We start from the raw sequence: 112484 nt of genomic DNA, 5'->3' as shown, positions 1-112484 counted from the left end.
TACTATCTTGCTTATGAACCAAAAAATTTTTAATACCTGAGAGAATAGCATCATTTCCTACAAGAAGAGGAAAAATATTCCTCTTATTTTTAGCTCTCTTTCAATGCGTGACTACTTGATATATATGTGTTCTGTTTTGGAAAAATATTTCTACATGCATCCAAGCATATCATGCGTGCTGTTTTACACATTTGTGCGCATAAGTACTTTATTTACATGCCTCTCCTAACCTCTTACCATCTAGAAGAAATGTCTGTCTCATAGCAACAGTCGTATTTACAACAGTCAATTTTAGAAGTGTTTCGTTATAACTATCCCTGCAACCGTGCCGCAGCGTAATTCCTTGGAATAAGGGCTTTCTGCTGTGACTTTCACACGAGAAGCTGGACCCCGCGAGCGGCTGTGATTATCGTTTCAATTCAGTAAAAAACAGATCATTCAAAATTCTAGATAAGCAAATAAAGAAAGGTTGCTTACCTTAATGATCCGCTTTCTTCGATTCTGGTCCGCCGCTTTAGTAGACTCCGATTTGGTTCCAAACTCATCTAAAATTGGCACTATTTTGTATGAATCACTTTATTTGACATTTAACACAAAAGAGGGACAATATCTAGATCATTACACTATCAAAAAACACTTCTAACTACTTAGCATCATTGTTCTACATATCTAACAGCGTCATTAGTCTACTGCGTCACTGTTCTAAAAGCATACACTTATCGTTGCCAGTTCTCAAAAACAAACTTTCTTTTTCAATTCTCGTCGGTCTGGAGGCTCAATCCGTTCCCCAAGAGCGGAGCGTGCGTCGTTCGCGACACACTCCCCCCGATGAGTTTCACCAAGTTGAAACTCAGCACAGTCTGGTTGAAAGTTCATGAGGTTTAATCGTTCAGAAATTCGAATCACTCGTCCACATCTAGTTGTTTTGCGGGGATTCTGATTGAGTTCATCTGACTGATCTTTGTCAGTGGCACGAAACTCTGTAGATCCAATAGAAGTTGTAGGCTTATCACACATTTTTTGATCAGAATGCTTCTTTCTCAAACAGTCTCCTATATTATCCATTTGTAAATGGACTTCCAACGGATAAATTCGTTGTATGGGTCGAAGGATTTCGCCACTTTTGGTGCGTAATTTTACTAAACGAACTACACCATCATTTCCTGGGATGAGTGTTATAATTTTTCCTAGAGGTCACTTAATTCTTTTCTCAGATGTTTCTATTAACACAATGTCTCCAACCGATAGTTTAACATATTTCTGTTTTTAAAATATGGTTTTTCAGTTGTCCTAAGTATTCAGTTCTGAACCGTTTTCTTAGATCTTCTCTAACCTTCATCTGATATGCATACCTTTTTTGTAAGTATTTGGCATCAATAATATCTAGATCTGGAACGCCACTTTCTTTTAGATCACGAAAAAACATTGCAGGTGTCAAGGGTTCCAGTTCCAAGTCCTCGGAAATATAAGTTAATGGTCTGCAATTTAAGATATTTTCGCAATCACAGAGGATCGTATAGAGTTCTTCATATTTCAGTGAGGCATTACCTAAAACTTTTCTGAGAATGTTTTCCATAAGGCCAATCATTCTTTCCCAAAATCCACCCCACCAGGGAGAAGCTGGTGGGATACATTTCCACTTAATGCGGTTGACAACATGATTTTTAATAAGTTTATCCCAGTCAATCATTTTAAGAGCGAATTTGTACCAATAAAATTACTACCGTTATCAGTGTAGACAATTTCAGGTCTTCCTCTGCGTGCTATAAAAATTCGGAAAGCCAATAAAAAGTTATCTGTGGACAAAGACGTTAAAAGTTAAAGATGAATTGCCCTGTATACAGCACATGTAAATAAAACGATTCACGTTTTCGTTCCATTTTTTAAAAACAAAGGGCCAGCTAAGTCGATACCTGTCACTTCAAAAATAGAAGAATCTTTAACACGGTCCTTTGGCAAAGGTGCGGATTGTACCGTGGAGGGCCTCGAATCAAATCTTCTACATTTAGTGCAGTTTTCCAACACTTTACGAATAGTTTTACGACTTTTCAAAATCCAGAAATTTTCTCGTAGCATTGCCATTAAAGTTTGAGTTCCGCAATGTATTTGTTGTTCATGTTTTTCCATAATCAGTTTAGAGACAACTGGATGTTCAGGAGGTAGAATTACAGGTGTTCTAAGATTTTCGAAGTCTTGTCTCATTAATATTCTTGACTTTACTCTTAAAAGACCAGATGAATCAACAAATGGTTTTAAATTTCGTAAGCGTTTATCCTTTTCTGTTTTAAAGGAGACCCTTTGCACAATTTTCCAAACAAGGACTTCAGCTGCATTCAATTCTTCGATTTCTAAGTTCTTAGACGTTGTTCTGTTTTTATTTCTGCAGTTATCAATATACCTTTTTATTCAGGCTGTAACTCTAATTATTTTCTCAAAAGAAGAAATTCTTGAGAAATGCGAAAATTCTTCATCTACATTTGTTAACGAGGATACAACTGTTTTTCTTCTTTCTCGATCAATCATATCTTTGTCAGGAGAAATATCACAAGTAGGCCAACAGTCTGGATTCAACTTCAACCATGCTGGACCTTCATGCTATCTTTCGGCTTTAATAGTTTCAACAGAACATCCTCTTGACGGAATATCCGCAGGATTCAAGTTGCCAGGAACGTAATTCCATGCATCAGTATTAGTAAGAGCTTGTATTTCTTTCACTCTATTCATAACAAATACACCCCAATTTTCTTCATTCTTAATCCAGTACAATGTGTTCCTTGAATCTGTCCAATAAAACGTAGGTATATTTTCTTCCTTCAAATCTTGTTTTATAGATTTCATTAATCTTGCACCAACAACACAAGCTAATAATTCTAGTCTACAAATTGATGTGGGTTTTAGAGGAGCAACTCTAGATCGTGCTTGAACTAAATGACAAGAAACTTCATTTTCATTTTCATTTCTTAAATAAACGCAGGTTGCATATGCCATTCGAGATGCATCACAAAATATATGAAAGGATAATTTCAATTCAGAATCAATATTAAGCATCATCTGTCGAGGAATTTTTATTTCTGTTAAACGATTTGCATCATTTTTCCATTTCATGTATTTCCTTTGAATTTCTTCATCCCAAGTTACTTTTAATTCCCAGCAGTTTTGTAACAGAATTTTAGGAATTAAAATTATAGGGCAGGTGAATCCAATAGGGTCATAAATTTTATGAATTTCAGACAAAATTGTTCTTTTAGTAACAGGTTTGTTTTTTGATTCATTTAATCCCTTAATATCACAACTTAATGTGTCATCATGCAAATTCCAAAGAAGTCCCAAACTCATTCTCATTTAATTTATCAAGCTTCGACTGTTCTAAAATGGGTTCAACAACAAATGCATTCCTTTTATTTCGAGGATAGTTATATGCCCACTCTTGTAATTCAAATTTAGCACTTGCCAAAATTTCAATGGCATCATTTTTTAACTTCTTTAATTCTGATTCATCATTCACACTTGTAACTAAATTATCAACGTACCAGGATTCTACTAATTTATTAGCACTCGCACGATAATTTTCTGGTACTTCATTCATTAATTTCGTTAGTGTTGCATTTAAGAGAAATGTACTGCTGGTTATTCCAAAGACCACTCTTCTATGCCTGTATATTTTCAAACGCTCAAAATTTCCCTGTTCCCACCATAAAAGTCTTAAATAATCTCTGTCTTTAGGATTAAGTGCTATCTGCAGAAAAGCCTTCTTAATATCAGGGCTCACGCCAATTTTTCCCAGTCGAAATCTATTTATTATAGCTGGAACAGTATCAATCAAATTTGGACCCTTTTCCAAATAGTCATTTACGGAAGGTGATCCTTTAGTTCTTACGGATCCATCGAAAACCGGTCTTATTTTTGTCGTGGTGGAATTCATTCGAATAACAGCACGATGGGGTAAATAATGAGAGGGGTTATTAACTTCTTCCTCAGGAACAATCTCTATTATTTTATCATCTTCCCAAGATTTAAAAATTGCTTTATAATCTTCTAAAAATCCCCAATCCCTTAAATTCTTCACTGTGCTCTTTAATCTCTTTTCTGCTATTTCTCGATAGTTTGGAAGTAGGGAACGATTTTCAATCCAAGGTAAACAAATTTGAAACCTTCCTTCTTCATCTCTTTTCACATTGGAAAGAAAATGTGTCATTGTTTGTTTTTCTAATTCCCTTTTAGTTTGACTTTCTGAAGGGTCTAATATCGCAAGAGTATCAAGTTTCCATAAATCAGAAATTTTACTATCTGATACTAACATAGAAAATGCATAAGAACAATCATATTTATTTTCCATTTCTACGGGAATTTTCCCCATGATACTCCAGCCTAAATAAGTTTCAATGCAAACTAATCCACATTCTAACTTCTTTATTTTCCCTGTAAGCAATTTTCCCGCTATGTCTGCGACTATGAGGATATGAATTTCAGAAGGAGAATGCTCGAACAACAATTTTTTGTGCCTACCTTCATCATCATTCAAAAATATGTTATGGGATTTAACTCATTTAAATAAGGCTTGATGTTCAATTGTGGAATATCAGAACAAATATTCGCTTGATCAAAAGCTTTGAAGTTACACTGATAATCGTTTTTGATACTACTGAAACGTACAACGAACTGTTTATGAGTTTCAACCACTTCAATTCCTCCGAACAGACTATGAATCACACTGCTTTCGTTAATACATTCGTACTGCATAGCATTAGCTAAGAATTTAGATACACAGCTTCGTTGACTCCCAGAATCAATTAAACAGCGGCAGTATTTTTCTGGACCATTGCCACGCACTCTTACAACTAAAGTTTGTAATAAAACTTTCTCTAAACATGATTTGTTCGTCAAATTGAGATCCTTCTTATTTGATTTTTTCTCATCTAAACTATTTTTGTCACAGATTAAACTGTTGTGTTTCCACCCACATGAATCACACTTTAACTTCGAAAAGCAATTTTTTGCCAAATGGTTACCCCTTTTAAGGCATAAATAACACATTCCGAGCTTCCGAAGTGACGCCTTTCTGTCTGTTACAGACTTCGGGCAAGCTTCGGAAGTATGTTTTTCTTTTTCTGAATCCTCGCAAAATATGCTGCTGTTAATTGAAACCTTTAACACAGCAGCCGTTGGAATAGAAATTTTATTTATTCTTTTTTCTTTAGGAAAGTGGCTCGAATTATGGTTGTTTATTTTATCTTGAATTTGTAGCATGGATTCGCGGCACTCAATTTCCGTTTTCAAGAACTCTAATAATTCGTTTACATCGAAATTATCTTTCGATTTCCTTTTTCTTTGGAAATCAAGATTCAGTTCATTCGGAATTAATTTTAATAAAACTGGTGTCAATAACGTGCCATATGTACCAGAAGTTACATTAAGTGATTTTAAACTTCTTATCTGTATTTCGATATCATCATACAACTTACGTAATGCAAATATGTTGTTAGCATTCCTAACAGTTTCTAAATTTAGCAGTTTTCCCATATGTGCATTTATAATTAAATCTGTTAGACCAAAGCGTGTTTTTAGTAACTCGATTGCGGCAAAATAATTTTCACTTGATAATGCAAAACCACTAACAGCATTACAAGCAGCACCTGATAAAAATGATATCAAATAATTAAATTTGTCTGTATCTGTTAAATCACTATTCTGATGTATCGCATTGTCAAACTGGTTCCAAAATGATAACCAATTAACAGGATTGCCATTAAATTTATTGATCGATAATTTAGGCAATTTAATTTTTGAATGAGATACAGAAATATTTGAAATATCATTATTCACAATATTACCAATTGTATTCGAAACAGGAATTTCAGGTTTCCTATTCTCTTTTAACATAAATGTTAGTTTCGATTTCATGGAAATTATTTTCTCGGAATAAACTTCACAAGTTTCAAATTCCGATTCATATTCAGTAGCCTCAATTAATTCTTGTATTTGTTTATCTAATTCTTTTAGGCTGTTATATTTTGAATCTAATAAATCAATATTTTCATTAAGAATACACAAATCGTGTTCTGTTTCTTGGAGGTATTCTTTACAATTATTTATCAACTTTGTTGTCATACTCCTAACTACAGTTCGTCTTTTCTTTATTTCTTCTATTTTAGTAGACATGTTTAAATATTTCAGATAGAAAATATTTCAAATTAAAAATCAGTACTCTCAAATCGTAAATAAACTTCTCAAATCAAAAGAAGATATTTTTTAAACATTCCTAAATCTTTCACTTCAATATAGTCTACATCGGTGGTCCCTGTTCGGGTGCCAATAAATTTATATCGTTTCAAAAAAAAACATTAAATTCAATGTTCATTAGTAAAAAACAGATCATTCAAAATTCTTGATAAGCAAATAAAGAAAGGTTGCTTACCTTTATGATCCGCTTTCTTCGATTCTGATCCGCCGCTTTAGTAGACTCCGATTTGGTTCCAAACTCATCTAAAATTGGCAGTATTTTGAATGAATCACTTTATTTGACATTTAACACAAAAGAGGAACAATATCTAGATCATTACACTATCAAAAAACACTTCTAACTACTTAGCATCATTGTTCTACATATCTAACAGCGTCATTAGTCTACTGCGTCACTGTTCTAAAAGCATACACTTATCGTTGCCAGTTCTCAAAAAACAAACTTTCTTTTTCAATTCTCGTCGGTCTGGAGGCTCAATCCGTTCCCCAAGAGCGGAGCGTGCGTCGTTCGCGACAGTGATCACGTACGATGGAGGCAGGATCTTGGAAGAGCTCCTGAATTTTCAAAGGTGTTTTCCGGAAAATCTTCATTTATTTAAGAAAATTTTCGCGAATATCCTCTGCATTGTCTCGTTCTCAAGGCCGGGAGTTCTCCTGTACCTGGGGGTCTTGTCTTCCTTGCAATCTTTTGCAGCACTAAGACGGAGCGTTCAGATAAGTAGAATGTCTTTTCTCTAAGCTAAATCAAATATCTGTCACTAAAGTACCTTTAAATTCATTTATTTATTATGATCATTATTATTATTATGCTCATTTTATTATGTTCTGGCATTAAATACTTAGTAATTGCTTTAAATCATGTGGTTCTTTTTTGGTTACCATCTCGTAGGTACGCTATCCTTATCAGTAGCCCTTATCAGTAGTGTTAGCACTTCCCATTGGGGCCCCTTTGAGGAATTTCTCGAGAGGAAAAAACACGATCTCGGGCCTCAATGTAGTTTTTGCTCCTTTAATCTATATTTCCTATCTATTTAAATTAAAAGCATATATTAATACAGTGTGCCTCAAATTGATAAAATAGTACACGTATAATAAATTATGACCATTAATTTAATAAATAAATAAAATGCTTATTTTTTTAAAAAAAATTAATTAATATTAAAATTAAGAAAACTCCGTTATTTATTTACTTATTTATTTTTGCTGATATGTTCTCGCCTTGTTTTGGATTTATGATTTTATCTGATGGTGTTTTCTGAGTATATAAATATGTTGGAAACCGCAATAGATGATGTTACTTAGTTTAATGTATAACTTTGCATGATATGTATCTTGATCTTATGTGTCTTCTGTTACTGTGTCTCAAAGTAGAGGCTAATATTGGTTTCCATGTTAAAAAATAAAAGTTTACATTTTAGTTTCCTTGTTATAGCAAAAGTTAGCTTCTAAACTTGACTTATACTATTATGTGACTGGACCCCCAATATTTATTATTTTATTATTAATTTTCCCCCATCTTTACATCTATTAAGGTTTACAAAACACACTCATTACACACACCTGGGAGACTCTATTTAACGTAAATGATAACAACTTTGACTACACTCATGAACGCAATAGGGTTTTTTTTTTTTTTTTTTTTTTTTTTTTTTAACAAAATTCTCTTACTTCCTTTCCTTTTCTTTCTATAGGCCTTTTTTTTTTTAATTATAAATAATTTTTTTTGTCCCTCTCCATTACTTTTGGGCCATTTATTTTTTTCTTTATTTTGTCCCATCTTTTCTTCCTGGCCTTTCGAACTCGTATAAAATATACGAAGTTCCTTTTTACTCCCCTCTGAAATACGAAATTGCCCCCCTTTCTATATACCTTTCCTTCGCACCTATGCTTGATTTTTTCGCCCATCGGTGCAGAAAGACTTCGCGGGTGCAACAAAAGACATCTGTCTACTTTGTCTGTCTGTCTTCGGCTTTCTGCTGTTATTTGTTACTGCTTGAGAAGCGAAGTAAAGTTTTAGTTTGAAAAATAATTTGATTTCAGTTAATGCAACGTTGAATGAATTATTAACTATTTTTTTTAATTAATTTATCCACCCGTGACTGATCATGGCTGATTCGAGGTCGAAACAAATAAGAATTAAAACAGGTGTGGTCAAAAGGTCTGTATGGAACTGACAATATATATTACTTTCTATATTTTTCTTAATTTTTTTGTCATATTATAAATACAGAATTAAGCTTGGAGCAAAAAATTTTATATGTGTATAATGTATATCGGTTGTAGCCAATATTGTTTAATAACGATTTTATTGGAATTTCACTTGAATTTTCGAGTCTAATGAATGTGCTTTTAAACATACATTAAAAGAGAAAACCGGTAAGCAAGAGAAAAGTTTCAACTAGCTGTAGAAAAATTAATGAAGCTAAGCAAAAAATAGAAGCATCATTTAACTTTCTGCATTATAGTCTATTAGTTGTATATCTTTTTTAAATATTATTTTCTTTTATACTAATTAATAAAACTTGGAGTAAATGGAAAGCAGTATGTTAATTTTTTATTTTATCTCGATAAAGATGTTTTTAAAATTGTAATTTTATTACAATAAACCATCTGTTTTTATAGGAGAAAATATTATTTCTTAATTTGCATTTTGCTAAGATCGATAACTCTAATCAATGGTGTATAGGAATCTCTTGCTTAATATAGTTGTAATTAATTTCTGTGACGTTTTCTGATATTTATTAAAATGTTTCTTATATGAGTAGTCCCTCTCTCCCATTCCTGTGCAAAAAATGCATATTTGGTTGATCTTTACAATATGGTAACTGGTAGTTTGGCGACATTTTGGAGGCGATAAAGGTTACTACCTGGGACTTTGGTAATAATGTGAGCAGTACTCAGTTCCGATTACGCATTATTTTGCGTGAGGGAAATGAGAGATCATGGGATATGTCATGTGATATTAATGGACGAATTAAAGTTCTTTAATCGGAAAAGGGGGAAATCGGCAAAAAATCTGGAAATTTTGTATTTAGCTTTATTCTGTGTTGTGTGAAACAGTGTTGGTTAATTTTTGGATCCTATGGCCCTAACTAAAGTGAATTCGAAATGGGTATTTAGGCATTGTGATAAAGAGAAGTTTGCTTTTTATTTAGCGGAGGAAGTATGGAGGAAAAATTCGCAGAAAAAAATCTTTCAATAATTTTATTGAATGAATTAGAAAAGTGTATCCGCCACGTAATCAAGATTCTGAAGAAGATTAGGTAAGTTAGTATTTTTAATTATTTGAGGATATTATTTTTATGCATTGTTCTAAATGTAAGGTGGAAAGGAATTTGGTATTATTGGGAAAATTGTTATTAGCAATGATTTAGTTTAAAGTAATTAGGATTGTAAGGTAATTTTTATTAATTTAATGCATGTGCTCATTTATATTTTAAGTAGTGTTTTTGAATTTAATTATATTTTAATGAAATGATAGTTATTTTGTGAATTATGTTTGTAGGAATTTGGTATACGTTTTAGTTGAAGTAAACGTGCATGGAAATAATTTAAATATCTGACACTAAGTATTTGTAATGGTTGCGGTATGAATTCATTGGTGACGTTTATAATATAATAGATGATTTAGAGGTAAAAGTTTTTGGATATTTTATTTATTTTATATGTGGAAATGTTCATATTTGGAAAGGGTAAATACTTTTTCGCGATCAGGTAATTTCATGTATGTTCATTTTACCGGGTTTAAAGATTGAGAAAATTGTCATGTATTTTTGTGAAATTTTTCTAATTTATGAGAAAAAAGCAGTGTACATGGATATAGTGAAGAGTGTGCGCAATGCCATTTTTGTGCAATTCTGGGATGTTTTTTTAAGTAAAAATAAGTCGACGTGTACATGGTTTAGTGATATTTTAATTAAATGATAGTTATTTTGTGAATTTTATGTTTGTAGGAATTTGGTATACGTTTAAGTTGAAGTAAACGTGCATGGAAATAATTTAAATATTTGATACTAAGTATTTGTAATGCTTGTGGTATGAATTCGTTGGTGACGTGTATAATGTAATAGATGATTTAGAGGTAAAAGTTTTTGGATATTTTATTTATTTTATATGTGGAAATGTTCATATTTGTAAAGGGTAAATACTTTTTCGCGATCAGGTAATTTCATATATGTTCTTTTTACTGGGTTTAAAGATTGAGAAAATTGTCGTGTATTTTCGTGAAATTTTTCTAATTTATGAGAAAAAAGCAGTGTACATGGATGTAGTGAACAGTGTGCGCAATGCCATTTTTGTGCAATTCTGGGATGTTTTTTTAAGTAAAAATAAGTCGGCGTGTACATGGTTTATGTGTATGTGTTATTTTGAAAAACGCGTAAGGAGTATGGTATTGTGCACTTTTTCCCAATTTTGCAGTGAATATTTGTCATGATTAAGCAGTTTTGTTTGATAAAATTTCTAGCATAAGTGTAATTCGGCTAGTAGATTGTTGGAAGAAGTGTTCAGTAGATAAAAAGAAAAGAAACATGTCTTTACTTCGTGAAGACAAAATGGCGGCGGGGAAAAAAAAATAGAGGGTTGCTGTAGGAGAGTTGGTTGCCAAATTTTCGCCAAAAAATCGCGAAGTTACCATAATGTAAAGATCAACCGCATATTTTGCTAGGAATAAGGAATTCCTTCAGGGAATACCTTCCAATGTAGCTTGTTGCTTAATTTGTTATATTTTGTTATACTTTGTTAATAAAATTACAGATCTATCATTGAATTGTATTGATGTATTGTAGTATGTTAATTTAAGCTATAGGAAGTATAAAATATTACCATACCAATATAAAAGTGTGAATTTTATCATAGAATTGAAGTATGAATACTTATTTATTAATTGGTATCTGAAAACTGCCCTGAAATTTCCATAGGCATCTCGTCAATAATAGCACCTTTGTATTTTTGTTGATGACTTTTTAGGGCTGCCACCTTTCTATTTTTGTTGACAACTTGCCAATAAATAACTATTGTTATAAATTAGCAAACATTTTTCAATTCTCATCTGTTAATTTTGTTCTGTATTTTTCTCCTCAAATTCTGTAATTACATGTGAATTCCGCCAGATCACGATAGAAGCTAGTTGCTTTTCTCACGATTACAGTACCAATAAAATACAAGGAAGTATGTTTATTCTCATTCAGTAAAATTATGCATTATTTGTGGAAGTATATTGCAGAAATGAAGCATGTAAATTGTAAGTGAAGTATTAAACATAAGGCTTTGAAAAAAGCATGGTACATTTAATATTACTGTTTAACTTATTTAATGTTTGTATCTTAATAATTATGTATACTTGCTGAAACAGATTTTGGTACTCAGAAATGTACGTATATGCACTACCATATTGGTTCTGCTCTGTTATCAGGACCAGATTCAGAAAGTGTATGTATATATGCATATGTATATGTATATGTATGTGAGTATACATACACAATTACATATATACAAGCACATAAAACATGCATACATGAATACATCCATCCAAACATGCATACACATACATTTCTGAAATGTATGTATGTGTTCATGTATGCCCGCATGTATATATATGTACATATGTATATACACACATATGCAGGCCCACCAACGGCCGAGCGGTAAAGTCGCTGAACACTGGTAGTTCGGTCCGAGGTTCAAATCCCGCGAATGGGCTGGCTGCATAGGTGTTTTTGTGGTTTTTCCCATCTGTAACGTGTATATGAGCCAGTTTCCCTTAGAAAGTCCTCCACGAAGGCATCCCTCCCCTTAGGCAGATAGCCCTAGTGTGTTTTGCCATAATTAAATACACCACCACACACATATGCGTATACGTACATACATTCCTGAGTCTAGTCCCAATAATAAAAGAGTACCTAATAATCTTTGGATTACAGTAGATTGGCAATTGCCTACCAAATGTATGATGAATTGCCAATAAATAAAAATATGTGAATATGTGAAATTCTGTGGACTGTGTAGCAAGAGTTTTCCCCCTTTTATTTATTTACATTTTAATATAAAAAGTAACTCATAATAGTTTTGCATACAAATTTGGCTGAAAAAGTGAACTTTTTCTAATTCTTCAAATAATCACATCTTTGTAGTACTGTACCTCATTTGTATATTTCTTAAAACAGAAAATTTTTTTCATAACATTCTTCAGTCACTTATTTCACAACAAAGTCAAGAATTTTACCATATAGATGATTTTAGTACATTAAGTACTGGAGTATGTGTTAATTTCAAGAGGTCTTTTGATTGCATTATTAGTTCCTAGCACCAGAACAAGCTGGTTGTATAGTTGTTTTTATAATTCTTCCTTCCTACATATAATTCAAATAAAAACTAGTTTTTCTTAAAGGACCTCCAATAGTAATACAGCGTTTTACCATTGTCAAATTACTAACCAGAAAATATAGCTCATGTCTTCTGTATTTTCTTTATTTGTACATCAAGTTATATGAGATACTATATGGGAAATTGTAATGCTTTTTATGTTGATATTATCAAAATATACTCAACTTTGTTAATCTTTTATTTTGTGTACACTTGCTGTCATTTACAAAGCTTTGCTATATATTGAAGAATAGCAAAAACTGTTTGGAAACTTTATTATGATTGTATTAAGTCCATCTTTATTTTGGCATGCTATAAGGCCAGTTAACTCTTCAGTTGCTGTTGTGTCTGTGAAATACTTTTCAACTTCAGGAGATTGCTGAGAGTCAGCGTGTTGAGTGAAGTCTTAAAATGTGAAATCAGTCTGTTATTTCATGCTTTTCTTCTGCTTATTTTTACTGTTTTGAGTGTATTATTTATTTAGAACATCTTAAAGATGTGTAAATGTTGAGAAGGATTGCAGTCTCTCCCCCAATGTTAAAATTGTATTAGTTGACATTTATGTTTCTTCATCATGAGACTAAATCAATTAGCATATTTTATTTGTCAAAATCAATATGGTCTTTTTTATTGCTATTTTACTATTTATCATCCAGATAGTTAAGTGTACAGTAAATCTTTGCTGAACATGGAATGCTGTTTTGTGTATATGCATTATCTTATTTATTTGTCTCCATTTAATTTCTCCGATGTGAAAATTTCAGTTACATTGGATACCTTGCAGAGCATTGGCTCTGTCATGATAGTTGTTAAAAAATTTTATCAACTTTGTACTATTAAAATTTTTTGATCATTAAATAGATAAGTGAAAGTTCACTTACCTTCTAAATAGGGCTGCCCTGAACTGCCTGCTTTTCCTTCTTGTAGGTATCCGTCTCTATGATGAACTTCGATTCACTTCGAAACACAGCTATAAACTTTTTAAGAAATTTTAATTCGTATGAAAGATATCTACAAAATATTTACAAGTTATAATGATTACAAGCATAATTTATACGGAGACGGTCTATCGTTATACATCTGTTGGACGCGTCAGCCGTTCAACTGATTACTTTTAGTCTCTTTCGCCAGAGGGCGTTCGTGGAAGTAAAGTTCTAGTAAGCAAACGCGACACTCCCACCTTGAGGTCCAGTATCAACAGAGGATGGACCTCAACTGACCTGTAGTTCAAGTCTTTTGAGTTTTCGTCATACGTCGAGTTCTGTACCTCACTAGCATATCCGACTCAGGTGTAAAGTTGAGTTCAAGAGGTATGAAGTTCTTAGTAGGTCTTATAATCTCCCCTTGTGCAGTTTTCAGTTTCACTAATCTAATGTGTCCGTCATGGGATGGAAAAATTTCCACGATTCTAGCTAAGGGCCAGTTTATCCTTTTTTCGTTGTTGGACACAATTACAAGATCACCAACTTTCACACAAGATGGTTCGCGGATGAATTTTGAGCTTTGTTTTAGTTGCCCTAAATATTCTGATCGAAATCTTTTTCGTAAATCTTTTCTCAATTTGGCTCTGTAAAGGTATCTTTTATTGATGGATTTAGAATCCAAAAGATCTAATTCAGGAACTCCAGTCTCTGGAATTTCTGTTAGAAACATTGCTGGGGTAAGAGCTCTTAAATCCTTTACGTCTTCTGACAAATACGTGAGAGGACGGTTGTTCATAATGCTCTCGCAGTCACAAATGATTGTCAACAATTCTTCGTAGTTCAGAGAAGATTTTCCTAGTACCTTTCGAAGAATTCTCTTTAGTACTCTAATTAATCTTTCCCACCACCCTCCCCACCATGGCGAGGAAGGGGGAATAAATTTCCATTCAATTTTCTTAACTGTTGCGTTTTCTAAGATAGAATTCCAATCTATGGTCTTAAACAAATTATTTGATCCAACAAAATTGGTTCCATTGTCAGAGTATACAGTGACAGGTCTACCCCTTCGAGCGATGAATCGCCTGAACGCGTGCAGGAAACTTTCGGTTGATAGAAATGAGACTAGCTCTAAGTGAACTGCTCTATATATTGCGCAAGTAAAAATGACGATCCATGTTTTTTGGCCTCCTTTTAAAATTAAGGGACCCGTCAGATCAACACCAATAATCTCAAAAATTAAAGCATTTCTTATTCTGTCTTCAGGTAGTGGCGCTTGAGGGATCTTATATGAATCAGAGTCGAACCTTCGACATCGTACACAGTTTTGGATAACCTTGCGTACGGTCTTCCTACTCTTTATGATCCAATATTTTTCACGCAAAGCGCACATAACGAATTGTACTCCAGCGTGACTTAGCCTTTCATGTTCAGATTTGATCAGTTTTAAGACTAATGGATGTCCTGAGGGAAGTAAAACTGGGTAACGAAAGTCAGCATCATCGTCTCTCTGAAAGATACGTGTCTTCACTTTTATAAGGCCATTGGAGTCCATGATAGGTTCTAGAGCACGTATTCTTTTATCTTTCAATCCTTCGAAAGATTCTCGTTGGATCAGTCGGAAAACCACTGTTTCAGCTCCGTTTAGTTCTTCGACTGAAATTCTCCCATGAGTTCTTTCAGATGGTGGTGTTGTAGCATTTTTAATGAATCTAAAGATCCAAGATACGACCTTTATGATCTTTTCGAATTTTGAAATATTGTCAAAAAGGTTAAATTTATCTGTATTCGTGTTATTGCTGGCTGAAACCACAGTTCGTTTTCTCTCTCCATTTACTATATCGAAGTCAGGATGTTCTCCATCTGCAATAGGCCACTCTTCTGGAGGTCGATAAATCCAATCTGGTCCTTTCCACCATTCGGATTTCCTCAATTCTTTCGCAGAGCAACCGCGAGATGGCAAATCCGAAGGATTAAACTTTCCGGTAATGTGATGCCAATGATCTGAGTTACTCAGTTTTCGAATCTCATTTACTCGATTGGCTATAAAAGTGGACCAATTTTCTTTCTGTTTTATCCAAAAGAGAGCATTTGTGGAATCCGTCCAGTAAAATACTGGAACCTCTTTTAGTTTCAAGTCTTCTCTTATTGTATGAGAGAGCCTGGCTCCAATAGTGCAAGCGAGTATCTCTAGTCGAGGTATGGTGAGTGCTTTTAGCGGAGCAACTCTTGCTTTAGATTGTATCAATTGACAAGTGACTCCACTCTCACCGCTGTGTCTAAGGAAAATGCAGGTCGCATACGCGTCCTTGCTTGCGTCTGAAAATACATGCAGAGTGGTACTTTCATCTATTTTGGGAAGCAATCTAGGAATTTTGATGTCTTTCAAATATTTTAACTGAGATGACCATGTGAAAAATTTCCTTGCTAGATCATTCGGCAAATTAGTATCCCAGTTAATTTTCTGTTTCCAGCACTCTTGCAGAATCAGTTTAGGCAAGAGAGTAACTGGACTAGTAAACCCAATTGGGTCAAAGATTTTACTCAATTCGGAAAGAACAGATCTTTTGCTCAATACAGGGTTTTCTTCATATTTTACGTGACAAGACAAAGTATCGTCAAACAAGTCCCATTTCAATCCCAATACTGACACAACATCTTCATAATCTTTATCAGAAAGGTTTAGAATTGAAGTTTCATTTTTAAGTCTATTATGTTTCCATCCTCTTAGGTCAAATTTTGCAGTAGCCATTATTTCTCTAGATCCTTTGATAAATGAGTTTAATTCTTCAATTGATTCCACGCTCGCTACGCAGTTATCCACATACATGGCTTTCTTTAGCTTTGAAGTTATTTCCTGATGATGTTTTGGTACATTTTCCAAATGGTAGTTAATTGTGGCAGCGAGTAAAAAGGGGCTGGCGTTTACGCCGAATACAACCCTTCGGTGCCGATATATAGTCAGTTTTTCAGGCTGTCCTTTCTCCCACCATGGGAACCGGAGAAAATCTCGATCCGCTGGGTTCACACCTATCCGAAGAAATGCTCTTTTTATATCCGAAATTACTCCATACTTCCCCTCTCGAAATTTTATCAAAATTTTGGGGATCAATTCAAGATAATTAGGACCCTTTTCCAGGCAGTCGTTCAGAGATACCGAATTTTTCTCCTTTGCAGATGCGTCGAACACTGGTCGAATTTTGGTAGTCGAATTTTCCCGAAACACGGGTCTATGTGGCAGATAATGCCCTTTGATCTTTTCTGCCTCCGAAATATCGATAGGTTCAATTATTCCCTCTTCTACCCAATCCTTTAAAACAGTTTCGTAGGCTTCTAAGGAATTCTTTGTCTGAAGGGTTTTCACGCAAGACTTCAGACGCTTTTCTGCAAGGATTCTATTATCTGGCAACTCAGGATGAATTTGAAGCCATGGAAGTGATACCTGATACCTTCCAGCGTCATCTCTTTCTAAAGTACGGATAAAATAATTTTCTGTAGCCTTTTGTATTTCTTGTTTTGTTTGCGAAAGAGCTGGTTCAGTTATTCCGATAGAATCAAGAGACCACAAGTCACAGATTGTTCTGTCACTAATGTGTAGTGATAAAAGAACTTCATTAAAATTCTTTCCCTTTACCTTTGTTCTTCCTCATGTTGTCCAACCAAGGTGTGTATTCATCGCTACTAAACTCTCCGTTACGTGTATTATTTCCCCTGTAAAGAGTTTTCCGGCATAATCTGCTCCTACAAGCATGTGTATTTCATTAGGGTGTTTTTCAAATAAACAAGAATTCTCATTAATTACATCACTGGGAAAAATTTTGTAACCTCTTAGTTTCTTTAAGCATTCCCTATCCTCCAATTTTGGAATATGTGAGCATATGGTTTTTTGGCTCAAAACCTCCATTTCGCATGTGAATCCTGTTTCTGGATTATTTAACTTAATCAGATACTTGTTGTGATTTTCCCTTTTTTCTATTCCTCCAAAAAGCCCATGAGTCACACTTTCCTGACCTAAAGATTTTAGTTTTAATTTCTCCGCAAGAAATGTGCTGATATATGATCTGCTACTTCCGGTATCCAGAATTATTCGTGTAAAATTGCTTTCACCATCTCCGTAAACATTGACAATTAAAGTTTGCAAGATTACACTTTCATAGGATGAATTATTCGTTAAGGCCTTATTTTCAATTTGTTCTTCCTTAATTTCTCCGTTTTCGTTTTTAAAACACATTATAGTGGCATGTCGTTGTTTACATAATTCACACCTTATTCTAGAAGTGCAAATAAAACTAAGATGCCGTGGGCGTAAACAGCGATAACAGATCCCTTTCGCTTTGCATTTCTCCCTTTTTTTCTCAGTAGACCATAAAGATGCTTGTTTACACGTTATAGACTCGTGATCAGAAGAGTCGCAGAAAACACATGGTGTTTGTCCCCCCCCCGCAAACTTGCGTTCGTCAACTCCGAAGCTGTGTGTTTCGCAATAGGTCTGGTTTCAATCAGTTTGTTATGCTTTTGCGGCGCCGCCTTTGGCTGGACCGTCTGGAATGTACGTTCCCGCGCAACTAACTGTTCAGAAATTCCACTAGGTGACTCAAATCGTAATTTGATTTCCGAACTGTTTTATTATACTCCAAAACCAAATCTGCGGGCAATGTTTTAAGCAAAATAGGCGTTAATAAAGCTCCATATGTTTCTGAGGTCATATTTAATGATTCAAGACATCGAATATGTTTCTGTATATAATTGAATAACTTACGGAAATTTTGAATGTCATTAGAATCCTTTAGAGGTCTTATTTTCAGTAATTTATCTATATGGGCGTTTATCAGTACATCTTTATTTCCAAATCTTTCTGTGAGGAGTTTAACTGAAGTTTCGTAATTTTGTTCGGTTAAATCGAAACTGTCAATGGTGTTATTAAGCAGTACCTCCCAAAAAGGATTTCAAATAATTAAATTTGCTTATAGCGTCAAGCGTTTTATTTTGGTGTATGGCTGATGAAAAAGTGTTCCAAAATGTCAGCCATTCGCAGCTCTCGCCATAAAACTTCGGAATCGTAAGTTTAGGAAGCTTCACATTATGACTTTCGATTTTAACGTTTTCTATAATACTTTCACTTAACTGTTCAGTGCTTCGTAACACATTAAATTTTTGTTGTTCTATATTAATTTCCATTCAATTTTCTTAACTGTTGCGTTTTCTAAGATAGAATTCCAATCTATGGTCTTAAACAAATTATTTGATCCAACAAAATTGGTTCCATTGTCAGAGTATACAGTGACAGGTCTACCCCTTCGAGCGATGAATCGCCTGAACGCGTGCAGGAAACTTTCGGTTGATAGAAATGAGACTAGCTCTAAGTGAACTGCTCTATATATTGCGCAAGTAAAAATGACGATCCATGTTTTTTGGCCTCCTTTTAAAATTAAGGGACCCGTCAGATCAACACCAATAATCTCAAAAATTAAAGCATTTCTTATTCTGTCTTCAGGTAGTGGCGCTTGAGGGATCTTATATGAATCAGAGTCGAACCTTCGACATCGTACACAGTTTTGGATAACCTTGCGTACGGTCTTCCTACTCTTTATGATCCAATATTTTTCACGCAAAGCGCACATAACGAATTGTACTCCAGCGTGACTTTGCCTTTCATGTTCAGATTTGATCAGTTTTAAGACTAATGGATGTCCTGAGGGAAGTAAAACTGGGTAACGAAAGTCAGCATCATCGTCTCTCTGAAAGATACGTGTCTTCACTTTTATAAGGCCATTGGAGTCCATGATAGGTTCTAGAGCACGTATTCTTTTATCTTTCAATCCTTCGAAAGATTCTCGTTGGATCAGTCGGAAAACCACTGTTTCAGCTCCGTTTAGTTCTTCGACTGAAATTCTCCCATGAGTTCTTTCAGATGGTGGTGTTGTAGCATTTTTAATGAATCTAAAGATCCAAGATACGACCTTTGTGATCTTTTCGAATTTTGAAATATTGTCAAAAAGGTTAAATTTATCTGTATTCGTGTTATTGCTGGCTGAAACCACAGTTTGTTTTCTCTCTCCATTTACTATATCGAAGTCAGGATGTTCTCCATCTGCAATAGGCCACTCTTCTGGAGGTCGATAAATCCAATCTGGTCCTTTCCACCATTCGGATTTCCTCAATTCTTTCGCAGAGCAACCGCGAGATGGCAAATCCGAAGGATTAAACTTTCCGGGAATGTGATGCCAATGATCTGAGTTACTCAGTTTTCGAATCTCATTTACTCGATTGGCTATAAAAGTGGACCAATTTTCTTTCTGTTTTATCCAAAAGAGAGCATTTGTGGAATCCGTCCAGTAAAATACTGGAACCTCTTTTAGTTTCAAGTCTTCTCTTATTGTATGAGAGAGCCTGGCTCCAATAGTGCAAGCGAGTATCTCTAGTCGAGGTATGGTGAGTGCTTTTAGCGGAGCAACTCTTGCTTTAGATTGTATCAATTGACAAGTGACTCCACTCTCACCGCTGTGTCTAAGGAAAATGCAGGTCGCATACGCGTCCTTGCTTGCGTCTGAAAATACATGCAGAGTGGTACTTTCATCTATTTTGGGAAGCAATCTAGGAATTTTGATGTCTTTCAAATATTTTAACTGAGATGACCATGTGAAAAATTTCCTTGCTAGATCATTCGGCAAATTAGTATCCCAGTTAATTTTCTGTTTCCAGCACTCTTGCAGAATCAGTTTAGGCAAGAGAGTAACTGGACTAGTAAACCCAATTGGGTCAAAGATTTTACTCAATTCGGAAAGAACAGATCTTTTGCTCAATACAGGGTTTTCTTCATATTTTACGTGACAAGACAAACAAGTCCCATTTCAATCCCAATACTGACACAACATCTTCATAATCTTTATCAGAAAGGTTTAGAATTGAAGTTTCATTTTTAAGTCTATTATGTTTCCATCCTCTTAGGTCAAATTTTGCAGTAGCCATTATTTCTCTAGATCCTTTGATAAATGAGTTTAATTCTTCAATTGATTCCACGCTCGCTACGCAGTTATCCACATACATGGCTTTCTTTAGCTTTGAAGCTATTTCCTGATGATGTTTTGGTACATTTTCCAAATGGTAGTTAATTGTGGCAGCGAGTAAAAAGGGGCTGGCGTTTACGCCGAATACAACCCTTCGGTGCCGATATATAGTCAGTTTTTCAGGCTGTCCTTTCTCCCACCATAGGAACCGGAGAAAATCTCGATCCGCTGGGTTCACACCTATCCGAAGAAATGCTCTTTTTATATCCAAAATTACTCCATACTTCCCCTCTCGAAATTTTATCAAAATTTTGGGGATCAATTCAAGATAATTAGGACCCTTTTCCAGGCAGTCGTTCAGAGATACCGAATTTTTCTCCTTTGCAGATGCGTCAAACACTGGTCGAATTTTGGTAGTCGAATTTTCCCGAAACACGGGTCTATGTGGCAGATAATGGCCTTTGATCTTTTCTGCCTCCGAAATATCGATAGGTTCAATTATTCCCTCTTCTACCCAATCCTTTAAAACAGTTTCGTAGGCTTCTAAGGAATTCTTTGTCTGAAGGGTTTTCACGCAAGACTTCAGACGCTTTTCTGCAAGGATTCTATTATCTGGCAACTCAGGATGAATTTGAAGCCATGGAAGTGATACCTGATACCTTCCAGCGTCATCTCTTTCTAAAGTACGGATAAAATAATTTTCTGTAGCCTTTTGTATTTCTTGTTTTGTTTGCGAAAGAGCTGGTTCAGTTATTCCTATAGAATCAAGAGACCACAAGTCACAGATTGTTCTGTCACTAATGTGTAGTGATAAAAGAACTTCATTAAAATTCTTTCCCTTTACCTTTGTTCTCCCTAATGTTATCCAACCAAGGTGTGTATTCATCGCTACTAAACTCTCCGTTACGTGTATTATTTCCCCTGTAAAGAGTTTTCCGGCATAATCTGCTCCTACAAGCATGTGTATTTCGTTAGGGTGTTTTTCAAATAAACAAGAATTCTCATTAATTACATCACTGGGAAAAATTTTGTAACCTCTTAGTTTCTTTAAGCATTCCCTATCCTCCAATTTTGGAGTATGTGAGCATATGGTTTTTTGGCTCAAAACCTCCATTTCGCATGTGAATCCTGTTTCTGGATTATTTAACTTAATCAGATACTTGTTGTGATTTTCCCTTTTTTCTATTCTTCCAAAAAGCCCATGAGTCACACTTTCCTGACCTAAAGATTTTAGTTTTAATTTCTCCGCAAGAAATGTGCTGATATATGATCTGCTACTTCCGATATCCAGAATTATTCGTGTAAAATTGCTTTCACCATCTCCGTAAACATTAGCAATTAAAGTTTGCAAGATTACACTTTCATAGGATGAATTATTCGTTAAGGCCTTATTTTCAATTTTTTCTTCCTTAATTTCTCCGTTTTCGTTTTTAAAACACATTATAGTGGCATGTCGTTGTTTACATAATTCACACCTTATTCTAGAAGTGCAAATAAAACTAAGATGCCGTGGGCGTAAACAGCGATAACAGATCCCTTTCGCTTTGCATTTCTCCCTTTTTTTCTCAGTAGACCATAAAGATGCTTGTTTACACGTTATAGACTCGTGATCAGAAGAGTCGCAGAAAACACATGGTGTTTGTCCCCCCCCCCCCGCAAACTTGCGTTCGTGAACTCCGAAGCTGTGTGTTTCGCAATAGGTCTGGTTTCAATCAGTTTGTTATGCTTTTGCGGCGCCGCCTTTGGCTGGACCGTACGTTCCCGCGCAACTAACTGTTCAGAAAGAAATTCCACTAGGTGACTCAAATCGTAATTTGATTTCCGAACTGTTTTATTATACTCCAAAACCAAATCTGCGGGCAATGTTTTAAGCAAAATAGGCGTTAATAAAGCTCCATATGTTTCTGAGGTCATATTTAATGATTCAAGACATCGAATATGTTTCTGTATATAATTGAATAACTTACGGAAATTTTGAATGTCATTAGAATCCTTTAGAGGTCTTATTTTCAGTAATTTATCTATATGGGCGTTTATCAGTACATCTTTATTTCCAAATCTTTCTGTGAGGAGTTTAACTGAAGTTTCGTAATTTTGTTCGGTTAAATCGAAACCGTCAATGGTGTTATTAAGCAGTACCTCCCAAAAAGGATTTCAAATAATTAAATTTGCTTATAGCGTCAAGCGTTTTATTTTGGTGTATGGCTGATGAAAAAGTGTTCCAAAATGTCAGCCATTCGCAGCTCTCGCCATAAAACTTCGGAATCGTAAGTTTAGGAAGCTTCACATTATGACTTTCGATTTTAACGTTTTCTATAATACTTTCACTTAACTGTTCAGTGCTTCGTAACACATTAAATTTTTGTTGTTCTATATTAATTTCTTTCAATTTTTTGTTAGCTTTGTATTTAAATGTAGTTATTCTTTCACGATATTCGTCAACACCGTTTAATTCCTGGTCTAGATCCTCTATGTTTATTAATTTTTCTATATCGGCATCTATTTGTTTTAACTCGTTCGATTTTTCATTTAAGAGTTCTAAGGAAATTTCTAGTTTTTCTGCATTCACTTCGGTTTTTGGTAATTCAGTTTCGATTCGGCCAATTAATTTTGTAACGGCAGCCCTTATGTGGCCGCGTTTCCTTTTCAATGTGTCGATGAATTCCGTCATTATTTAATATTCAACAATTCAACAACTATCAGCAATTCACTAATTATTTATGCTTATGTATCATCTACATAACTGATATCAATTTAGACAGATTCAATAGTTAGGAAAACAGCAGTTACTGGCAGTCCCTGTTCGGGCGCCATGTTAAAAAATTTTATCAACTTTGTACTATTAAAATTTTTTGATCATTAAATAGATAAGTGAAAGTTCACTTACCTTCTAAATAGGGCTGCCCTGAACTGCCTGCTTTTCCTTCTTGTAGGTATCCATCTCTATGATGAACTTCGATTCACTTCGAAACACAGCTATAAACTTTTTAAGAAATTTTAATTCGTATGAAAGATATCTACAAAATATTTACAAGTTATAATGATTACAAGCATAATTTATACGGAGACGGTCTATCGTTATACATCTGTTGGACGCGTCAGCCGTTCAACTGATTACTTTTAGTCTCTTTCGCCAGAGGGCGTTTGTGGAAGTAAAGTTCTAGTAAGCAAACGCGACAATAGTCTTCTTTAATGACTGGTTTGAAAACCAATTCATTAAAGAAGTAAAACACTGCTTAGAACAGCAAAACCTGAGCTTTAGTGTTCCAAGTCCCGGTTATGCTTAAGGACATAGTGCTGAAGCTCTCACAATATTGCATTTAAATGTAGAGGTTTTATTTCATCCACCAAATATCATTTCATTAATTGAATCAATAGATTAGGGTATCATAGAAACATTCAGAACCTGTTTTGTTGGGCATCTTTACATCTCTGTAAATAAAGCCACTAGATGGAGGAAAGAGCAGGACATACTGATGGCATTTTGAAAGCAATAGGACACTGCATAGAAATAATTAAACCTGCATGGGATCAAGTGAATTCATCAACAATGAATAATTTGGTCATCGGCTGTGGCCAGAAGTCGTCCACAATTTTAAAGGCTTTCCATCGATTGAAAATCAAGCCAAGAAAATCGTATGAATTGCAAAAGCAATCGGTGGTGAATGATTTTCAGATATTAAAGGAGGAGAAATCAAAAAATTAGTTCAGAATAATGATAATGAAATGACAAATGAAGAATTTGATAATCTTATAATAAAGTCTGAGGTCTGGAGATCCAATATCCAAAATGATCTAAATTCCGGACCTCAAAGCCACCACCAACTTTTTTTTTAGTCCAAAGGGACAATTTCCCAAAAGGACTATTAATTTCGATTTGGCATTTTGTGTCAATTCACTATGAACGTTGATTCACTTTTCAACTTGCTGCCACCAAATATTATGACCCTGTGTTATATTTAAATAAATTGAATAATGAAGAATCTGCATAAATGTATGTTTCTCATATTGTGATAAAACAATGGAACCTAGAGCCATCAAATTTTGAATAATGTAATCTTTCACTGAATATGGACCTGGAAGCCCTAATTTGGAATTTGAAATTTGTTTTATTATAGGTTTCATATTTTGTAACACTTTAAAAAATTTTTGATTAACAAATTCAACAATTTCAAAGCAAACAATGGCAATCCTGTACTGGGGAAAAAAAAAAAAAAAAAAAAAAAAAAAGTTATCTCCAGCATGTCAGACTGTTTATTGGAAATTCTAAAGATATTCTCATTTTAAAATTATTTTGCGATATTGCTGTTGAATTAAATTTTGTGATTTAAGTGCGAGGAACGTGATATTGGGTGTAATATAAAATAATCCAAGTTTTCAGATTTAAAAAAAAAGTGTATGTGCTTTATGTATGTGCATTTTATTCTTCTCCGGTGCATAATAAAACACATGGACAATTCCGATTCTTAATTTCACTTTGTCACTAAATAAAATACCTTGTTATTGAAAAAGCAATAATTTTAGCTTAAATTTGTATAATCGATAAATTGGCTCCTTTGTTGCGTATCTGCTTGGCATACATCTCAAACCGAAACATTCTACATAGATACATTGTTGATTTTACACCTACTAATATAGGGTGGTGTAAATAAAAGTGGCTCGGAAAACAGAGGTACTCTGTTCTTTGGGCCACTTTTATTTGCCCCGCCCTGTATTTTATATCCCTGATGCCAACCTGGCAAATCATTATTTATTATATTTTGCTTTCATCACTGCATGTTTGTCAACACATGACAATTGAATAATGATTCATGTAGTGATGCTTAATTTTTTTGTGTGTTAGTGATTGAATAATAAAGAGTATAACTTTTTATGTTAATATTACACTTTCCAATGATTACAGATTTAAGCTAGGTGCGCTAAAAAATGTTGACGAGGAAACATTTAATAAAAATTTCTTTCCATATGCTAAAAACAAACTTTCTTAATGATACTCATAGGTCAAAAGATTGCATTTAGTGCTATTTGAATTAAGAATAACTGATTTGTTATTCACATAAACACAGAACCAGTGCTAGGGCTTGTATGGCCGTACCGGTGTTAGAATTTAGGAAAGGTAAAGGGAGGTGCTTGGTAGCAGAATTTAGGAACCACAGAGACTGCATCAGGCAGTAAGATATCTTGCCCCGGCCCTCAATAAAACTTAAAAGTATGTGGGAATTTATTTATTCAGGACTCGGATAAGCCTTAAGCATGTGCGAGAAATAGACATAAGTACAGGTAACCCTCCCATAACACGGTAGATAGGTTCTTAGAAAATGCTATATTGTGTGAAAGTGTGTTGTACGAGACCCAGAGCCAGTACAAAAAGTGGGGGTTATGGCCCAAAAACTTTTGAAATGCTACATAAATAACTTTAATTTTTGTTTAAAATATAAATTGTATGTACAACACAAAACAAAACAAAAAAAAAAAAAAAAAATATTTAACACAACTTTAATTTAATTTAATTTTTTTGTCGTCATTGCTCAGTATAATCAAATGAGATTGTTTTTTCGTTGGAAGGAGATCACTTTCATTTTAAAAATTTAAAAAATTTTTTCCTTCATTTAAAGTTCTGGCACCTTCTTCCCTCTTTAAAAAAATCTGTAATTTCACTTTGCTTACTAGTTCTTAGCAGGTCGTCGTAAATTTCTTGATATGGAGCTAGACAGTTTTGCAGCTTCTTTCAGCGAAAGGGTCCTCATTCAAGAAAAATGACACCAGATTTTCAGCTAAGCTTAGGCCTTCTTTTAATTTTTTTTTACTGTTAAATTATTAACTGCACAATCTTCATCAGTGCTAGTGTCCTCAGAATCCATTTGATTTACAGCTTCGGATGACATGCGCATCAAATCTGCTTCGTCAGATTCTTCTTCCACTAATAAATCTTCAACGTCTTCAATAGCCATATTCAGAAAACTTTCGCCTCTGATTAACTTAGGAAGTTCTAATATGCCATCAATTTCATTTTCTGATGATTTACACTTTTTCTATTTCAACTGAAGAGAGCCATAGCTTCTTCCAATATGCATGCATACCTGCCAACTTTTACGAATTTATCGTAATTTTTACGAAAATGCGTTTGTCTTTACGATTTTTTTTTCCTTTTTCAAATGTTTTTAGTGATTTTTGTCGAAATTTTAGAATTTTTCGCCAATTGCATCGTGTTTTACCGCCAACTACCGACTACTTCGAATTCAGTAACCTGTGGTTTCTCCCAACTTGCCGCTTAACCAGCCAATCCAATGCGCTGAACTTGTTTCTCCCACTCTTTTCTTTGTGGGCGCTGCATTATTTTTTTCACATTCGCTTCAGCAGCAAGGGAATTACTCATCAAGCGTGGATTGTCGCATTCTTTTTTTTTTTTTTTTTTTGTTTGCACGTGCTACAAATTTTCTTAATACGCCGTTGTTGCGAAATGAGTTAAAAAAAAAACGTACTTTCAATATTTTCGCCCTGCCTACAAAGCCGAATTTCCAACAATTAAAGAATCCTTCAAAGGAAATAACTATGCATTTTGCAACGTGTGCGTGTGTGACTTCATAATAAGTCACGGTGGAAGAAACAACAAGCGACATTGTGAAGCATGTTAAGTCTAAAAAGCATGAAGTTAATGCTTCGGCTTCGACAACGTCAAAGAAAGTGGATGATTTTTTTTCGAATTCGGATGCCGATGTCATTTTGGCAGAGTGTTTGTTTACTGCATTCCTCATCGAACACAACGTGCCGCTAAGCGCTGCCGATCACGCCGGTCAACTTTTCAGACGGATGTTTCCCAACTCCAACATTGCTCAGAAATATGCTTGTGCTTGCACGAAAACATCTTCTATTGTGAACAAAATTGCTTGGGATGCACAAAGTAAAACAATAGCTGCACTCCAGAATTCAGCATTTTCGGTGTCAATCGATGGCAGCAATGACAGCGATTGGAAGCTTTACCCCATCGTTGTCACATATTTCTGTGATGTTTCTAATGAAATGAAAACTCATCTTTTGCATCTTCCATTGTTAAATGGAGACGCTACAGGGGAAAATATTGCCTCCTTGGTAATTAATGAGTTGAAACAACTTAACATCCCTATATCAAACTGCATTTCATTTGGTGCAGATAATGCTCATGCCATGGTGGGTGACAAAAAGGGTGTAGCCTCTTTCCTCAAAAAAGAACAAAATGAATTAATTGTTATTTGATTCCATGCCACTTAATTAATTTGGCAGCAGAAAAGGCTGCAGCTGCTTTACCATTAAATATTGATCAGCTTCTGATTGATGTGTTTTTCTATCTGGAAAAAAGTGTAAAAAGGAAAGAAAACCTAAAGAATTTCCAAGAACTGTGTTCTGGTGAAACGAGAAAAATTCTGAAACATGTATGCACGAGATGGTTATCCTTAGGCAGTGCGCTAGGAAGGTTTATTGAACAGTGGGATGCATTGTTAAAATATTTCCACGAAGAGACCAAAACGAAACCACAGATCCCATCAAATTTGTCGGCATATAAGATTCCGAAAACCAACTTTGCTTCTAATCAAAATGCTTTAAAAGGGAAAAGCCAACACACAGAATCAAACCCTTTAAAAAGAAAATGCTTAGAAGACTCCTCAAAGGTCAACTTTGTTAAAGACTAGAAACTAGAAAACATTTTAATTGCTAAATGTTATGAGGAAACTAATTGTTATGACAGGAAATTTTCCAAAGAATTTTTGGCTAAAGCCAAAAAATGCACTCTAAATTCATTGCAATAATTTTTTTGTGTAACATTAAGTTCTTGTATTATGTTTCCTAAAAAATTTTTTAGTTACTACTTAATTGAGATTTACTAATGTAAGTACAATTTTCTTTTTTCTATTTGTATAAATTATTTTTTTAATATCAAAGCATGATATTAATTCTTCGTGTTCTTCTGAATTTTGGAGAAATCTTCTGAATTTTTATCTTTAGTAGAGGTTGGCAGGTATGCGCATGTAACGCTGATGTTTTGAGTTCTTTCAGTGACAACGATATGATGTCGATACAGTGCTTGATTGAAAATTTCTTCCAAGCTTCCGTTACATTAGTTGATTTTGAATTGGTTACATCTAAAATCCACTGTAATGCTTTTCGTAAGTAATATGCTTATAAGGTATTTCTCGTGCCTTTCTAGCATGCCTTCATGGTGTGATGTCTGCACGCTGAAGGCATATTCCAGAGGTCCGCGTTTCGATTCCCGGCGAAGGCATTTTTAATTTTTCATCTTTACTGCTTCCAAAAAATCTTAATGTGTCTACAGTGGCACCCAAACTAAAAAGGATGTTGGATGATATTTCTCCACACCTAGGATTTGGTAATTGGGTCCCTTAAAAACCCTAGTTGCCCTTCAAAAGGGGGAGTATATAAGGTATTTCTCCCGCCTTCTTGGTGTGGCTTCCTGGTGTAGTAGTCTGCATGCTGGGCGTGTATTCCAGAGGTCCGTGTTTCGATTCCCGGCAGAGGCGTTGCTCATTTTTAACTTTTAAAGTGTATTTTGATACAATTTAAAGGTAGAAATACTACCTTGATCTAATGATTGGAGTAACGAAGTAATGTTAGGTGGTAGGAACAGTATTTTGAAGTTAGGATGATTTAAATCTTGTGGTTGACATGGAGCATTATCTAATAGCAATAGTGCCTTGAAGCTCAAATATCATTTCTGCCTTAAATAACGTTCAGTGTCTGGCACAAAACAATTTAAAAACTATTCTTTAAATAAGTTTGCAGTTACCCAAGCACTGGGGGGGGGGCAGAAGTTCTTTGACGACCATGTTTATGGGATGCCGCGTTGTAGGAAGGTTCTCTCAATTTATGATTCGTGTTATAGTGAAACCGTATTACAGGATGCCATGTTGTAGGAGGGCTACCTGTATAATGAATGCTTAATCAGGCTTAATTTTCTCAATGCACGATAGAAGCAAGATACAATTTAGTGGAACAACTTGTCTTTATTTGCCATACATAGCCAAATATGTATAGCAAACAACAGCTAAATTTTATGATGATAGCTGCGAATTTTAAAGGTTTTCGGATATTGCAAACCGAAGAGAAAATTTTATTTTGCAATTAATGGATTTTGTAAAGAAATGTAGAGAAGTGGTAATAAATGAAGATGATGTCAAAGAAGTTTTTCATTGTGATGACAGTAATCATCATCAATTAATGGATGACAAAATCTGTAGTTATGGTTCTAGATCCAGAAAATACCGCAACCGATAATGAAGAAGTGACAGAGAGGTTACTGAAAAAGAAAAAAATTTCGATTGACAAGTTAGTCGGCATTCTCAACACAGCAGTTACAGGACTTCAATGATGTAACTGAACAAGAAATTATGTCTGTCTACAGAATTAAAGAGAAAATATTATATATATATATATATAAAACTTGCTTTGAATAAATGTTAAATAAAGTAACCAAATAAATATTAATCTGCTTTTTTGTAAATTTTGATACCCTTTAGATCATAAATGCTTCATTATTTCATATTTATCATTATTTTATCACATATCATATCATATATTTTATCAGATAGTAAGTCAAAATTTCATATTTTTTATTTAATAATTTCTACTTGCTGTCTTACTAAATTTAAACTGATGATCTAATATCCAGAAATATCCCAAATCCGGAATTGTGCAAGTTCCGACGAATACGGATCTCGGGCTTTGTACTGCGAAAGCAGCAATAGTGAAGTTAAAGAGCCTTAAATGAATTGTTACAAACAAGATGCAGAAATTATCTAATACCTTAAAGGGGATTGACTGAAACGAAGAAAGAAGATGATATGAAAACTATGTGATAGGTATTGAAAAACTTAGTATTCCACACTGCGAAATTTTTCATTAGCTGCATCAGACATTGTCCCAAGCAAACATCGCTAGCTATTTAGAAAAATGATTACACCATGCATCTACTCATTAAGCAATAACAGAAATAATTTCAATTAACATTTGTTTCATTTCTTCCTTTCGATTACAATAATATTTAGGCTTGCATAAATTATGCATACTTAATCTGAACTATATTTAATTTGCTTTTAACCATAGAAAGTTAACTTTGTAGAATGGGATTTTGTCATACATGCAGTCTGTTAATGATGTAATCCTCACATTTAGCAATGGTTTATTGCATATCCTTTTCCCATTTTCTTTCTGAAATATAGGAAAGATTAGAAAACTTTTAACCCATCAAGGATTATGGACCTGAAATTCCACATAGAAGGAAGACTTTCCAGTGTTAGTCTCTATTTTTGGGTACCCCTTGGATTATCGCCAAGTTGTTTCATTTGTGGTAAACCTATTGTGACTTGATTGGGTGTGTGATTGCAGTGAATTCTACTGATACAAAAATATTTGAAAGGGCTTATTTATGTGTTGGATGTTGGTTAGGAAGTACGTTGCTTATTTTGCGCTTTACACAGTAAAATGCCTGCTGGTGGTACGATTAACCTGAAGTTCCTGTACACTTTAGAAATATTGGAAAAGAAAACATTAATTGACTAGTGTGTAAATGAATATTTAAATGACTTCATTCACCTCTTGCTAAATTACGCAGTGAGATTTAAGGATTTGGAAACCAGAGCTCATATCAACACTATGGAAGGTATCACTGAAGAAACATACATTTTTAAATAAGATAAGTTTATATTTTCTTTTTGTATTGTGTGGATTACATAACATGTATTTTCATTCTCATGTTATTTCCTTGTGTGATTTAAAATGCAGTTTATTGAGATTATATATTTTTTGTTTTAATTATATTTTTTGTATTATACAGGGTGTTTATAAAGTTCGGGACCCATTTTGATGTTTAATAACTCATAAAATAATGAAGATATAAACAAACTTATGGCATTTATTGATGGAATAACTTATATATTTTTCTTTTCAGGTTTGAATATCTTTACTTTTGTAAATATCGTCTGCGGGTGTGGTTAATTTCAGATAATTTCATTTTCCAGTCTAAATATCTGTACTTTTCTAAATATTGTCTGCTTATTAATTGCATTTTTCTCTCTTTTGTTTTTGGCAACTATTGCAATGTTATGATTACTTTTGATGTGTTTGTCTAAAACTTTTGTATGTGGTGTTTTATTCGACCAGATATTAAGGAGAATGCATACACCACAACACATGCTTGCCGGTACCTGGCAGGAAATTGAATATCGACTTGATATTCTCCGTGCGACGAAGGGGGCACACGTGGAAGTTCATTGACAAGGGTCATGAAACTTTTTGAGTCTGTCTAACCATTTATGTTATTAATTTTAATCTATCTTTATTATTTTATGAGTTATTAAACATCAAAATCTGTTTGGGACTTTATAAACACCCTGTATTTTGGACACCATTTTACTGAGGAGGACGTTGGATGTAAACAGGAATGACACCAAAAAATCACCAATTTTCGTCAAGTACCCTGAAATATATTTTTTGATGTATCTGATTTTAGATTGGATGTATAGGCTCCTCCTGAAAAACGGGTGATTTTAAAAACTAAATATCTCATAAGTCTAAATTATTTTGATATTTTTGATAATGTAATATTTAAGTACATCGATAAGCAGTTATCTTACAGGAGTGGAGCAGGACATGTCTTGAATACAATGTCCTGCAGATAGGCACCATTTCTCTGTATACATTTCTGTAACCTCATCTGGAAATTGTCCATTACGTTGTGTAGCACCTCAACAGGAATTTCTTTTATCTCTCGTTGAATTTTTCTTTTAAATTCTGAAATATAGAATTCTTTTGGGGTTGTAACAACTAACACATTACTTTTTAAATATTCCCATAAAAAAAAAGTCACAAGCTGAAAGATCTGGTGGCTTCGCAGATCAAGCAAATCCTCGTTTTTTGAGATGACATGACCAGGGAATAATCATCTTACAGCTTCCATGGACACTGGTGCTGTATGGCTTGTTGCTTCATCCTGCTGAAACCATGTGTGTTCATTAATTTCAGATGGAGTAGCCAACTGTGGAATCAGAAATGTTTGTAACATTCCCCCATATCGCTCAGAATTTATGGTCTCAGTGTGCCCATCACTGTCTTCAAAGAAGTAAAGTCCGATAATCAAGAAGCATATAATCATGTACCGCACTGTGACCATGACAGTGTGCAGGGGAACTTGATGAAGTTCTCTGGGATTACTGTCAGACCAGTATCGATAGTTTTGTTTATTCACATATACTGCCAGCTGAAAATGAGCCTCGTCCCTCATTGACATGTTATGAATGAGACCTTGATTCTCCTCTAAAAGTTGCAAAAACCATAAGCAGAATGCGACTCAATTAATTGCAACATATTTCGTTAGTACATGCATTATCTGAATCTTATGGGGGGGTTCTAAATGAAAGTGTGAAGAATGTATCTTGCACTGTTAGTGAAGATTCCTATCGATACAGCATGGCGCGTTGCAGATTGTTGTGGACTATGCTGAAGGGCTTCTCTCACTGCAGCCATGTTTTTCGGTGTACGTACTATTATTTCTCTTTCTTGTGGCTTCTTACATAGTGCAGAAACTGTTTCTTCAAAATTCTTAATCCATGTCTTAATTGCATGGGCTGAAGGAACTGCATTGTTGTGATGAATTCTAAAATGTTTCTAAATAATCGTTCTGCTGCAACAAAACTATCACCATTCTTGTAATAACATTTAATTGTGAACGCATGTTGTTCTTCTGTCCACTTCTCCGTGTTTACTAAATGCTATTGAATTGTGAACATGGTACCAGTGGTCTGATTTTCCCCAATAGTATGAAGCCAGTACAGCATGAAATTTAAAAATCGCCGTTTTTCTTGCGTACCCTGTATATTGCAAGGAAATATGTTACAATGTTATTAGTGGGCTGTTTTGGAATTATGATCAAGAAAATACCATTTATTCATGACATTTTGGCCAAACTTTCAAATTTCAGGGAAATTCCAGGACTTGAGAGGGTTAAATTTTATTTTACTGAAATTGGTTGGTTTTCAATCATTTTTGTATCTGAAATGTTTTTAAACAAATGAGAAATGTGAGGAGAAATATGAATAAAACTTTGCAATATATATTTTTTCATGTATTTATATAAGTATCCTTATAATCTAATTCTGTTAAATTATTCTAGGCTAGCTAAGGAAAAACTTATGTATGAAAAAGAAGCTGCAAAAGAAACGGCAAAACTGGAAAAAATGAAAGCATCTGGAGAAGACAGTTACATGATGCGTAAACAGGTAAAGAATAACATGCACTTGCTTATTTTTTTTTTTTTTTAAATAAAGTTTTTGAATTTGTGTTGCTGATAAACACTTAAAATGATATGTGTTTGCTACTGAGAGGGTGGGATATGCCAGTGGTCGGCAAACTTATTAGCCAAAGAGCCAAATATGAACATTACAACAATTTAAAAAAAATGAGAGCCAAATCTGCTTGTTTAGTAAACTTTTATTACACTAAATAAAACTAAATTTAGTACTTAATAAATATTTATTAATGCGAACAATGTGCTTGCATCTCCTTGGAAAGTTTAAGTAAGTCAGGTTTGTATGTTTTTGTTTTTAATTTTAGGCATGATTCCAAGTTCTCATCAATAAGACAACTTCTCAGTTTACTCTTGATAATATTCATGCTTGAAAAAGATTGTTCGCATATATATGCAGAAACGAAAAGGGAAAGAACAGCAAACGCGAGCTTTTTCAGCTGATCGTAAGAGTCAGGAATATTATTCCAAGCGTTGAAAATGATCACATCTTCCTTCTCCAGGTCATTCAAAGCAGACCACTTATCAACACAAGTAAACTTTTTTCTTCTCTGATATTTCCAATTCAACACAGAGACGTTCGAATTTAGAGCGCCATATCTCCTTGTTTTTTAAATCCAGCAATTGTATTTCAAAGCTACCAATGTCAATTTCAACAATGGCAGACACGGTAGATAAGACAAAACTGTTCACACTGCAACTGCTGCTCTGTGATGCCAATTTGTACCTTCACTACTTTATAAAAAGCATGCTCGCACATGCCGGTAGTTTGTACATGGTTTATGTTTATGTTTACGAAAACTAATAAAATTAAACTCAATGTTCATTACGTATTTTTACAACAATATAAAAATTTAATTGCCTATCTATCTTTTTATTGAAACAAAAAATTATACATGTTCTCGATTTATAGAAGGATTTTAATTTATCAAAATAAGATGTAATTTTTTTCTAATTTTACTAATTTTTTTTAATGAAATTATTGCACCTTTCGTGGCAGAGCCGCACTTAAGGAGCCAAAGAGCCACATGTGGCTCTGGAGCCGCACTTTGCCGACCACTGGGATATGCCATTTTAGTTGTTAAGAGATTTTTTTATTCTAGGTATGTAATGTTCAATAAGTTAATTCTCCAAGGTTAATTCTTTTCATCTATTTGAAATTTCACATGTGTATTATTTAATATATGCAGCAAAAATATTATAGCATTTTTACTTCCTTCTACGAAGTGAAGGAAATATTGTAATTGTGAAAAATTTCAGATGTCATATTTCAGCGAAAGTATCCATTTTGACTGTTCTTGAATTCATTTTGGAAGATTTGTTTTGCGTGATACCTGTACTTATGAACAGAATAAAGGATTCTTTATTTCGAAAATGGATTCAGAAGGGAATTTTTCCGTGACATCTGTCTGTACATACAGTACTTAAAAGTCCTTAAGTCTTTTTTGAAACAATTTTTGGTCTTTAAGCTCTTAATTTTAGCCAAAATTGGCAAAAGTCCCTTAATTTTACTCATTTGACATTTCTAGATAATTTTGCATTAGCATTACCAGAATATTTGACCCTGGTGGATACAACCATACCTCACATAAATTATTTCATTTGTATCTTTTTCCATATGTTTTAATTTATTAGTGTGAATTAAATGTAAAAAAAAAAAAATTGCCTCGATTGACACAAAAAGATATGAAATAATTTCCTTTTTTGCAAATGAAGAGATCTTAAAATATAACATCAAAAACAACTTTTCCTTTTGGAGATATGAGTTCACTTATGTGCCACTAAACTTGGCAACTTATCAACATTCTGGTGATTTCAAGATCAGTTTGTATACAAAATTTGGTACTTCCTTATTATAACAAGCCTCCAAAATTTAATCGCGAATCGACCAAGATGTAACTTGTAGCAATGTATAAAAACATGTGGTGAGATTTCGGCAATATATCTCGGTAATGATTCAGTCTTAAGGGCACTAAAGGAAGTCCCCAAAATTTTTTATTTGTAGATTTTCAAATTTTTGGACAATTTTTTTGCAAGCATAACAACATTGATAAATATAAAAATAATAATAGTGTATTAAAATTTTATTCTTAAAGGGACATTGCTTTCCATTTTCGTGACTTCCACCAAGAGGTACTACTAGATGTTGTTTGCTCTTTTTTATTGTTTCCATTTTTACTATGGCTAATTTAATAAATATTCTTACATTTCGCATAAATTTTTAGCTGTGAAAGGAGTGCAGAAGTATTTGTATTCTTGAACTAGTACAGGATTTATATTTTCAATGACATATTTTGTTTCTGAAAAATAAACAAGATAATAGAATGCTATAATGCACAGTTTCCAAAACACTTCATAGAAAAAACTAAAAAGCTACTGTCATTATTTTAAAATTAATTTCATTTGTCTTTTATATATTTTTATGATAAACGTTTTTATCAATGTAATTGTTTCAGAATATTTAAATGTGTACCAGTATAACTCTTGAAAATTTTTCTTTACACTTTTCTTTTCTGAATTTTTTCTCCACCAAAGTCTTCAGGCTTTTTATTCTTACAAAGTTGGTAGGGATAATTTTTCTTTCAGATTTTAGGCCTTGCATCTCAGAAGATTTAGATTTGAATGCAAGGTGGTAATTAGGTATTAATGTGACCACATTTGCAGTTTGGCAATTTTTTACACAAGGAAAGGTAAAAGTTACTTGTTGGGTGCAGATTGACAGATTTCATTGCTAAAAAAAAAAAAAAAAAAAAAAAAAAGGTTATCAAACTATTAATATTTATCGTAAGCTGGTAAGCTTTATCAATATACGAAAAGAAAAACGTACTTAAGCAATTTAAAAACAAATTTGAGTTGTCAAATAAGGATTATGTGACACATTAAAAAAACAAAGCACTTATATTCTTTTTCAAATTTTCTGTAACCTTTTTGTGCTATTCTTCTCTCGAAGTACAGCAATTTGTTTTCACTTAAAGGAAAAAAAAAAAAAATCAGAGATTTGCAGTGACTGGGCAACAGCAGCTGTCGAAGAAATGAATTTCCTTTAGAAAATTTTCAGAAAAATCCTGTACTTTGCAGAAATTTTACTGCAGTTTCTCCCATTGCTGGCTAATTCCAGAAGCTCATATTTTAAAACAAATACAAAGACAAAGAATATTGCAGTTTATTTGTGAAAGCAGTTAGAACTTGGAATACAAAAAGAATGCATACGAAAATATTGGCATTGCTTGACTGAAGGATTGTTAGGAGGATGGTTTCTGGAAGAATGGTTTCGTGCAGGGTTGCCAGAGTTTGGACATTTTGAAGAAAATTGAGGACTTTTATGATTCTAATTTAATATTTAGTATTATTCTTACATATATTATTGTCTTATAGTTCTAAATTAGATGTTTAGTTATAAATTATATGTTTATTTATAAATTATAGGTTCCATTGTAAAACTGTTTCTAATTATATGAGAAAGATCATAAGTTATGATAGGGCATGGTTAAAGCATGTAAGCTATGTCCTGGGTGTTTTTCTTCATGTCTTTCCTCATACTCTAAATTTTTTCTTACTTCAGTAATGTACGAATTATTTGCTCTCCCGACCTCTTGTTTTGAGACAGGGAAGATGTAAAATATAAAAAATACGATGGCTTTGCTGTACATGAACAGGCAACCTCTAATTAACTTTCTGCAATTTCAGGATCTTCCCCTAAACCAGTACTTTCAAGAAAATTCTGGCATGTTATGTAACCGCTACTATAAATGCAGAGTTCACACCATTTTTAGTCAGACTGCTTTCTCCTTCTGCTGCTATAAGACCTTTGCTGCCGCTGTTCCCATCAGTCTTCCTTTGTTTGAATAGCATGACACAGTAAATTTAAAGTTAATCCTATTTAGTTTAAATTACTATTGCATATGTAATTTTGAAGAATCTAAAGTATTCTGCCATTTGAAATGAATAAAGATGTGGAATCAAAACAGTCAACTTCTTCTTTGTCATCATTAGATGCCAAGCTTCTTCATTAATATGCTGCCTGACTGCCAAAATATGACATATATATATACACTCTGCCCTCCAGAAGTTAAGGAATAGAATGCTTTTTGTTTTGAGAATGAAGCAACATAGAAACAAAAAATTTACAGGACATGTTCACTAAATAGTTCTTTAATGAATGTGACGTGGAATGTTTCTTAAGTTCAAGAGAAACATGAATTACAACAAAAAATTGCGTTCTTCACATAAAAATCTGGTCTTGGAGAAACAATATATCGCAGTTTTTTCGAGTAAAAATGGAATGGTAGCATTACAAAAATAGGTTCTAATAAGAAATGTGTCCACCCTTAGCTGCAATACATTGGCAGCAGTTATGTTTATGCTGTCAATTAAGTTGTGTTGGTCAATGAAATGGAAAACAACAACCAGACACGGAATAATCCTTATTCAAGCTCATCTAACAACCTCAGAGGAGGCCTGTACTTTGTAGAAATTTTACTTAAAGCTGCAGCCTATCTCCCAAGGTAGTCCCAAAGGTGCTCTATCGGATTCAGGTCTGGGGATTGAGCTAGCCATTCCATCCGCTCCATACCACAACTCTCAAGATATTCTTAAGTAACCTGAGCTTGGTGCGGTTGCGCATTGTCTTCCATCAGAAGAAACCCAGGACCATTAGCAGTGGCATATAGGAGGACATATTGATCAAGGATCTCATTTTGATATCTCACACCTGTCAAAAGTTTCTCCATGGAACACATGCAGGTCAGCGTGACCACCGAGAGAGATCCCAGTCCAAACCATTATTCTGCCACCTCTGTAACTGTGTCTTTACATAATGGGGAATTGGTTGTATCTGGTTTGTTAATACCACATCAGCTGACGACCTGAATCACTCTCCAATCTGAACCTAGACTTGTCTGTGAAGAGAACAGACGCCCATTGTTGACTAGTCCAGGAGACATGTTCTCTTGCACAACATAAACAGGCACCTCTGTGTTTTCGGGTGAAAAACTGATCAACTGAATAAGTACAAACAACTGATCTTCTTGCTTATAGAGCTGTATTGTACAGGCATCTGCACACTGTAGTAGCTGAGATTTATGTTTCTGTTGCCAATAAATGATCTGCCATGAGCTGAGGCACAGTAATGTTACTCCTGCTTCAGGCTGAAAGAGCTAAATAATGGTCTCTCACAGGTGTTGTAACGCTAGGTCTGCCTGGAATATGTCTTTTAAATGCTTGTATTCAAACTGATTCCATAGTAGGTGGACCACACTACAAGAGACATTGAGACGTCTAGCAGCATTAGCTTGTGACATCCCTATTTCTGTCCGTTTGATTGCCCACCACCTCAATGAATCAAGCAAAAACTTTTCCTGGATATTGTCTACAAAACTAATAACAACTGAAGATCAACACTCGTAAACAAACATTGCAAGTTTTGAATTTTTTCTCCAACTCCTATATAAGTGTTCATTTCTATAAAATAAAAGTGGTAGCTATTGTTTTTGCATATATTGTCTTAAGCTTCGTTACTGTCATGCATATGAACTGTGAATTTAAACGTTATTGACATTTTTGTAATTGTGAGCTTTGAAAAACATGCTGTTCCATAACTTTTGGAGGGCAGTATATCTATATCTTGCAGAATATCTTACCATATGTATGTGTGTATATATATATATTGTTATGAATTTGGTATTTAAAAAGCTAATGTTAGTTCAATTATAAATTAAATGGTTTTATTTCTCGCGCAGTGCAGCGCGTGACGAATATTAAAAGAAAGCTAAGCCGGAAAAATTAAAAATACAAGAGCGCGTGCGTTAAATAAATAAATATCTCTTTTTTGATTTCGAGAAAGTACTGGAAAATTCTAGCGCGTGATTTTAAAATCTTATAAAAGGAGGAAAACATCTCAGTTTGTAGTAGTTGCTTAGTTTGTTGTTGTTTAGAAAACTGCCGTTGTTGATTATAGCGAATTCGCGGATTAGAGTTCTTTAGCTGTTTTGAATTACGTTCTATTGTACATTTAAGTAGTTAAAAGATAACTACTGTGAGATATTGTGATACTGCATGATAATTTGAGAAAATTTAAGCATTTCTGTTGTGATAATAATAAATTTTTGTTCATTTTTCATCGGACTTGTGCATTCATTTCATAACGAACCCGTACGCACACAACAATTTTTGGTGTCAGAAGTGGGATTTGAATGCCAATAACAAGAGCGATGGAAGAGCAATTAAGGCATTTAATATCAGCCTTTGCCTCATTTAAAGAAGAAATGAAATTGGGCCAGGAATCCCTCAAGGAAGAAATGAAAGCTGCACAGGAACAAATGAAGTTGGGCCAGGAATCCGTTAAAGGAGAAATGAAATTGGGCCAGGAATCCGTTAAAGGAGAAATGAAATTGGGCCAGGAATCCGTTAAGGAAGAGATGAAATCTTTTAAAAATGAGATGAAAGCAGGTCAGGACGAAATGAAAAGAGAAATTACCTGCGTAATATAAAATAAATTTGAGGCTATGGAAGGCAGAATAGACGCGGTTGAAACTAAAGTTGGACAAATAGAAGAAAGAGTTTCTTCGGTAAAAGAACAAGTAGAAGAAAGAATTTCTTCTGTAAAAGAACATATAGAAGAGAGAGTTTCTGCCGTCGAACAACAAATTGATGATAGGGTTTCTGCTGCCGTCGCCAAAGAAGTTGACAGCCTAAAGAAGTGCATAGCGACGGTAGGAAACAATTCTGAAGGTTTCAAATTTTTATCGATGCCTGCTCGTTCCGTTCTGAAACTATCTACATATGATGAGAAGACCTCCTGGCAGGTGTATAGGACACAATTTTCTATCGTTGCGGATGCGAATGGATGGGATTCCCAAGCTAAGGCCTGTCATCTCGCCGCTTCTCTGAGAGCAGACGCAGCAGATATCCTGCAGACGCTTCCCGAAAATCAAAGGCTCGATTTCGAAGCTCTATCCGGCGCTTTGGAGCTGTGCTTCGGCGAGAAATGTTTAAAAGACTACAGCAGGCTCCAATTAAAATCTCGTCAACAGAAGCTCACCGAAACGCTTCAGGAGCTCGCAACGGATGTTGAAAGGCTGTCACATCACGCCTTTTCGGAGTGCCCGACAGAAACAAGGGAAATCCTGTCCCTGCAATATTTCATCGATGGCATCCGGGACCCTGAAATACAGAAAGCACTGCGAATGGCGGATGTTAAAGATCTGAAAAGCGCTTTAGTGTATGCCATGAAATTTGAGGCAGCCCAGCAAGCCACCCGTCGAGACCGCCATCCAGTCAGAGCTGCTCAAGTCCAGGAGCCAGGGGATCAAGTCACTGCTCGTCTAGACGATTTAACTAGACAACTGAATGCCTTGAGACAGAATATTGGTGACAAGAAACCGACTGTAAAGTGCTGGAACTGCGGTGCTGAAGGACACATCCGACGAAACTGCAGAACACCCCAGGGCACGGATGCTAAGACCGCTCCTAACAAACTGCAGGGAAACTAATTAGTGGCCATCTCGCGGGGCGGAGGTTGCCAGATCATGAAAGGCCCCAGTTTAAAGCGCTTCAGATTTCTGCAGTGAGAGGCGGCAGTAATGGACTTTTCATAATAGGACATATTAATGGAGTTCCCTGCAATATGACGATAGATACAGGAGCCAACGTTACCATCATCCGAAAAGATTTGGCTCAACAACTGGAAAGCAAACTTATCTGGACGCCGCCCTGCGTTACCCTACAGACTGTGTCCGGTGAGAAGATCAACATCGATGGAAAAGTAAATGTTAACATCACGTTTGGAAGTGCCGCTTACCATCACACGGCATATGTAGCAGAGATCACTGATTCTTGCATACTCGGATTGGACTTTCTAAGGAAATACAATTTTTCCTTGGACTTTAAAATAACGAATTGCATTCTACATCTGAGGACATAGCGTTATTTGGAGTCAATGATGAAGTTAAATCTGTCCATAAAATCATAGCACAAGACAATATCACAATACCGGCAAGAACAGAAATTTTGCTTCCTGGATCCATAGCCGAAAACAGAAATTTCCGCTACGGCATCATAGAATATCCCAATAACTGTAATAGCCCAAAAGGAGTACTAGTAGCCTCAACACTCGTCGACCTATCCAGAACGGTTTTTCCGGTGAGAGTCGTTAATGTAACTGAGAAGGGGAGAATTATTAGGAAAGGTGAAGTGGTTGCAGCATGTACTCCAGTAACCACCGTTGAAAGAAAGAGTAACATCCAAGAATCCGTGTCCTCAGAGAGAATTACATCGGAGTTATTGCAGAATGCGCAATTAAACGATAAAGAGAGGAATGCTGCCGATCGCGTCATTAAAGATCTTCAAGTTGTTTTCTCCCGCTCGTCTTCTGACGTGGGTCGAACTAGTTTGACACAACATAGAATAGATACCGGCGATCATCCCCCGATCAAGCAACATCCAAGACGTCTACCGTTTGCTAAACAGGAAGAGGTGCGAACACTGTTAAAAGATATGAAAGAAAGCGATGTCATTGAGCCTTCAGTAAGTCCATGGGCATCTCCCATCGTCCTAGTCAGAAAGAAAGACGGCTCAACAAGATTTTGCGTCGACTATCGCCGGTTGAATGAGGTTACGAAGAAAGACAGTTACCCTCTTCCTAGAATTGACGACATTCTAGACACTCTTTCTGGCAGCAAGTGGTTCTCAACACTTGATTTAAAGAGTGGGTATTGGCAGGTAGAAATACAGCCTGAAGACCGAGAAAAGACGGCATTTACTACGGGACAAGGGCTTTGGCAATTCAAGGTGATGCCGTTTGGACTGTGTAATGCGCCGGCAACATTCGAACATCTTATGGAAACTGTTTTGAAAGGCCTTTCCTACGAAGCCTGCCTCATATACCTGGACGACATCATCATCGTCGGAAAGAGTTTTGAAGAACATTTAGAAAATCTTAGGAAGGTGCTTCAGAAACTGAAAGAAGCCAATCTGAAGCTGAGTCCCGCTAAATGCAAATTGTTCCGAAAGGAAGTGACTTACCTGGGACATGTCATCTCTGCAGAAGGTGTGCGCACGGATTCTGAAAAGGTATCAGCCGTTAAATCCTGGAAACGTCCCGAAAATGTCCATCAGCTGAGAAGCTTCCTAGGGCTTTGCACCTACTATAGGAGATTCGTGAAGGACTTTTCTTCCATCGCAAGACCCCTTCACAAGCTGACAGAGAGCAACCAAAAGTTCTTGTGGACAAAAGAATGCGACGATGCATTTAACAACTTAAAGGAGGCTTTAACATCTGCTCCAATCCTGACGTATCCTCAGCTTGACCGACCATTTATTCTCGACACCGACGCGAGTAATGAAAGTGTTGGTGCTGTTTTGTCCCAAGAAATAGACGGCCAAGAACGTGTAGTGGCATACTGGAGCAAGTGCCCGTCTAAACCGGAGAGGAATTATTGTGTCACCAGGAAAGAGTTGCTCGCCATAGTCAAAGCTGTAGAACAGTTCCATCACTATCTATACGGCAGAAAATTCCTGCTCCGCACCGATCATGCATCATTGACCTGGCTTTTAAATTTCAAGAATCCTGAGGGTCAAATAGCCAGTTGGATACAGAGACTCCAAGAATATGACATCACTATCCGTCATCGTAAGGGATCATCACACGGAAACGCCGATGCCCTGTCTAGAAGACCTTGCCAAGAAAGCTGCCGATATTGTTCCAGGGTGGAAGCGAAATACGAGCTGCTGACTCCGGTCGCAAGACAAATTACAACATCAACATCGGCTGATCGAGAACCGTGGAGTGATGATGAAGTCAGGAAAGACCAGCTGGAAGACCGCAACATTAAACCCATAATTGATTTAATGGAGTCATCAAACAGAAAACCTACCTGGCAGGACATTTCTATCTGTAGTCCTACAACCAAACAATATTGGGCACTCTGGGATTCACTTCACATTCGAAACGGCGTCTTATACCGGAAATTCGAATCGGATGATGGGAAGACGTTCCGATGGCAACTTATACTTCCAAGATCCCGCATTCCTGATGTCCTTAAAGAGTTACATAGCACCCCTACTGGAGGTCACTTTGGAATAATGAAGACCTTGCAGAGAGTTCGTGAGCGCTTTTACTGGAATAATGCAAAGGATGACGTGCAAAAGTGGTGCCGATCTTGCGATGCCTGTGCAGGTCGGAAAGGACCGAGGAGACGCAGCCGAGGCAAGCTGCAACGTTACAACGTAGGGGCACCTTTTGAACGTATCGCCTTTGACATCCTGGGACCTCTGCCACGAACTGCTGATGGCAACAAATACATACTCGTTGTCATTGATTACTTCACCAAGTGGCCTGAAGCTTATCCTACTCCTGATCAAGAGGCTGTCACAGTAACTGAGGTAATGATACAGCACTGGATTTCCAGGTTCGGAGTGCCTCTTCAGTTACATTCCGATCAGGGAAAGAATTTTGCCTCGGCAGTAATCAAAGAACTATGCAAACTACTCGGCATTGACAAAACTCAAACGACGCCATTGCATCCCCAGTCGGACGGCATGGTAGAGAGGTTCAATCGAACCATCCTTAATAACCTCTCATTAGTGGTTTCCAGAAACCAACAGGACTGGGACAAGAAATTACCACTCTTTTTACTGGCTTACCGCAGTGCTGTCCACGAGACTACTGGCTATTCTCCATCACAGATGCTCTTCGGTCGTGACCTTCGTCTGCCTTGTGATCTATTGTTTGGCCGCCCTCCGGATGCTCCTTCATCGTCTGAGGAATATATTCAAGATCTCCAGGCCCGGTTTGAAGTGACTTTGCACGAGAGCGAGTCAACTTGGCGACGGAGAAGATGAAGACCCGCTACGACACAAGAGCTACTGAACATCAGTTCCACGAAGGAGACAAGGTGTGGTTGTGGAATCCGACTCGACGGAAAGGACTTTGTCCGAAATTACAGTCACCTTGGGATGGCCCGTATACAGTCCTAAAAAGGCTGAATGACGTCGTGGTTCGGATTCGTAAGTCTTCGAACTCTAAACCTAAAGTCGTTCATTACGACAGGTTAGCTCATTACTATGGCCATAGTACGTAATGTAAATAATTGTAAATAGTATCAGACCATGGTCCTTTTTGTTTATAAATGTGTATTTAGTATTTGATTTGTATTTAGTATTTGATTTGCATTTAGTATTTGATTTGTATTTAGTATTTGTTTTGTATTTAGTATTTGATAGCATTTGATTTGTTTAAGTTAGTTATTGCATTTATTGTTTATATTGTTTGATATTGTAATGTAATGTTTATGCCTCAGTTGCATTTATGCCACAGTTGTAAGTTTAGCTTCCTGTCCAGGGATTGTACTGCCCGGGACGTGCAGTCCTTGGGAAGGGGGCAGTGTTACGAATTTGGTATTTAAAAAGCTAATGTTAGTTCAATTATAAATTAAATGGTTTTATTTCTCGCGCAGTGCAGTGCGTGACGAATATTAAAAGAAAGCTAAGCCGGAAAAATTAAAAATACAAGAGCGCGTGCGTTAAATAAATAAATATCTCTTTTTTGATTTCGAGAAAGTACTGGAAAATTCTAGCGCGTGATTTTAAAATCTTATAAAAGGAGGAAAACATCTCAGTTTGTAGTAGTTGCTTAGTTTGTTGTTGTTTAGAAAACTGCCGTTGTTGATTATAGCGAATTCGCGGATTAGAGTTCTTTAGCTGTTTTGAATTACGTTCTATTGTACATTTAAGTAGTTAAAAGATAACTACTGTGAGATATTGTGATACTGCATGATAATTTGAGAAAATTTAAGCATTTCTGTTGTGATAATAATAAATTTTTGTTCATTTTTCATCGGACTTGTGCATTCATTTCATAACGAACCCGTACGCACACAACAATATATATATATATGAAATGTAATTTCTCATACATTATTTGTTTTGTGCAGCCGGGGCAACAGGAATGAGACAAATTTTGGAATATAAAGTGGTAGGTTTATTTTAGCATCCATCTCACAAGCGTTCTCCTCGTACCTCGAGCAGAAGCCCAATTTATACATATGTGTACGTCACGAAGCTCCTCCAATCAGCGATATTAATTGAAATCACGAGGTGACGCTATCTTCTCATCAGGAGTGTTCTTAAGTACTTTATGTAATATGACAGATTTATGAGTTTGGCGATTTGGCGGGCGCCAACAGGTTAATATATTTTATACTAAAGAAAGGATTTCGCCAAAATTTAGGAACAGGGATGCAATTTAGGTAGAGAATCACCATCACATTATTAAGCGATATTAATAGAGTTTAATTTAATCAATTGATTTAAAAATATCATTACAGATTATCCCCCCCCCCATCTGAAAAGGCTTGCAGTCGCGGCCGTCGACCCAAGACAGTCCAGATAGTGAGAGCAGAAAATTTAGTTATTAGGAAATTAAGTGAGTAGGAAAACTGATTGGATTTACCTCAAGGGACACAAAATGTTTACATAAAATATGACATAAAATATTTGAATATAATTAATACAGTATATAAAATATAATAAATGATTAATGAAATTATAATATAGTAACTAAGTGCAGAACAAATAAAGCACTAATAACATATTGCTGGTTAGCTACGCGGCAATAGGAAATAGTAATATAACTGAATTTGTAAGTTTATATCTTAGGGCATGCCATTCACAGTTTGTGTATGAGTCCGTACAATCATTAGAGTTATCATTCAGGCTCATCTTCAGTCTTTTACTGGTCTTTGGAGATCTCCGGATCATTTAATTAGCACTAGCAATATGGATCAGCATTGGCACTGAAAACATTTGAGTTTTTATGTCACGATACTAGAGCTCTTATATACTCTTGTTGAAAATACACATTTTGCTAGGTTTTTAACATATTTTGTCACTCTATTTTTCTCTTATTAATGATAACAAAACAAAATTTAACTTCCAACATCCATACCAGTTTTTTGTACACGATGCTGCAGAAACATAAAATGAAATTCAGAAATTTCAACAACTGAAATTTAACTTTTTCAACTGTTGCTACAATTTATAACACAAACATAGGAAAACATGAGCTCAAGGAAATGCGAGGGTATAGTACTCTACTTGTAGTATAGCCTCAATTGAGTGTTTCCCACACGGAAAGTGCATTGAACCTGAAACTCAAGTTTGAAGGAGCCCAGTAAAAGAAAAGGCCAGACAAACTTTGCAGGCACTGAGAGATAAATCAACTATTAAGAGGGACAACAGAATGAAAACTAAAAGAAGGGTTATGGATTGTTTATTGAATTATAAATTTTGATTTATTCATGATGTAATTTAAAGTTTTCAGGTGGATAATAGAACCTTAATTTTGACGCATGTACAATCTCAGTTGGTTTCTTCGTGTGAAAATTTTCCCTGTCGATTTCATAATTAACTTCAGATAATTTATTCATAATCTGATAAGGGCCTGAATAGGGTGAAGTCAATTTTCTAGTATTTGGGTATTCAAATTCCTCGTAAAGGACAAAATCTCCAGGTTGAAATTTAGATTCTACAAATCTGATGTCATATCTAGTTTTATTCTTTCGGTGGTATTCGATAGTTCTTTTCTTTGCTAAAGCCCTTGCTTCATTTAAGGAAGGGTATTTATTTTGATCAATTGGAGATTCAAAAGGGAGGTTACCAAATAGTAAGTATGCTGGGGTGAACTTAGTTACCGTATGAGGGGAGTTGTTATATTCGATAACAACTTGCTCTAGCACTTTAGTCCACGGTACTTTTTTAGAAGAAGAATTTACTTTACATTTTAGTCGACTTACTATTGATTGATTTACTCTTTCTACTTTACCATTTGTCTGGGGATGGTGAGATGAAGTTAAAAGTTGTTTAACATTATGCTTTTTAAGAAATTTTTTGAATCTAGAGGAAGTGAAGGCTGCATTCCTGTCACTCAGAATTTTTTCGGGGACTTGTATTTGAAATATTTGTTTTAGACAATTGGCATAGGTTTCTGAAGTTACACTTTTAGAGGGAAAAGCCCAGACATATCTTGTTGCATGGTCAATAACTATATGTAAATATTTTTTTGTAGAATTATAATAATTAAATCCTCCCACAGTGTCAATAGAGAGACATTCGAAAGGTTTGTCGGTTGGGGGTACGTCTTGCATAAGACCAAATTTTTTCTGTTTTTTCTTTTTATTAAGTTGACAAGTATGACAATGTTTAACAAAATTTCTGATATCTTCGCTAATATGAGGCCAATAATATTGAGGGGTGATTAAGTTAAGCATAATTTGAACTCCCGGGTGACCAAAATTTTCATGGGTTTTATTCAACAATTTTAATCTTAAAGATTTAGGTACTACAATTTTATAAAAATTCTTTTTCTTAATTACCATCATATCATTTATCTCTTGGTAATTTTTTCCGCAGACATTATCAGTTTTTTGTTGTTGGATTATTTCATTTCTATCAAGTAAATGTACATAATGTTGGAGATGCTGCGAAACAGGATGTCTAGAAAGCATGTCAGCTTCAATATTGGTAGAGCCCTTCTGATACTTTACTTCATAATTGAACATACTTAGTTTGAGTGACCAACGGAAGAGTCTACCTTTTAAATTTTTAACATTTTTGAGCCAAACGAGGGCCGCATGGTCCGTATGTATAACAAATTTTTGTCCATGCAGATAGTAATAGAATTTGTCTAGGGCATCTACTATGGCCAAACATTCTAACTCAGTAATCGTATAATTTTTCTCATAATTTCTTAAAGTTCGGGAATGATATGATACAGGATGAAGGACATCATTTTCGTCTGGTTGTTTCAAAACAGCTCCAACAGCAGTTTGAGAAGCGTCAACAAAAATATGACATGGCCTACTGGAATCATACAATTGTAAAACAGGTTTGGAAATCAGTATTCTTTTCATTTCGTCGAAAGCTTTTTGACATTGGTCATCCCATTCCCACTTGACATCTTTTTTCAAGAGTCTGTTTAATGGAGCTATAATAGTTGCATAATTCGGAATGAATCTATGATACACATTCACACTTCCCAAAACTCTTTGTAACTCTTTAGTGTTACTGGGGTTTTTAAGTTTCTTAATAACTTCTATATTATGGTTATCGGGAATTATTCTACCATTTTTTATTTCATAGCCAAGAAATGTGATCTGATCTCGGGCGAACACACATTTGTTTCGATTCAATTTAATATGCTCCTCTTTAAACACCTCAAATAAAATTTTTAAATGTTCTAAATGTTCCTTCTCAGAGGAAGAGTAAACGATTATATCATCAAAGTAACTGCAAGCGAAATTAATTTTATTTTTTGTTAATATTCGTCTAATTGTTCTGTTAAAAATTGCAGAAGCATTTTTGATACCAAAAGGGAGTCTTAACCATTCGAATAATCCAAAATTCGTGCAAAAAGCTAATTTCTCAGTATCTGCAGGGTGAATCGGGATATGCCAGAAACCAGATCTCAAATCAATTGTAGAAAATACTTTTGCTTTACTTAATTTGTCTAACAAAGTGTCAATGCGAGGAAGAGGGTTTGCATCTGTTTTAGCCAGGGAATTCAATTTTTGATAATCTATACACAATCTAGTTTTTTTTCCTTCCTCACGTTTAAGTACTAAAGTCACGGGGGACGAATATGGGCTACAACTTTCTTTAATTATACCTGCTTGTAATAATTGATCAATTTGGGTCTTAATTTCCTCTTCTTCCATAGGGGATGTTCTATAAGGTCTTAATGATACAGGCAAATCAGAATTTAAATTAATTCGTTGAGGTTCAATATTAATTTTTCCTACATCATACTTATTTTTAGAAAACACAGATGAATAATCATTTAACAATTTTTCCAAGTTATACTCTTTGTTATCGACAGTATTAGAAACAGCATTTTTCACATAAATGTTAGACTGAGAAACTAATTCATTTGGATTTGTAGTCCGAGATTTACAGGTTGGAAAATTTCTTACATCATCATCATCATCATTATTATTATTAACACATGGATAAACATTTGTTGTACCACCTTGAAGTTGGAGGTGTAGAGATATGGGTCGGCTGTCAAAATGGCAGTCATCATTAAGTACAATAGCTCTCTGTTTAATTTTTAAATTAGTACAATCAATACTCAACTCAAATAATTTGCATTCATAAAGTCCTAAAATTACATAATTCAAATTATTATCAAGAACAAACAAGGTAATTTGTTTACTAATCCGTCCAATTTTCATTTGTATACAACATATTTTGTTGAAGATTATTTTTCCTTTAGTTTGGGTTACTGAAAATGATCTAACTCTTTGTACTTTTAAACGTAATTGTCTAGCTGTTTTGGAAGAAATTATTGATATGGTGGCACCACTGTCTACAACACACTCTAGACGTTTCTTATTGGGCAAATATCCCGACACCTTTAATAGTCAACTACTGTGAGGGGTTTCTGGGGTTGGTTCTATTGCAAGGGGCGTAACATTAGGTGTATCAGATCTCTCCCTTCTGAAAGGACAAACCTGAAACCAGTGAAAAGCATTTGGGATTCCGTTCCGGGTGCAAAGTCTACAGGGACTAGGTGGCAATGGCAATCTATTTTGAGAATTATAATTATGATGGCTTGTAAATCCTGGACCACTGAACCGATTATAAAAATTACTTGGTCTCTGAAAATGTTGGAAATTGTTGGGTCTAGGAGAATCTTGTCTCACAGTAGCTGAAATTCTACTTCTATTAAATCGATTGTAATCTTGAGAACTGTTCCCAATCGGAGTAACAAATCTGGGAGGTGCACTTTTGATTTGTTGATTTTCGCTAATCTTAATAAGCTTATGGACATGAGTAAGCCAAGAGATGGGGTCAGAGGGTGCGTTGATCGTCATTAAGGATTTTAATTCTATAGGAAGGCCATCCGTCAGACCCTCCAAGATCATTTCATGAGTTAGATTTAATTTTTTACCAATATCTAATTTTTTGCGAAAATATTGCGTTATGTCCTCTTTATGATTGTACTTGTAATTGGCAAAATCACCAAACGTAGTTAAAGTGGGGTCGAAAAAATTTTCCTTTAAAATTTGGACTAATTCCACATATTTAGTAATTTTATGGCAGTTTTTGACATATACGCTAAGTGCATTACCTTTTAGATATCGAGCTACATTATTAAGCTTCCACGTTTCATCTTTATCTAAATGAGTTTTGTTAAAGTACTCAAGCCATGAATTTATATCCATATCATTCTGCGCGTCAAAGGGAATTATACTTGTTTCAGGTTCAGCGCTAGCTGCCCTTAATGAATCATCAGGATCAGAGAGGTTTTCATTAGCCATTATTCTTTTAATAATACTTTCATAAATAAAACTAATAATACTTTATAAATAAAACTAATAATACTTTCATAAATAAAACTTACTTTCATAAATAAAACTAAAACTTACTTTCATAAATAAAACTAACTCAAAAATAATACTCTTTAAATTTTCCCAAAACAATATTAAAACCAAAATACATCCTTTAAATACCAAATTTAAAATACATTTATACCAAAATAATACTTTTTAAAATTTTCAAAATAAAAACACTATTATTAAATCAGTAATTATAACTCAATAGTAATAATATCATTTACATTGCCAATCTTTTTACTAATTGCTTCTGTCTGACTTATTGTGACGAGAATACGAGTGATGAAATCGACACGAAAATACACATTTTTGTGCACTCTTGATTAGATTTTCGCAAAACACGATCAATCACCACACAAGCACAAAGCTCTCGAGAGCAACACAGAACGGCGTAGACGTAGGGAAAGATTTCCATCCTCAAAAGTAGGTCAACGGTAAGAGCACATTTGATGAACGACGAACTTTCGATGGAAACACAAATCACACATCACAGGTGGCAGAAGGATGCTTCTCTGGACGTAAAATAATCTGCAGAATAGCAGAATACAGGTAACAGAAGGATGATTCTCTTGAAGCAAGATCTAGAAGTCGCACAGCGGCAAATTCATCTAAAGTGCGTAACATTTTATCCGTATAATCCTTGGGGTATTTTCTTTTTTAGATAATCCCTTTGAAGGTGGGATCCTACCGGCTTTCTGAAATGTAATTTCTCATACATTATTTGTTTTGTGCAGCCGGGGCAACAGGAATGAGACAAATTTTGGAATATAAAGTGGTAGGTTTATTTTAGCATCCATCTCACAAGCATTCTCCTCGTACCTCGAGCAGAAGCCCAATTTATACATATGTGTACGTCACGAAGCTCCTCCAATCAGCGATATTAATTGAAATCACGAGGTGACGCTATCTTCTCATCAGGAGTGTTCTTAAGTACTTTATGTAATATGACAGATTTATGAGTTTGGCGATTTGGCGGGCGCCAACAGGTTAATATATTTTATACTAAAGAAAGGATTTTGCCAAAATTTAGGAACAGGGATGCAATTTAGGTAGAGAATCGCCATCACATTATTAAGCGATATTAATAGAATTTAATTTAATCAATTGATTTAAAAATATCATTACATATATATATATATGTGTGTGTGGGGGGGGGGTTAAAAAAGTGTAAATCAAAGCAATAGCTCTTTAATTCACCCTCTCTATTCTAAAAATCGTAATGCCTTTTTCTGCAATGCATCATTTCGAGATTAATCCATATCATATGACTTGCATAGTTTTTAATGTGGTCTCCTGGTTTCTACACATATAGTTAAAAAAGTTTTATACTTATTATAAAAAAATAATATTATAACAAGTTTGACTTTCATATGAAAAAATTTGATCGAGTTATTTAATTTCAAAATTTCAAATTTTATGTGTCATTTTCAACTTGCCTTGAGGAATCGGTTAATTAAATTAAAATGATTTGAGGAAGTAAGTTTAAATGAAGTGCAGAAAAATTTGTAGGTCATACAAGGATGTGGTGTTCACATTAGATTTTTTATTTCATTGTACCTGTCATTTTTTCTCAAGAAAATGATCAACTTAGAATGCAGTTGTAAAGGGAAGTGGCCTTTTTCTGTGCAATAAACTCAAGAATTTGATGCAGCTAGTAGAAATGTCTCAATTCTGACATTTTCTCTTTCTATACCAAATGACAAGTTTCCCATTAAAGATGGTGCACCTTATTTTAAGGTATTCCTTTGGAACGGGTGGGAGTTGAAAGGAATCGTCCCACAGGACGGGATTTGTGTCACTAAGCCTAACTGTAGGAATAAAATTACAAAAAAAGTTTATGTCCTAGCATCATAATTTTTTATACTATTTTAGATTATTATTTAAGCCGTCATACATGTTAAAATTAGCATTTACTAATATTTATCCTTTAGTTTACGTGAAGATATATTTAAAAAAATTGCTTACTTTGAGAAATAGTTTTCAGAAGCGCTATTCAAATTATTCTAATGCTTTAATTGATAAAATACATAAATAAACTTTTAAAGTAATTAAAAAAAGTACAAGACAGATTATTTACAGGAAGAAGTTGTAGGATTCTCCAGTGTGTAATTCTAAGTTACAGTTGAAAGTGAAGAATTTTGAGAACTAATAAACGAATAATCGCTTGAGTTCATATACAGGAAACAACGAGTAAGAAGGGTGAAATAACCCTTTATTATTCCAATTGAAGTTTAACAAAGCACCATCTTGGAGTTGTACAATAAAGTTGACTCTTGGTCTTGAACTTAAGAATTAAACTAAACTAATCTTAAGTAAAGAGATATAGCCGAAGCTATCAGAATTCTAACAGAGTTGGCCCCTTAATGCTAATTGACTGCGTAGCTATCAAGGTCCTAAAGTACGGCCGAGTGTAACAATAGCTTACGAGAGAGTAGCCTAAAAGGCGGATGCATGCAGCCAGAATATCTAGTATATCTCTCACTAAGACTGTAGAACTTCACGGTTATATACCGCTCTTCCTCATTACCATTCAGACGTGATTTTAAAACTACATTCTGGCTGGAAGTGGTAAGTTGAAGTAAGAGTCGATAGAAAAGGAAGTTTAACTCAAAATTTAACTGTTAATAGAATTAACATAATCCTTAAAAAGTAACAAAATCTTTCACTTGAACTGGAAGACAGACACTTAGTGAGTGCAGGCTTTAACAAAATGATGCTAATGTGATTCTATAGGCCTTGAACTTACTTTTTTCAAACTACAAGGGAAAAATTACAAAAATAACAGTTAATTTATATCCTTGTGCAATAAAAACAAAGCATGACTTATCAAGAATCAAATGAAGGTGCAGATGCTACGAATCTGTTGTGACACTGCAGTTATCCATAATTGATACCTAATCGTGCTGCTTGGTGAGTTTTGCAGTCAATGGAATAATTCATAATTAACCATACTTTTAAATATTTTTCTTTTATGAACATGCTTATTATAATAAATCATTAGGTACTGTGAAAATATTTCTTATATGTTACCAGAACTTGTGTGTTTGTCATCTATTCACACACCATGTATTATACATTATTTCTTTTATGCAATCAGAATACATTTAAAATTTGAAAGATCTGAGGTTTTATTTCAGTTATTTCCAGTTTTTGATACTTCTGTATTCTGTAACCCTTTAGATAAGTAGGGAATGCCTATAAATCATATGCTGTGTAGACTATGAAGTATAATATAGTTTTTGAATTCATATTTTAAATTTTCTTATCATAATCATACCAGTATCTCAAAGGTTATGATGACTAATATGAAGTTGGTTTTATGATTTTCTCTGATTTGTTTTTAGAGTTTTCCCCCTTCCTTCCTCAGTATTTTTTTTTTTTTTTTTTTTTAACAGGAGGAAGTTATAAAAGAATCAATAATGATGATTCCTGATACTGTGAAACGTTACCAAATGGCACGTAATGAACTACAAGAAATTCTTGTAAGTAATTGTATTCTGTAAGTGTAATTATTCCGTAGTTTTTTTATGCTAAGTTGGTATGTATAGCTTTACTGATTTATCAATAATCTTGGCATTGTTTAAATAACAGGTGATGTAATTATAACTAAGTACCAAGAATTATTGTGCATGGGATTAATTTCTACATGTTTCTAAAAATGTATGCACATTTTTAGAATTATTTCAATAAAGAATTTAAAAAAAAAAAAAAAAAAAGCAAGTGTTTCGGGGGAAAAAAATTCTGATGATAGCTTATTATTTAAAATGAGCAATATCATCTACTACTTTTAAATTTATTTTTCTTTCAAAATGTCGCATGTAAACAAGCTGTGGATTAAAAGCTATGTTTTTGCATTTTCCAAAGAGAAATATTCCTATTCTATAGTTAAAAAATGTTGTGGAATGGATGCACATTTATTTAAATTTAGATTATTTTCTAGTGTGTTGTATAAATTAAGCAACAGAAAATATATCAGAAAATCTTGGTAAATACGAAAACAGGAATGAAAGTTTTTTTTTTTTTTTTTTTTTTTTTGTTTGTTTTTGTTTCATAAGCTAAAATTGTATACTTAACAGCTAAATAAAAGGCTGACTGCATCCCTGCTTCTGAAACTATGAAATTCTCCACTGGTTGGGAACCCCTATTTTACTTCCTTCCCTCTGCCTGTATAATTATCTCCTGTTGTTAGCAGTGGGTTATTTCTATTAATTGAATTCAAAATTATTTTCCAGGACTGTTGTCCACATAGAATGATAGGCACTTTTTTGTTGAAACATGACCTGGTAATGATTATTCCTGTTATGAATTTCTTATGGTACTTTTCCGTTTTGCCGTCGCAAATTTCGCCAAGCAGACTTTATTGGCGACAACACACAGTATACACATAAAATATGTTAAGAAATGTTAGTTCTAAGAATTTTTTACTTTGAAGACATTTTAATATTGTTTAAAATTTTGTAAAAAGCCAATAAATAAAGACAATAAATTTATAAAAAGACTTTTAAGAATTTACTATGCTTTCATGGTACAACATCCTGATTCGCCATTTTATATCACTTGACACCAAGTGATTTCATCTCACGTAAATTACGCTACAAAAATCGTAATTCTCTCATTGATTATATATATTAATTTCAAGTTAAATCTTAATTTGTAATACAAGTTTAAACGCAAGAATTATTTCAATTGGTACGAAAAGTTTACTCAGAAATTATGTGGAACTGCAGTGCTTTATTTTGCTAGCGCATTCTCATTAGAATGGATGGACTTAACCCTTGACTTTGCCTATTCTATATTTTCGGGTGAGTGGTGTAATTGCATCCTAATTGACTTAATTACCTCGAAGGGCCAAAGGGCATAAAATTGAACTACCTGGTAAAAATTTTATGTAATTGTATGCCAGTATTGAAAAAAACAATCAATCTGATAAGAAATGGCTGCGACTTGCTTTGAAAAAATGAGGCGTAAAAGGTTACCAACGAGGATATTTAGTTTGTCATCGGTTGTACATTTACTGAGACTTTTTCGCCTGCGCTGGCAAAATGGAAAAGTATCTTTCCTCCTCTTTTTTTTTTTTTTTTTTTTTTTTTTTTTTTTTTTTTTTGAGTTTGTGGATTTGATTACGATTTTAATGTGTTTTTTATGGTGGATTTTTTCTTATATATTTGATTTGCTTTGTAATACGATCCTATACATTGAGTTTGATTTTCCATTATATTAGCTTGAATGTGGATATTGTGTATTCACAATGTATGTCTTTTTCGAATTTTATTTTTAACTCTTCAGGTCAATCTAGATGAATGGTGCTGAGGTTATTGAAAAGTTTGTTACTATATTTCGTAAGTTTTGATGTAGCAAGTGTTAAAAACATTTTTGTTGATATAGAAGTTCAGATTAAAAATATTATTAATAATAAAAGATTTAAATGTTGAAGGATTAATTTTGTTGATTTTTCCCCTTAAGCTTATCTATTGGGTTTCGTGTTCGAGTTTTTAAATTTGAAATCTTCATTCAAGGGTTCTTTTTCACATCTATTGCACTCAGTGTCATAGCTATATTGAAGTGGTTGTACTGAAAATGAATAATGTCTGATAAGTACTATGTGATGTGTTCATATTTTGTTTTACATAACTTGGGTGTGGAACTTTAAACATTGTTAAAAAGAAAGGTCTTGTAATTATAATAAGATACGGTACCATTATGGGATTGCTGGTTGGCTTGTGGTAATGTAATAAGTTATATCATTTGGTTGTTATGGTAAGTAAGGAATTAAGTAGTGTTGTTTATTTCTTTGTTAGTTTTAATTTGTATATAAATTAAGAAAGGCATCAAATATATGAGATAGAAATACTTTAAATGTCATCTGTGTATTTTTTCTAAAATAAGGGATTTAGTGGATAAGTGAAAAATAATTTCTGCAGTGTATTTCCGTGCATGTCTCATCTAAAACTGGAAGCTTAGGAGCTTTTGTAAAGACTCTTGCTGTTTAAACATTTGTTGATAAAAATTTGATAAAAATTTTCATATAGCATTTGTTGTTCAGATTTCTTTAGAATATCCCAACTAAAGCACTGGATTTAATATGATTACAAAAATACTCTGTTTTTAAAAAATGGAAAATATTTTCATATGCTTACAACAGGCAAATGTTCCTGAAGAAATGAAAAGCATGTTCAGTTAAGTCGATTTAACCCGGCGGAAGTCGCACCAAGAAAAGTTACTAGAGTGGGCGCGTGGAGTATGACATATCCCAATATTTAAAATACAATAAAAAGAGTATTATTTAGTTTTAAAACTTTTTTTTTGTTCTCGTGTATTATAAATAAGTGAATAATAATTAGGTTTCAAAAAAATTAATTTCCGAAATAATCTTAGGGTTAAAATTAAGATAAATGAAAATAATAAAAAAATAAACATCATGCCTCCAAGTTTCGTTACATCTATAATACACCATGCTTATTTTATTTCTTCACACTTTGAACGAAATACATTCATGTGTTCTTGGCACAGAATATTTTCACATTTTAAACATTGCATTCACATTCTTCTGTCTTTGGCACGAGGGCAAAAAATTTATCACATCTTTCATACTTAGTTGTTTCTAATTTCATGTATTCGTTTTAATTCTTCGTCGAAACTTCTGCTTTTGTTTTGCATGCAATACGTCAATTTCTTGGAAAAGTGTTAATCTCTGATCTTTGTTCTATACTTTTTTTCATTAATTGTAATGCTAAGTCCTTCAAAAACAGACTTCTGTTTCTGGTTGGTGGATTAGCAGTTGAATGTAATATAATTCAAGCATTTATTACAGCAACATTCAGTGCAGGAAAGAAAATTACCATTGGCCACCTCCTTGTTATTCTGGCAATTGAATAATTGGCTGACATTTCATTCCCCATATCCACTGCTCCTTTAGTCATATTATTAAAACATATAATTCCTGACGTTCTATTTTCTCCAATAGTATCATCTATAGTATGATCGTTATATAATGTTGAAAGCATAAGAACAGTTTTTCCCTTTTTAGGAACATCAGGAATTAATGTTTTATCTTTTTGGAAACCAAAACATTGTAGAAAATATTCTTAGTTTCATATTCAGTTTCCGAAATGCAATCTTCATCGCTTTCAAATATTTCTAATAAATCTCACATGCGTTGCATCTCCAGTTTATAGGGACTCATTCTTTTTACCATAATGCAGTTAGAAATTTTTAAGAATTTAATGTCAAGTACTTTAAAATCACTTGCGAGTAGAAATATTTACTGTTACACTCTAGAAATAAATTTCTGAACTACATATTCAGTCAGAAAATTACTTAAACGGACAGGCGCATGGGGTGTGTCATACCCCAGTTCCAACAAAATACCGATAAATCTTTTTCTGAAACACACAGGCAAAGAAAAAGCTGTTCTGAAAGTCAACCACAACTAGAAACTCAGCTACTGAAAGCATCACAGAATTTCAGTTTCACAAGTTAGGAATATTCCACTTTTATGTAGGATTGGGATATGATACACCCCACGAGCCTTCCCGCAGGTTAAGAATGCTGACAAGATTGGCATTTCATCACTGTAGTTCATTTTGCAGCTTTATTACAGTTTAGTTAAGTGTTACGTGAAGGAACATTGAATTTTGGTTGTGAAAACTCATTACAAGAATGGTGAGTGTTATACACAGACTTTTAGGAAGCTTTGTTTGAAGAACGGTTTCTATTTTTGTTATAAGTTTAGTCGTAAAACTTTGAACAGTTGCTTAAGTTTTCCTTAAGGCTGTGTTCAGATCTGGTATAAATGTCATAACTGCTGCTTGGTGCTTCCCCAACTTCCAAAAATTTTGTCGTCCCTAAATTCTGCTGTCCAGTGCCGACATATTCTGTGGTCGCTTCTGGATTTATGGTGAATAACATATCTGAGCTGAGCTTCATTTCTAGATAACCAGACGTAGCTACATCGCAAAAACTGTTTGGGGGGGTTGGCATAAAGTTTAGTTTTCAAGCTTATGCCAACTTGGTATAAGAATTGACCAATCAGAGCGAATGCACAAAACCTATTAAGCGGGAAAACAGAGTGGGAAAGCTGTAGACGTATCCAGGCATGTGCAAATTTAGCTTTTCTAATTAGCTACACCTTAGATTCTGTCTCACAAGTGTGAACAGATCTTTCGCATTTTATGCCTTATGACTGTGCCTTCATGACTTATACAGCCGTAGCCGAACAGTTCAAACTTCATAATAATAATAAAAGTTCTTTCTTACCCTCAAAATGAAAACTTATGTCAGCCTGCACATTATGGGTGGCAGAAAAGCTGAATTCTATCAAATCTGGTTATTGTGGGTTCTAGCCGAGTATTATACTGTGGATTTTAGCCTAGTAGTAATTCATGGGGTTCATGAATTAAGTGATGAAGCTTGATTCAAAAACAACAATGAATGTTTTTTTAAAGAGGAGCAATTGATGTTTCTGTCATTATAGTCCAGAATTTCGTGCCATATTAATTAAAACAGTAATGCAGCATTCTCTGTGCATAGCACCTTCTATACATATGAATCTAGTACAGGCACTTTATGGAATATAAAAATTGGCTGAGATGTGCAGTTTCTCTTTCTCTGTATCATATGAAGACTCTTTAATTTGGTCATGTATATTTTATTCCTCTTAAATAATTGATCCCTTTAAAAAATGATGGAATTTGTAAAAAAAAAATCATATAAAGCCCAAAATCCGGACTGGTTGGGACTTCAGCGATTCGGATTTGGGATTTTTCCGGATAATTGATCATCAATTTAAATCTGGTAAGATGTCATGCAGAAATTATACAATTAAAAATATGAAATCGTAATTTATGAAATAAAGAACAATTGTGATCTAAAAGGTTTCAAAAATTACAAAAAAAGCTTAATATTTATTTGTGTACTTTATTAAGCATTTCTTTCAATGTAAGTTAAGATGCTGCCACAAAAAATTCAAAAAGTTCCTTTTTCTTTTTTCTTGTGTCACATACTGTGGACTTTCCAATGCCATACTCCTCGCATAATTTTGAATTAATTTCACTTTTTGTTTAATGGACTTTGAAACATGGTTTCACTTTGTAGATCCTTTGGCAACTCCAGAATTGGAAACTGTTTTCGACATAATCGAAAGTTCAAGCTTAGTTTTTATAAAATTGCCGTAATAACAGTCTGCAAAAAATAATAAGCTGGATCAAATTAGAAGATCAGGGAGCAGTGCAGTCTGCTACATTAATTGAAATGCCTTAGAATCAGTAAAGATAATTTTAGCATACCTTAATAGCTTCAGTTATGCATTATTGGCTGTGTATCACAAAATTGGGGACGAAAGCCAAGTTGTTTTGTTCGCTAAATTTTGTCTTGCTCCTAATGCATACTGAATGAAGCCTGAATTGTATTAGTTTACTTATTTACTATACCTATGTTTATTTCTTGCACATGCTTCAAACTAATCTGAGTCCTGAATAAATAAACTCCCACATATACTTAAGGTTTTATCTAGGGCCAGCGCTCAATAACCACCTGGTGCAATCTCTACAGGTCCTAAATTCTGCTAAAGTGCTTTCCTAAGTTCTAAATTTTCACAGTGCTTTGGATTCCAGTGCTTTCCCTAAATTATAAAAACTTCTCATCTCTTAATTTTGCTGCTTCCCCAACTTCCAAAAATTTTGTCGTCCCTAAATTCTGCTGTCCAGTGCCGACATATTCTGTGGTCGCTTCTGGATTTATGGTTAATAACATATCGGTTATTCTTAATTAAAATAGCACTTAATGTAATATTTTGGCCTATGAGTTTCATTAACAAAATCTATTTTTAGCATATTAAAAGAAATTTTTGTTGAATTTTTCCTCGTCAACATTTCTTAGAGCATTTAAAAATCTATAATCATTGCCAAACATAATGTTAGCATAAAAGGTTGCCATACTCTTGTTATTCAATTACTAATATAAAAAAAGTTTAGACATCACAACATGAGTTATTACCGAAGCTGTCATGCATTGATAAACATGCAGTGATGAAAGCAAAATATAAATAAATAATGACTCGCCAGGTCGGCATCAGGGATGTAAAATAGGTGAATGTTTCAGTTTGAGATGTGTGCCAAGTAGACATTCAGCTAGGGAGCCAAATTATTAATCTCACAAATTTATGCTTCCATGATTTTTTTACCATAACGAGGTATTTTACTTAGTGCCGAAGTGAAATTAAGAATCAGAATTTTTAAGTGAAAATCTTTTATTATGGAAGGAAAAAAATGCGTAAAGCATTAATAATAATAATAAAAAAAAAGTTTGAGGCTTTGAGGTCCAGATTTTAGATCATGCCGGATAATGGATGTCCAGATTTCGGACATTGTACTGTGCAGTGTATTTTGTGATTATTATTATTATTTTTTTTTTTATATAAAGGAAAATGCTAAGGCATTGGTTGTGTAAAACTAAAATCTAGGATATTTTATAGTCTCACTGAAGGGAGATTTTCAGTTAGTAAAATATTATGTACCTTTATGGGCAAAATTTATGGAGTGAAATTAGTTGCAAGGATCCATTTAAAACTGTGTTGGGCTTTGCTGATGATGCATTTTAACCACTTGCACTAAAAAGACGTGCGACGCACGTCAAGATGCTTTTGTCTCAAACTGCGCACAAAAATGAAAATAACGTGGTGCACATGTTGCCTAACAACGAGATTGTTTATTTCTCGAGTTACAGCTCTGGATTGCACTCGCAGACGCGGAGCGGCGTAAATGAGACACTTTACCGCTTGTTATATTGTAGCGCACGGCACCGCAACCATGAAGTTTAGTCATAGTGCAAGTGGTTAATTGCTTTCTATTTTCGTACATGTATCCTAGTTCTCTTGTGATTTATCTGAGTACTGTTCCCATCATTTCAAAAAAAAAAAAATATATTATTAAATATGATAGGTATGAATAAATGTTATTTTTACTTATTTAGGATAATGAACTTGAGCTTGCTGAAAGTGAAGAATACCAGGCTGCTTTAGAAGTTTTAAAAGAAACATCCAAAACTATTGAATCTTCAGATTAGGGTGTATTTGTTAATATAAGCACAATTTATGTATTATATTCATTTAATATTTGTATAACATTTTACAATAAATATTTACACAGTTGAATTTGCTGTTTTTATTAATTTTTTAAAAAAGTATCAGATGTAAAGGACATAATGCTTTAAAAATCTTAATCTTTACTCTGCTTGATTGGTTTAATACCAATTTTAATAAGTTTTTCAGGAATGAATTTAATTCACCAGGTAATGCAGGAAAGGAACCTTTGATATAATACTTCTCATTTTAATGTATAATATTACTAATATTTTAAAACTGTTTATTTATTGTTTGTTTACCTATTATTACTTATTTTTTTAAAGAAATTAGCATTGTAAAAAGCTTTCAGAAAGTTACTGTAAAATTTTAAAATATGAATTTTATGCATCAAAATCTAAAACTAATAACTTAACACTGTACATTAGAAACATTATAATTTTGATTCTAAGATAGATTCTTTATCTTTTCGTCCAGTAGCTAAAAAGCTTTGATTTACTGATGTAATTCAGTCAGTTTTATTTTGTAGTATCATACACTGAACAATTGCTTGTTGAGTAATTAAAATAATCTTTTTCCTTAAAAAAGCTTCATGAAAATTAAATTATTTTAAAAGTTGTTTTACCAGAATGTCAATAAAGTAAATGATGAGTATATAGAAAACATCCAGCATCGCTGTAAATGCAAACAGATGGTATAAGGTGATTTATATAGTTAAATGTTTCCTGTAGTAATACTGTTTCACCTGTTCATATGATCTTGTCTGTGGGTAGTATTTAATAATTATGGCCATTTTATTCGGCATCTGTACTAATTGTAATTCTATATATTAATTATAGTTTAATTACTCTTTGTTTTTTTTCCTTTTTAAGTTTTTATTTTTTGGACAGTTTTATATATTTATTCTATTTTAATTTATGCCAGAATTTTAAAATTCAACTGTTGTGTTGTATCAGTTTCTGTTAAAAATTTTCAGTGCATGTGATATCAAATATTTTTTTTTTTTTTTTTTTTTTTTTTTTTTTTTATGAATGGGAGTCATTTGCCCATAACAGCATTGGCCACAACTAAGGCCAGAAGTGGTGGCCATTTTATTATGGAGGCACTCAGTAGGCGGTCATTGTTACCTCCTATGAAGGGATAGACAATTTTACATGCATGCCTTCTTTGGGATTCGAACCCGGGCCCTTTGGTATTTTTTGGTTAAATTGATTAGTGCATTTCACAGCATTGGCCACAACTAAGGCCAGAAGTGGTGGCCATTTTATTATGGAGGCACTTAGTAGGCGGTCATCATTACCTCCTATGAAGGGATAGACAATTTTACATGCATGCCTTCTTTGGGATTCGAACCTGGGTCCTTTGGTATTTTTTGGTTAAATTGATTAGTGCATTTCACAGAGGAAGAAGTATTCCTCGAGAAATTTTTTACTGTTAAAAATTTTCAGTGCATGTGATATTAATTTTTAGTTAAATTGATTAGTGCATTTCAAAGAGGAAGATGAATTCCTCAAGAAGATTGTCAATAACCTATTTTTTTCCTTTCAATAATGCCTTAAACTTAATGCTAAATAAAATAACATGCTAAAGAAAAGTTGAAGATACTAAAGCAACAAGAATCAGCATTGTATCTCCATTGAATTTTTTTTTTTTTTTTTTTTTTTATTTCCAATGCCCCTGCATCCAAAACAGATATAATATATTATAATAGAATGACTGATTTATTTTCATTTTAATTACTTGAAAATTTTAACAGTCAATTGGATAAATTTGTTGAAGTACTTGATTTAGCTACTGAGATAAAAAAAATAACTTTTTAGTATTGAACAGAAGAATTTATAAGTGAGTGTGATTGATGCAGAGTACTTGACTTTTAATTCCTTGAATGGAACATGTGGAAAAAAGACTTTTTTATAAACAGTAATTTCCTGATGCTATCAATATTGTGATTGAAATACCTTATTTTGTAGTTGGAATATCTGAAAATAATTTGAATGTGAGGAAAAGAAAACTGAATTGAGGGCACATGGAATATTTCAATAGGTTAAATGAAGCACTTTTGGTATTAGGTTGAACAACTTCTAAGTTATGTTCAAGGCCAACTCCTTTCACCTCTCATATGACCCCTTTATCTCAATTAGGGACAACTAGTGGCAATGTCGCTAAGCACTGGTAGTTTGACTTGGGTTCCAGATGAACAACAGACTGACTGCATGGTTTTTTTTTTTTTTTTTTTTTTTTTTGGTTTTCTCCCATGTGTAAAATGAATACATGTTAGTTTCCCTTAAATGTTTATTCGCTTAGGCAGGTAACCCTAATGTGCTTTGCCAGTAACAAATGAACCAAGCCAAATCTTACCACAAATGTCTTCTTTATTTGTCATTAAATTATCACAGAAGGAGTTGGACATTTATTCGCTCATTATGTAAATGTCTACTATATATTATATATGAAAAATCCTGCTGTCAGTGCCTGTGTATCCCAGTGAGACCACCTCTGAAAGTGATGAACGTTTCTCAGAACATTTTTAAGGACTTTGGAAAATGAAAATTCCAGACTAACTCAAGAGTTAGACATTAAAAAATATATTTTAAATTAAAAATAAAGGAAACATACATTGCAGATATACTTCGGTTCTCTTTTTTAAGTAAAAGAAATATCTACTTATTGTCAGTTCATAAAACTTTTTTATTTTTGTTGAATAAAATTAAAATTTAAAAGAATTTTACATATTAAAAGTTTTTGTACGAGGTGTGACAAAAAAAAGGGGTACTAAGCATGTAGCTTGAAAACAGAGTGGAGTTGGCAGCAACTGTTTTGGCAACGTCATGCCACACACCTCCTCTATCCATGCGACCAGTTTCGTCTTAACAGACCACACCAGTGGGCAGTACTGCGTGATCGAGTGAGCGCGTGCAATTGCATTCTGCCAGAAAAGTGTCTAATGTAAAAACCGAACAATCAACATCAAGTTTCTTGTGAAACTTAAGAAATCGGCCATGGAGGAAACATTTCAAATGTCAATCGAAGCTTATGGAGAGGAAGGAAACTTTGTCTCATGCATGTGTGTTTGAATGGCATAAATGGTTTTTAGGAGAAAGGATGGAATTTAGTGTGGATGATGATGAACGTGCTGGACGCCCAAGGGTGTGGGTCCAGCATATTCATCATGATTGAATGGGTTTCCAGTGATCGGATTGTTAATCAGAACTACTACATTAAAGCTAAAAAGACTTTGTGAAAAAAATTAAGAAAAAAAAAAAAAAAAAAGGCCACAGTTGTGGAGTGATGAATGGCTATTGCACCAGGACAATGCACCTGCTCACACGGCCCTATCGGTCAAGCAGTGTTTCTGACCAACAAAAAAATTACTGTGATGGGACATCCTCCTTATTCACCTGATTTGGCTCCATGGGATTTTTTATTTCCTAAAGTTAAATCTTGCTTAAAGGGAAGCCATTTACCTCACCTGAAGAGTTTCAGGCAGAAACGATAATCTCATGAAGAGTCTTCCAAAAGCCTCGTTCCAGAACTGTTACCAGCAATTGCAGCACCGAATGCAAAAGTGTGTGAGTGCTGAAGGGAACTACTTTGAAGGTGATAATGTCATGGACAACTGATTCTGTAAGTACAATAATTTATTGAACCAGTTTTTTTTTTTTTTTTTTTTTTTTTTTTGGTGTGTGCATGTGTGTGTCACACCTTTTATTTCGTTTTTTGGCGTAGAATAGTATGAACACAAGAATGTTAAAATATTAGAAGAAATATATGTTACCATTTGAAAAATTAAAACAAGTATTCAGAAAGAAGCTAGCACACACTAGCCGAGAAAATTGCAGTTAGAAATTTTACAGTCTATAAATAAAGACTTTATGTAGAGTATTAGATAGTTTAAGGCACTAACTAAAACGTGTTTAATTTCTCACACTTGCGGTATGAAAATATATTTGTTGCAAGATTTTACTTAGAAGGGCAAATAAAGTAATCTTTATGTTTAAAATGAGTCTCACTAGCGCTAGGGATTCTGGTACCTCCTTGTGAATTCGAAAAAAGAATCTTTCAGTAATTTTTAATTTTTATTTTTTCTTCCTGTTAAATGAGATTTAATGGGAATATTGAAGGAGTAAAATTAAACTTTAAATAAACCTGCTGCTTAAATTTTTGTGAAATTATTTTTTTTTACATTTAAACATTACCTGTTGAATTTTCGCTTGTTAACCTTGCTAAATTTACAAGCTAATTTGTAAGTGATGTACTTAAACTGACATCTCTTTTGATTATAAATTTTAAATAGATAAATAGTGAATTCCATGATATTGGGATCCACTTCCAATATTATAAAGCAATAATTACTGATTACATTAAGATTTGAAGCTATTTCAGATTTATATATTTCTTATAATCTTGTATTAATATAATATCCTAATTTATTATATTTCTTTTTGGAAATTAGAAGTTTTGAAATTACCATGGTTTTTTATAACAATTGGGTTGGATCAGCATTTCTCAAACTTTTTTCAAGTGAGGGCCACTTTTATAAATTAGAATGTTCTGCAGACCATCTTGTTCTGGGCCCATTTGCAAGCAATTTTTTTTAACATATGTCACTGCCAATATACTTATATTTTTAGTTACAGTTAATTAAAATTTATTTCATTTGGTATTAATTAGTTAAATTAATAGAAGAAAAGTTATATTTGTTTTTAATAATTCAAATTGTTAAAGTTTGGATAATCTTTATCATATTAACTAAAAAGTAAACAAATTTTGGTCCCTACGTTAATGAGATCAGTGATTTATGTTTGTACTTAGTCTTGTTAACAGAAGTCTGAAATCAGGACGTACATCAAATCAATTTCTGTCCTTTTCTTATACAGATACATAGATGCAGACTGAATTATAATTTTTAAAGCACCATTGTACAATTTCAATATATTATGTTTCTGCTGGTTAATGAGGTCCGGAAACTAACCAGACCTTCTGCTAGGAATTTCATGTTAAGTCTGGTGTCATTAGAGAGTTCAATTTACTGCTGTTCTTCAATCAATGACAGCTTGTTTTCGAAATCACAATGGAAAGGATCAAGAACCAATTGAAATTCTTTTTACTTAACGCATGAAAATAAATTTCAAATTGTGACCTCAGACTTTTGAGATGTGAGCATGTCATGGCATAATTGTTTTCCAATAATGATATAATTTTCTACTAAAAAAAGATTCTAAGTGTGGAAATGGGAAAAAATTTCTCTGTTTTACACAGCTAACCCACAAACCAAGTTCCCTTTAATTTCTCATGAACATTAAGAACAACCAAAGAATTACCATATATGCAGATTTAATTCATTTAGTTTTGAGCATGCATCTGAAAAATATGCCAGTGCACTTAGTAACATTGTTAATTTCGTTTACAAGCAATGGCAGTTTTGCAAATAAATCTATGTGAATCACAAGGGAAAACTTAAAGGACCATTTGTGGTCCATGGACTATAGTTTGAGAAACACTAACTTAAGATTCCTCAATGAAGACGAAGCACTGGGGCTACCTGTTTGCCAAAAGGATGCTTTGTTTGAGGCCTTTTAATAGAATCTAACTCATATTTATTTTGCACATGAGTAAAACCACATTCAGCCAAATCATTTTGCTGCCAAGGATTGCAATCAGAAAGATGATTCCTCCCGCTTGCTCCCATTTAACAGCTTGTGTAAGAGCCAAAGAAATCCTACCAATTTTTCAAGAATAATAATTTCTATGAAAGGATACTTAAAATATCAAGAAAATAATTTTGTTAGATTTGAGTTTAATGTGATAACTGTTATTATGCATGTTTGTTCTAGAGTGAAAGATCAACTTGTATGTGTTTAAATACATTTTTTATAATGAGGTTTTTGGTATTTCATACTTTTATATTGAACGCACGATTTACGAAATGTAATGTAGATTCAAAAGTAAGAATAAATAAAATTCAATATTTAATAATTTCAACAGCTGGAAGCTCTTGAATGTATGTTGTTGTTTGAGGCTTTACAGGTTTGTTATCTTCCACAATAATTTGTTTAATCTCAGAAATAAAATCTGGTTCTGTGTTGGATTCTAATTCGTCAAGAAAATTTTCATTGTCAATATTTTCCACTGGATCAGATCCTATAATGATTGTTTCTGTTTTCTGTTGGTTATTGATCTGGCCTTTCCCAAACCTGAAAATAAATGGAATTAGTAACTGAGATTTGATATTTGTTAAACATATCTATTCTTGCAGTTTAGATTCAAAGAACTGTAGGTCTCTTTATCCTGTTACTTAACTCATTTTGAGTTTTGAGGTGATGTACAGATGATTCTTAAGTAAAAACTAAATCATTGAAACTACTAATCCAAAATTTCAATTGTTGTAGTTTTTTATTACATTATTCCTTCGAAGATTGGTGTAAAAATACCTCAATCTATCTAATGTGATGCAATCTAATACAATCAATAAAAACAATCTAAGGTTAATTTTTGCTTATTTTTTATGACTATGAGATAATGTTTGTAAATCCAATGCCCTATTTAAACAATCGATGCAATTGTGTTCTTTGGAGATAACTTTAAATTTTTGAGATATTTGATGATAGAAAAGTTTTTTCCATGTATTAAATTTTTCTTTTGTGTGTATAACAAGTATTTTATAATATATACATAAAATCTGCACGTCAGTTTCTGATGAAAAATCTTGATAGGTTAAATCAGCAGAATATTTCTTCGGAAAAGCCCCTTTATGCCCAGTAATGTTTTACAAGTTTCCCATAAATGAAATTATTTTTAAAATTTTGAAATTTACCATATCTCAATTGATTCTCAACTACTAACTACTGCCTGTATTTTTATCTAGATGTTGCCATATAAGAAAGTTATTTCAAAACTTAATAAATCAAACCACTTGTATTACTGTAGATTATAGTGATATCAAAAGGTTCATGCAATAATTGATAGAAAGCACATTGGGAAAGACGGGTTCAAAGGGCTCTTACCCTTCTTTCCCCTTTCCCAAAGCACATAAAAGAACTCTCATATTTTAAGTACCCCTATGAAGTACATATGCTATACACTTAGAAGCATCCATTTTTCTTTTAAGATTTGAAGCCGGGACCAATAATGCGTGAGCCAGCATCACTAATCATTATACCAATGAGGGCACAACAGGCCAAAATCGCACAACTGTATTTCTAGTACACCATCTGACATTGAAAATGCAACACCAAGAAAGAGTGGCCAGAAAGTAATGAAACTCGGAAAACAGAGAGAGTCAGCAACGAACAATAAGTAATCCTTATTTCAAAATGATATGCATAATACAGAACGGGAACAGCGTCGACTCAGTACATTTTAGGACCACCTTGGACGGCGGTGCACGAAGCAATACATGTAGGTACACAGTCAATGAAACTACGGATGCTGTCATTAGGAATTGCTGTCCATTCCCTGCCAACCATTTGCCCCAGTTCTGAACGTGGAAATTACAGGGTCTGCAAATGGTGTCCAGTCACACCCCAAAGGTGTTCGACTAGTGAGAGATCAGGAGGGAATGGTAGCCAGCAAATCATCTGTGTACCTCGTAGAACACGTTAGCTGATGCGAGCAGTGTGTAGTCGGCATTATCCTGTTGATAAAGGGTGTTGGGCACTGCCTAAAGGTAAGGGGAGTGTCACCGGCTACAGTACATCATCCACGTATTATTGGGCCATCATCGTGTCCTGAATACGAACTAGAGGTGACCTGAAATTGTACGACATTGCTCCCCACACCATGATGTCGCGTGTTCCACAATTGCTGCTGGATTGGACCTGTCTCATCGTCGACCCCACACTCATACGCGCGACTATCATTGGAGAAACAGAAGCATGGCTCATATGAGAACACGACCCTGTGCCGTTCTGTCGTCAACATTGCAGATGTTGACGTCTACGATGTGGGGTCAGTGGCAGTCTTCTAAACGAATGCCACAAGTGCAATTCACTAGCCACGAATTGATGGCAAATGGATCTAGACTATATGGGAACATCCATGGTGAACATGCTGCAGAATGGAGGTAGAGTGGGCTTGCTGTACCCATCGCTTGTTGGCGAAGGCATCGATCCACGCTTGCTGACGTCACTTTCGATGCACTAGCAGCACTGCACATTTCCTTCATCCAACCATCGTCACCACAGCCGGACACATCCAGATGTGCGTCAGCTAAGATTTGCCACATGGACCAACCTGTCCTTTTCAATCTGATCACAATGTCCCTCGTAAAGTCGTCTGTCTGCTAGAACTGCCTTCGTTGATGATGGTCTGGCATTCTATGCTATTACTTGCATCCTCTGAGACAAGAACAAATTTTCTACGATGATTTCCATAGCAGAAATAGCAGCACGAAAATTGTACATTCTGCAGGTTCCTACGCTTATATCTCCTTACCCGTGCGCTGGAGAACTGCACATTTTACATCACTCCCATAACTCAGTGACGTGCGTCTACCCTGAAATTTGCATTATTTTCGGGCCACTCCTTCTTGGTGTTGCATTTTTAATATCGAGCAGAGTATTTAAGGGGTGAGGAAGGGTAATGTATTATGGGAAACCAAACATTTGTTTTCCTACAATTCATCTTATCAAAAACGCTATTACATCACACGTCCTCTAGCAAGCGACTTGTTGTCTGCTAGGTGAAATGCAAAATTGAACTTTGGCAAAATTCTGGTTCAGTGCGAAATTGAACTTTGGCAAAATTCTTGTTCAAGTTTTCTTTTGTTTATTTTGTTTTCACGGAGCGGATAGCAGATTGAGAACCTCTGGGTTAAGCAATTCTGACATTAGATTTAACACCATACTCTTAAATTAAGTTTAAGGGCACTTATTTTCCAGAAAATGTAAGAATTGCCTTCCTGGTTTAATTCCTGAATCTTTTACTTGCCCTCTACTCTAAAAACTATTGTTAGTATGAATTCAGGAGTGTTTGGGACTACAATTTCCTCGAGTTTTAAAAGCTGTATTCAGGCAAACACGCTAATAACACAGTTTTCATTTGGGATGCATTTTTGAACTATTTGATTTAAATGCATCTGAGCTTAATCTAAAAAGTGATTAATTCCATTTCTTCAGCCATAAAGCACATGGAACTTTACACAATGTTTCAGACATTCTTGAGCACTTTTTTAACATTGGTATTTTACTGTGGAATAACATATTAGTGGATGTCCACATCCATCCTTGGTTGTGTACGAATGAAGAATTATAACATTCTACAAAGATCAAGGTATTTTTTTGTATGTCGTGCCATCCAGTAATACGATTGGACGTTGATTCCTGTATTCATGTCCACCTCGGGCTAGCTTAATGAAGAAGCATCTAGAAAAACGAAGTTTCACATACATCATCATATAGAGGCACAACATCTAGAAAAACGAAGTTTCACATACATCATCATATAGAGGCACAAATAGATCATGCACAGTTGTTTCACATAGAGTATTACGTGGATCACCTTGCTTTCACAATTTTATACCCCACTGAACATCATGAGACACATTATAAGAGATGACTCATAAGAGTTCATTAACCTCCTAGATTTTGTTTGGAACTTTGGATAACAGTGCTGCCAGAGCGAAATTTCCTATCTGATGAACAGTTTTATAATTTTGTGATATGTATGCTTAGTGTTGGTACTGTACCATATTGCTATGATGGGTCAACATGCAGGATAAGGACAAATTTCTTCATAAAATGATTGTTTTGGGGAATTGCGATGTACTAAGTATTTTTCGTTCTGAATTATTATATAGTTCAACTATGTTCCGTACCTAGAATATTTTGGTTATAGTACGTAACGCGAAAAAACCGGATTCAAAATTATATTAATTTTTGTGCTAATAAACAACGAAATGGTTTTATATATATATATATATATTTTTTTTTTTAAATTCGTTATTCAAGCCATCCTTATAATAAGCTTTAAAGTCTGGTTTTTGGAGGCAGCTTTAAATAATTATTCGTTACTTTAAACTGTTTCAGGATTTAAATAAATTAATTGGTCTTTGAAACATAAGTAGCAAATAGTAGTAAAATTTTATGTTATCATACCCTATTTTTAAAATGAAATTTCAAATAGGTTATCTTTTCTTCAAATTGTGAATATTCAAATGTTCATTTTTTTTTTTTCTAATTTGCAGTTGAGTTTCCCCACTGAAGTTGAGATTATTCCTCTCGTTTGTATACAATTTTCATCGTCATCTTTCTTTTTATCTATTTTAAATATAATTTTGCTCATTTAATGCATGTTTAAAATTCTTAGCATATTTTAAGTATAACTATTGCTATACTGCACGTTTAAAAGTGCGTCATATAAAATAAAGTATTATTGTTTGTCATAATTTACTTGTTATGATATTTGATATGATGCTGTATAAAGATTCCGTTTACTCGTACCAAAAGAAGGTAACCTGCATAGAATAACCTCTTACCTTTTATGCCATTGTGCTTCTTCGTCCCCTTGATCGAATTCCTCTACGAATACAGTAACTCGATCTTTATTGGGACGTTTCTCTGTTCTCTCAATAATTGCTTTTCCTCTATTCATTAATGGTTGGACAGAAAGAATGGTCAAAAGTTGTCTGCTTAAGTAACTGGGCCTTACCTCATACGAAGCTGGGATGATGCGTGGTTGTTCTTGCTTTCCAATTTTTTCTCTCTGATCATGTCGCCAGAATGTGGATGCCGTGGGATAAATTATGAAATATCCATCTGAAATTTTCGAAATAAGTAATGTTAAAGAGAAATAACAATAAGTGCTTGATCACAACATTCAGGTTTAATATTTATTTTAATTGAAAGTTAAATATCAACAAACTAAGCACAGTATCGTGTAAGATTAACAGCCATTACAGTTGGAAGTTTATATTTAAGTAAATTTTTCGATTCCTCTGCTGTTTATGATATCTGAAATCTTATGAATTGACTACAAGGCCAATGTTTTGGACACTCGAAGGCCTCTTGTTGTGGTAATCGCTGTTGCTCTGCAGTAGGTCACAACGGTTTAGCTGAACTGATGCCCTTAAACAGAAGAACATATAGGATGTTCCAAACCTTAACCCTTTGTTGCATCATGTCCACTCTAGTAGACAAAAGTTTAAATTTGTTTATTCTTCTGTAAATGCCTTAACAAATTCCATTCCTGTGTTTCATGTTTCATTCTATATTATTAGAACTTTCAACTGTCGATCATAGATGGCTGTATAGCATCACTAAGTGAAGCATTGCTATTTGGAAAATGGCTACTACTTCTGTTTCCAAGTTCGTACAATTTCTCATAGTAAACATTATATAATATTGCTTACGTGTTCTTATACTGCCATTTTTTATTCATAATAAATAATTTTGGACATTTTATTTTAAATGTCAGTTTGAGAAAATTGTGGAGTGGGTAGATAAGATCTTCCAAAAAGAGTGAATTGAAACCTAAATGTACTGCTTACCAAGCCAAAACACCACTGGAAATGTTTATGTTTGGCAAGGAATTTCTAGAACATTTGACATTTGAATCCAATAGGTACAGATTACAAAATCGTAGCAAAATGAATTCATTGACAATCGACAAAATGAAGGTATTTTGGGGGATCTGCATGTACATGCCAGTTGTAGATTTACCATATCGTTGGGAAGAGATTTGTATGCATGTACGTATATGCATGCTGTTCACCGTGGTGAACAAACTGTAGCAATTATTTAAAACGAAATTTGAATAAAATTTTTTATTATTACTAAGGTTATTTTAAGTAGAAAAAATACAAACATTTTCGTTTAACTTCTCTAGATTATTTGTATGCAACAAAGGGTTAATAATGGCCATCCTCATTTCGAGCATTTATCTTGTGTCACCCAAAAGTTTTGCAAGACAAAGATATAGTCAATATGTATTTTTTTACAAACATTGTCATCCAGACTCATAACTATCTGGTTGCCTATTCTTGATAGCTGATCTGTGCTTTAACCTTAAATGCCTTTGTTTTCAGGCTGCATTCACGGGCAAAGAAACCTTATGTTAGTTTTGAATTTTATAGTGATAATATCAAATTTGTTTTCACAATCACAAATGATGGTACCCTTCGATAAGTTACTGAGCCGTAGTCACTGTGTACACTTTTTGAATGTTAATGACAAGAAACTGTAGAAACGAATGGATATTTTGCACTTTTGAAGCTGAATATTATTATTATCACTATAATATATATATATTTGTGTGTGTGTGTGTGTCTAAGATATAATAAAATACAATGGCTGCATTAAGAAATTGATTAAGATTGGCAACCTTAAAATTGACTGTTCTAGATTTTATTTTCTCCCCCTAAGTTCATCTGTTTTCCCAAATTCGAGATCTTTCCAAGTTACGTAACGCTGCTTGAAAAGGAGAACTAAAACCTAAAATCGCAGCTCAGCTGCACATGTGCACGTAACCTAGTATAAATAACGACTAATTGCGTAGTCTCGTCGCCTGCCTGCTGACAGCGTGTCACTCAGCTTCTGTTAGCTATTCGCTATTATTTAAAATGTAATTGCATATCTAAAATTATGGGGATATATAAGATGTAATAAAATATGATGGCTGTGCTAAGAAATTATTAGCGATCTTATGATTGACTATTCTATATTTTATGTTCTCCCCCTGAGTTCATCTGTTCTCCCAAATTGGAAATCTTTCAAGTAACTCCTTTTTCAGTACTTCATTTTAAGTACTGAAAAAGGAGTTAATGTCATTGACTGCAGTTAATCTCATTGACCTTTCGGGGAACAAACCAATCTGCTGTCAATTAACAATAACTAAATTAAGTGAGAGTGTTTCGTCTTTTTTTCCAAGTAAGGACCAAATTATTGTTGCGGTTTTTGTATTTATTTCATTTAGCTATTTTTAATAGAATTTGTAATTAAAATTGTTTTATATTCCCGTGCAATGCAGCACAAGACTTATTTGAAGAGAAATCTGTGCCGGAAAAATTAAATACAGGGGCACACGCACGCGTCTAACATTTTAATAATAGATATCTCGTAATTGTGCTCTTTTAATATCCAGAAAAATCGAGAAAATACGATAATTTTTTCGTGCATTTAAAAAGCTTATAAAAAGCTGGAGGAAAACATCTTAATTAAGTTGTTTATTTATTGCTGGTAATGATTGTAGTGAAATCAGATTAGCTGTCTGTGTTTTGAATTAAGTTCTGTTGAACGTTTAGTAGTTTAAAATATAACTACTATGAGATATTACAATATTGTACGAATATCTGAGGAAATTTATGCATTTTGTTTTATTTGTTGTGATAATAATAAATTTTATTGTCTTTTTAATTGGACTTGTGCATTCAATTTACTGCGAACCCAGACGCATGCAACATTATTATTCTGCTAGAGCTAGATCATAAGTCACGAACAATACTCAATTAATAGAAATATATTAGTCAAAAGAACTGTCATAAGTAAAATAAAAGTAGTAGAATAATCTTTTCAATTTAAGGTAATGAACACAACTAAAAGACATCTCCAGTTCTCAGCAGTTTTAAAAGTTTAACAATCAAGAACATTAACTGCTATGACTTTGAAAACCTTTATACTTCTCTACCATTAGAAGAAATTTTTACTAGTTTAATGCAACTCCCATAACTTTTTCCTGACATACTTGACATCCTTTGTATTGATAGATGGAATACTTATCTGAATTGTGCATTATTTAATAACTACATTAAATACAATAATAAGATCTTTCAGCAAGTTAGAGGAATTCCTATGGGAGCAAACAGTTCTACACAAATTTGTAACCTATTTCTTTTTACATTTGAATATAAATTCCAACTCAGTTTAAATAAAAATAAATTAAAGCTATTTGCTCATACTTTTAGATACATAGATGCTATTATAACCTTCAATAATAATTCTACTTTTGAGAAATTCAAAATTTACCCAAATAGTTTAACACTTAATAAAACGAATACGAATCAAGATACTATTGAATTCCTTGACCTGCAAATTATTAAACACAACAAAATTAAATTATTTGATAAAAGAAGGAATTTCCATTTTCCTACTATTAAACTAATTAATTGGAACTCTAATATCTCTAGAAAAGTAATAGAAAACACGTTTCATAGCCAAATTATCAGAATAAAAAATATATGTACTGAAAATGACGATTTAAAGGAAGAAATCATAAAACGAATAAATGTACAAGTTGATAACCAAGTACCACCAAAATTTATTAATTTATATATTAAAAAGGCAGGCCTTGACTTTACTTTATAATTTTTTGGCTCTTTTGGATATGATAACATTACCTTAAACCTTAGCTGAAGGGTAATGAAGGATATAGAAGAGTGGAGAAATTATTGTAAATATGTATATTTAATCAATACTGGATTCTTTCCTTTTACTGATAAAGGGCCAACTCTTTTCAAAAGTCTCAATTATAGCCCGAATTGAGTGAAGATTTTAATCTTCTTCTAATTTTCCATACTTTAGCCAGTATTTAGTTAAGTTTTGATAGTTTTAGTCAAGTTCATTAAACTTTTAATATTTTCTTTCATCAAATTTAAGTTTTATTTAACTTCCTAAAGGAATTTTTGAGAAATTTCTGGGAATTTTTAGAGGTTTTTTAAGGACTTCATTTCAAAAAAATTTTGGGAAATTTTACTTTAAAACTTTAATATTAAAACATTTCAATTTTTCTTAATTTTTTGCAATTTTCTCACAAAATATCTTTCACTTAATTTTTTAACAATTTTCACAATTTTTCAACAGAACACACATTTCAAATTACAAACAGTTTACATTTTTTTCACATACCACTTCACTTTAATTTCCTTCAAGCAAACATACATCTCTTGATTGGCTCAGTTACTTAACTCCCTAAATAATTGATTATTAACCTTTAGGATTTTTAATTTAATTTAATTAATATTAATATTTACAAAAAAATTTTTACTATAACAAAGATAGCAGCTTGACACTCAACTTTACCTACATAAGCGCCATCTATATAATTTGAAGAACACACTTATTTCTCTTTCACAACACTTTTGCAGACCCCAACACTCATATAGTAGGTAAGTTAGAATTAAAACTTGCTATTTACTTGCTTTAAATATTTTTTTTAAAAAACTTTTTTATGTAGTATCTAAGAATTTTCTAAATATGAAATTATATTTTTAAATATATATTTATTTTAAAAATTGTGAATTAGTTCTTTTTGTTTTTTTATTTCTTATTAGTTTATATGGATTATGTATAGTTCTTTTATAGTTTCTTTTTATTGATGTGCATATTCGTGTAGGGGAAGTTTCTGTAGACAAGGATTTCTAAAATACATTGGTTTCTAGATTTTTTTATTATTTTATAAAAAATAAACTTTTAAAAAAATTTAATTTTTTAAGAAAAAGTTTAATTCTTGACTTTACTTGATTGTTTCTCAAAAGACTTAATTAGTATTTTCCTTTTTGAACTTTAATTCTTAAATGTTAATACTTAAATGTTAATTTCTAAGGGTACCACTTTATTGGAATAACTTTTAGTTTTGACTTTTACCCTTGCCTGCATGAATGACGAAACACGAATTGAATGATTGGAGAGTTAGGTTTGGAGGCAACTTCCCCTTGATAAGTCTGTCTCCTGACTACTCTACGATCATTCACTTATGCATTTTTTAAAAAAATTGTTTAATTTAATTTTAATTTATTAAATTAGTAGATTTATCTTCATGGATAGATTTTGCACTTGATTTGCTTATGCTTCTGAATTTAAATGATATTGTAGATTAGTTCGAGAATTAAATCTTTTACATGTTTGCATAATTTTAAATTATTTTTAATTATTTTGGCTTTTTTTTTAGAATTTAAATTTGCTTTTTTACTTTTTTAATTAAATTTGCTTTTTTTTTAAAATTTAATAATAATAAATTTAATTTTGCTTTTTTTTAGAATTTAAATTTGTTTTTTACTTTTTTAATTAAATTTGCTTTTTTACTTTTTTACTTTTATATGTATTTGTTAAGAATTTAAATTTGTTTAAATTTATATATGTATATATATATTTATTTGAGCAACGTAAGTAGATTTTAAAGCATTTAAAATTTCTCTTAGATATGGCGGAAAAACTAAATGTCTTGATTAACTTAATCACTTCGATACAAAAATATTAGTGATAGCCAATGCATCAATGACACACTGAAAATCTGAAACGTCGAAAATTCCCTTTTCAGATATCAAAGAAATACTCAAGTAAAATTCTTAATAAATAACAACTGCTATTTAATATGCACGTTAATAGAATATTAAGAAACATCAAAATCCAGTGTAGATGCTGAAGGTTGGTTCGATAGCATATGGCGTTTAAATTATGTGCTAGTTTTATCAAAAGGCAATAAGAGTATTCTTGAAAAATGCTATCGAATAATTTGAAATGCTAGCATCATTTTCTGTGTTACTTGTGTAAATCGGAATGCTCTTTTGTCCGTGCGACATTTCAAAATTGTGTTCGTTGAAAGTAGTTCAGCATTTATGATTAACTATTACATTTAACAAAGAAATTTGCCCTCTTTAAAATTTCAGTGTGGACGGAGACAATAAAAATTGTACTGCCTATTTTAATATAATTTTTATATTTTGTTGAAACTATGATGGTTGTGCTCTTTAATATCTGTGTATTTTTATATATTGTCATTTCATATTTTTGATTAATTCAAAATAAGAAATAAATAACGTAAAACAAATTTATCAAATATTTGTTCAATATTCAACACAGGCAGAGTAAAAATACGGTGGTATTTACTTCCGCGGATTTGCTCGTCATCCATTCCTCTTTGCCACCTTCTATAGTCGTGATTAATGTTACCTTTCCTTATTTGAGGTGCCACTCTTCGAATAGGTCGCTCTGTGTTATCCTCCGATTCTTCGAATTTGGAAAACTCTTCGGGAGTCGTAGTTGTCTCAGTGGGCGCGAAAAAGTTAGTGATCTTGCGCCATAAATTTGAAAAAAAACTTGGTTCTGGCTGCTCTCTTTCCGTAAAGGTAGTTGTGGTAGATAAGTTTGTCGTTGTTTCTCTCACTGTCGTCTTATATTCTTGATGGTAAGATGCAACTATAAAAAATATATTGTTATATGCATAGCTTGCCATTTTTATGCAAGAACATCTCTATAATTTTCCAGCAGAACAGAAGCATTTGAAAGTGTGCCCACAAATTCCTCCTTATTGTAAGGAGCTGGAGCATTTTAATATCTTTTTACTTCCTTGTACGAAGTAAAAAGGAAGTATTGTAACATCGAAAAATTATCCAATTTGACCGCTATCGAATGCAATTTTACAATATTTTGCGTAACATCTGTAAGTAAGGATAGAATAAAGAACTCTTTCTCCCCCCCCCCAAATTGTAAAACTGATTTAAAATGAATTCTGAAGAGATTTTTTCGTGGCGTCTGTACGTACGTACGTATCTCGCATAACTCAAAAACGAGTAGCCTCAGCACATTGAAATTTTGTATATAGGACTGCTATAACATGTAGATGTGCACCTCACATTTTGGTTGCAATCGAGAGCACGAAAAGTATACAATATATATATATATTCACTCTGTTACTCGGCTCTGTGAGCTCAGTTTCTTTATTCTTATATGTTTGTAAATTGTGTATTTTTTGCTTTAAAAATGATTGAATTATTTTTTTCAGGCTAAAATTTTGTTATGCCTTTAGTTAACCTGCATACAATAATTGTGGAATTCTCAACAATTTAAAAGTCTTTTAAGTGCGGTTAAGCCTAATTTTTTATTACCATGGCAGCCATGTTTGTTTACATTTTAAACTTAACAGAATAGTGGATTTGTTGCCAATCTAGAGAAACTAAGCTTCCCAACAACAAAGTAACGTTTTCTTTTATTATTGCAAATTAAATTACTTATTAACTTATTAGCTTGTTTTTGCATATAAACTGTAATTTAAATTGTAAAAATTGTTTTTTTAATTGTTTTAACTGTATTTGGTGTTTTATGTTTTTCTGTACCTTTCAAATTTTAATGAACATGTTTTGAATTTTTATGTATTTTTGCCTTGCCGTGAAGTGAAAACTGAATTAATTAGTAGCGCATGTGCGTTATGTAAGCGGCGCTGAATCGTCTGCAAAAACTGTTTCTATTTTTATTTGTTTAATTTCTTTTATACATCGTTTTAGATTTATTATAGTATTAGAACAACAGAACTTCTGGTAATTCTTCAGATGATACAATAAATATAGTGGACTTTAAAGATCGCATTTATTCTATTGTGGTTTATGCGCTATCCACGAAGTAGATTTAATATTCAATATGCTTAAATGAAATGCAGGGAAGTTGCGTATAATTTAAGATTCCCTACAAGTCGTGTGGTGTACACATCACATTTTTTTTTATCTATGACTTCCTTCAGCTTTCTGGATATTTAGTACTATTCTTATTTACAAAAGGCTTAAAAATTGTAATAAGGCTCAATAAATATTTTCATGCTTTGTGTACCCTTTTATAAGATATTTTATAAGTGCGTATATATATATGTATCTCGCATAACTCAAAAACGAGCATCCTCAGAACATTGAGACTTTGTATATATACGTAGGACTGCTGTAACATACAGTTGTGCACCTCCTTTTTTGGTTGCAATCTGCCGCACCGAAAGTAAATAAATAAATAATATATATATATATATTCAGTGAGCTCATTTTTTAATTCTTATATGTTGGTAAATTGTGCATTTTGTACTTTAAAAATGATTGAATTATGTTGTTATCTTCCGGGTAAAGTTTTTTTGCCTTTAGTTAACCTGTATGTTATAGATGTAGAATTATCAACAATTTAAAAGTTTTTTTAAGTGCGGCTAAGCCTAATTTTTTTACCATAGCAGCCGTATTTGTTTACATAATTAGCAGAATAGTGGATTTGTAAACCAATCTAGAGAAACTAAGCTTTGCAACAACAAAGTAACGTCTTCTTTTATTATTGGGAATTAAATCATGCTTATTCCATTCTGGAATTATCATGTAAGTTATTAAATTATCCCATATGTTGACTCAGCATAAAGTACACAACAAATACAGTTAGTTTTTACGCCTTCAGTGTCTTATTGCAGAGTGAGACCAAAAGTAAACTAAGTTTTGTGCACCGAAAAATCTGCCTTCTTGCACGATGGCCGAATTACTTGTTATTGTGTAGAAACTGTATTTTTAATTGTAGAGATTGGTTTTTTCTTTAATTGTTTTAACTGCATTTGGTGTTTTATGTTTTTCTATATCTTTCAATTTTTAATATAGATATTTTCAGTTTTTATGTATTTTTGCCTTGTTGCGAAGTGAGAGATGAATTAATTGAATGAGAGATATATCTGTAACGAAATTCGAGGAAAAAAGCTTAAATGAAATGCAGGAAAAAATGCGTATAATTTAATATTCCGTACAAGGAAGTCATGAAAGTCATGTAGTGTACACATCAGATTTTTTCAATAATCGACCAGTTATACAGGAGAAAACAGAGTTAAAGTGATACTGAATAATGTTTACAATAGTGCAGTTTTCATTGAAGTAATGATTTATTTATATTTTCCAGAGAAGTCTGTAAATTTGCTTATTTATTCGTTTTATTTTATATGTTTATTTATTATTTCTTTCCTACACATTGTTTTAAGCATTTACTTAACCGATTTTTTAAAACAAATATGTGTCCCTGCTTTCAGCTCGCTGTTTTCCTGGTAGATGGCAGCACGAGATGTTTTCAAAAGGAACGCCATGCGAAAAAATTTACAAAATTACGACACGCGTTGCGAAAATACCTGCCATGTTTCAATTCCTAAAATTTTTATTCCATTTATTGGGGAATATTTTATCTCTTTGTATGGTGTAGAAGTTGCATGAACTGTTTTAAAAGCATATTTCATTTTGCAATAAACAATTAAAATTACTAATTAAAAAAAATATGAGACCGATAATTTGACATGAAATTCAGTACTTGTATGTTTACAAGTACTGAATTGTATATTGCTTTTGTACTGATTTCAGAAGAATTAAGACACAGAAAGAGGAAAAATAAACATGAAAATTGCAATTCGAAGACTTCGGATTACAATTTGACACTTCGAAAAATATTTTACCATTACAAATAAAAAAAAAAATGTTAGGTACTTTTCGCCGGCGCAAATCTCGCCAAGCAGAATTTATTGGCGACACATACAGTATACACATAAAAAATGTTAACAAATGTTAGTTCTAAGATTTTTTTTTATCTTGAAGGCATAAACATTTTAATATCGTTTAAAATTTTGTAAAAAGCCAATAAATAAAGACCATAAATTTGTAAAAAGATATTGATTTAAAAATTTACTGTTTTCATGGTTCAACATCCTGATTCCCCGGTTCATATCACGTGATCCCAAGTGACCTCATCTCACGCAAACTACGCTACAAAAGTCTAATTCTCACAGTAATTATCAACATTCATTTCAAGTTAAATCTTGATTTGGAATGCAAGTTTAAATGCAAGAATTATTTCAATTCGTACGAATAGCTTGCTCAGAAATTATGTAAAACCGCAGTGCTTTACTTCGCTAGTGCATTCTCATTAGAATTGATGAATTTAACCCTTGACTTTGCCTTTATTTTCGCCTTCGGGCGAGCGGTGTGATTGCATACTAATTGACTTAATTATCGCGAATGGCCTTTATTAACTTAAACTTTCTGGGTAAAAATTCTATGTAATTGTATGCCAGTATTGAAAGAAACAATCTGATAATAAATTGCTGAGACTTGTTTTGAAAATGAGGCGTAAAAGGTTAGTAGCTAAGATATTCCGTTTGCATCAGTTGTGCCAATATTGGCGACTTCATCGCCTGCGCCGGCAAAACGGAAAAGTACCAAATATTAAAAAAATTATAAACGTAAAACACCTAAAAAATAAAAAAAAAAAAAACAGTTCTGTATCAGTTATGCACCATACAGAATTAAAGCCTTTTTATCAATTGCAAAAACAATGCAAATTTTCATAAAATATATTTATTGAATATATTATAAATTAAATATGTATCAGTTTTTAGCAACCAGAGGTCCTTATTAAAAAAATAAACGAATGAATTAAATTAATAAAAATTACATTTATTATTCTGCAAATGCTCAGTTTTTTAATCAACAACAGACTGATTAAATTTGAATGCTAAATTTAAGCTCTTATTTTTGCTAATTGCAACATACAGAACTGGAAAGCCCGGCGGTCATACGAAATGACTGCTGTTCTAGGTATTATAAATTGTAATTAAAATGATTTGTGCAAAGGTGTCTGCTAATTCAAACTGAATTGTCCAGGGCAGGCGGCGAGGACGCCCCTTTGCTCACTGCCCTACGGTGTTTTCCCCTTCTACTTGATTAAAGTAGAGTTCAATGAAAGAAACCACTGGCGGTATATTTCTTAAGAGCCACCGCTAGCTCAATAAGTAAAGGTGATTTAAATAAGAAAATGTTAATTCACATGTCAAAGATCTCTTTTTACACAACATTTCTTGTGTAGATCTTTCCATCATTTTTAAGCTCGCCTTGCAGAGGACCATCCATTATTTTTAATTTTACGTCCGTTCTTTCACGAACTCTTGAACAGGCAACATAATGTTGACCGCGTCCAAGTGCAGGCTCAGGTAAAAAAAAATGCCAACACGCTTAAGTCTCTGAGACTTATTGATGGTCATAGCAAAGACAAGTTTTACAGGAAATTGTCTACGTCTCAATTGAAACGGCAACCCTGTGCCGTGGCAACTTCACCCCATTGGCTAGTACAGTTACGCAAGCAACCAATAAACTATTGACGGCAAACAGACTGTTAAGCCGCATATAATAAAGGTATTTATTTATTTCATTTTATTTGTTTTTTCATCTTTGCCGGTTTTTGCCGGTTGCATATTTCCGAATTCTATTACATATAGATGTTAAATTTATTTATTAAATGTCAAATGCACGTGCTCTTGTATTTTTAATTTCTCCAGCTTAGCTTTCTCATAATATTCGTCACGCGCTGTACTGCAAGGGAAATAAAACAATTTACAGTTACGCAAGCAACCAATAAACTATTCGGCGACAAACATATGTTGAATTTATTTATTAAATGTTAAATGCACGTGCTCTTGTATTTTTAATTTTTCCGGCTTAGCTTTCTCATAATATTCGTCAGGCGCTGCACTGCACGAGGAATAAAACAATTTACAGTTTCGCAAGCAACCAATGAACTTTCGGCGGCAAACACTTAAGCCGCTTATATGTAGAGAGAAGAGAATAGTAAATACGTGTTAACATGCGTGAAGTTAAATTGAAGGTCTTTTGCTTTGGTTTCAACGGCAGCGTATAGCTTTTAAATTACTCAGTCTGTTAATCAACAGTATTATTGATTAAACTTTAAAGATAAAGTAAAGACTTAATTTTGCTTTGCCGAATGAAAACTTTGTGAGAACTTTCTATGCGCAATAGGAATAGAAGGGAAAATTGTGGAAAAAAACTTAAAATTAGATTTCTTATGCTATGTTCTTATGCAGTAGCAATACCTGCCAGATAAACATAAAAGGAAATAATCTATTATTACGTGCGTACGGGTTCGTTACAGATTGAATGCATACAGCTCCAATATAGGTTGATGAAATTAATTTTATCAAAATAAGTACTTTAAAGATCTGGAACTTTTCAGAAAAATTGTCGTATAACTCTTCACAATATCACAGAGTGCAATCAGTAGTTACACTTCAAACTACTATGAACGTTAAACACCACAACGCAATGCAAATCTCAGCTAAAAAGAAAGCTATCTGGAGAAATCTCAGTACTCCTAACTCACGCTGAGCCAACATTTAACAACAACTAGTCAGAACAGATGCTCTTTCCGGCTTGTATAGTTTTCACCCGGCCGTGGGAGATATCTCTACTGCTTTCTGCTTCTCAAAATTGCTGGAAGGCAATATGAGGGTCGAATTACGGTGATCAATTACATTTATTCAATTACAATACCTACTACAGTGATACAGGGACTGGACCAAAATATCGCCGAAATACCGCTATGTTTCGCGACTTTTGGCGATTTCTCACCAAATTACTCATTGTTAAAGGGACTTATCCCTGTATTCTTACTTTTCCGGCATAGCTTGTCTCTTTAAATTTTTTTCGCCTTATATTACACAAGAAAAGTACACTAAATCATCACTTGCACTAAAATCATCTATTTGTGTACAAATTCGTAGCACTATAAATATCAACGCGGCTGGATGAATTATAAGTTTAGTGAGATTTTACGTTTTAAAATACAATCGTCATTCGTATAATTACCACTCATTACAGCTACCGTTCTAATTACATCTACCAGTGCAAAATGTCCTCAGTAAACTAGATTAAAACCACTTTCATTGTATGGACTCGTCACTGTGAATGCTGTAATTCTTCAGGGCGCAAGGATCGAGGGTCTATATATGTATTTTTTGTATTCAACAAAATTTTTAAGCGTAATACAATAAGCACAATGTTATAATTAATAAAATTCAATTATGTTTCTTAATTCATCTTTTTCTTTATGCCCTCGTATTAATTAGATCGCGGAATGTAGTTTGTTAAATTTGCGAATCAGTTTTATGCAAAACGTCATTCACAGCACTAAACAAGTGGGTTTGGCTACTCCTATCCCTAATTTTCATGTTTTTAATTTTAGCTTTCCTAGATTAGTAGTTTTATTGCGTTCTCCCCCCCTACTTCAAATTTCTGAAACTAATCCTTAAACTTTCTTCAGCGGCTGCTTATTTTTTTAAACTTCGTTAACGGTAGAATCAGCATAATGAAACTAAACTTTTCAAAATAGTTCTTTTATATCAGTATAACAGAACTAATCTAAACAGTTTACCGTAATTGTTTCAAATTAAAATTTCAAACTTTCTTGTTTGATAGCTTTGTACCATAACCTAGAACAGTACCATAACAAAGTAAACACAGAACAATTCAGAAAAAGAAAGGTCATATCTTACTTTATCTCTTTACAATTCAATTTTAGAAAAAAATGAAACTAAGGTTCCAAATTTTTACCAATGATTTTAACTATTCCAGCTCATAACCGTAAAAGGAACAAACTGCATAGTGCCGATACAAATTACATATGGATACAACAGAACAAAAGTAAAATGTACATTTTGCTGAGTGGCAAAGTATGTAACGGAAAAAAGGAGGAACAAACTCTAAGCAACCATCGCATAATCTATTTTAGTTTGTGAATGTTGTAAGGCTTGTTATGGCAAAATTGAACCAGTTCGTGTTTTGAGGATTTCTTAAACAAAGAAATTATGGTAATAGCAACAATTTAGATAAAAGGAAAGCAGCAGATAATCACTGATGTGAACATGATGACTTGGCATTTTTTAAGCAAGTTCAGTTTCTGGAGTTGATTTCCATAAACTTATCTTAAGTTTAACACTCTGATTATATATTCTGATAAGTAGAACATTAAATTTTTATTAGACAACGGTGTATACAGTACTGTGAAACCGCAATATTTTTTTAATAAATTAATTCTTTTAGAAATGAAAAATGCTTCTTTTAATTTAGCTCGATTTATTATAATATAAAATTTTCCTTAATCCTTTTCTTGGAATAAATGGAGATAAAAATATTCATAAAAGAAATTTGATAGCGCTAAGGTAATAAATTAAATCCGTAACTTACATTTAAATAATTTTTCTTATTATTACATTAGCAGTTAGCTGCTTCGAAAGTAAACTAAGAGGTTCTATCTTGACTGAGAAGATAGCTACAAAAGGACATTACCTTATAAGACCAAGAATGAAAGTAGTATCAAAACCGTAACTCTTTTAAATTATCTTAAATATAATTAGTGAAGATTTGCTAGCATATGGCATATGAAACAGTGCTTGCTGAATCTGAAAATTAGCAATCATAATTTCTCTTTCAAAATAAATTTCTCTCTTTTCGGGACTAATCAGTACTTTTCCATTACGTGCCCACAATCTAGTTTTTCCACTACGTACCCACAATCTAAGCAAATTTCCTCATTGTTGATGAGGTAGCCTTCATTTTTGTAAAGTACCCAAAATAAGTATTAAAAATATACAATATCAGCAGATTAAATAGTTATTATTTACTGACATAAACTTTCTCAACCTTTCTCATCTCTCTCATCGCTTTCTCAACCTTTCTCATCTCTCTCATCGCTTTCTCAACCTTTTGTAGTTTAATAGCGGAAATTGGTTAATTATCGCTTCGATAAAGGCGCTGTACTTTCTGCGTATGAATACCGCTTTATTGGTCTACAAAAGTCGAATTTGTAATTTACTTTGAATCGGGAAAGGTCTGCTTATTCGAGTCTGAATGAATAATGGATCCTTCGTTTACATTTTCTTCAGTATATCTGAGCAGACATTCTGCCCCTCGATTTGGAAGAGCAACTAGGAATTTATCTTTTGTATCGCAGCAAATTCCTCAAGAACTCCATTGTGGCTGCAAAATAAGCCCGGCGTTATTCTTCCTTTTGGTAAAAAGACTTTCGTCAATTTCAACAATTTTCTTTGGTCGTATTTTTTGCTGTTCTTGGCCCCAAAGTGCAAATTTCTCATAGTTGATTATTCCAGTGTGTGTGTGTTAATTATTCCAGTAGTGTGTGACATGTGATGTTGTTTCTCGCAATTCCATCGAGCCTAAATAAATAAATCTTATGGCCGTTGTGAAGGGAAGACGGAAATTCTCAAACCATTTGCCTTTCCTGGTGCTGATTTGATTCTTGCAATCGTGGCATACTACTTCATTGAAAATAAGCTATTGAATCTGCTTCGTTGTTTGAAAGATCAAAAAGAAGCATCGTTACATAGAGGAACTTTGAAAGTTCCTCTATGTAACGTTCCTCCTATGTCCTCCTATGTTCTGCACCCGTGAACGAAGTTAATGACATTTATGCCTGCAAAATGATACTTTTTATCGCTGTCAATTGCATGTCACTGACGGAGTATGAAGTTAGAGTGTCTAACCATCCCTTCAATATACACTCACTTTAAATTAAATTACTTTAAAATTAGGAAAATTGGCACATTATACCGAATTTCTGAAAAATTAATGGTTAGATTTTAATGAAATTAGGCATGAATATACATATATAGTGAGAAAGAGACGTACCATTCATAAGTCATTTTATATACTAATGGTTATAAATAAAGCTCATAGTGCAGGGATATTCAAAATCCACGTTGTGATATCGAAATGGTGGTGTCTCACAGCCAGACAGATTGTGCAGACTGACAGCATACTGAACAGGAGGTAGTTGAGAAATCCCTGTGCCAGTCGATCCTAGTCCTGCAGCAAGGCAGTTTTCAGTTCCAGTATAATTCTTGGAGGGGGTGACGAGATGAAATTGCCCTCCCAAAAGGGTCCCGCACGTACTCTAGGGTTAAGGTCAGGAGATATGGCTGGCCAATGCATGTAGCAAATATGCTTATTCTCCAGGTAATCATCCACCAGCTGAGCCCTATGTGGGCGAGTATTCTCGTCCATTAGCAGAAACCCAGGACCAAATGCGCCCCTGAAATGTCAAACATAGATTTCTAAGATCTTCCCTCTGCGCCTCATGCCAGTCAGAGAGCCTTTGTCAAACACGTGTAGAGGTGTGCGGCCGTTCAATGTAATGCCTGCCGAAATCATTATAGCTCCACCACCGTAATGATTCTTTTCCATGATGAGGGAGGAATGGTGTCATGTGTCTGGCTCTTTAGATACAAGCAAGCCAAGAATCAATGGCTAGGCTGAATCCCGACTCGTCTGTAAAAATCGCGGTGTTCCACTAAATATGGTCCAAGGCGCATGTTGTCTGGACTATACAAATCGCGCTGTCTTGTGCGCTGCAGTGAGCGGGACACAAGCAGCGAGTCTTCTGGCATACAGCCCTGTCTCATGAAGCCTTTGGGAAACTGCAGATTGTAAAACTCAGATTCCAGTGGCAGCGTACAGCTCACGTGAGATCTGTTAAGCTATAGCCGTCCTGTGTCGCTCCGCTCAAAGTGCCAAATAACTGTGCTCAGTCGTCGCTATCTTGGGTTGACCTTGTCCAGATGAGTTCCTCTATATAAATTAAATATTCTGAAGTTGTAGAGGAGTTAAAAAGACTAGACCACCAAATTTGAAATATCAAGCAAAAGAATCAAATTTGTAGATAATATGAAATATCTTGGCGTTATGATTGATAACAAATTAAATTTTATAGAATATTTTAAGTTGGTACAAAGACGAACTGATCTGATTTTATTAAATTATAGAAGAACCTTTTCAGCTGAGATTTTAGCCTTGAAATCCTCCATTCTGAAGAAGATTTACTTAAATGTAGTGCTTCCAATCATCATGTATGGAATTGGAGCCGGGGGATCCAGGGCGGGGGAACTGGTTAGATTACGGATGAAGTTACACAGTATTCAGAGAGCTTGGGGTTTAGCTTTAACCCGATGTTTTCGAAGGGTGTCTACCGAGGCCGTCTTTGTGTTGGCTGGGCTGCCTCCTCTCTCAATTTTATACGAATTTTATTATGAGAAATTTTTATTTAGAACTGGACGAATGGAATTGAAAATGTATGAAGATTATTTAATTACAAAGAATGTTTTGGAAAAATTTAATATTCATTTAATACATCCTTCCAATAGAATTGGTTTTGTTTTTGATAAATGGAATCCAACTGTTGATGTGTTTGATATTTATACAGATGGTTCTGGGGTCGGTTCTGGGGTAGCAGCTGCCTTTGTTGTTTTTTACTATGGAACTGAGTGGATTATAGAACGTTTAAGTTGAACATATATAATTCAGTTTTCCAGGCAGAAAGTGAAGCGTTCAGACAAGCCTTATTATGGATTAAAAGTACCTTGTTTATACCCACGTCTGTAAATATTTACACTGACTGCCTGTCACTTCTCCATGCGCTCTCCCGCCCAGACAATTTCAATCCATTAATTGTCGAAATTAAGAGTCATTTAGAAACTTTGAGTTCATATTTAAATATTAAGTTACATTGGGTTAAAGCCCATATAGGCGTTATTGGTAATGAGAGGGCCGACAGCCTGGCCAAGCAGGCGGTCTCAAATGTCAATGCAATGGATATTAAAGTAACAGGTTCGAAGAGAATTGCAATTCGAAGAATGAAAAAATTTTACGTTAACAAATGGAAAATACAGTGGTTCTCTTCACCTAAAAACAAAGGATTTATGGAACTAATTAAAATCACAAATAAAATGAAATGTATGAACAATATTGATGTTAATCAGGTTTTAACTGGACATGGTAGGTTTCGGTTTTATTTCGACCGATTTAATCTGCAGGAAAATAAATTATGTAATAGTTGTCAGGTTGATGGTGATGCTAGGCATTTCTTGGTTGATTGTAGTTTAACAGCCCATATTAGACAGATTTTTAACATTACTGATTTTAATGTAAGTGTCATTAATTTTAAAGTTTTTAAATCATATTCTGTTGCTCTAATGAAGTTTATGAATGAAAATAGGGCGCTAGTAGGAATCTTCTGTTAAAATTGAATTTTGTGTGGGTTTTGGATATCTGTGGTGTTCTATGTTGTGAATTTGTGTTTATGGATTTTTGTTTGTTTGTTTATTAGTCTGTAATTTTGTGTTAGATGTGCTTATTTAGTTTTGATTTAGTATTTTTGTTTGTTGTTTGGGGGTGGCTGGGTTACTGGCTGCCCTCGTTTGTGGAGATACGGGGCCCCTTCTTTTGAGCTATGAGGACACTCGTGTCTAGGTGGGCTGAAGGCAGCCTCCAATTCCATTCCTGAAGTTGTTTCCACAAATCACAGACGTTACATTGTGAAAACTGCACTAGGCGTTACACTGAGCTTTATAACTACCCTGCGCTTGTGTTTGCCTGCATCCAATCTACCGACAATTCTTCATCTCATGTCGTCATCCGTAGGCTCGTGGCTATTCATTTTCTCTGATATCTTATAAAATTTACCAAAATCTGGCGAGAAACACGGCCAATGTCGTGAAGGCATATGAGCATACAAATCGTGGAAACGTCCTCGTGCGCCTACATCCCCCTCAAAATCACAGCTCCGCAGACATGCACATATAAGCTTGTGTGTTCAACTCAAACGTCTTTGGTCAACTCAAACGAATATTTTCAAAATTCTTCTGCGGCATAATTATACTCTTCTGTTACCGGGACTGGATTCAGAAATGTATCCGTATGTATGTATATGTGTGTGTTACATGCACATACTTACATATATACATGTGTACATAAGCACCAACATCTAAACATACATCTAAACATATATATATGCATTTCTGAATCCGATCCCAATAACAGAAGAGTAGTCTTTGTTTCAATACTTGTGTAAAAGTAGATTTATTTGCAAATTCTCTTAATTTTGTAAATGAGTGTATTTATAGTTTTCAAAGCCTGTTGGTTTACATCCTATGTATTATCTCAACTGCTGTTAGTCTTAGAATCTTTTTACCATAATGTATCTTTTTTTTTTTTTTTTTCCAAAGAGTTTTATTCTAGGATAGTATCGCTTATATGCCGTTTCAAGTACACCAGTGTAATATCCGAAATCGCGGTGTATCACTTACCTTTGTGAAAAGGAAAGTAGGTACTGCTCTGTTATCGGGACCGTATTCAGAAATGTTTGCATGTACGTGTATGTATGAATGTATGTGTACATGTATGCATGTATATATGTACGTACGTGTGTATGTATGTGTATATATACACACATATACGGACATTCATCTAATATATACATGCATACGATTCTGAATCCTGTTCCGATAACAGAAGAGTACTGGAAGTATTATATATGTACTTTGTGACGTTACAGCTACTAGCACCACCCCCGCGGGCAAAGGTGCTGAATTATAACTTCCTGTTTTGTTCGCAGACGAAATGGACCATACCTGCAAAAAGCAGGACTGCAGATAAAACCCCCTGGGAGTTTCCGGACACAAGGAACTAATTATGTTTCTCTTCGCAGATAACAAAACGAGTGAAATCTTTGTGTAAGAGTTCTTCATGTGATTTTGAGGTGACAGGACGCATCTTTTGCGTTCTAAACCACGCCAGTGATTTCTGTAGAACAATAGTTTTTTTATGCTGTAACTACAGTAAAAAGGACGTTTTTTGCGTCCAATCTGCGTTAGCGGATATTATATGATTTAGGGCTGTAATGATCAGTTTATTTTTATGTTTAATCAAGAAATCTATTTTAGTTTATCAAATAAATAATTTAAAAGACAATCTGTCTTTCTTTCACCCGACACGGGTGTCCTGACGTTAGAACTTTAAGTTATATTGTAATACATATTCACTTAACAGAGTCAGTATTGCTCACAGATAGCGAGTTTAAAATACTTAGCATGTTTTCGATACTTTAAATGGTTATGTTTAAATACTTTAAATGTTTTAGGTACTATGCTATACTACCTAATATTGATACAGTGCTAAGTCTCATATACAGTTTCGTATTTGAATTACTTTAAATGCTTCTAAATATTTATTCTCAATATTGCATCAGGGTTTTTTCTGCATCAAATTGTATATATGTTACGGTGAAACACTAAAATCTGGAGAATGTCGACTTTCACCGGTGAATGTCACCATTAACATAGTCTTTTGGTGTATGTCCGAAATATTTTCCAAATACTCTTATTTCTGACTTACACCGGTCAATGTCGACATTCACTATGTACTAATGGTGAATGTGGAACATATAACAATATTATATTTTCTTCTCCGTAATTCAGTCGCGAATAAACGTATTTGAGACTTGAAATAAGAACTTAAGAACATGAGAACCAAGACACACAATACATTCAAAATGAGAAAGGAAAATTATAGAAGTTAAAAACTTACTTAATTATACAGTACGTTCTAAATGAGAAAATAAAATAACGGTAATAAAAAACTTACTAAATTATGTGATTCAAATCTTATTTATTGCAACAACTTAAACTATTATGGCACTTTATGACCTCTCTTTTCGACTTTCACCAGAGCATATCTGTGGTTGTCGACAAACACCGGTGAGGGTCCGAATATACAAGAATGTAGTACAATATTCGATCTTTCACCGACGTATTTGGTGAATGTTGATATTCTCCGGTGAAAGTCGACATTCTCCAATTTCGGTCTTTCACGGTAACATATACAAAATATATCAATACAAAAGACTTTCTCTGATATTTAGTTCAATATTTAAATATTTCAAATATATTATGTACTAAAAAGCAGCTTTTAAATCCAAACATGTTTAGATACTAGATAGAATGTGTAATTATGTAAAAAAAATCTCACATTGAATATGAAGATTTATGCCAACTAAATGCTTAATTCCCATTATGCACACAATTGAAAATTTTACCAGAATTATTAGAAATCTTTTATGAATAAATTATTATGAAAATTATTCATTAATTTATGCAATGAAAACAAGACGACATTTAAAGCTAAGTTCATAGTTCTTAAAATTCTTTTAAACGCTCAGGGAAATGTATTTATTATTGCTATTTTAATTAAATAAAACCAATAGAAAGACAGAGATCTTACCTTGCAATGGGACAGCATCTACCATCATCAAGGGATCCTTAAGCAGCGGAGAAAGCAAAAAACAAAATTGGAGTGCAAACATAACTGACATTGTTCCTCTACATTTTAAAATTATTACTGGTTATTATCTGGATCAACACAGATGTATTCCATAACGTTTGAAACAATATATAGCTGCTGCCATCTTGCTAGAAGAAATTTAAAATAAATTTTCAGATATGGTTTTCTATATTCTAAACGATAACTTTCAAGTATTTTAATAATACTCTTTCAGGATTATATTATATATATATTTTGGGGGGAGGAAATATTTTACTTTTTGACTGTTTTTAGAATAGATATTCTTTTATTAAATTCAACTAAGTTTTACATGAAGCAAATGTAATCTGCTTCATGTAAAACTTAGTTGAATAAATCGCAAGTTCACGAGTGAAGAAAAGTTAAACTATGTGTCGAAACAGTTTGGCTACAGATGGTCATATTCTATGGACTTTTAACCAGTTCTTTTAGCATTCATTTTTTTAAAGGTTAAAGTATAATATGAAACTTTGTAAACTTCAATATTTTCGAGTTTGTAAATTTTCAACTTTGAATTGCATTAAGGTTGTTGAAAATTATCATTTTATTTAAGAACCATTACAAAGAGCTAGAGAAGCATCTCAATATGGAAGGAATTTAACTTCAGTGTATTATCTAATGTGCAGAATCAGATGTGTCTTTGATTAATTAGGTTAACAAAGCAAATGTTCGTATAATTTTCCTATTACATACGCTGTGTAACACTACACAATATTTACATTTATTTTTTTAAGAATACTTGTGTAATTTATTTGAAATCTATTGTTTCTAAATAGCTCATATCTTCACAGTTAAGAAATATAATGTTATTTTTGGAAGAGTTAAAAACCAAATAAGTAAACAAATAAATAAAATTTACTTCAGAAAATTATTAAGAAGTACGCACATTGCTTTTAAAATGGTCAACTATAACGACTGTAGAGACATTAGGTTATTTTGAAGCAGGAGACATGAAAAATGTGTAGTGCTTTCGCCGGTACTCGAACCTGGAGATCCCGCGAAGACGCGCTTTGGTACTTGCATGTTATTTTCTGGACCGTGAAACTATCGCCAAACAATGCAACTTATAGGCAATTATAAAAAAGCGTGACGTCACAATACCCTCGCACAGCTGCGCTTTCGTTTGATGTAATCCCGACTGATTGTTGATAAGTCACCTTACGTTTTTATGAAAGGGATTTAAATGAACTGTTATTGCTGTATTTTTCCTTGCACATTGAAAAAAGTAAGTTCGAGGGATGTAGAATCACATTTGTGACATCACTCTAGTTCATTTAAAGCTGATCGAAAATTTAGATCATTTGAGAGGGATTAAAAAACAGCTGGATATCGCCGACAAAACAGGAATAGATTGGAAGTTTGTACTCATAGCGTTGTAAACACAGCTTTCGTTAGAATTGAAAGGTGTATAAAAATGAGAGAAATCGACAAAAATCTTTTTTACGAAGAGCAAAAAGGAAGAGTGTTGAATATTTTCGCAGCAGCGGATATTTGGTGGATCGAGCAAACAGACAGACGATGTTTAATCCTAAGAAATGCAGATAGAAGTCCAGACATTTGCAGACAGAATTCCGCACGAGTGACTGGCGCAACTCTGGAGGGATTTCCTTCAGCTTTCATAATTCAATGGTAGCCCGATTTCATGATTCACGGAATAATATGTAAGTACTCTAAAGTGTTACGTCTGATTAAAGTTTTCTAAAGTTTTACGCCCTATCTTCGAGGCCTACGTGACGTCTTCTTTCAACAAGATGACGTCAGGGCAACATGATTGCAAGTTGCCCTGCTGTCCTGATATTCCTCTATGCAGAGGGGTTTCGAATATTGCCGTGACACCGGATATTTGGTTTGACCAACATGATCACCGGATCTTTCACTCATTGAGACCATCTGGTCATAGGTTACCGAGAAAATGGCATGCCATCACTTGCCAGCTATTGCGATTTATCAACTCTGGCAATCGAGATGAAGCCGTATGGAATGAAGTATTCGCATTTATCATCTAAGCTCAATTCGAGAGTCGGAGAAGGCAGCTCTGTGTAGAGCATTCTGCAAGGTATTTTAGCATATACCACCTGGAAATTTTATCGTCATTTCTTCCTATTATACTGATTCTCTTATTTACTTTCTTTCCTGTTATAATAGTTTTAATGGCCAGCAGTATATTAGATACTTGGTATATGTCGCAATGTCTTTTTTTTTTTTTTTTTTTTTTTTGTGTGTGTGTGTGTGTGTGTGTGTCTGTGTTTAATTTTCATTCTCAAAGTGTCATAATTTATGTTACCGTTTAAATGACGTAATTATCACTTGCGTTACATTTATCACTTTCATTACAATAGATATAAATTTGGCGAGTAGAGGAAAAAATAAAATAAAAATAATAAATAAATAAATAAATAAAAAACTGAAAGTTTTCAGATTTTAAATTACATCCAAAGGGGAGTTTCTTTAACATTTTTTGTGTTACCTTTATTTATTAAATATGTTCTTGCACATGTTCTTTGCACTTAAACCATAAAATTCAGTTTAATAGCAATGTCGCAAAATAATTTTAAAATGAGCCTATCTTTAGAATTTCCGATACACAGTTCCGCGCGCTGGAGATAAAAAGGTTTTCTTTTTTCCCCCGTAGAGTGTTGCCATCGCTCGCTTTTAAATCGTTGAGTTTGTTACTCAAAAATTCGTTAAAGTTTTACAAAATATAAAATCGATCATGAAACAAATTCCAAATTTCAAATTTGATCTTCCACATGCCCATATTCGTAGGAGGATAATGTCATTCAAAATTCGATGGCTCTATGTACCTTTGTTTTATCACAATGCGAGAAATATACATACATTTATGCAGATTTTTCATTATTTAATTTCTTCAAACATAATGCAGGGCTCTAACATTTGGTGGCAACAGTTTGAAAAGTGAAACGGACATTTATAATGATTCAACGCAAAATCGCAAAGCGAAAACCATAGTCCTTCAGGGATAAAGCCCCTTTGGACTAATTAAAAAAAATACACACGATTAAAGAAAACAAATCAAAAAAGTATTTACATAAATTTACGGAAATATTATGCAAATAATAAGTTAGTTTTCAAAAATTTTAAAACAAAGTGCGATTGTAGTTTAAAAGGGAAAACTTCCTAATTGAAAATGAGATTAATGGACCTAAAATTCAGTTCTGAATTCATGAATTATATATAAAATGCTAACCACACGAGACAATTACACCGAGTAAGAACCACGTCAAACAATTACGCATTTCAATAAAGATAAATGCATAATTGTTTTAAGCAGCCGTGATAAGAGCGTTTCATTTCCTTAAAACAGTAAAAATTTCATTTAATTGTAGAATCGTATATTAATGTAAACGAAAGTTATTAAGAACGAAATAAGTACGGTTTCATAGTTGTGGTGGAAAAGTAGTAGATTGTTTGTGTTTGAATAATCCAAAAATAGTGAAATATAAGAACAAAAATTTTTCGAATTTTAAAGCAATCCAAAGAGTACAAGCATATAGTAATCAGTAAACCAAACAGATCATGGAAATCATTGAACAGAATTTTAATCGAGAGACCGGATATTTCTACTTGCCAAACTTCTCGAAAATTGAAAGCCCTAAAATCAGCTCCTCACTGGACCTAGGCTTTAAATGCTTTACTAAAAAGACGGCTCCAAAATGTTGAAAAGATCAGGAAATTCGCTGCAAAAATTGCCTTAAAATTTGTTAGAAATTGAGTCCATCTAGAAATGGGCGGAAGCTCATCATAAATCATAGATCTTATTTTATATCTGATTTCTAATTTTAAAAATCGTGTTAAATATTATGATGCAACTTTCTCTAACTTTGCCTTTATGTTTCCTAGAAAAATATTTAAAGAAACATTGTTAAGAGGAATAACGGTATGGCATGTAATAGAAGATGAGGGCAGAATGTTAAAGCAAGTTTAGTTTCGAAGAACTGTAAGTGATTCCTCTTATTAAATCAGTGTATTATAAAGGATTGATATCCTGTTTTGATTAGACTTAGCTGACATCCATTACATGAAAGATATTGTTGCATGCGTACGAGTTCGTAATAGAAAGCATAAATGAAATGCTAATAAAATTTATTGTTATTAAAAGAAATATATCAAAGTGTTGGAATTTTCCTCAGAGATATTCCAATAAGTGTTCAAGATATCACGTAGTGGTAATCAGTACTTATCCTTCAAACTACTAAAACGTTAAATAGAACGTAATCCACAGCGCAAAGAAAGATAATCCGATCAAAAAAAATCTGATGTGTAAACCACATACTTTCTTGTAAGGAATATTAAATTATATGCTTTTTTCCTGTATTTCTTTTAAATATGATGAAGTAACAGTTAACGAATTCTAAATTAAATCTACTTCGTCGATAGCGCATAAATTACAATAGAATAAATGTATTCTTTAAAGTTCACTATATTTATTTACCATAGCGACACTATGGCGCTAGGTTAACCTAACAGCGTTACATATCACTCATTTTATAACTCAGGATGCACAAAAATTATATCTAAAGAATTATCATACCTTCTATTCAAATACTATAATAAATCTAAAACCACGTATAAAAGAAATTAAACAAATAAAAAAGAAACAGTTTTTTACAGACGATTCAGCGCCGCTTACCTAATGCGCGTGCGCTACTAATTAATTCAGATTTCACTTTACGGAAAGGCTAAAATACATAAAATTTCAAAATATTTTCATTAAAAACTGAAAGATAGAGAAACACATAAAACATCAAGTACAGTTAAAACAATTAAAAAACAATTTTTACAATTTTTTAAAATTACAGTTTCTACGCAAAAACAAGCTAATAATTTAAATGATAATTCCAGAATGAATTAGGCTTAATTTAATTCGAAATAATCAAAGAAGACGTTACTTTGTTGTTGCGAAACTTAGTTTCTCTAGATTGGCAATAAATCCACTATTCTGCTAAGTTTCAAATGTAAACAAGTATGGCTGCTATGCTAAACAAGAATTTGGCTTTCCGCACTTAAAAAACTTTTAAATTGCTGATAATTCCGCGATTATTGTATACTGGTTAAGTAAACGCATGAAAACCTTAACCGGAAGATAAGAACAACATAATTCAATCATTTTTAAAGCAAAAAAAAAGGCACAATTTACAAACATATAAGAATAAAGAAACTGAGCTCATTGAGCATATATGTATATATATATGTATCTCGCATAACTCAAAAAAATATATATACATATATTTATATTTTGTTGGTGCGGCCATTAGCAACCATTAAAAAGGGAGGTGCACATCTACATGTCCTATATACAAAATTTCAACGTTCTGAGGTTACTGGGTTTTGAGATATGCGAGATACATACGTACGTACGTACGTACAGATGACATGAAAATCTCGTCAGAATTCTTTTTAATCAGTTTTATAATGTTTTGGGGGAAAAAGAATCCTTTATCCTTTCCTTACGTAAGGATGACACACAAAAATATCGTTAAATTGCATTCGATAGCGGTCAAAATGGATAACTTTGTTGAAATATGATACCCGAAAGTTTCGTGATTACAATACTTTCTTTTTACTTCGTGCAGGGAAGTAAGAACAAGAGCAGCTAGCTAAACAATAACTGAGGTGAGATGTTTTCTGTTTGGTTTTTTATAGCTTTAATTCGGTTGCGAGAGATTCTAGTAACTTCTGCTTTTCGAGATTTATGGAAAGCAAAAGAGTATAATTACGGTTACAGCTAACATAGCAGTTCAATTATATTTATTCAAATTAAATATAAATTGTTGAGATACACTTTTGTTCAATGTTAAATGCACGCGCTCTTGTATTTTTACTTTTCGGGCATAGCTTTCTCTTAAAACGCGTCACGCGCTGCATTGTACCGGAAATAAAACAATTTTAATTATTATTCTACTAAAAATAACTAACTAAATACAAAATTCGTAACAATATTTTAAGCCAGCTATTTAGACAAAAGAAAATTGATTTTATACGTAACTCGAATAACACTCCCAACGTGTAAGCTACTAGCATCGAAAAATTTTGAGTATTATTAAAAGGTAGTTCTAAAAAAAAAAAAAAAAAAAAAACCACCCTCTAAAATTTAACATATCTTAGCAAAATTTACTTGAGAATAAAATTTTGTAACTAAATAGTAAAACCGTGCGTGAAAAGTATCAAAGTAAATATTTGTAAGAGAAGCCTGAAAAGAATTTACGAACTAGTTTAAATGAGCATATGGAAAGAAATTGACTAATATTCTGATAATAAGTTTTAAATCTGCATGAATTAATTATATTATTTGGATTATGAAAAAACTGTCAAAGACTACTTGCCCAAGAGAAGACTCGCTTTTTCAACCCAATAGTTAGAATATGTTTTCAATAAAAAATTTTACCTCTTATATTTTAAAGTACATCCTTTTATTCCAACTACCACACAATCTCATAACAACTTTCTGAGCGAAGCAGGATACCCCAGCTAATTGATAAACTCTTGTTTATACACATACACACTAATGGAAAATGAAATCCCGTCACCAAAAAAGAGTTGCTCTAGATAAATGAAATTTGGGAGGCCTGTTTGTTTGTTTGTTAACGTCTATTCAAATTTCGCACTAGATGAATAAGTATGGCGCTAATGCAAATCATATTTGCTTTCAATACACGATGTAAAATGTGTGGCTTATTTATCTTCCAGATTGGGCATTGTGAGCGATATTTAAATCAATAATGCCTTTAAGGTGATAAAGAAGACATTATCAGCAGCTTTCTGAGTTTGAACTAAGGCGCGCAATAGGGCTACTAGAGAGCGAATTTTCTTTTTGCGATATTGCAGAACGACTTGGCAGGGATGTATAAATTTTACATGCATGCTGGCAGCATTCTAGTTGCGGTCCGGCTGCATACGTTCCACCACTCAAAGGTAAGACTGCCATATTCGTCATAATGTCTGTGGCGCACTGCACTCCCAGCAGTTATTCGAGTTTTTGTTGTCACCAAAGTGAGGAAACGAAGAACTGTGACTAAATATTGAGCGAAAGCTCCGAACCAGATTCCCTGTAGCGTTCATATCACTTACTCCAAATCACCACCATCTGCGACTTCAGTGGGGTCAAACTAGAGCTCATTGAAGGGAGGAGTGGAGATTTGTTGTGTTCTCAGGGGATTTCTATCTTATTTCTGTCTTCTGTCCGTATGTTGGCTAGAAGAAGAGCAGGTGAGATCTTGAGACCAAGTTGTCTGCAACGTAGACGGATTTACACCAGGAATTATGGTCTGAGAAGCAATTTTCTATGACAACAGGAGCACTCTCGTCGTTATTCCATAAGACCTTGACAGCAAATTTGGACTAGTAACTTCACCAGTTGTGGGGCCATTCTTGAGCGGCATTCCAGAACGCATTTTCCAGCAGAATAACGCTCATTCATATATCGCTGCTATCATCCAACTTGCTCTATAAAGTGGCGACATGTTGCCTTGGCCTGCAAGATCACCCGATCTTTCTCGCATTGAGAATGTATGTTGCACGGCTGGCCGACAAAACCAGCATCATCGAACACCAGCACGCTGCTGATTTGAATAACCAAGTGCATTATGCATGGGACTCCAGTCCCCTAAAAGAACATAGGACACAATGCAAGCGCTTTTGCATACTTGCATTCAACATCGTGGCGGCTACAGCGGTTACTAAAATATTGCATACTTTTAATTTTCTTTACTTAGCTTACTTTTCTTTACTTCTCGCGCGTATTTTAACATATATCCTTGAAACATTAGATCAAATAAATGTGTTATCGAGACAAATGCTTTGCTGACATTTCAGTTCTCTAAACTGATTTCTTTTTTATGCTGGGATCTCATTTCCTATCAGTGTATAGTAGCTTATTAGCCATATTAGCAATAAGTAGTTGAAAGTTGTTGTCAATAAGAATGAACAGAGAAGTCAGTTGTATTCCTGAAAAAGTGAAAATAGGGCTGTAGGATTTCTTCCCTTTACCACGCAGCAGTAACAAGAGCTCAGTTGAAGACATGGAGTTATGTGCACCATCTACTGTGAAGGCTGCAGAAACCATCAAAGCTCCATAGCCATACTGATCCTTTTTTTCGGATGTAAAATGACAAGTAGAGGGCGCGCGTAATCCACTCAAGATGGGAAACATCAGAGGTTAAGCTAAATACTAGCTCATCTACGAAGAGAACGGTCCTTCACTGATGTGTGCTCCAAAGTCGATGTTCTTCGCACCAAGCTAAAAGTGCAGTCTTGTGCTCAGAATCGAGGGGAGACACAAACAACGAGCCTTCTTGCAAATCGATGAGACCTTTTCGCTTTAAATTGGCCTTTTTAGGGGTGCAATGAGCCTCTCAGTTTGTTTTTACAGAAGGCAGCGTTCATACTTGTAGGAAAGATCTGGTGGATGATTTTATGGAAAAGGAGGTTATTAACTAGATGGATAGGTGAGCTAATTTAAATGAAACATATCTGGGACATTCCTGGGAGGCCAAAAACAACTTCTGTTTCTCCTTCTAGAACAAGTCCTGGACCTGAAAATAGTTTTGGTGTAGAGTGGCGCAGATTGCTACGGAGATTTCTAAACTTCTTCATTACCAGTTTGGAATCACGCTGTGAGAGTTGTATCACAATTAGAGGAGAGCATACTTATCAGCCTTTTTTTTTTTCTGAACGCTGCAATTTCTGTATTCGATCTTTCTGTGTCAATGAAATTTATTCATGATTCTGCTTGCGTACCATGACTGTTCTTTTGTATTATATGAACCAATGTCCATAGCAAATTTCATTAAAATCTGTCGTCCCTATTCTAGAGATGACCTACCAAATATGAAAAAATTGTTAATTTTGAACGTTTATCCATCTACTGTATATACATACATACACTAGTGAACAGAACTTAAGAATCTTTTCTGATTTTCACCGTAATTCCGTAAAACGTGAACTGGGAAGCATGAAATTTACACTAGAGGCACAATGTAGTACTTCAAAGTTGAGAAACGTATATTAGCAAAAATGATCTGGACGCATACAGTACGTAATGAAAAGAAAAAGGCTTTATTGACAGAATTGTCGTTGGTACAGAAAACTGTCTGCAAGACGCAGAACAACAAACCACATAGCCTAAGTGAGGGATATCACTTTCCCTAACTGCAATGGTTATGTTGCACCGTCTGCGCTACTCAATGTTAGATTTTCCAACACGTTTTCGGGTAAGAGCTCCCATACTGTAAGGAACGTATGTTTCGGTTGTCTGGTGTTCTCCAGAGGGTAAGAGTATCTCGCGAGGAGGCTTTCTAAAGGTATCAAAGTATCCCACGCATATTCAATGAGATTTAAATCAGATAAGCACGTTGGATTACCCATTCTGTGGATATCTTCACTTTCCAGGAGTTCAATAGCATGAGCCCTGCGTTGCCGCGCATATTCATTCATACAACACAGTCGGGAAAAATGACAACCCGAAAAATGCCCTGACCATCGTGTGTACATGAGCCGAACATTCTGTGTATTAATGAAATGTAAACCGGGGGATTACTACGCGGTCTAGCATTGTCTTGTTGAAAGGGTCGGCGACGGTGGCTCCAAAGATGTAGTACAGGTAGGACCTTAAAATTTCACTAATGTAGCGCTGCATTGCATTTCTGCCGAAACTTTCGGATGTGCTGACTAGAGGAGAGCGGAATGGGATCTCTGTGGCCTGTTTATACCATCAATCCAAATGGCGGATCGGTATGGTGATGCAAGGTTCCAGTGTTCTTTCTCCTCGATGCCTTTACACATGGACACAACCATCATTATAAGTAAAAATTAATTCGTTAGAAAAGATGACATTTTTGCCATTGAAGAGAACGGTCGAAGTGAGTCAAAGTGAGTCGAAGTAAGTCGAAGTGAGCCGTTGAATGCGCATTTTATGTACTAATTAATGTATAGCTTGGCAACCATTATACGCTAGTGAATAATAGGATATCTGAAGAGACTCCAGTATATTTATAAACATTATGGACCTAAAATGCTTCATATTTTTAAAAAATTAGGCTAAAAAGCAAACTTCTTGCCGTAGACTTTGGACAAGCTCTATCGATATCAAGAGCGATTAGAAATATATTTTTGCGGATGGAAGGAGCAGCAATCGTCTTTATATTGAAAGTAATAGGCGAAGAAAAGCTAACGCTAACATAGTGCCATCTATCAGGGAAAATAGTAAGGAAACATGAGAAATTAACATATTATAATTCTGGAAGCATTCTGAATGACTGAATTGAAATTAATATCATTAACTAAAGAATATAAATTTTTGTATATGTAAAAAGTTTCAAGGAATTCCCATTCACCAAGAAAGGAAGTTTTATTGATGTGTTTTCCAGAACCAAATTCAAAATTGCGGTTGAATCTCCATTTATGTTTAGTTATCATAGTTTTGTTTATTTCTTCTCTTCGAACATATCACTCATGTTCTTCGAGGCAAATATTAACATTTTTTTCTTGTTGTTTGAACAATGTGTTACAAACAACACTGTGAAGATATACTATAAATTTTGCAAGAATTGAAATCAATGAAGGGTTCTTTAAGACTCGACCAACGAATTTTACTGATAGGAGAGAAAATGATATAAAATTGAAATCTTTGGAGAATCCGAGCGATTTTATAGCTGATGGAAAAAATGAAATAAAAAAAAAGATAAGATAGGTTAATGATTATTTATAATAGTGGAACTTCTTTTTGATGGTATGGCGAACATTTTTAGAGGCTCTGTCTGTGACTGTGGAGAAAATCTTCTATTAGTAACAACCAGTTTCAAATAACTGAGCACATAAGAAACAAATGTCCTGAAGAACAACACTGAGAGCACGATGTATATGAGAATAAAGAGAAGCCTCTTTTTTTTAAATCAGAGTGACATGATTCAGCAAGGAGAAACAAAGAGGCGGAAACTGTTTTACTCTAAACAGTAAATTTGAAATCAGATTTGTGAGTTAACAAGTCAGTTACCCAAAGTTCTTAGAAATCAGATTTAATCGTAGTTGTAAATCTTAATCACAATTTTGACCTTGGCCCTTCAAAAAGTATTTATAAAACTTTTAATGTACCATTAAAGTTTCTAACTAGTTATTTTATGTTAAAGTGTTACCCTAACAGTCTATATTCAATTTCCTTGACAGAATGTAAATTTTTAGCGCGCGCGATATCCAGATGAGGAAGAAAGAAGAAACTATTTAAAGGAAGGTTTCAGAGGACAAAAGCAGAGCGTGTTCTGCCTGCTTGAAGGCTGTAGTCTTGCCATTAGGCTTGTTTACTCCGACTTCGGTCAGAGCTAGCTTGCGCGCTAGTTATACTGTGAAGCCGTTAGACTGTTCTTAATTTCATTATTTTTAGTTCGTGTGCTATCTTTGATTTAAACCAAAACTATTGGTTTCTGTAAGCACGAGTTGTTGCCGGCTGTTAAACTTTATTTAAGTTAAACAAAAGGTCCTTTACACCCTTTCCCTGTCTCTGCGGTAGAAGACATAGTGAAAATTCACCAAATGTGTTTTAGAGTTCTGGTCTAACTTTATGCTACATAAAAAGGCTAGACTTTATAAACTTCTTTAATTAATGAATTACATTTCCCTGATTTCCTTCTTTTTCCCTTTCACAAAATTTTATCTTCTTTAGTTAATAGTATTACTTTTAATCCATTCCTTCCTAGCACTTTCAGAATTCGAATATTTTTCAACCTAAGTATATTAAAAATATTATTCATATTTAATAATATTTCTAATATATTTAGGATTTTTTCACGTTTTATTACAGTTTTCTTCGACGGATAATGCTAAATTCGAGTTCATTTTGTTCACTCATTGATTCCGACATTAAAGAGTTTATCGCTTCACTCATTTTGCAAAATATTTTTGATCCAGAACAACAGAGGCCTGTGTCTGACCACCCTCAAAATCTGTAGAATTTTATTCAAAATCTACGCCAAACTAAGTTTGCCTTTTTTGTCCAATTTTAAATTTTACACTGGTGTGATTCTCTTTTTAATTTTTAGAAATTCTCCATTAGATAAATAAATAAATAATTCAGAAAATAGACAGTATAGTATATTTTTGTATTAAATAGAACTGAATTTTAGGACTTGAATTAAGTATTTTATAAGTTGTTTTCGATTTTGTTATTATTTATTTTAAACAAAACTTCACTTTTAAGCAATATAAAGTCCTATTTTTAAAAATACTTCCTATTTTTAAAAGTAGGGTACTGTCTGAGAACCTTTCCCCCTCCAAAAAAAATATTACTAATTTTAGTATTTTTGTTTTTGAAAGCAAGTTCATTAAAATAAATAAAATAGAAACCTCTCCCACAAGGGTTCATGAACAAAATAATAGTAGTCAGTACAATGAAACCTGTATCAATATTAAGTGCCGGGTGAGTGTTGGGTCGGGGCCTACGTTCATACATCCCCCCTCCTCTATAGTGCCTCCCGAAACAGGCAGTTACGGTTACAGGATAGAGGGGGCGAGAGACAAGGCATCAAAACCTTGGGAGGGAGAGATGTCTCTCGGCAAAGGCCGTTTTAATTAAATTCGGGATCGGAGCCTCCCTGGAGCTTTGCGTTTGGGCAACATACGTGGATACGTTACTATGGAAACAAAGGCTTTTAATAAAAGACGCTGCAGGGCGCTGTCCGTCAAAGCTCACGACTCTTCCTTCCAAAGGGTGAGACCCTATTTCCAACAACTCGTTGGCAACACAGACATTGCTCGAATGTTTCGGAGCGATGAGCTGCCTTTTGAAAGGCGATACGAATTCTATTTGGCTTCTCATTCTTGGAACGCTGTCAAAAGAATTTTTTGATCGAAAATGCAATAAATAATTAATTAAAGTTCGAATAATAATGTATCGCAATTTTTCTTTTCACGAAGAAGAAGTATTTATTTGGATTTGCGGTTTGTCATCCGACAGATTCAAGTATGAGAAATCATTTTCACGCATAGGAAAGCATTTTATTTAAGATACTTGACAATCAAGTTGCGTACGGATATTTTAATTTAATTGTATTAAATTCCAGAAGAAGCTTTTGCTGTTTTCTTCATATTCCCTTGCCCGAATTATTTGGAAAATCTGTTACAAGTCACAATCTTCTGAATGGCATTGAGAGAGAAGAAGAAAAGGGAGATATTCTTCCTTTTTATTCATAAAATATTAACTAATTGTTTTAAGTTTACTTATAATGAAATCTATCTTATTATTTCTGTTACGCGATTGCAATGAAAATACTAAACTCTAGGAAGATTTGGAGTAGTTTCTATTTGAATTTTAACAGAGAAGTAACAACTTTTTAAGTAGAAAGATATTGATGCGAGGTAGACAAAATTTAAAAGGATAGCAAAGCAGATCGATGAGTCATTGCCACCAGGCTTATCTTTCATATATTTTTAAAATAATATATTTCTTAAAAATGTTTCGATAATTTTCAGTCTAAGAAAATTGTTCATAAAATACCTACAATTTGAACAATATTAGCATTGCAATAGATAATATTTAGCAACTGTCTTCGCTGTTAATAAATAAAAGGAGCAAAACAGTATGTGGACTACGATTTGTTGCTAAGACTACAAGTCTGGACATATGAGGTGAGAAAGACTTCACAGTCAGGGCTGGGAGCTCCCCTCGCATTGCGTAGCCAGGGGATGCAAATGACTTTAGATTCAGAAATTAAATTGGATTTGAATACGCTTGCCAGAGGTTGAGTAGAGAGATAACTGAGCACTAATAATCTGGCCCAAGATTTCGAATCACTGCGAACTGCCTAGCTGCATGAACATAACCGTGATTTTCGCAGATATCCGTGTAAGATAAATATGAGACAGATTCTACTAGAAAATCCTCCACGAAGTCATTCCTTCTTTTCGACAAATAGCTGTAATCGAATACTGCTTTATCCTAATCGAGTAAACGAGTAAATAAGTAGTGTACTCGAATACATGAGTAAGAAGATAGTTGAAGTTTGGGGAATGAGAGCAAAGAGATTCTGGATTTTCTTTTTTTTTGGACGTTTGATTTATACTACAATAGTTTTAATCCTGTGTGATCTAAATCTCTCTACGACTTTCTACATATTTCGATTTTTCCTTCTGGAACTAGTTTTCGATACATATATGTATAGTCATTCAAACGATCATCGCTGTTACTGCAGTCACCTTAGGGCGCAACCAAATTTACCAAATTTGGTTTCTGTTCAAGGCACTTGGTTTAGACATCTGGCGATACTTAGTTCAGACAAAGAAATAAGAACTTGCTTTGTTTCAGAAAGGAAAATTCGTTGTCATTCCTTTAACGAAGTCTTCTTATGTTTTTAATTCTGCACTTACTATTGTAAGATCGTACCTTCTTAGCTAGCATATATGGGGTTAAAATGATCTTACGAGGAGACCTGGCGACTTCTCGCACAGGATTGGCTCGTGAAAAAAATACCAGCACAGAAGAAGGGTAAAATAACCGATTATTATTTTTCAAACTCTTAACGTAAAATCAAGCACTTCATGCTTACAAAAATTCAGACGACTTAAGAATAGAAACTTAAGAATAGTTCACATTAAATTCAAAGATAAAGAGTAGTGTTGGACTAACAATTTAATTTAAGGCTAACAGGCTGACTCAACAACCTACTCGGCGATGTACTTACTAAATGGCTAAAAGGCGTATCAGAAACTCCGCGTAACAGCAAGGACAAACTAGTAACGTACGCTGGTTAGCGAAATCATGCTTTGAATAAACTACAAGATTCGTCCGTTTAAATACTCACTTCATTTAACTTTAAATGTGAATCCTGGGGAGGAAATGCGAGAGGAAGTTGATGAGTTCAGAAAAGATAACAAAAATTTGAATAACTCGTTAATTGAAAAATAAGGGAAACCCTACACTATATCTAAAATAGTATAACCCATCCACCTTTTTAATAACCATTTCGTCTTTAATATACATCATGGCTAACTGTAAAAAATGCTGATAAACTGAGCTTGTCCCCTCTGGTGATATAAAACATCCAGATACAATAAATACTTACTAAATTATTAGAGATCTTTTCTAAATTCTTTGATTTTAGATTTTAGAGCATTTGAAAGATGTTATTTCAGTTTACAATCCTCGGTATTTGCAATTCAATGACAATTTTTTGAGCTGGCGAACGACAGAATATCCTGACATAAAACATCTTTGTTTTACGATGTCCTTTTGCGAGTGTTAAAAATCTTTTAATGTAATGTGAGCATAGGAGAATATTCAAATTTCTTTATAGTAAAGATTAGCAAAAGATAATGTAAACGTTATACAGATAATATTCTTGTCAGACCCATGGCTGAAGAATTCGAAATGCAAAAAATCGGCTATGATACATTAAAAATTTCAGGGGAATTCAAAGATTGTCGATGATCTCAATGATGTTTAGAAAATTTAATAAACAACGAATAGCTTTTTTTAAAAAACTTTTTACCTTAGAAAAACTTAAATTCATTTGAAATATAGAAGTGGAAATTAATAAGGTAGGATAACATAATTTTTCGTAAGAATAACATAATGGCAGATTAGGATTAATAATTAGTATTTTGTCGTAAAAAGGAGAGCTAATGTATTAAAGTTGGCACAGAAATTATGTTGCTGCGTCTGTTATTATTATTAGCCATATTATTAAGTAGAACCGGTGTTCCATCTGGCTTAAATTACTTATTAACCGTCATAGAAACATTAAAAAAAAACAGAGATTGGCAGATCATAGCAAAATATTGACACTCTAAAAATAAAAGTGCAAGCGCATGAAATTTTAATTTTACTGAGAGGTTTCTGGAAAAAAAAAATAACCATGCGTAAATAAGTCGCATAAAGAAGTGTTTCGAAGCATATAACGGATTGGATTTTTTTATACTTGATGACAGTAAAAAGGTTATCTGCCTGTGAGAAGGGATGTGTTCGTGTATGTCTTTCTAAGGGAAGCTGTTTCCTATTCACTTTATATGTAGAGAGAATCATAACAGCATTCGTGCTTCGGGACTCCAAACGGGTCAAGTTACCTAAAGTTTTGTCTTTTTTGTTCGGTTATTAGGAGATCTGAGCATATAAAGACTAGTTCCAGATAGAAGAAAACGCCTTGCAAATAGTTAACAAATCATATCAAAATGTTAAATTTCGTTTTTATGAATTATTATTTTTTATTTTAAAAGGTTATATTTTACTTTTTTTTTTTTTTTTTTTTTTTTTTTTTGTATAAAATTTTGAAATTAATTTTTGATTCTTCTACCAGACGGACTTCGTTGAAAATTTTCACTTGCCTATTACGCCTGTACACAATTTTTAAGAAATGTTATAAATTTCGAAGCAGGCTTTTTATTATTTAATACTGATATTTTCTCTAACATGTTTGTTTTAATTGGTACAGAATTTTGATCTTTATATGATTAGATAGATCGTAAAATAATATTTCGAATAAAGACTCTTTGGAGAACTTCTAAAATAATTTACGAAATTTTGGCGATTTTTAAAATATCATTCAATTTTTTTATTATGGCATTTTTGGTAATAGTGACGGTTTCTGAACCTACAGACTTGATTTTTCGTTTTTAGCTTCATATAATTTTAAATGACGGACATCAAATCACACAAAGTTTAAATTTCGTTAGGCATTTAAAATGGCTATTAATTACGTTAACAGATGCGGGGTTGGAAGAGTTTGCAGCGCTTAAAAATATTATCAAGATTTCTTTCATATTTTCCCCTCGAGTAAAGTATAGCAGGTTAGAGATATGTAAGCTACAATTAAACATTTTTAATTAAAAAAGTGTTTTCTTAAAAAGGTTCAACACTTAACATTCGCGCATTAAATTTTGGTTGAAACAAAATAGAGGTTGGTATAGATAATGCAATTTGAAAGTCTGCAAACTAAAATTAAAGATCTGAAATTAGAAAAATTGATCTTATACACACACACGCGCGTATACAAAATTATTAAAAAACATAGAAAAAAAACTGTAGGGGCAGATAATGGGACCGAAATAAGGGTATTTTATGCTAGGATGTGTGTGTTGAAATTAACTTCGAGGAAAAACATGTTATTCTTGAAAGATAGATAAAGATGTTTCGCTGGCGAAATTCATCATTCCCCGTGAGGTTTTCGATAGGTATGTATCTCAACACGAACACTATATTCGGCAATATGCATTTTATCTATAGAACTGCAGCTAAAACGGAGCAGCTACTTAAAGAAAGTATAGATAAAGATATCCCAGTACCTCCTTTCGAGTAGTTGCTCCGTTTCCATCCGCAACCTCGTAGATAAAATGTACATCAAGCTGCACGTTCGTGCTGCGATACATATCGCTAGAAATCCACACGGGGAGTAACAATTTATACCAACAGTGGTATATAACAGTTTATACCAACCTGGTCTTCAACAACGCCTTGTACCGCCTAAACGCTCCATTTCGGCGCACATATTTAATTGCAAAATATGCTCATTTCGGTCTGCCTTTACCTTTCTGCCAGAAAGGTAAAAGCAGACCGGCAAACTTAATTAAGGCAAACTTAATTACTTTTCTGGTAATTAAGTTTTTAAATTACCCTATATAAATTTTATGAACGATCAACTTCAATCATTGTTTGACAGCATTGCGTTCGTTTCACATTCTCCTAATATTTTATGGGAATCATGGCACATAAAATACTTGAAGCTGTTATTTAATCATTATCATGATCATCTGTTGCTTCAATATGCTTTTTTTAGTTTGCATGTAAAATTTTTTTTTTGAATTTTTAAAATTTGAAAGGAAAATTCTCCAAAATATCCATCTATTTTTTGATGATGATAATAATAATATCCATCTGTTTTCCGCAGCAGTTGCTACCATGGTTATTAGGCATAGCTTGGAGGGTGCTAAATGACCTTGAATTATTTTTTTAAAGAAACCGTTAAAATTTGGTAAATTGCTCTAGAAATTCTAAAGAAACTTCGTTTGGAAGATAATTTTACTGTACGTCCCATGGTATAAAGATTGGAATTTTTAAGTTATTAATTTGATTGTTAAAAAAGTATATGTAAGATACCTAGCCCCTAAATAAAAAAAATCTGATGTGTACACCACATGACTTCCTTGTACGGAATATTAAATTATACGCATTTTTTCTTGCATTTCGTTTAAACTTATTGGATTGAATTAAATCTACTTCGCCGACAGCGCATAAACCACAATAGAATAAATGCAGTCTTTAAAATTCACTCTTTTTGTTTACCATAGCGACATTCTGGCGCTAGGTTCACTTAACAGTATTATATTTTGTTCATATTATAACTCAGAATGCACAAAATTTATATCATTTAAAGAATTATCTAATTGTTGGCACACGTTCTATTCAAATACAGTAATAAAGCTAGAACGATGTATAAAAGAAACTAAGAAAACAAAACAAAAAAGAAACAGTTTTTCGAAGACAATTGAGTATTTCTCATTCAATT

The 112484-nt window shown here is 33.6% G+C and overlaps 2 protein-coding genes across 2 annotated transcripts; one reads left to right on the top strand and one right to left on the bottom strand.

Annotated features, from left to right (window-relative positions):
- The first annotated feature begins 8183 nt into the window (after positions 1-8183).
- Positions 8184-62360, top strand: LOC118200381 (tubulin-specific chaperone A-like). The gene is made up of 4 exons (XM_085810657.1): positions 8184-8398; positions 33690-33795; positions 54607-54693; positions 62180-62360. The coding sequence occupies exons 1-4, from the start codon at positions 8346-8348 to the stop codon at positions 62270-62272; spliced, it is 339 nt and encodes a 112-aa protein (XP_085666783.1). The 5' UTR covers positions 8184-8345; the 3' UTR covers positions 62273-62360.
- A 5809-nt stretch (positions 62361-68169) lies between these two features.
- Positions 68170-94038, bottom strand: LOC118200380 (uncharacterized). The gene is made up of 4 exons (XM_035372343.2): positions 93904-94038; positions 79106-79414; positions 72763-73042; positions 68170-68482 (listed from the first exon to the last, which is right to left on the bottom strand). Exons 1-4 carry the CDS (start codon positions 93992-93994, stop codon positions 68251-68253), a joined length of 912 nt encoding a protein of 303 aa, XP_035228234.2. The 5' UTR covers positions 93995-94038; the 3' UTR covers positions 68170-68250.
- Between the last annotated feature and the right edge of the window lie 18446 nt (positions 94039-112484).

The sequence above is a fragment of the Stegodyphus dumicola genome, chromosome 2, assembly GCF_044657685.1.
Source record: "Stegodyphus dumicola isolate Sdum_Otavi_A_Nest chromosome 2, ASM4465768v1".
Lineage (NCBI taxonomy): Eukaryota > Metazoa > Arthropoda > Arachnida > Araneae > Eresidae > Stegodyphus > Stegodyphus dumicola.
The sequence above is the reverse complement of the archived record's forward strand: the minus strand, read 5'-3'. Positions and strand labels throughout refer to the sequence as shown.

Excerpts from the sequence above, each read along its gene's own strand:
- LOC118200380 (XM_035372343.2), bottom strand. The coding sequence starts at position 93,994 with ATGTCAGTTATGTTTGCACTCCAATTTTGTTTTTTGCTTTCTCCGCTG. Across the intron at positions 79,415-93,903 it reads AGATGCTGTCCCATTGCAAG|TTGCATCTTACCATCAAGAA; the intron begins GTAAGATCTCTG and ends TATTTTTTATAG. Across the intron at positions 68,483-72,762 it reads GAAGCACAATGGCATAAAAG|GTTTGGGAAAGGCCAGATCA; the intron begins GTAAGAGGTTAT and ends ATTTATTTTCAG.
- LOC118200381 (XM_085810657.1), top strand. The coding sequence starts at position 8,346 with ATGGCTGATTCGAGGTCGAAACAAATAAGAATTAAAACAGGTGTGGTC. Across the intron at positions 33,796-54,606 it reads GTTACATGATGCGTAAACAG|GAGGAAGTTATAAAAGAATC; the intron begins GTAAAGAATAAC and ends TTTTTTTAACAG. Across the intron at positions 54,694-62,179 it reads ATGAACTACAAGAAATTCTT|GATAATGAACTTGAGCTTGC; the intron begins GTAAGTAATTGT and ends TTACTTATTTAG.